At 42.4% G+C, this 144,179-nt stretch overlaps 1 protein-coding gene and 1 long non-coding RNA gene across 2 annotated transcripts; both read right to left on the bottom strand.

The window, feature by feature from the left end:
* Positions 1-86,200: 86,200 nt before the first annotated feature.
* On the bottom strand, positions 86,201-87,782 carry LOC147897197 (uncharacterized). Its single transcript, XR_015541809.1, has 4 exons — positions 87,342-87,782; positions 86,964-87,067; positions 86,766-86,833; positions 86,201-86,365 (listed from the first exon to the last, which is right to left on the bottom strand). It is a non-coding gene; the product is annotated as an uncharacterized LOC147897197 (long non-coding RNA).
* A 9,623-nt stretch (positions 87,783-97,405) lies between these two features.
* On the bottom strand, positions 97,406-138,365 carry LOC147897196 (ATP-dependent DNA helicase Q-like 4A). The gene is made up of 26 exons (XM_087381429.1): positions 137,918-138,365; positions 137,490-137,639; positions 137,185-137,352; positions 131,660-131,717; positions 131,001-131,519; positions 130,697-130,891; positions 130,477-130,607; positions 129,995-130,397; positions 129,773-129,904; positions 107,233-107,319; positions 106,975-107,102; positions 106,746-106,866; positions 106,400-106,551; positions 106,167-106,302; positions 105,919-106,042; positions 105,753-105,823; positions 105,591-105,659; positions 105,325-105,462; positions 105,038-105,196; positions 100,840-100,920; positions 100,568-100,729; positions 100,230-100,282; positions 98,794-98,923; positions 98,594-98,688; positions 98,295-98,372; positions 97,406-98,195 (listed from the first exon to the last, which is right to left on the bottom strand). Exons 2-26 carry the CDS (start codon positions 137,510-137,512, stop codon positions 97,658-97,660), a joined length of 3,951 nt encoding a protein of 1,316 aa, XP_087237555.1. The 5' UTR covers positions 137,513-137,639; positions 137,918-138,365; the 3' UTR covers positions 97,406-97,657.
* Positions 138,366-144,179: the final 5,814 nt, after the last annotated feature.

The raw sequence follows: 144,179 nt of genomic DNA, 5'->3' as shown, positions 1-144,179 counted from the left end.
TGTCTCACGCACAGAAGTGCATTGCTTTGTCTACCACAGAGGCTGAGTATGTTGCAGCCGTAGAGGGTTGCAAGGAGGCTATATGGCTTGATCGACTAGTGGGAGATTTGAGGATTCATACAGGTGTACCGACATTGCATAGTGATTCCATGAGTGCTATTCAGATAGCACGGAATCCGGTCTTTCATGCAAAGACCAAACACATTGAGGTCAAGTACCATTTCATCAGGGAGGTACTTGAGGACAAGTGCATAAAGCTTGTCAAGGTTCATACAAATGATAACCCTGCAGATATGCTAAGAAGAGTCTACCTAGTCAGCGGTTTGAGTATTGTCGTGTATTGATGGGCATTGGATAGTATGCTCACTGGTTGTTCTCCCTTAAAGGCACATTGTCCTTTAAGTGGGAGGTTGTGGGGGTTAAAGGTCACTATGCCTTTACCTCGGTTATGTACAATACTCAAACACATATATATAAATGAATGAAAAAGAAGATTAGGTTGGTTCTACACCCACCAAAACTTGTGTGGCTCTCTGTTTCTCTCTCTCCCTCTTCCGTTCTTGCTTTCGTTGAGAGCACTCTTAACTAGTATTAGAGCCCGGGTGATCTAGCTGAGCGTGCGTGAATTCTTGAAGCTCAGCAACTCTGTGGGAGGAAGGAGAAGCTCTGTGGGAAACTTTGTGGGTGACTTTACTTGCATCCGAGTGTGTAGAGACCTTGGAGGAACCTTTGGAAAAGTCACTTTGGTTTTGCAAAGTGGTTTTGAGAGCGTGTTAAGTGTTTACCACGGTTATGTACAATACTCAAACACATATATATAAATGAATGAAAAAGAAGATTAGGGTGGTTCTACACGAGTTCTACACCCACCAAAACTTTTGTGGCTCTCTGTTTCTCTCTCTCCCTCTTCCGTTCTTGCAACCGTTGAGGGCACTCTCACAAACTGCTATGAATGAAGAAATGGATGCTTTGTATAAGAATAATACTTGGGAATTATGCAACCTTCCACTAGGAAAGAAGGCCATAGCAAACAAATGGGTATACAAAGTGAAGTACAATATAGATGGCAGTATTCAGAGATACAAAGCCAGACTACTTGCAAAAAGATTTGCACAGCAATAGGGTCAAGATTATGATGAGACCTATGCTCTAGTAGCAAAGATGGATTCCATACAGTTCTTGATATCACTAGCGATACTCAGTAGATGGAATGTGTATCAGCTCGATGTCAAGAATGCATTTCTCAATGGTTATCTAGATGAGGAAGTCTACATGCAACAACCAGCAGGTTATGTTGAACCAGGAAAGGAGAATAAGGTTTGCCATCTCAAGAAGAGTCTCTATGGCTAAAAGCAAGCACCCAAAAGTTGGTATAGTAGATTTTACTAATTTGGGATACATGAAATTCAATGCAGATCATACTCTCTACTACAAAGTTCAAGGGGAAGACATTAATTACTATTGCACTTTTGTACGTAGATGATCTAATTGTGCCAGGAAGCAAGGATAGCTTCATCAGAAAATTGAAACAAGACTTATTTGCAAAGTTTGACATGAAAGATCTTGGACTTATGCACTATTGTCTTGGAATTGAGTTCTGGAGAGATTCAGATAGCACATTCATGAGTCAACCCAAGTATATTGATAGTCTCTTGAAGAAGTTTCATATGCCAGATTGTAAGATTGCAGCCACTCCCATGGAACAGAGTTTGAAACTTACTAAAGATTTAGAAAAGCCTACAATCAATGACAGATACTACATGCAACTCATTGGATCTCTTATATATATGACAATCACATGGCTAGATATTTGTTATGCAGTAAGCTCACTAGCATAGTTTATGGCAAATCCAAAACAGTCTCACTGGAATGCAACCAAAAGAATCTTGAGATACATCAGAGATACAAGATAGTTTGGGATAGACTACAGAGGAAGACATCCACGGTTGCATGGATACTATGACAATGACTATGTCAGAGATCATGAGACCAGGAGATCAACACAGGGATATGCATTTTTTCTTGGTCAAGGTGCTATATCATGGTTGTCAAACAAACAGCCAACTGTTTCTTTGTCTTTGACTGAAGCAAAATATAGAGCACTCACTACATGTGCATGTGATGCTATATGGCTCAGAAGACTATTGTCAGAAATAGATTACTTTGATGAGTCAAAGCCCACAACAATATAATGTGATAATCAATCGGCTCAAGCATTGGCCAAGAATCTAGTATATCACTCTAGGACAAAGCACATTCATGTCAAAGAGCACCATCAGAGAAAGAGTGTTACTTGGTGACATCACATTGCAACATTGTGATAGCAAAGAAAATGTTGCAGACATCTTTACCAAACCACTCGGTAAAGAGCTATTCGAGAAACACCGACTAGCTCTTGGTTTGGCTCTTGGTTTGACGCAGAGGAAGGACATTTCCATTAAAGGGGTGTGATGGAATGTAATGCTCAGTCCTTCTTTGATTCCCCAGAATCATCATCTTGAGGGAAGGCCTACTTCATGATGTTGATCTTGAGGGAAGGTGTTGAGAGTTCACACTCAACATCATGTGATCACGTGTGCATAGCACCATCATGTGATCATATGTGCATAGCACTAACCTTATAGAGTGCTATAAAGGAAAGGGTTAGATCCCCTAACCCTAACCCTAAAAGGGTTTGTATATATTCTATTTTTTCAACTAAATCTAGTGTACAGTTAGTCATTTGTGGTGTCTCTCTAGCTGTGCCCTCTCTCCTCATCTCCACTCTTCCCATCTCCCCTCTTCTCTCATTAGCCACGTCTATCGTGGGTAAGATTCCGCCAGGCTGGTAGTTAATTACCAGCCACCGCCACAGTGGCCTGCTCACCTGCCAGTTATCACCACTCGGCATCTACTTCATGACTACTAGCCTATCTAGGGTGGCTCCTAAGATTCCACCATGGTGGCCTACAAGAATTAATATGGATGGAACCCTGGGCCTCCAGCCACCATGGTGGATCCAACTTTGTAATATATAAGATCAATGACATTTGGCATTTTACCATGTTGCTCTCTTCTGGCCTTGCTCTGCTACTTTGCTCCACATGCTCTACTACTTTGCTCCACACACACTCCTCCAACTCTACTTTGCTCCATGCTCCCTCCTCCAACTCTCATCACTCATCTACTCCCCTTCTCATCCGCTCTACTACTCACCCACTCATCTTCACTATGCCTACAACCACCCCTCAATGCAACTTGATCCCAATTTTATCTGCCTTCTTGTATAAGGTGATTGCATTGCACTCACCTAGAGTATAAATGTTGGCTCTATTAGACAACCTTCGTTCCCACGGTCGATTCCCCCCATATCTGCATGTCACCACCTTAGATGACATGCTCACCTCCGGCCTCTTTATGGCTATGCTGTAGGGGTTCCCGCTAGATGTCGACAAAGGCCTCAAGATTTTCACAGCATAGTACTCTTGTCTTGTTGGGGGGGCCAAAATCTGAGTCCTGGAAGTCTTCAGCCACTCTCTCGTCTCCTCCATTGGCTCCCTAAAAAATTTTAATGCAACAAGCTAAGCTGGTGGCAATACCGAGCTCTACAAATTTCCTCTTACTTAACAAGGCTCATAACCACAACAATGGCTAGATGTAATCTTTTAGCCTCCAAGGCTCTTAGCGATCTTTTGGCTCGTTGGATGTAATGTTTTGGTCTCTAAGGCTCTCAACAATTGCTGAGATCTTATTACATTTATGTAATCTCTTTTTGTTCAATTTGAGGCTCATATTATGCACTGTTGTTAACTTTTATATTTGAATGGATATGATCCCTAGATGTAATCTTTTGGCCTTTAAGGCTCTCACCAATTGTTGTGTTTTTATAAATATAAGATCCTCTATTCCATTTTTGCTTAGTATAAGTTGTTAATTTTTATATAACCTGTTATTGGATTTAGATGTACATTGTAATCTCTTTTGCTCAATTTTTGCTCAATAAATTGTAGTTGATTATCTGGATGGCACCACTGGGCTTCCAATCACTGTGGCGGCTTGGAATAAATTTTCCCTCATTTAGGATTTATTGCAACAAGAAATAAAATACCAATAAAGTAGGACTACAATTTCCTCGGTTTAGGATCAAAATAGTGCTAAAATAGTTCCAACAACCCACTGTTGTGATTGCATGGATATACATCTGGAAAAATACAATTAAACTTTTAGAAAATGCAATTGACAATATGGCCCCTTGAGGGGTCCCCTCTAGGGACAAGGGTTATATCGACATTCATTATACAATATCCAAGATGCCACTAGACAGATATGGCATGTCAATATGGCCTTTGCTCCAAATGGGGACCCCTCAAGGGCCATATCATCAATTGCATTTTCCTTGGTTGCACAAGGAAATAAATTTTCCTTGGTATGCAAATATATAACTCCAAGGACCAACGTAGTGGCTATGATAGATCTCCTTCTATTTGCCAGCATGGTGTTCATCATAGACCTCCTCCTATAATACATAAAAATAGATAACGGAGCTATAACTCCAAGAACCAACGCAGTGGTCGCTCCAAGAATACCTTGAATTCTGGGTGATGACAGGTCGTCAAGACAGAGATGTCTAGCACTGAGGCAATGTTCATAATGATAGATCAATATTACACAAAAAACCAATGCAATGGTCTCTCCAAGACAACCTTGACAAAATATGAAGAGGGGAGAGGAGAAGAGTGGAGATGAGGAGAGAGGGCACAGCTAGAGAGCACACCACAAATGACTAACTATACACTAGATTTAGTTGAAAAAATAGATATATACAAACCCATTTAGGGTTAGGGATAGGGGATCTAACTCTTTCCTTTATAGCACTCTATAAGGTTAGTGCTATGCACATATGATCACATGATGGTGCTATGCACACATGATCACATGATGTTGAGTGTGAACTCTCAACACCTTCCCTCAAGATCAACATCATGAAGTTGGCCTTCCCTCAAGATGATGATTTTGGGGAATCGAAGAAGGACTGAGCATTATATTCCATCACACCCCTTTAATGGGAATGTCCTTCCTCTACATCAAACCAAGAGCTAGTCAGTGTTTCTTGAATAGCTCTTTACCAAGTGGTTTGGTAAAGATGTCTGCAACATTTTCTTTGCTATCACAATGTTGTAGGGTGATGTCACCAAGTAACACTCTTTCTTTGATGAAGTGCTCTCTGACATCAATGTGCTTTGTTCTGGAGTGATATACTGGATTTTTGGCCAATGCTTGAGCCGATTGATTATCACAGTATATTGTTGTTGGCTTTGACTCATCAAAGTAATCTATTTCTGACAATAGTCTTTTGAGCCATATAGCCTCACATGCACCTGTAGTGAGTACTCTATATTCTGCTTCAGTCGAAGACAAAGAAATAGTTGGCTGTTTGTTTGACAACCATGATGTAGCACCTTGACCAAGGAAAAATGCATATCCCTGTGTTGATCTCCTGGTCTCATGATCTTCGGCATAGTCACTATCACAGTATCCATGCAACCATGGATGACTTCCTCTGTATTCTATCTCAAACTATCTTGCACCTCTAATGTATCTCAAGACTCTTTTGGCTGCATTCCAGTGAGACTGTTTTGGATTTGCCATAAACTGTGCTAGTGAGCTTGCTGCATAACAAATATCTGGCCGTGTGATTATCGATATATAAGAGATCCAATGAGCTACCTGTAGTATCTGTCATTGACTGTAGGCTTTTCTGAATCTTTAGTAAGTTTCAAACTTTGTTCCATGGGAGTGGCTGCAATCTTACAATCTGCCATATGAAACTTCTTCAGGAGACTGTCAACATACTTGAGTTGACTCATGAATGTGCTATCTAAATCTCTCTAGAACTCAATTCCAAGACAATAGTGCAAGTCCAAGATCTTTCATGTTGAACTCTATAGATAAGTCTTGTGTCAGTTTTTTGATGAAGCTATCCTTGCTTCCTGTCACAATCAGATCATCTACATACAAAAGTGCAATAGTAATGTCTTCCCCTTGAACTTTGTGGTAGAGAGTATGATCTGCATTGGATTTCATGTATCCCAGAGCAGCAAAATACTTGTCGATTCTACTGTACCAACTTCTGGGTGCTTGCTTTAAGCCGTAGAGGCTTTTCTTGAGATGGCAAACCTTATTCTCCTTTCTTGGTTCAACATAACCTGCTGGTTGTTGCATGTAGACTTCCTCGTCTAGATAACCATTGAGAAATGCATTCTTGACATCGAGTTGGTACACATTCCATCTGTTGAGTGTCGCTAGTGATATCAAGAACTGTATGGAATCCATCTTTGCTACTGGAGCATAAGTCTCATCATAGTCTTGACCATATTGTTGAGCAAATCCTTTTGCAACTAGTCTAGCTTTATATCTCTGAATACTTCCATCTAGATTGTACTTCACTTTGTATACCCATTTGTTTGCTATGGCCTTCTTTCCTGGTGGAAGGTTGCATAATTCCCAAGTATTATTCTTATACAAAGCATCCATTTCTTCATTCATAGCAGTTTGCCATTCTGGCTTCTCTACTGCACCTTCAAAGTACACTAGCTCTTCTGTAGCCATGATGGTAGTCATAAGAGCATAGTTGGTGGTTTCCATTTGAATTGCTTTGCCTTTTTTAGCATATGTCAATCTATTTTGAGGTCTGCTTTCCCTAGTAGACCGTCTAAGCTGCTGTGGCGTTGCTTGGGGTGTTTCTGGTAATTCTTGCTCTTCTTCATCAACCTGATCTATAGATGACTGTGAAGTCATTGCTTCTATCTCCTGTGTAGGTGAGGTTTTCCATTCTAATTCCTCATCAAAGATTACATCTCTGGAGATAATGACTTTGCGGTTGATGGGATCATACAATTTGTATGCTTTGCTTTCTTCACTGTAGCCAACCATGATGCATTTGCGTGACTTCGCATCCAATTTCTTGCGATGATCATCGTGTATGTGAGCATATGCTATGCAACCAAATATGCGGGGATGCCCAATGTGTGGCTTTTGTCCAGTGAATGCTTCATAAGGACTCATACCCTGTATCGGTTCAGTAGGAAGCCGATTAAGCAAATAGTTTGCTATAGCTATTGCTTCTGCCCAATACTGATTTGGAAGATGCTTTTCACTAAGCAGCACTCTAGCACTGTTTGCTAAAGTTCCATTCTTCCTTTTAGCTCTTGCATTTTGCTGAGGAGTATCTGCACATGTGAATTGTCTTTGAATGCCGTGATTTTTGCAAAAGTTCATGAATAATGAAGACATGTATTCACCTCCTCTATCTGATCTCATGACCTTGATCTTTCTGCCTGTTTGGTTTTCTACCATGGCTTTGAATTCTTGAAATCTAGAAAACACTTCAGATTTCTCTTTCAGAAAGTAGACCCAACAATATCTGCTGTAGTTGTCGATGAAGGTCAAGTACTAAAGTGAACTATTGATGCTGCAGGTCTAGGCATAACCCCATACATCTGGATGTATCAAATCAAGAATACCTCATGCACAAGAGGTACTTTGACAAAGTTGGTTCACTTTTGTTTGCCGAAGTAGCATGCTTTGCAAGCTTTTCCAAGAAACTGTAACTTTGGAATCCCAATTGCTATATTCTAATTCCTCAGATCTAACAAGTACTTGAAATTGACATGACCATATCTCTTGTGCCATTTTGTAGATAGTGGCATCTATTGTGGTTGAGCTGACATGGCATGCTTATCTGGTACTGTAGCTAGCATTCTATATAAGTATCTTTCCTTGACACCTTTTGCTACTAGCTGACATCTTTTGGATTTGTCTCTGATAGTGCATTCATCACTGTCGAAGATGACTTTGTAATTGTGTTCCATCATTTGACCTACTGACAAGAGGTTTTCGTTGAGTTTCGGAACATAGAGCACATCTTTCACCAATCCTTTTGTACCAGTGAAATTGTTCATAGGTATTACACCTGTCCCTTAAATTGGATTCAGTGTATTCTCTACTGTGTAGATGACATTTTTATGTCCTTCTAATGGTTTCATCTCTGTGAACCATTCCTCATGATTTGTCATGTGAGATGATGCACCGCTGTCGATGTACCAAGGATCCTGTTCCACTTGGTCGACTTGATAGCTGTAATCCTCTTTGGGATTGAAATTAGTGTCTAGGTACACTGTATCAGTCTGATGCAATTCCTCACTTGCAAGAAACATATTCCCATTTCATTTGCAAAATGACTGTGACTAGAATGTCCACCACAATGATTTCCTCTACCTCAGGAATCCCCTTGCTTACTACTAGATTGACCGCCTTGGTCGTATCACTTCTTGCGGCAATCTCTTTCATAGTGTCCAAACTTGTGACAGTAGTTGCACTGAATGTTTGACACATTGGTGGATGCATTCCCTCATCCTTGAAATCTTCCTCGGTTGGAATGATTTCCTCTTTGCTGATTCTGATGTTGCTGAGGATGATGCTGACTTTGATTTTGTTGTTGATGATGATGACCACTTTTTTGATATGATCTACCTCTGCCTCTACCTTTGCCTCAACTTCTGTCTAAAGCTATGAATTCCTGATCATTAGAATGACCTTTGCATGCTTGAATGCCCTGAGTCCTGAGTTCTTCACTAAGTAGGAATGATTGAAGTTCTTCCAGTGTTGGAATTTGACATTGAATGGCAATACTCTAGACTAGATTCTCGTATCCCTCTCCTAGTCTATTCAGAATTACTTGAACCATTTCTATGGGGTTCATAGTCTGTCCTACTGTTGCAAGTTGATTGTTGTAGTCTTTTATGTGGAGTACATAAGCATGACCGGTTTCACTGCTATTGCGGAAACTCTGGTTGATTGGGTTTCTCAAGGTGAGAATCATGGATGTGTTCTTAGACTCGTAGAGAGTTGCGAATATATCCCATGCTTCTTTTAATGTCTTGACTGTGTTGAGTTGTCCTAGCATGACATCTTGCACATTCTGCTTGATTAGGTGATAGGCATACTTGTCTTTCTTATCCCATTCTGCTTGAGCTCGGGCAATGGTAGGATCTGCTACTAGTGCGGAAACTATTTGTGTAGATGTAGATTCTGATGTAGATCCCGTTGTTGGTGTTTTGACAATAGATGGAGTAGAGCTACTAGTAGCTGGATCGACCAATGGTCTAGTAGATGTGAAGATAGTGGGAGAGAGGGAAGGAGTCTCACTTGAGGCTTTCTCACAATCACAATGGGGGAATACACACAAAGGTGGAGGCTGAAAACAGTTTTCCTCTTCTTAGTTGTGAAAGCCAAAAGAACTCTAGTACAAAGAAATAGAAGAACCCTATATGTGGGTCTCAAACCAAACTCAACTAACTAAGGTGGCATACTAACTGAGCCACAAACTATAGTAGATAAGGATAGCTGTCATCCAGCTATTATTCGTGGGAGGTGTACCAACCACATCTCCAGCTAACAAGTCGGTGACATAAGTACACAACGGTCACCCTGGCATATCTCGAGTGGAGCTCGATATCTCAACACTCCCCCTCGAGCTCAATCCCAAATCCTGCACACCAAGCAGGTCTCTGAACTTGCGCAGCTTCTCTGCGCCCAATGCTTTCGTGAATATGTCAGCTACCTGATCCTCTATGCTGACATAAACTAGATCAATAAGACCTAGTAAAACCTTCTCCCGTACATAGTGATAATGCACCTCAATGTGCTTTGTTCTGGCATGAAAGACTAGGTTCTTTGCCAAGTGTATACTGCTCATGTTGTCACAATAAATGACAACCGGCCCATCTGATGCATATCATAGAGTAGCTTATGCAACCAAGCTACCTCACATGCAGCCATTGCTGCACCCTTGTACTCAGCCTCTGTGCTCGACAAGGCAATTGTAGGCTGTTTCTTGCTGCTCCAAGTGACTGCAGCACTCCCAAAAGAGAACACATATCCACTGGTTGATCATCTATCAGAAATGCTACCAGCCCAATCAGCATCAGTGTATCCATGCAACTGTATCTGAACCCCAGCCTCATAAAATAGTCCATACTGCAATGTGGACTTCACATACCTGAGTATGCGTCTAGCCGCATCCAAATGCGGTTTCCTTGGAGCCTGCATAAACTGACTTACCAACCCAACAGCATAGCTCAAATCTGGCCTGGTAATAGTCACGTAAATCAAACTTCCTACTATGCGTTTGTACATAGTAGGGTCTTCCAGAAGCTCACCTGCATCTGTGCTCAGCTTCACATTCTCCTCCAAAGGAACTGAAATAGGCTTACAGCTTGTCATCCCATATTTGGACAGCATGTCCAATCCATACTGCCTCTGCAAGAGCTGTATCCCACTTGGTGATCTAATCACCTCAATGCCCAAGAAATAACGCAGCTCTCCCAAATCCTTCATCTCAAACTTCTGCCTCAATAGCATTTTCACATGAAGGATATCTTCATCACTATCACCTGTGATGATCAAATCATCAACATAAATGACCAGCAGCATAATCCCTTTCTCTGTTTTTCTCACATAGAGTGAGAAATCTGCCTTGGAAATCTGAAAGCCAATAGTGACAAGATACTGTCCTATCTTGTCAGACCATGCTCTAGGTGCTTGCTTCAAGCCATACAAGGCTTTCTTCAACCTGCAAACAAACTCAGGATGAGTAGCATGAACATAACCTGCTGGCTGCTCCATAAAGACCTCTTCTTGCAAATCACCATGCAAGAAGGCATTCTTTACATCCATCTGATGTAAAGACCATCCCTTTGATGCAGCCACAGCAATGGCTGCTCTTACGGTTGCCATCCTTGCAACCGGGCTGAAAGTTTCTTCATAATCAATGCCATATGTCTGTGCATACCCCTTGACAACTAATCTTGCCTTGTATCTATTCACAGAACCATCTGCATTGTGCTTGATCTTATAAACCCACTTACAACCAATTGTATTCTTGCCTTTAGGCAAAGGCACCAATTCCCATGTAGCATTAGCATCCAAGGCATCCATTTCTTCATCCATGGCTTTCTCCCATTTTTCATTCCCCATGGCTTGCTCAAAAGAAGTGGGTTCTGATTCCTGTATCACTTTGACCATATAGGCATAGTGAATGGCTGTAAATCCATCATATTTCAGCCTATCCACAGGATACCTAACCCTGGTAGACCTGCGCAAAATAGGCTCACTTCCAGGTGCTCTCAAAACATCCCTAGTCTTCCTTACTCCAGGTGTAACAACAGAAGGAATACCCAACTCATCATCAATGCTCTGTTCTGAGCCACTAGATTCACCATCCACATAAGAGTGACCTGCATTCACATCAAACATGGGCTGATCTACCTTCTCTTTTCCTTTTCGTGATACCTGCGTACCACTATCTGCATTGCTTTGAGGAGATTCTCCTGATCTCAATCTACCTGTCCATGGTGAAGTATGTGAACCACTGCTAGAGGACACTGTAGGTCCACTGATATTTTGTGATTGCTGTTGTGAATTCTGTGCAGCAATACCATTTTGTGCATCTACATCAATCATCACATTTACTGGTTTATACCAGCTGCTCATCTCATCAAAAACAACATCTCTGCTCACTGTGAACTTACGTGTAGAAGGGTTATAGCATCTATACCCTTTCTGCTGCAGAGAATAACCAATAAAGACGCACTTCTCAGCTTTTGGATCCAACTTGGACCTCAACTCATCTGGCACATGGACATAGGCAATGCAACCAAAAATCTTCAAATGAGAAATATCTGGTTTCCTACCAGTATACATCTCCTCTGGCGTCATGCCATGTATTGCTGCAGTGGGAGTCCTGTTCATTATATAGACTGCTGTAGCAACTGCTTCAGCCCAATAATAATCTGGTAGATCTTTTTCATTTAGCATAGCCCGAGATACCTCTCCAATATGCCTGTTTTTTCTTTCTGCAATTCCATTTTGCTGTGGGGTATGACTGCATGAATATTGCTGCTTTATACCATGCTCCTGCAAGAACCTTGCAAACTCATTTGAGAGGTACTCTCCCCCTCCATCTGACCTTAGGCATTTTATTTGCAGGCCTGTTTCTTTTTCAACCATAGCTTTGAAAGCTTTGAAGTGCCCAAACACTTCACTTTTCTTTTTCATAAAATACACCCACAGTTTTCTGCTGAAGTCATCAATAAATGTGACAAAATAGTGACAGCCTCCAATAGATGTAGCTTTTGTAGTCCATACATCAGAGTGGATTAATTCCAATGGCTTTTTACTCTCTTGAACATGCCTAGGAAAAGGTTTCCTTGCATGTTTCCCAAATTGACAGGCTTCACAAACCTTGTGCATTTTTGCAACCTTGAATTTAGGCAATCCTGCAACAATATTTTGGGCTTGCATTGATTTTAGTCGCTGTATATTAACATGACCAATGCGTTTGTGCCAGATATCAATATCTGCAACTACACCGGTCCCATGTGCAAACATTGCTGCACTCGATTCAGGCATGTCTGCATCCAACGTAAACATCCTGCCCTTCTTCTTTCCTTTTGCTATCAAGCGACCGTTATTTTTCATATCCTCAACAAAGCATCCATGAGGATTAAATCTGACTTGCAAGCCCTGCTCAACCATCTGACCAACAGAAACCAGGTTCTTGGTGATGTTCGGGACATGAAATACATCAGACAAGTATTTCTTTTTCCCATCCTGCATAGACAAAGGAATTTTGCCAATCTGCACAATAGGATGTGCAGTATCATCACCAGTCTCCACAAATCCTGGTTTTTCCATTTTTCTTGCATCCTGCATCCATTCCGCGTGACCTGTCATGTGGTTTGACACACCCGAGTCAACATACCACACATCATTGCTTTCTTCTGCACTTGTTACAGAATTTGTCATATGCTGCACCATAAACAAATGCTCATTTCTGTCATCGCCCTGTCTACTAGAGGATGTATAATTGCCTTGCTGCAATTTTCCACTCATAATGTCATTCTGCTTTTTGTAGCAGTCTTTAGCCATATGACCCATTTTGCCACAATAGTAGCATTCAACATTGCTGTTTGCATTTTGGCTTCTCTGCCATCCACCACGGCCTCTTTGGCTCCCCCTGCCTCTAGAGTTACCACGTCCTCCTGCATAGGACTGGTTTTCTTGCGTTTGCTGCATATTCTGATTTCTACCACGGCCTGCAGATCGGCCTCCTCTACCTCTGCCTCTACCTCTGCCAGCATTTGAGTAGAAGACAGTTTCTTTTGAAGTTCCTGCTGAAGAAGATGCACCCCCATTTCTCTGCTCTTTAGAAATTAGAAGAGCAATCAACTCCTCAAAATCAAGAAAGTTTTCACGGACGGCAATGGATGTCCAGAACTGTGCATAATCCTTTCCTAGACCACATTCAAGGTCACAGAAACCAAATCATCATCATCCACTGGCGACCCAATGGAAGCAAGTGCATCTGCAATTTTCTTCACTTTCATGTGGTAGTCATTTATGCTCAAATTTTCTCTCTGCACATTGTGCAACTCCTGTTTGAGTTGCATTTTCCTGGCTTGCGTATTTGTGCTATACATTTTTGCCAAAGTATCCCATGCCTCCTTTGGCGTATTTGCATCCTGAATATGCACAATCATGGAGTCCGAAATACTGATAGATAGCCAGTACATAACTTTCCTGGCTCTCTCGTGCCATCCTTTGAATGCCTGCATTTCCTGTTGACTGGGAACATTAGGAAGAACAGGTTCTTCTTCATTTCCTGTAATGAATTCCCAATAGCCTTTTCCCATCAAGAAATTTGTCATTCTAAACTTCCATGCCTGGAAGTTGTTCTTGTCAAGCTTTTCAGTGACAATCTATGAAAGAGAATCAGATGCCATTACAGAACACTGCAAAATATTCTGTCACTGCAAAAAAACACAGCTTTTGCCTCACACAGGCAGATCTGCAAAACCGACGAGAGTGGTATTTCACCACACAGTCACTTCCTAGTGATGATTTTGCATCAACAGGCAATAGGCATGAATCTCCAACTCCCAATATCTCTGCACACAGGCATACGATGCAATTTCTACGGCACCTTTCCACCGACTAGCCGCGCAGTGGTCGCACAGCAAAAAACAGGGCCTTTTTCTGAGTGCCTGCGAAGAACTTCCGCCTTCAAAACGGGCCCCGAAACGGCCTCAAATCACTGAGGGCCTTGCCCTCTCCCGCAGCATATACTACGCTCTCGCCACACCGCGAAGGGCGTCTCAATCGTAAACAGTGCACTCCTACACTTCTGGCTGTGCTACCTACAGAGATTTGCTCCCAAACTCGAAATAGGAAAGCAACACTGGTCCTCTTACCAGGACACCACGAACTTGGCTTGCTTTCTTGAGCTCCTTACCACGAACAAGGCTCTGATACCATGTGAAGATAGTGGGAGAGAGGGAAGGAGTCTCACTTGAGGCTTTCTCACAATCACAATGGGGGAATACACACAAAGGTGGAGGCTGAAAATAGTTTTCCTCTTCTTAGTTGTGAAAGCCAAAAGAACTCTAGTACAAAGAAATAGAAGAACCCTTTATGTGGGTCTCAAACCAAACTCAACTAACTAAGGTGGCATACTAACTGAGCCACAAACTATAGTAGATAAGGATAGCTGTCATCCAGCTATTATTCGTGGGCGGTGTACCAACCGCATCTCCAGCTAACAAGTCGGTGACATAAGTACACAACGGTCACCCTGGCATATCTCGAGTGGAGCTCGATATCTCAACAGTAGACCCATCGACATACTTCCATTTGTCTTGAAGCACAAGAATGGTCTCCATTCGGTATTTCCATGTACCGTAATTGGAGTTGTCTAACCTAGCAGATGCCTCCAGATTGAGGTTGCTAGTCGACATGGTGCAAGAAATGTACTCAAAAGTGTCGTGAAAATCTCTATATGAATCAACTTCAAATACACTATCTATGCCAAGTGAAATCTCTGAACTGTCGGTGAAGATAGAACTACAGTATATAAAATCTGATCTATATTACAAGGCTTGTGGCAATGATGTTGGGAATAGCGAAGAGGCTTTACAAGGCTGAAATGATGTGCACAATGCCGTGAGATAGCCAAATAGGCTTTACAATGGTGGCATGTGTGTCTGAAATCAAATGCTATCTGCCCACTGAATCAATCTGCAATGCCTCTGAACTCTGAAGTCTGCTCACTGAACTAATGAATGTAAGGTTTTAGGTAATGTAATGATGTGAAACCATAAGTGAGCGTATGGATTGACTCCAAGTAGTACTAGTTGGGAATTTTGGGCATGGCTTAGATTGGCAACTTGGGGAAATTCAAAGCGTCCCCTCTATGTCGATCTAGTCTACTCTGATCTAGATCTAAACCAACCATTGATTGATGAAAGAACAGCAAATAATTCCTTTTCTTTTGTTCTTTTCAAGTGCTGGGTTAGATGCATCGATGTAGAGGCAAATGTGCATGAAGGAAGTGGTTTTGTCGGTGAGGCTCAAATGTGAGTGTAATTTGCACCAAAATGTGCACATGATGTGACGAGCACATAGAGCACGAAAAAACGAGTGACTTTTCTTTTTGGAATGCCCTCAAATTCTTCCTGGATCAAGAGAGATGACTTGATTTAGGTGGAGAGGCAAAAGGAGTGCAAATGGTGCTCAATGATGATGTGTCATTGTGAGTCACATGTAGTGATTATGTGGCACTGTGCCTAGCAAGAGATGTGCCAGTGAAGCCCTATGCTGAGGTGGCAGAAGTGGTCACATGAAGTGACTGTGAAGCACTGTGTGTGCCTACAGAGGTCATAGCTGAGGTGGCACAGATGATGATGTCAGCAAATGACATGGCAATGCTGATGTGGCTATGATGATGTGGCACTGATGACATGGTCAAATGATGTGGCAATGGTGACATGGCAAATGATGTGGACTACTGATGTGGCACTGTGGATAAGATGATGATGTGGTAGCTTTAGAGATAAGGTTGCCACATGGCATGCGCTGGAGACTGCTGATGTGGCAGACTGCTGATGTGGTAGATAGGATGACAAGGTGATGATGTGGTAGTTGGCTGCGATGTGTCAAATTTGTAACCAAAGGTGAGGTTAATTAGGGGATAAGGGTAGCCCCTTATCTACCACGTGTTGATATAAGGGCTACCGAAATCTTTTGAGATTCTGACGAAATCTTTATAGATTCCGTCCTCGTTTCCGTCAAGGCCACATAGGAAATGGCGCTAGGCAAGGCGTTGGAGCCGTCGGTAGGCTAGCCTGGGCGTATGCGTTCTATCCATGGAGGCTACGAGGAGCTACTGGCAGTGAGGAACCCATTAGTTGGCGACTGGCTTAAGAGCCTTAGTAAAGTTTGTTACCGCTTGTGGTTGCAGATTTGCCGATTCTGAAGCCATTGTGTGTTTCTGTCATAGAGGAGCTTTGGCGCTATCAGAGCTATGGAGCACTATGCATTACCTTATCATGCTTGAAGCTGCTTGTAGATGCTACAGTTCGATAGGTCGCCTTAGGAGCGTGCAGGTCGATAGGCAATCTTAGTTGCTTGTTGTATGCAGTAGGAGCTCGCCATTGGAGCTTGGAGTCCGTTGCGATCGGTGGAGAAGGTCTCAAAGTTGAAGCGCGTGTAGGAAGGCATTATAGCCGTGATGGATAAGGAAGGAGGCGGTGCTATTCTAATAGACATTGCATGCGGTGCTGGCCGTGAAGACACAGAGACTTTGGTCACTGGACAAGCTTTGGAAGTTTTCTTGCGGCTGTATGTAGTAAGCCGAAGAGCTAGGTTGGCTGAGACGCATTGTATGGTAGAGCTTCCAGCTCTAATGCTTGCGGCTGAGTGAAGCTTGGTGGCTAGTGAAGTGGTTAAGGCTTGTTGATGCTACTCTCTGTGGAGGAGTCGACTGCGTGGGAGCTCTAGAGGCCGCACCTTGCTTGTAGAAGAAGGTGGTCATTGTGAAGCTGTAACTCGTAGTCTGAGCTTGTAGGAGCTGCAGAATGTGTAGATAGGAGCTTCTTGGAGGATTCACTTTGAAGAGGCTTTTGGACTCAAAACTCGAACCTGTCACTCAAAGACCTTACGGAGAATCCTCACAAACTTAGAAACTAATGTTGATAAGGCCAGGGATACACTCAATTTGGGTGTACTTGATTTAGTTGGTGAGCCCCAGCATGTATGTAGTACATAACTTTGAAAAAAAAGGCTACAGAGACTAAAGAATTGGAATTGGCAGTCAACAATAACTTTGTGATGGATGTTCGAAAAGTTCTACAAGCCATGGTGAAGTTTTATGATATGCCTATGGAGGAATGCAATGGTACTCTAAAGATTGTACTAAAGCTTGATGAAAGTGAGGTGGTCAAAGGTCAAAAATTAGAAAGAGTTAGTTTGACAATGATGAATAGAATATTGGACCTTGAAGTTGAGCTTGATGATGCAAGACAGTTCAGTGTGTGCAATCAAAACCGGAGATTTGGTGGTTGGCTGCCTTTGAGGTATGATGGGAATTTGAAATTTAATGCAATAATGCAAAAAGACTTAGAATATTTTGAAATATTGTAATCTTTCGGGATAATGTTATGTATTGTGTCGCCTTTGGCAATTTCCCTGCTTGTTTCAATTGAAATGCATATATCAAAATATCTAACCCAATTGCTTAGTCAAATGATATCATCTACCAAGCTCTACCTTGCTTGCTTTATGCAACCAAGCTATATGCTTGGTCAATGATATCATTGACCGAGTGAGCCAAAACCTTTGAAAGCTTTAAATTATTTGAGGGAAAAGGTAATTTTTTGTAGATTCATATTTTGGTACTTTTGACATCAAAAATGAGCTCGGAAGGCCCCAAAACCCTAAAAACAACTGCAAGCATGGATATCTTCCGACGATTTTTTTAAAATGCCAGAGGGAAAAGCATGTGCCCACATGCTAGGTCGATGATATCATTGACCTAGCATGCGTTTGGTTTCCGACGATTTTTTTTAAATGCCAGAGGGAAAAGCATGTGCCCACATGCTAGGTCGATGATATCATTGACCTAGCATGCGTTTGGTCGATGATATTATCGACTAAGAATGTCATTGACCTAGCACATGGACGCATGCTTTTCCCTTTAGCATTTTCAAAAATCATTGGAAGGTATCCGTGCTTGCAGTTGTTTTCAGGGTTTAGGGGCCTTTTGAGCTCATTTCTGATGTCAAAAGTACCAAAATATGAATCTACAAAAAATTTACCTTTTTCTCAAATAATTTAAAGGTTTTGTCTCACTCGAATAAAAGTTTTCCATTCTTTCTATATGTGATTTAAAAAGTGGGTGAAAAGTCTCTTTTGGACTATAATGAGTAGAATGTGCTATTAGGTGCAACAAGTTAAGATAATAAATGTTATTTTTTGATAAAAATACAAAGGGCACGAGAAGGTAAAATCTTTAAGACTTTGAGAATATAGAAAATCGAAAGATATTTTGCGATATAGTGGAGGCTCTTTTTAATTTATAAGCATGATGTTTGAAAAATGTATGAATTCTGTAAGTTTTTAGTTTTTGACTATGCAAAATATAGCTTTTTTTAAATTTTAATGAATTTTTTAGGGAATCTTAAAATGGGTACCAATGTTACATACCTAAAATAGATGTTACACTGTTCCACCAGTAGTTGGCTTTATAGCATTTCTCACATCATTAAACATTCTATTTCTATATGAAGAGATTCTAATCTACCGTACTATCCTTTTTCTAGAACAATGAACATTGAGTCATAGAAGAAGATCCCATCCTTTTTTCATTCTGATAGTGTGCAACCTTCATATTGAAGACTCCCGATCTCAACATGGAGGACATGCAACACCCCAGTTATGCATGCTGTAGGCTCCCACTCTTTGTAATAAGTAGATGGATATAAGTCTATAAAACAAATACAAGGCATAAGACATTTGTGTCAAAGTCCCCAAATAAATGCAAATACTCTAAAAAGAAAATGAAGTACTAGTACACTTTGAAAAACTTACAATTGGGCCTACGATATGAAAGTCGTGCATTCGGATGCACATATATGTTTGCATGGGTAAAGACATGCTGAATATATACATGTGTCACTGTGTTACTCCCAAGAGAAATTTCAAAATCTAAGATCCTTCCCTTCCAATGTTTGGAGATGTCCATTGCATACTTTTGACCCACTTTGTAGCACCCATGATTAGTGGGTTGCATTGTGATCCAAGAATATTTCATGTAGAGCTGAGGAATCCATTCCCCATGCTCATCCTTAACATTCTTCAATACAACAGACTGTAAACTACTTCTGTATCTATCATTTTCTACTTCCATAGTTTCTGCCCCTGTACCATATGATTAAAATTAGATCTTTCTACTTCCAAAGACCCTCCAAATTTATGTGTTCTATTCTCTCTTTCTCTTTCTTTGCAAGTCTCTCTCTCTCTCTCTCTCTCTCTCTCTCTCTCTCTCTCTCTCTCTCTCTCTCTCTCTCTCTCTCTCTCTCTCTCTCTCTCTTTCTCTCTCTCCTTCCCTCTCTCCTTTAACTAAACCTCTCATAAAAACAAATAAAATATTATTACAAAAAACATAGAATACTTCTCTCTCTCAGTGTGTCTTCCAAGGTGCCCCTCACACAAACAAACATCAATTTTTTTTGACATACTTAGTTTACGATATGCTCTCTTCTTGCTCTATTTCTCCACAAACAAAGAAAGCATTATCAATATCATATCACTCTCTCTCTCCCTCCTCAAACTCTTTGACTAGGATCTCTTTTTCTTCCTTCTTTCTCAAATACTTCTAAAACCTAGGAGTTTGAAATACAATCTCTATCTCTCTCCCTCAATCATCCCCTCAACAAAAGAAAACATAGCAATTCAAAATATAATCTCTTTCTCTCTTTTCCCTTCCTCTATCTACCCCTCCTATACTAGCAAATAAAAAACGACTATTTTCTATCTCTCTCCCTCACTCATCCCCTCAAACAGATAAAAAAACGTAGCATTTTCAAATATAATCTCTCTCTCTCTCTCTCTCTCTCTCTCTCTCTCTCTCTCTCCCTTCCTGTATCTATCCCTCCTATACTAATGAAGAAAAAAATGACTATTTTATGTCTCTCTCTCCCTCACTCATCTCCTCAAGTAGAAAATAGCATAGTAGTTTGAAATAATCTCTCTCTCTCTCTCTCTCTCTCTCTCTCTCTCTCTCTCTCTCTCTCTCTCTCTCTCTCTCTCTCTCTATCTATCCCTCCTATACCAGTGAAGAAAAAAAAGTCAAAACCATGTTGTAGTTTTACATATCATCTACCTCAATCTCTCCCTCTTCCCTGTCTCATGTAACAAACATATAGACAAAGTGTGATACAAAAATGTATCTACTTAATACAAACAAAACTTTCAAGGAGAAATCACTTCATTACCTGGAAAGTATGTGTTCCTTCTTCCGGAGTTGACTCTATATACTCCAAAAAGGTAGAGAAAGAGTCAAAAATGGTAGAACACCCACTTTTCTCACTCCTTCCAAGCAGATTTAGGTCGCAACTTCAGGAGGTGACTCTCTATACTCCCAAAAGGTGAGGAAAGAACCGAAAATGAGAGAATACCCATTTTTCTAACTCCTTCCAAGAAGATTTAGGTCGCAACTTTGATTTCTAAGAGAGAGTGAAATAAGTAGAGGATGAATGGAAGAGAAGAGGGATGAACAGAGCTTGGACAGAAGTTTCTTTGAGAGATTTTTGAATGTGGAAGAAAAACATGAGCAAACAGGAGAGAGAATCACTAAGCAAGAGTGGAAAGAAGATATTTTGAAACCAGTTGCTAGAAAGTGGTGGGAATGAATGTTTAAAATGTTTTAGAAGAGAGAGAATAGGGGGAGAGCTAGTTAGGAAGTCAAATTTTGGGCCAAATGGTTGAGCCAAATGGAAAACGTGAGCATAGTTCTAGCTAGGGGATAGTTTGCCCTGGGAGAAAAACAAGGAGGCCTGACATGGTCAGGGCAGGCCTACCAAAGATAATTTTTTTTGTGAACCACCAATGACGTTTTTTGGGGTATTTTGAAAAAAATCTAAAATTTCCCTTAGATTTGGGGAGCCTCTATTACAGAGAAGGCCACATGGCATAATCTCCTTCATGGATACCATATTCCCTTATCCAAGCCTCTAATGTTTTAGTAATTCTCCAAAACTTTTGTAATGGAAAGAGAGGAAAAGAGTGGAGAGGAAGAGAGGAAAAGAGGGAAGAGAGAATGAGGAAAAGGAATAGAGAAAAGAGTAGAGGGAGGAGAAAAAGAGGAAGAGCAAGAAAGGAGAGAAAGATAGAAAAAAAGAGAGAAAGAGAGGAGAGAAAAGAGAGGAGAAGAGAGGAAAGAAATAGGAGAGAAAAAGAGGAAGAGGAGAGAATAAGAAGAGGAGAGAATGAGAGAAAGAGAGAAAGAAAAAGAGGAAAATAGTGGAGAGGAAGAGAGGAAAAGAGGGAAGAGAGAAAGAAAGAAGAGAATAAGGAGGGAAAAAGAGTAGGAAGAGAGGAGAGAAAGAATAAGAGAAAGAGAGGAGACTAGGAATAAGAAGAGAATAAAAAGGAAATAATAGGAGGAAGAGAGAAGAGAAAGAAGAAGAGAAGAGAAAGCGAGAGGAAAGAGAAGAGGGAGCAAAAGAGAGAAAAAGTGAAAGAAGAGTAGGAAAGAAAGAGGAATAAGAAGGGAATAGGAGTAGGAAGAAAGGAGAGAAAGAGGAAGAGAAACAGAGGAGAGTAGGAATAAGATGAGAATAATAGTAGGAAGAAGAGAGAATAAGAGTACAAAGAGAGAAGAGAAAGAATGAGAGAAGGAGAGAAAGAGAGGAAAGAAAGGAATAAGGGAATAAGTAGAAGAAGAATAGAGAAAGAAAGAAAAGGAGAAGGAGAAAAGATAAAGAGAAGAGAATAAGAAAAGGAGAGAAAGAGAGAAAAAAAGAGAGGAAAAGAGTGGAGAGTTCCTATGCCCATCATTGCAGCTAGCGCTCAAGGCACTAGATGCAGGCCAATGTATGCACGAAAAGAAAAACAGGAGAGAGAGAGAGAGAGAGAGAGAATGTTCTTACCTAAAAATTGTGTCTTAGACACGACCATGGATGATCCCGCTTAAAGTTTCATATTTTTTCCCCTATTAAAGAGAGGAATTATACCATTTTAAAGAAAACTAGTTAGTAAAAGCAGGAGTTTGGAGAAACAACATACCAAAGGAGCAGAGACAAGAGATAAAGAGAAGCCTACAAACAAGGAGAAAGCACTAAAACAAGAGGTAGATCTTTCATACTTCACATTTTCATGATTTTTTTTCATGTATTGTTTTTTCCATGAGAGAAAGAAAAGGAAAGGAGGAGAGAAACTTAAGAGGAAGAAAGGAAAACCAGAGGGAGGAAGAACAAAAGACAAAGAAACACAAAAAACTTGAAATAGAAGTAGATGAGAGAAATTCTTACCTTGAGGTGGAGGGGAAGCTCTTCAAAGTCTTGTAGGTGGAGAGAATGTAGGAGTAGAGAGGTGGGAGGGAGAGGGAGGACGGAGGACGGAGGAGGCAAGGATTGAGAGCGATCGCGAGTTGAAAGCAAGGAAGGAGAATGTAAGAAAACAAAAACACAAATGGCATCATGGGAAGGGAAGGTGCGGGTTTTGTCCCCGATGCCATCAGTATTAACGTCGGTATATATAGTGGAGACATAGTCAGTATAGGGGTCGGTATATATCGATGCTTATATCAGCAAAATAGGGATTTTGGGTTCTAGGCATTTAGGATTTAGGTTTTTTGGGAGGCTTGGGGGGTTTAAGGGTGTTTGAGGGATTTAAGGCTTTAAGGGTGTTTGAGGCTTGGGGCATTTAAGGGTGTTTGAGGGATTTAAGAGGGGTTTAGGGGGTGTTTGGGGTTTAAGGGGGTTTAGAGTTTGGGGGATTTGGGTGGGTTTTGGAAATTTGGACAAGTTTAAGGGGTTTAAGGGAGTTTGAGGGAATTTAGAGGGGGTTTAGGGGGTGTTGGGCATTTAAGGTGTATGAGGGATTTAGGGGGGATTTAAGGAGGGTTTAGGGGGATTTAGGAGGTGTTCGGGGTTTAAGGAGGTTTAGTGTTTAGGGTTTGGGGGGTTTAGGTAATTTGGATGGGTTTAAGGGGTTTGGAGGGGTTTAGGGTGTATTCGGGGTTTAAGGGGATTTAGGGTTGAGGGTTTTGGGTTTAAGGTTTTGGGTTTTGGAGAAGGTATTTGGAGGTCTCTGGGTTTTGGCAAAGGAGTTTGGGGGTGTCTGGGGGATTTGGGTGTTTAACTTGACTAGGAGGGATGGTTTTGGATGTGTTTAGGTGGAGAGTATGCGTAGTGATAGCTCATTGGATGGTGGGCCAACTCTCGAGAGTGTGGAGTGGCTTCGTGAGAGATTGCCTTGTCCTTGCACACATTGTAGGCGAGGGGTTTTTCATCAGTGCCATATTATCATGCACCACTTGGAGAAAGGTAAGGGAGGGGAGTGGGAAGTATGAATTGTAGGGGAGGAAAGGGGGAGAAAGGGGAGGAGAGAGAGTGGGAAGTTTGAATTCTAGGGAGGGCTCCTCCCCCTCCTCTCCCCTTTCCCCTTCCCTTCCCTTCCCCCTTCCTTCCCTTCCCCTCCCCTTCCCTTCCCCCTCCCCTCCCCTTCCCTTCCCCCTTTCTTCCCCCCTCCCTTCCCCCTTCCTTCCCTTCCCCCCTTCCCCTTCCCTTCCCTTCCCTTCCCTCCCTTCCCCTTCCCCTTCCCCTTCCCTTCCCTTCCCTCCCTTCCCCCTCCCCTTCCCTTTCCCCTTCCTCTCCCTCTCTTACCCCCTCCCTTTCTCTCTCTTTCTCCCTCCCTCCCCTCCATCAACAACCTCAATGTGAATCCCACACAGACACGGATGAACTAAAAGCCACGTGGGCATGTCTGTGCCATGTTGTTAAGTGCAATGCTCCGGTCCTACCATATGTACCAATGGCCTTCCATCGATGAACCAAAGGCATGTTCGTACCATGCGTGCATGTGCAACATCTTGTGATGCCATATCTACTCGATTTTAGAGTTTTTAAACTCTCAAAAGGTGTTTATTAATACCGTTATGATATCTTGAAGATTTGAGAGGACTCTTATGGTAAATTAATGTCATGCATGGGCCATACATACATACACACATACATATATATATAATTTTCATGCATTTAAATTATTTTTATTAATTTAAATTGTTAATAAATTAAGAAAAAGCTAAGTCTTAGTCTCTATAAGATGTTATGTTAAATTTTACAATTTTTCATTTTTTGCACTTTCAAAAACTTACAAAATTATATTAGTTTGTTGTTTTAATTTGTTTATTAAAGAGTGGAATTTTTTTTAAATTACATCTTAAAGTAATCCAAAATATGTATACAAATGATTTCGGGGAGTGCACAGTCCAAAATTAATGAAATGTGTGTTGATAACATTGAACAAATGATGTTTATGGATTTCAGAAACTAGACAAATGATTGGTCAACATGACAACTTGGCTCTATTTTGGTCGCAAGGCTTTAGCTGGGACAGCATCATTTAGAAATGATAAAACCATTATAAAGAAATGAGAAGGCAATGTCACTAACCATCCACAGCTATTGAAGCAGATGATTGTAGTCACTAAGGAAGAACTTGCACTTCTTTCTGTTGGAGCTACTCTTGATGCTGCTTGACGAGAGTCATACCAGGTTGGCTTTGCAAAGGCTTTCTTTGTTTGCTGGCTATGTTTAGCAGTGTAGAGCAGCCTAGATTTTGCGTAAATCCCCCCACATCTACGAACTCTTAGGCCTCTGAAGTCAAGCAAGACATCACAACAGAGAATGTCACTCATGAATGTGTATCTCTCAATCAAGCACTTTTTGCATTCACAAGGTGGCTCGAGTGATTCCATCTTGGGCATCATTTTTTTAATGATTTCTATTGTTCTTATAGATGTTTGCAAACTGGAAGATTTGGCTGCTTGCACCTTCATTGGTTGTGGGACAATGAGATGGATTGGGCCATTGATTTGAGCACAAAGGACTTTGAGAGGTTACAAGATCATCGATGCAAAGTAGCTTGATATCAAGTTGTTGTGTTTAATGATGGAGATTTGCATATCTAGAGCCACGATTGTGCCTGCTATAGGAGTATGCAGGTGGAATTGTGTGGAGGAAAGACCACATAAGAGGAAGGTAGGTACTTGTAATGTGGCTTGCAACATCCGTTCAAAGTTCTGCCGACTCCATTTGAAGGATCGTGTACATGGAATAATATAGCAAGAAGCTACGATTAAGAGGTTACTCATTACCAGTAATGTGGATTTCAAAAATTCTCTCAATTGTTGGACCTATTGCAACTATACTCTTGGCCCCATATGTACAGAACGTAAGCCTCAGACATTTGGATAGATGGCATTAACTCGCTCGAACTTTTCATCGAGAGTAGTGGTGAATTCACTAAAGGCAGTCTTCGTAAGCAAATCATCGTAGAGGCCTTGGTCATCATCTGCATGGTAATTCATATCTTGGTCTCCCATCGCAAGCCCGGAGTCTACGGAATCAGCCATGACTGAAATCTAATCTGAAGAAGAAGATAGACTAGAGGAGAAACAATTAGGTGGGATCGGTGGAGCTAGGAGGTAGGGACGAGGTGAAAGCTGGCTAGTGAGGAGATGACAGAAGAAGGGAAAGGCTGCCGATGAAGAAGGTAGGCTGGTTCGAGCCGACGATCAGCTCAGATCTCTGGACCCAGATGTTAGAAATGAAGAGGGAATGAATCACTCAATCCTCCACCCAAGATCTCTCCAACTCTTACACACTCAACTCAGATAGATGATCACAGATGCAACAAACACACACTCAGAAATAACAACAAATATAGATGGAGAGAGAGAGTATATTCATTAGATAATGTGTACTCGAATTCCTACAGTAGCAATATCCATTTGGCCAATTTGCATGTCAATTGTGCTTTGTTTATAAAATACAATGAAGCTTGATGATCCATAGGAAAACCGCCTTATTACACCAATAGCTAATGAAGGAATTTGCCCACTGGATAAATCATGCTGAGACACTTCTGTTCTATTAAGAAGTAATTTTGTTTTGCTTTGGTCAATAAGCAGCTTGCATAGTACACTGTGGTACCAACCTTTTTGCCTTTTTTGCATCAAGATTGCAACAATAGCTATATCTGAGGCATCCACAAGCCACAAATACGTGAAAACACAGACTCCAATCCAATGGCTATAATACCTGAGCTATGACTAGTACCTTCATAAGCATCCAGAATGCTCTTTCTTGCTCATCCTTCTAGACAAATGGAACATCCTTTTTTGTAAGTCTAGTGAGTGGTTGGCAAACGTATGACAAATATTGTAGAAACTAATTGTGCCACTTTGATTAACCCACAAAATGTTGCAACTCTTTGAAATTTTAAGGAACCTTGGTGTTTTGAATAGCCTCGATTTTATGTGGGTCAATGGACATTCCCGCATTGGACATGATATTCCCATTAGGGGAGATTTGGGATTAAAAAGGGCCCTTTTCTTAAGGAGACAATCCATGATCTAATCAAAAATTTATCAACCCACTGATGAGGAGGCTCCAACATTTAATATCTCTAGAAAACCACAAAGGGCTCTCATTGGTGGAGAGATTTCCCCTAGTCCCACACTCTACCACTAGGCCCCATCTTGTCCCCCCCCCAAAACACACACACACATGCCTCACTTGTCCTTTTGTGCCCCACCTCATTTGTCTTTTTGTGCCCACCCTCTCCCCCACCCTCTCTCTTGGTCAACCACTCCCCTCTCTTAGTTAATCGCGTTACTTTTTCCCTCCGAAAATATGAGTTTTTGAAAAAATTATCCAAAACACCCAAAACTCTTCCAAAAGCTCTTCCAAACCATTCCCACGCACCCAAGCCATCTTACAAGGTGAAGACTTCTCCTCTTCCAAAGTGTGTAGGTCTGAAGGGTGTAAGAAAACAATACAACATCTGTGCTCAATAGATAACAGGATCTTGTATGCAAGAGAGAAAAGCAGATAGTATGGAGAATAAAAAATTTGATTACTGTAAAACTGATACAATAGATGTTAACGCGCTGCCTCTTTTGCTGCCCCAGGCAGTCCAACTGCCACCCCAGGCAGTCCAACTGCCACCACCTCCGAGATGTTCGTGCTGGAAGTGAAAACTCGGCATTGAATATAAAGCGAGTTTTACGAATTGTTCGTGCTGGAAGTGAAAACTCGGCACACAAGCTAATATCCATCATAACGATGGGCATTACAATATAAGCCACCAGAGAAAGGGAGATGAAAGCGAGGCGCCGAAAGGAAAGAACGAAAGGAAAGAACAAATGCTGTGGTGGCAGTTGGACTGCCTGGGGCAGCAAAAGAGGCAGCGCGTTAACGCGCTGCCTCTTTTGCTGCCCCAGGCAGTCCAACTGCCACCACAGCACAAAAGAAGCTATCGTGCCACCACAGCACAAAAGAAGCTATCGGAACAGGAAACTGCTCTCACAATGTGAATCACGAATCAGAAGCTTGAGAGTTTCAGAGATCCTGTGTGAAGACAGTGGAAACGGTCAATGCAAAACGTAAGGAAGGAGCGGAGGCGACTCTCCGCAACGGAAAATGCAAGACAGTTATTATGGCGCTTCTCCGGTCACACCACTTGATGTATTTTCATCAACAACATCTAATGTCATACACTGATTAGCACAAAAATGTTTTGAAAAACGTCGTCCTAATTCGACGAACCGTCTCAGAGAAGGACAGCTTTACCAATGAATCTGATCTGCCAACGAATCCATACAAACGTAGAAATCAGAGCTGTAAGAATCCTCGTAAAGATCTAGCTTGATTCGCCAAATGCGGCAGGGATTCGTCCACTCACATGCCAGCTTTCTTTAGATTTGCAGCTCTCGCTCTCTTCAAAGCAATTGGATAATAGTCGTTGAAGTTGTCAAGACCCACCACGCCATCGCCTCGATTCTTCTGGGCAAGAGATACGGAAGAGCCAACGAACCTTGCCGCTCCTGTCACCAACACTCCCCTGCATTGCATGACAGGCTAGTAAAAACGAAAGGCACGATTCGACATAAATTTCCTGCCTCGACATCTGTAACCAATAAAGAATGCAAGTGCCTGGAGGGCTGGTGGTTTTCTTGCCTGCCGTGGTCGTCCAGGCAGCACCGAAGTTGGAAGGCCAGGTTCAAAAAACCAATGGAATCGAAATCTGAAAGAAGAAAAAGGAAAGAACCCGGAAAAGCTAGACGAAGAAGAGAGGGAAAAGGCAAACGATCGATACGTTTCGGTGTGACCGGGGAACCCGAAAACCCAACTATTCCCTATTCTCTTCGGCCAATCTAACAAATCAAGAATCTAATCCGCTCCAAATGCTGTGGTGGCAGTTGGACTGCCTGGGGCAGCAAAAGAGGCAGCGCGTTAACGCGCTGCCTCTTTTGCTGCCCCAGGCAGTCCAGCTGCCACCACAGCTGAGATAGCTGTGGTGGCAGCTGGACTGCCTGGGGCAGCAAAAGAGGCAGCGCGTTAACGCGCTGCCTCTTTTGCTGCCCCAGGCAGTCCAACTGCCACCACAGCCAAGAGAGGGCAGGAAGGTAGAGCCACAAGAAAGAAGCTACTAGTCGTGGGCATAGAGGTTTGAAGAAGAAGCGACGGTTGGAAAGCATACTAGTCGTGGGCATACTAGTCGTGGGCATAGAGGTTTGAAGAAGAAGCGACGGGCATAGAGGTGCCAGACTTGCTAGTATTGCAGAAGAGGATAGAGTCGTTGAGGCGAAATGGGAGAGTATAAGACGAGAGAGTCGCCTGAGCGAAATGGGCGAAAAGAGCCGGGTGAAAAGAGCGAATTAATGAAGCATGATAGAGCCGGGCAATCAGAGCAAATTCCTACATGACAAAGTGAATTAATGAAGTCGAGCGAGTAGAGCTGGTCGAATTCTTTTGAGGTGATGCAAATTACCTTCGAGGCCTTCAGCTTGACAGAGACAGAGAGTTTACGGTGTAGCACTTGTGATAGCAAAGACGGTATAGCGCTTGTTGACTTAGAGCTGATGGCAAAGACGATCGAGCTAACGGTTCATTCCCTCACAGCATCCTCAAAACACACTCCATCCTTAAAAATCTTTGAGCTTGGCTGCACATCAGCAAGGAGGACACCATCGCTTCAGTTCACGAAGCTGCTCGCCTTGGCATCGACTTCTTTGGCATCAACGAGAGTTCTCTTGTTACATTTTCATTTTTTGAGTTTGCCGAACTGACGCTCAAACAGAAAACTTTCAAGTTTCGTTGGAGAGTCGTTAGTTGCATGGTCACAAATGCTTCATAGCTGGGAGAGGTGGCGACAGTTCATAGCTAGGAGGCAGCAACGACTTATAGCTAGGAAGCTGTAAACAAGCTGTAAACAAGAACTTGCCACGAACGGAACATAGCGCCATGCAAACGCGGAATACAGTTAATTTGACAGCTGATGGGAGAATGCATACTAGTCGTGGGCATAGAGGTTGGAAACCGTCGCTTCTTCTTCAAGCACGGTTGGAAAGCAAGGATCTGCAAAATTCGAAACCCGTTACTCTTCAGCGCCTCGTTTTCTGCTCTTTTGGTTTTAGCTTGGGGTAACCACTTGAATAATTTACCATCGCTATTCCTATACAAACTATTATAATCTGTGTCGTTGCCTGGAAGAAGCCAATGTCTGCTGCTGCAACCAAGAATGCGCCCCAAAAAATACCGTTACCTCGCAGTTGGAGCAAGCGCCGATTGGAGGCAGCGTCGTACTCGTCCAAGACTTCAATACGACTCTGCTTTATACGTCAAAAGCGCCGTTAAACCGGGAAAAGCAAGCAGCAGTATGTCAGGAAAGGAGGAGCGGCGAGCATGAGCAGCACTAGGGCGGTGGAGGCGAGTGGGAGGGTGAAGAAGAGGATGCAGCAAGCGATGAGGGTAAGCTCGGTGACGAAGCTATTGGCGAAGACGTTGGCGAAGGGGGCGATAAGCGCGGCGAAGCATGTGGAGGGGGCAAAGATGGTGGTGGGACTAGAGGAGGAAGGAGGCGAGGATCATGAGAAGGAGGTGGCGGTGGCGAGGGTAGAGACGGTGGCGAAGGTGGTGAAGGCGGTGGAGACAGCAGGAAGGAGTGTGATGGAGAGGGTGGCTACGGAGGAGGCGAGGCAAGGAATTAACGCCATGGGGAGTTTCATAAATTCTACATGGACGCTTAACAAACTTGGGCCGCTATCTCCGCGCTCCACACCTGTATAACATTCTCGCCAGCGAGTCGCGTATGGCAATCCCCTAGAAAGGCGGCTGTACAAGAAGACGCAAAAGAAACAAAATAAGTATCTTCAATGCGGGAAGGGTAGAAGGCAAGGGGAAAGGGTGAGATGGGCGGTGCAAGGAGGAAACAGAATACCAGTCAAGAGGAGGAGGAAGATAAAAGAGCCTAAAGGGTGAGGAAGCAAAACTGTGGCCATATGGCAAGGAGGTATGGAAATTGTGCATGTAATGTAACGATTTATGGGTTGGACGCACTGCAACTAATGGTTGGCGGAAGTGGAAGTGAAGAAGGAAGTGGACGAGCCATTGGTTGGCAGAAGTGAAGAAGGAAGCCTCGCGTCTGCTTCCTTCTTCTTGAGATCTTCTTCTTTTATGAGCATTTACTCAGCATTTACTCCACTCGAATTCCAATGGACCTATCATCCCGCCCAACACTCAGTCAATGGCAGGCCTAGCCTTTAGAGAAACGATTTTATCAGATTTTGCAGGCCTGGTCATTATTAGACGGTAGGAGAAGACGTGGGTATGGGTAACGCCAGAAACCGCATAACCCTTGTAATAGTGAGGAGAACACCTTGTAATGACTCATGATGGAAATAGTAATATTGCTCGTTCATGCAAATGTGAAGTAAACTAACACGTTTTGATAGTTTTCATTTTAGATATGGATTTGAAGATACTACTCATTCTAACTATTACTCCAGTAAAATATAGTAATTATAAATCTTTAATTTTTTTCTTGATATTTTAGTCGTTCAATTATATAAATTTGAAAGTTGCTTCTCTTTTTATTCATTTATATTAAATGTACACCCTTACTGAATGACATGCAGTTAAACGACCACCTTGGATGCTAATAGTGACATCCATTTGCATTTGACACTTACAGAGACGAACTTGCTTCTTCTCTTCTCTCCCATAATCCCTCTCAGTGGCTCTTTCAACACTTCTCTTTGCTCCATTCTCTTCGGTCTCCAACACATCTATGCCATTTCTTCTTTTGCCTCCCTGCTTCCGGACCCTTTCTGTAGCTAGCTTTTCTCTTGTTCTTTGGTTGGTGTCGTCTGGTGCTACATCTTGGCTCTAGCATTTGAATCATGCCTTTCTCAGTTTTCATTCGCTTTGGAGAACACGAATCATTGACCATTCGTTTTGACACTCCTTTCTTGGAGGTTTCATTGGTGGAGCTTAAGGAACACTTTCACATTGAGAACGAGGACATTGAGCTGCATCAAGAAATCGGAATAGATGAGCTTGCCATTGTACTTCCAGTGGTAAACTTAGAGGATGGTCAGAAAGGGTTCAAGATTAGTGGTAGCCAACAATCAACCTTAAGAGTTCACATGCCCTATAAAAGAGGTTCTCATGGTCACTTTATGAATCATGAACTAAATAGTGTGGTTTCACTGATAGAGAGGATGCCTTTGAATAGTTCTCTTCATGTTGCGCTCAAATCTGCAGTTCGAGTGGAGAAAGTTACTGAGCTTCCTCTAACTTATGATGGATATATTGTCTTCGAACTTCCACCTATGCCTAAGGGTTCACCAATGTCTGGAATGGAACAGAATACTGATGGTCATGTTTGGACAAAATATTCCACATGTTCGCAAGACTGCTTCAATGGTGTTGTGAGAATGAGTAGATGTTCAGGTTATTTGAGATGTTGTAATTTGGATTGTCCTTTCCTTGAACGAATGGGAGTTTTAAATGATACACAATGGAAAGGAAAGCTTAGGAGACCTCCTCTACCTGGTCCCATTGATCCAGCCTTGGGGTCACTTGTGTGCAAGCATTGTGATGCAATACCAGAGTGTGTTTACCTATGCAGTGCTATTATATATTATTGCTTTCCCCATGAACGAGTGAAGACAACGAGATGTGCAGTGCATGTGGGTTTCCATGACCATCCAGTTGAAAAAGGTAGAAGTCGAGCAAAGGAAATGCAAGTAGATGATCTCATTTCAATGCGTGCAAGGTTGAATGGAAATTCCTCTTGCAAAAAAATCGAGGTGTCTGTGACACAAGACCTTGTGATGGAGATGATGCTAGCAAAGGATGGGGATGTTGTGGAGCCGCTAGATGATCAAAAGTTCGAAGAAGTGCTTGAAACCATTACACCAATGACCCAGAGAAGGAGGCTTCAGAGAGTGGTGCAGAGCGCAAGAAGTGAGGCTAGAGGAGGGGATGGTGGAATGGATTCAATACTTGATTTAAAGAGGAGATGCAAATATCCATACCTACAAAGTATCCTATTTCCTGAACAATTGCAAGATGAACAACAACCACATATCTTCAAAATGTCGACCATTGGTCCAGGATCAGGAGTTGATCTAGTGAATCGCATGCGGCCTGGTGGGAGCTTGGGATCACAATGGGTTCATTTTGACCATGTGCATCGAGTGAGGGGATGGTCAACAATGGGTGCTCATGTGTATGACCCATTCATAAGGGAACTATTAACTATAGCAATATGTGAATTCAAGGTGGAGGATAACCATGCTCAAGTTCGATTCTGGGAGCTACTGAACAATACAATGGAGAAGAATGGTTTTGAAAAACCTGAATTCCGTGGATTCATGGCAGATGGAGCAGGAGCAAATTGGCTGGCTGTCCGCACTGTTTACAATGGGGGACCGGAAAATGTGATGGATGGTAGAGAAAGAACTTGTGTTTTCCATTGGGAGATGAGCATGGTTGAGCACACGAGACGATGCATTAAGCCGCAATTTCAGGAGGAGCATAAACTTCTATGTCGGAAGTGGAGAGAGGCAACAACTTCAACTTCTGCAGACCAATGCAAACAAACATTGAATTTGTATTGGTCCCCAATTCATGTGAAGGAGGGTGAGCTACCAACATTGCATACGTGGCTTGCTTGGTGGGATGTTAGAGTCAACCAGTGGGGGGGAATGTTCTTGCAGCAAGAAGAGCACTCTGGATTTGTTCCTACAGTGAACCTTTCAGAGACAAAACATTCTAGCATGAGAGCAGCACATGGATATGCAAAACACATAACATTGTATGATGCTTGTGCAGCAGATCTTGCAATGAGTGTCCTTCAGAGTGCCCACTACAATGCCTTTATGAATGGAAGACACTTGGGTACAGGACCAAATTTGGATGCTCTCCGGCGAAGAATACTTGATGGTAGTGGGTCTGGTAAAGGGGACAGAAATAGGCTTGTGGATTTATCACACATAGTGATTGAAGAGGGTGGGATACAATCTCCTGAGATGAATAGGCCAATAACAGAATCGGTGAGCATAAGAAGAAAGAGGGGTTCAAAATGTTCAACATCGGTCCATGCAAATGATAGTCATCGACCAGAATACATGACAGTGACAACAAGGAGAGTGATAGGAAAAAGAAGACAAATTGATTTTAAAAGTCCATCACAGGACGTGGTTTGTAGAGAGATAGATATTCATGAAGCCAATTGGGCGATCAGGAGAACAGAACCACATAGCGTTGTCACATGCTTTGGCTACTTGGCAGAGAGTCGGAGACGATGTGGGGCACTAATCAATGCACTTGGTAGAAGTGCAAGTTATGGTGTGCCAGCCCCTTGTTTTAAGGGAAGAAGGCAACATTCTCATGGAGTGACAGAGCAGTTTGTATGGTTTTGTAATACTTCTGTCACCCATACATGGAATGTGGATAAATCCATTCAAGGTGTTCCTGGGGTCTCTCCAGGTGTATGGAAGGTTGCAAGTGGGACATCAATGACTGTAGACGAGAGGGGTGCCCTTGTAAGGGCAGGTTTCGTATTTAATAGTGATGATTCTATTGGTGTGATGGGACCTCCTTATGCACAGCAGATCCATACACCTAGCCATGTGCGCCCTTCTCATCGTGATGGAAAGCTTGTTTCATGGAGAAGTAAGTTGAATAAAGATTTCAACGAAAGGATACACAAGGCAGTTACAGAAAATGGGGAGGTGGTGAGAGAGAACATCATTATTCCACATGAGGTGCATGTATTCCATGTTCGTACAACAGGATCAATGTCTAAGGGGCTAACATATAGTGTCTTGATTTCAGAGTTCCCACGTTGCACATGCCTTGATTTCACAGAAAGGGAAGCAAGAAAAAGTCCCTACATGCCTTGCAAGCACATATACTTCGTGTTTATTGTTGTCTTGGGCTTAACTGAAATGGTGCATCAGTTTATGCATCAGGCTGCATTGACAAAAGTTGAATTGTTTCAAGCTCTGGGTGGTAGAAGAAACCCATCAAGTATGTAGTGTATGGCTTGGATGCCCTTTTTTTTCAATTCCTTCAGAATCGGATAATATATGTAGGTGTGCTTCCTTGCATGATGCTACACTAAGTTGTATTTTTTGAAGGTGGAAGAAACCCATGAAGCATTTAGTAGGCAGCCTAGATGCCTTTTTTATATTTCCTTTGGAAGCGGATGATATATATAGGTGTGCTTCCATGTTTTGGCAATGCACAAAAAAACATTTTGTACAATCATTCCAAGGGTTGGTTGGAAGATATTTTAAAGCATCAAATTTTTCTATCAACTTTTTTTTGTATGACATATGCTTTTTGTGCTATGGAGTTAATAACTTTTAGAAAAAAGGTGACTTCTGACAACATGAAGAGCAGTTAATGTAATATGTTACTATTCTCATTATTGAAAGCATTCAATGTTTTATTTTATCATTACTTTTTCACAACAAAGGAAACATGATTTGAACATGTACTTCTGGAAACATGCTAGCCAAGATGCAGGCGAGTGGTTAAGCTTTCTTAGAGCATAAATTGTGGTAATTGGCTGTCCTGGATGAATATGATGTGGCTGTTATTAAACAGATAACACCTTGCATTGTTGTTTGTCCACGCTCGCTTATTTGGCCTCGCTCGCTTTTCTTCGCTCGCTTTTTGGTAATCCTCACAACCAAAGAGCAGTATAGTGCAATAGGCAACCCAAATGACCAAAAATATAGTGTTGTCCAAACCAATCAGGTCTCCAAATAAACTGGCTGATCCAATGCTCAAAAGCACTCAGCCATAACGAGGCATAAACAAGAATATATGCAGCCCAATAACCTACCAATGCCTGGCAATCCAAGTAAGAAATGCACTGAACCAAATGAGCAATGCCTACTCAACCAATGGCAATAGGAGCCCACCTCAACTATCCATAAACATCAGTGCAACATCCACCAATGCAAATCCATAATGCATCGAAATGGCATTTACTACATCACCAATGCGTCACCTCAAGTGTGCAATCCTTTGGCAACAAAATCAAGCATTCACCACTTGCCAAATGTGCCAAAGTGACTTGCCAAAATGCCAATAATGCCCTTGGACTGAAGTAAGATCCCAATCACTTTCTGTAATTTACTGTGAGTTCCCAATTCACTGTTGTGCAAGAGAAATTCCTACAACAATACCTCACAGCCACTTTGGGCAAAATAACACGCTGTCCCTGTCTTTGAACAGCGATATCTTTTCATGATACCAAAGCTGTGAACAGCAAAGTTGTAGCTTATAGAAAGATCTACAACTTATCAGTTGATCTCAAGAGCCAAATCCTTGTGAATTCTCAGATATTCTCACCTGAAAAATAGCTTCCTGCACATTGGTCACAAATAGACAGTAGACTGCAACTTTTTGTGGTTTTGCAGAGGCTGTAACTCCCCTGCAGCTTATACCGGATCAACTTGCTTTCAAAAGCAAAGTTGTAGTATGTTCTATGAACTACAACTTTTCAGTTTGGCATAAAGTGCAATTCCGAACCAGGAAAGAGATATTCAGTCCTGAAAATGACTGTTTTGTGATAAAAAACAGCAACAGCAGCAATTGTAATGTCCTGACCAATGGCAAACACAATGCCATAAAATCAGCCCCGAATACGGTAACAAATCAGCCCCAAAATGCTAACAAACCAGCCTTGAAACAGCTCCAAACAATGCTAATCTAACAGGATCTCAATACATGACCGTACCACCGTATGTATCCAACATAGGCAAATAACCATGCATCCAATGAACTGTCAATGCATCTCAACCAGGCATGTACCACTGTCAAAACATGTGTCACTGCCACTGCCAAAGTGATGTACCTGTAAGAAAGATATGCAACCCACTGACTAGAAAGAGAGAGCCGAGCTCTATGACGAGGGAATGAAAGAGGCTTGGGAGATGATTGTATGGTATGAATGCAGGGTGCTCGAAAAGAAGAGTGTCAATGAAGACCACTTGCTGGCCAAAACCACTCAATTTCGTAGTATAAGCAGTGCCAAGAGAATCTGAAAACAAATGCATTAGCCTTGCAATCCACTCCACTGCATGATCAATGCATACAACATCCAAACCGGCCTAAAACGACATTAAATTGCATCCAAAAAATGCATCAAACGGGGGCTCGAAATGCAACACTTTTGCACTCTGAAAATCATCAAAAAATTGCTCAAAACAATGCCCGAGATGCCCTTCCTCTTCGTCGAACGTAACAAGTACAACAGCCCCAACGATTACTGTAAATTCAACAGCCAAATCTTCACCACTTTCACTTCTTCACTTCACATCGCTGGCCTACACCCTCAACAACTAGCCTGCTCTAGCGGCTCTACACAAGCTTCAACAAATGCCAGATCTATGCCCTAGTCCTTAGCTCAACTCTATAAGGCAACCTCAACAACGGGTGACTCAAACGACTCCACCCACACAGCATCCTCCAATGCTAGGCTCCTGGCTCCTTTGCCAACTCCTCACCTCCACGGCCAACCTCTTGGCCCAGGCCAACAAAGAAGCAAAGCTCCATAAGCAGCTTGCTCAATGAGCTCCTCCGCCAAAACACCATTCAATAGACACGATGAGTAGCACCTCAACCAAGTAGCGCCTCCAAGCTCTCCAAGCCTTCCTCAACATTGGCTCCTACAGTAGTGCTAGCCACCCTCATAGCAAACGGCCGACTCCTGGCACCAATAAGCTCCAAAGCTCCATGACCGCGCTCCATAGCACTAATGCCCTCTGCAAGCTCCTGTGCAATAGCCACTGTGCCATCAACGATGGATGTTTCATTTCTCTCCTCCAAGGATCTCTAAGAGTCCATTGCCAAGTAGCACCCACGCCTCACGAGCTTCTCCTTGGCTCTGATACCAGTTGTGGGTAAAGAGGGAGCACTCAGGAAGGGATAAGAGGAGACACCAAAATGTGGTGGAGCAAAAGCTGCTCCAGCTTATTCCTCTTTCATATATATATGAGTATACATGGGCACTGTACAAGTGGGTGGGCACACTGCCCTTTACCCCAACAATCTCAATCACTAACAATATCGGGTGGTAGCCCATATAATCTATAGATATGTTCCACAAATAGCCTAGCTAATTCTAGAGTTTTAGCATCTTCATTAACAGGAATAAAATAAGCCATCTTGGTCAACCGATCCACAATTACCCACACAGAGTTATGACCTCTCTGTGTCCTAGGTAATCCCACAATAAAATCCATGGAGATACTTTTCCATTTGCCAATTGGAATCTCCAATGTGGGTGTAGGAGACCTTCTACCTTAAGGCATTTAGCCTTATTGACCGGCATTTTTGGCACGTCAATACATAATCTTGGACATTCTTACATATTCTAGGGCAAAAGAATTGTCTTTTTAGAAGCACATATGTCTTCTGAATTCTCGGGTGTCCAACACTCGGACTATCATGACATTCAAAAAGAATTTGGTACCTAATGTCATTATTATCTGAGACACATACTCTACCCTTGTACAGCAGGTAGCCATCTTCAATAGTATATTTTTTTTCACTTGAGTCCTTTATCTCACCAACCTGTGGTGTGTCACTATTTCCATGCAACTTCTCAGTGAAAGCCTCTTGATTAGTTGGATCCCTATTTCTAATTGCTTTCCATATTTTAGAGAAGTGAGGATCAAACTCACATTTCCCCTTTAAGGACTCTAGGAAATCATTCTGAAATTGAGTAAAACTCAATTCATTAACAATTGGCATTCGGATAAGAGAGTCTGCTACCACATTGAACTTCTCTTTCCTAGATGTCAATTGTATATCAAACTCTTACATTAACTCAGCCCATCTAGCTTTTCTAACTTTAAGCTCTGGCTGATTACAAATCCACTTAATGCTCTCCTGATCAAAGATGATCTCAAATTTTGCACCATATAAGTAGTGCCTCCACTTTTTTAAAGGATAGACTATAGCATATAGTTCCTTCTCATATGTTGAGTAACTCCGTTGGGCACGATCTAACTTTTTTCTTTCAAAAGCCACTGGTCGACCTTTTCTCGTCTCATCTAAGCAAGCCTCTAGACTTCCTCCTCCTATGGCTGGGCATGAAAATCCCTTGAAAGAACTCCTCAACCAATCACGAACTGCTCTGATACCAATGTTACAGTCTTTACAACATAGAGGACTTTTTTGCTAATTCCTCCTAGCCACGGTTTCCAGTAATCCCCTATCTCGTGAGTCTTGTTTTCTTTTACATCACCATGGAGATCTCTCTCTGGAAACCTCCCACTAGCCCAATGCTTGCAAAGGGGCCTCTTCCCTTGGTGCGATGTGTCCCACAAGGGACCTTACACTTCTATCCCTCTCATGGGCTCCCCTTTGCACCTCTTAACTAATGTCTTGGCCTAGGCGTGACCCTAGACCCAAACCCTCTAGGCACCATAGTATGCAAGCACCTTCAACACCTTCAAGCCCTCTGGTTTCCCGCCTAACCACAATCACACCACATGGTTCTAGAATTATGGCTGACGTAACAAAAACTATGTGAGAAGAATACCCAAAAGAGGGAACAAAGATGAGCTAAAGGATTGGAGACCCTAGACAATGTCAAACACATGTAGTAAAAATTTTGCAAAGGCATTAGCATGAAGACTAAAGGACAAGATGCAAGTACGAATAAGGGAAGAAGAGAAGGGTTTCATAAGAGCAAGACATGTATTGGATGCTATTCTGACAATTTGGGAGGGACTTGATCTTGTTGATGAACAAGGACATGATATTTTCTTTTTAAATGTGGATTTTGATAAAGCCTACAATAGGATGGAATGTGGATTTGTATAATCTCTCTCTAGGATAGGTGATTTGGAGTCGAGCTCAAAATATTTGTGAAAGTCTTGTAAAACCAAGCAATGGCAGAGGTTGAGGTTAAAAGGTAGAGTCTTTCTCCTTTCTCCCTAAAAATATCCATATGATAGGGATGTCCCCTCTCTTCTTTGCTTTTTTTGATTGCTATTGTAGATGCCTTGGGTTGGTTGACACAAGGCAATATGGACAAGGGGATGACTAAGGGGATCAAATTGGATGGGGGTAAGCAAATTGTAGGCCAACAATTTGTTGATGACACTAACTTGGCTCCACAAAATGACTACTTATTCAGTGGGTATCAATCTAGAGTGCTTGGATGACTTTTGCACAACATCAAGATAACAAATCACAACAATACCTCCACCAAATATTTTGTTATATAAAGGGTGTAAGTTAATAAAAGAGGGAGATATCTTTAGATTATTGGGAATATCCATGGGTTTCAAATGGACCAAGAATCTGTGGGAATGGGTAGTACAAAGGATCAAAGAAAAGATAGCTAAATGGCAAGGCTCCTAGCCCTCACTAGCCAGATGAAAATTTGTGCTCAACCATTTTATCTAACCCCTTGCTTATCTGCTTTATCTCACGGCAGTATTCCTCAAAGAAGGGTTTTGAGCAAATGAACTCTCTTTTCAAAACTTTATTGTGGGGAGGAAAACTTGGCCGCGATTGGCTAAATGGATGAATGATAGAGGGATATGCTCCTGGTTAGATTTATGGAACCCTCAAACTCATAAATGGTGGACCATACGCGATCTGGCTGACAACTTTTAGCTTTCATGTCGTGAGGAAGAATTCATTCGAGCTACCTTAGATCGAAGCCAAGCTGGCCAACGAGCTCAGCTAGCAGCCTTTCACAAGGGCTACAAGGATGGACTAACAGCATAGGTAATGATCTGCAAAAAACTCGATCTCTAGGATTTTTTGCTTCAATATTCGTCAAACATTACCTCTGGCGGCGCAAAAGGCTTGTAAGAAGTGGGCTCCTTGGGACTCTTTGCCAGCATGGGAACACAGGGTGAGATTGGTTTGGAATGCATCTCCCTCCCAGAGATTGAATTTTGTTATGTGGTGTGTCATAGTTGGTAAGTTATACACAAAGTGACAGGCTCTGTAATTGGAAGAATTTCTCACCATGCTATCCCTTTTTTGTAGTGTTGGACTCGAAATTTTCGTATATTCTGGTAATGAGTCCTCACAAGGGCTTTATGGGGGAAAGTATGAGGGTGGCTTGCAAGAGTGCAAATTTTTATCTAGCTCAAAATGGCTCTCTTAGGAGATAAAGGAAGACTAAATAAAGGGTAGCTTCAACTTTGGATCATTGGTCGTGGTATTGTTATCAGGGATATATGGAAGTATTGAAATGTTGCAGTATTTCATCATTGCAGGCCTCCTCACAACCATTTCAAGATTTGTAGATGCTCTAGACTATTTTAGTCATAGGTTCCAAACATTGAGTCTGGCTGCTCGAGCTGTTAAAGAAGCTATGTAATTTCAACTTTTTATGCTGGTTCTTCTTATTTTTTGAAATTTAATAAATTACTTATTTTCCCCGCAATCTTGGTAAGCGGAAGATTGCCAAATTTCAATGGAAATTATGTATTCTTGCAAAGAAATTGGGAGGTCTTGGGAAGGTAGGTTCCAGGTCCAAGACAACAAAATCGCACTTCCCAAGGGATGCTACAGGAATTCGCACTTCATCAGAGCTCTTTCGGGAATTGATTTCAGAAATCGCCATTCATCCAAGTGTGGCCAAGGCATGTGTTTCCAGTTTGCGTGCTATTCCAACATATTTTCTACTTCCAGATTGAATGATTCAGTGTTCTAGGTGTTCACGGGGCTGTTCCAGACCATTTCGTAGTTTAGAAGAGCTCCCTAGCATGTTCCAGGTTTTGTAATTTGCTAGAGAGCTCTTCTAGCAAATCACTTTCAGTTTTTCTCTATTCTGGGCTGCTCCAATGGTCTCTCGCACTCTGCTTTCAAGTTTTCTTCATCTAGTAGGCTAGCCACGTGCTTCCAAGAACTACAAATTTCACTAAGAGACTTCCAGAGTTGGCGATTCTTCTCCTGCAGGTCTTCTAGGGTTACTATTGTTGATTTTCATCTGCTAGGGTGCCAAAGATATTGCCATGGAATTCCTTGTTGGTTGTTTTTTCGAGGGTTTCGAGAGCTTTCCTATCGGTTTATTCCTTTCTAAGAACTTTCCTAATGCCTCAGAACCTTGAAATCCTTTTGCTTTGCACAGCTGGCCTTTCTGTTTGCTGAGAATACCTAGGTGTGGCTGTTTTGCTTGCCTTTGTCTTGCTAGGACCCCCTTGACAAGTATTCAGAGTTACCAAGACAAATTGGGCTAATTTCTTTCCTGCCAGGACTCCCCTAATGGGTATCAAAGCTGCCAGGTTAGAACCCTTAGCGAGATCTAGAAGAAGGGCTATCATGGGAATGTTGCACTCGATTGGGATGCCTTTTTTTGTGATTGCATAGAAGAATGGAAGTGCTTGTGATCAGATTATTTGGTTGGCTATCTATGGACTGATGCACTGTGGTGTGATTCTTGTATTTGCATGTCGTTTGAATAAAAGATAATGAATTACCAAAAGGGGCGTGCTAAGCTTAGGGCCAACAGGGACAATCTAGCTCTCGGGTGTTGTGTTCTAAGTTGATTTGGTTTGCTGTAGAAAGTTCTAACTCGCTATAAATTGAGTTTTTTCTGGTTGTTATCTACTCATTTGCTACCCTTTGGGAATCCTAAAGGCGAGTTATAGGTTCCAGGGTTTGGGCTCTAAGAAATGGGTTTTGGGTTTTAGTTTCATAGTTTTTAGCTTCAAGGTAATAGCATGCTCTCATGATAGAGGCCTACCTAATGGGTTTTAAGTAAATGGGTTTTCGATCATAGCATACCATGTTTACAGAGCTTGTGAGAGTGCCAATGGAGACAAGGGAGTCCCAGTGCAACATCACATATCGTTGAAGTGGCCTTGTTGCTTTAGCTCCAACTTATGCTAATAGACAAGCAAAATACATACTTGTTGAGAGTATGCTCATCAGGTTGAATCTGGGGATCTTGTGGGTCTAGATCTAGAGGCGATTTTGTTGATCATATTTGACTATGTCCTTGACGGGTGTGCATACTTGCAATCCTCAAGGACAAACTAAGAAACCTCGTCTCTTTGTATCCATTAAATGCAACAAGCAAAGAGTTTCATGCTAGCTTTCTTGCACTTGATGTGTATGTATTGGTTGCTATCGATATAGTGTTACTCCTCTAAGACTTATTGAAGTAAGAAGAGGCTAGAAAAAACCATCACACAATAGAAAACGTGCCAGGTTCTCATTTCAAGAGCTTGAATTTGATGGAAAAATTTCATGGGCAATCGAATGATGAGGGCAGCAAATGTATTAGGCTCCTCCACATCTTTGTGGAGCTTGAAATGGCCATCACGCTTTTTCAAAATGAATTTGTAGAGCACCGTAGTGCGAGGGAGCCGTGTGTGGTGCCGCACACGATTGAAGAGGTGGCTATTCTTGTAGAACATAGCCTCCATTTGTAGATTAACATTTCATGACATAGGTTTGAGAACCTCTATCCATGAGTGTCCAAAATAGTAGTGAAATGTGAATGCTATTTACATTTGGAACTTAACGAGGACAAAAAACTCAAACTCACTATAGAAAAACTCATAAAGAATAATGCCCTAGGAGTTTGAAATTTAGCAACAGACGAAGAAACAATAGTGCACAAGTGGTTAGAGAACATTATATCCTCAGAGTTGGAACCAAGGGAGGGAGAAAGGGGGGAAGACAAGGGGGTGATGGACTCATTTGGTGGGAAGTGGGAATGGGAACAAATGTTGTTGGCCCGTTTGCACTCCCACCTTTGAATATTCTTTGATTGTTGGATGTCATACATGTATGTGATGGAGGTTGATTGTGAGTTGGGTACCACCATGAGGGGCTTTTGGCTTGTTATTGTTGGTAGGCATATATCAATGTGTGAATAATCATCCTATTAGGCAAAAACAAGGATGCCTAGTTACATGTATTTTTCTTAATAGATAGGTGAGATAAGTGCTTAACTTGATGTTCACCTTCAATACGAAGTAACACTCTGAGAAATTCAGAATGGAATTGAATTAAGAAACTTGGAATGGAATTGACACATTTTCTCTTTTATTCATATCGTTGTCCCCCTTTTTGAGATATTCAAGCCCTTATCGTTCGTATCTAAGAATATACAATCTACTTGTAAGTTTAATCCTTGCTTTGTTATTACCTCATTGGTTTCTCTTAGTGCCTACTATTATTTTTTTGGGGAAATTGTGGGTGTATCAAAAGTTAATTGTATTTACAACAAACATCTCTACCCTGTATAAAAAGGTAGGGGAGATTTTCAAAATAGTTTGAGAACATTTTAAGTTCTTCACAATAGAACACAAACACATCAAAAGTAAACAACTATGCTTCTTCAAGCTTTGGGACAACTAGCTATGGGAATCTATCTTGGAGACCAATATCCTTGAGAGTTGAAACATTCTGGAGAATTAAGGACTGATTTGGTAGTTGCTAGGGTCTCACCTCATTCTCCTGAAGTGGTACTATTGAAGACGTCTCAGGGAGCATCTCAAATAAGTAGATTTCATGTAGGGTAGTTCCACATGTCTTTTGGCCAATGCTACATCCTTCTAAAGGCAATCATGCACTTGATGTACTAGCTAGTCATAGCATTCCAAATTTTCACTTCAAGCCTGTGTTCCACCATGTCAAAGTGAGTTAATTTGCATCCAAAAACTCACCTTCAAACAAATTACAATTCCTTTGCAACCAAATATTCCATGGGACATGGATTCTGATACAAGTCTAGTTTCCTTTAAAACTTGCTATGTAGGTTCCCCAGTACTATGTAAGCATAATTGAAAGGAATAGAACAAATGTGGGTCCTGACTATCTCCCAAGCATTCAATGACTAAGGGCAATCCATGGATAGATGGGGAATGTCTTGTTGGATCCTATGGAATTTCTTGCATTTCCATCCGCCTTCTTAATAGCCCAGGCCTTGCTTGCTGTCCATATTGATTTCTGTAGTGTAAACCATGACAGGTAGGAGCATTTTTCTAGTATTGATCTTGACTATATTATGTCCAACCTAGCCAACCAATCTTTGTAGGAATGCCTTTTGTGTCATTTTCTATTTAAATGATTTACTATTTTCTCCAAGTACGGTTCCTCTCAAATTGGGACATGAAAGATGCTTCTCTTCTCAGCCCATCTGATCTCCTCGAGGGATGGCTCTCGTCCACCCCCATCTAGCAGGCTAGAGTTTCTCTATCCTTGAATCAACATGAGATCAAAACGGTTTAGTTTGTATAATCTATGCTATTCCATGTCCTCAAGCCATCTCTAGTTCCTCCCATTCCATACATCCTACACCAAACTCTTAAACGTTTCTTTTTTAGCCATACTTCCCCTTTCATTGCAACATTCTTCAAAGGTGCATTTGACCAAATAATTGAAAACCATAGTGGGTCCTTGCATGAGAGAGGCTCTGTTTTCCTAAAACAGCCCTTCCAGAGGAGGTGGCAGATACTTTCTGACATCTGATCAACAGTGACTCTATATACCTAGATGAATCCAGGAACATTCCCAAACTCATCCTCTAAAAACACAACATAGTGCAGTTTCAATCTCATGATAGTCACTCACAAGGTTGAAAACCATAAACTCCATCATGCATAGCAGGGACTAGCTACTATGACATCCCCACTGATGTCATCAGCGCCCAACAATGGGTGTAGACCATAGTATAAAAATATGCTCTCACACATACAAATCCACACACCACACATACTTGAGCATCCATTTATACAAATTCTTCGTACTGAGTTTCTGTCGGCACTCCGAAGGTGAAGGGCAGACTCAGCCATGACGAAGGCTAGCACTAAAGGAGAAGGCTAATCAAAAGGAAGTCCAAAATCTCTTCATTCAAGCTACAACTGCTTGTGAAGTCTAAACGTTTTCATTTTAGTCTCTTCCCAATGAGCATCTAAGTTTGAATCTAGCTGATAGGGCAATGCACCATTTAAGATAGAAAGAATTATCACAATACCAGCAGGCCGCAACTTGGACGAAAAATTTACAAGGTGAAATTTGCATGTTCGCTAATACGGCAGAAGCATATACCTAGATGAATCCAGGAACATTCCCAAACTCATTCTCTAAAAACACAACATAGTGCAGTTTCAATCTCATGATAGTCACTCACAAGGTTGAAAACCATAAACTCCATCATGCATAGCAGGGAATTTCCTATAACCAAATTTGACTGCTTCTTGGAAAAGCTTAAGTAGCCACTGTCTTATGGCTCCTAGGTGATGGCAGATCTGACACACAGGCTCTCGGAAGGTGTGTGAATAGCTGGAAAGCAAGAAAAACGAGATTCTGAACTGAAAGAAAGCTGAACCAACCTTGGCTTAGCCCCCAATCCACTTGAGCCAAGAATAGCTACCTTTGCTTGCCATGCAAGTCACTGGATCTTTACCCCTCTCTAACCCTCAAATCCTTTGCCTTGGCCCATGGAATTAATTGCACTGAAGTGTCCTTTATAGATTTAATCAGTTTAAGGCTAGGTGAGTCACCTTAAATTCCTAAACTTTATAAATTCATGTCCTTGTCGTGACAGACCCCCCTCTTGAAACACAGGAAATGTCCTCATTTGCTGGTTCAAAATAGCAAGCACAAAAGTCAGAAAACTATAAATACTGAGTGGAAGACTCTGCCAATATTACAGGTACTTGTTTAGATATGTGCTTGAAATATAAAAAATGCATAGAAAAATCAGAAAATATATACAAGGGATGGCTCGGTAGAGCTCGAGATAACCAACCATTCCAAATATACAATCAAAAACTGACAGTGGCTAGTACACTAATCCAAAAGTCTCGTGGCAGATATACCATCAGTAAGCAGCACCTCAGGTGAGACCAACAGTGTCACCAAGCGACCTCTAGATATCCGGAGCAGTCTGGACCAAGGTAGTGGAGGTGCTACCCCCCTCTTGAGCATCAGGCAACGCTCCAGACACACGCTCTGCTGAGATTGAGCTCAAGCTGAAATGCCTCTAGGTAGAGCTGCAACAACTGAGGTGAATCTACTAGTTCACCCTCCTCCATCCACTTTGCGCATCAATAGCTAGATAATTTCTTAATTTAATCAGATAGCATTGGATAATTTGCCATTTACCTTATAGAATATGTTCCGAAACCAAGATTTCATTTGATTCTTCAACTTCAGGCTCATCTTCAAGAGGCATATCCTCTAGCACATCTCCTTGAAATGGTTTCAAAAGACTCACATGGAACACATTGTGAATCTTCCAAAGATGTGGTAGCTTCAGCCTATAAGCTACATCATTGATCTTTTGCAAAATCTGAAAGGGACCATAGTACCGCATACCAAGCTTTACATACAGCGTAAGAGAACCCAATCGTCTTCTTTGAATTACAGCTCACGACGATGATGGTCAGTGGCTCTCTTTTGCTTATCTTGAGACTTTGGAGAGCGATCTTGATTTTCTTGTAAGCCTCATCCAAGTTTTCCACAAATTTATCAGCTTCATAGATTTTATCTTTGGTGTGTAGAATGGGCAGAACTTTCCTGTATCCTTCTACAATCTCGAAAGAAGCCTTTCATGTAGAAGTATGAACCGTGTTGTTATAGGCAAACTCAATGAGCAGCAAGTATTGTGATCCGAAACATAGCACTTTAAGAGATCAAGTGCGGTGCCATTGGCCTCTTCAAATTGCTCATCAAACTGTGGATGAAACGAGGATGAGAATTTCAGAGTGGTACCTATATTTTCAAAAAATCCTCTCCAGAATAAGCTTGTCATCCGTGGGTCCCTATCTCACTGATGATAGACTGTGGCATTCCGTGGTATTTAAAGACATGAGACATGAAAAGCTTTGCCATCTGGTCTGCTGAAATTTACTTCGTCCCCAGAATAAAATGAGCCTGCTTATTGAATCTGCAAATAATGGTCCTGATACCATCATGACCTAACGGTGTATGAGGAAGATCAAAGATAAAGTCCATAGCAATGCTTTGCCACGGTATATTCAGAATGGGGAGTGGCTGTAACAGTCCAGGGGTTTTCTACATATCATACTTAACTTTCTGGCAGGTGATGCACGTCCTGACATATGCCTCAACCTCAGGTTGCAAATCTAGCCCCAATAAAAGACGTGCTCAACAACCTTCACAGTTGCATCAATTCCTATGTGTACTGCATAAGGTAGAATATGACTTTTAGCCATTACCTTGGCCCTCAACTGCTTTGTGACACACAAACGGCCATACATCGTAAGAAAACCATCTCAAAGAGCATAATGATCATTCCTCCGTCCCTCAAACAACTGATCATATACCCATGCAAAGTCATCATACGAAGCATATTGCTCTTTCATAGCATCCAATTCATCATGATAGGCAATAGAAACAGAAGAAACATATGGTTTCTTGGATACCGCATCCCGCACTGGCCTTCTAGAGAGTGCTTCTGCAACAACATTCTTGTTTCCAGGAACATGCACAATCTGAAAATGAAATATAAACAGAAAATTGGCCCACCGCATGTGCTTCTCAAACAGTTTTCTCTGTGTGAGAAAATACCTTAGCGAAGAATGATTCATCTAAACTTGAAAATCAGCACCCAACAAGTAGTGCTTCCACTATTTTTGAGCGTGAATTACAGCAAGCATCTCCTTTTCATAAATCAGAAAATTCATCTCCGTGGGCTGCAACATCCTACTCTTATAAGCAACGACCCTTCCATCCTGCATAAGGACTCCTCCAATGTTGTTGCCACATGCATCACACTGGACAGCGAAGGGTTTTCTCAAATCTGGCAAGATCGAGAACACAACTTTTCTTTCAACTGTTCAAAGCTACAATTTCTTTGGAAGTCCAACGAAAAGAAACTCCTTTCTTCTACAAAGCATACAGGGGTGAAGCAATCTCAGCAAAGTAACCAATAAACCTCCTATAGTATGAGCACAACCCAAGAAAGCTTCCTACTTCGTGGATTTCCTTAGTGGTGGCCAATTCTTCATCGCTTCGCCGGATCCATCCGAACTCCATCCTTGGATATGATATGCCCAAGAAAGTGATGAAGAATTCACTTTTCTTTGCATTAATGACCAGCTCATGTTTTCTCAATTCTTTAAACACAACCTGTAGATGCTTTTGATGCTTTTCCTCATTCTTGGAGAAAACAATAATGTCGTTGAAGAATGTGCCCACAAAAGACCTATGTTCCCTAAAAATCCTACCACCATTCGGTTGAAGGTGGCAGGAGCATTAGTTAACCTGAATGGCATGACAAGATACTCATAAAGCCCAAAACTGGTCCTAAAAACCATCTTGTACACATCTTCTGGTTGAATGTGGATCTGATGATACCCTCTTCAAATCAATGCGGTTGAAAATGGAAGACCCCTCTAGTGTATCTAGAATATCAGCAATCCGGGGAATGGGAAACCGGTTCTTCACCATGATCTTGTTAAGTGCTCGGTAGTCGATGCACATCTGCCAAGATCTATCCTTCTTCTGCACCAACAAGACAAGAAAACAATATGGGGAAAAACTAGGTCAAATCAGCCCTTTTTGCAACAATTCATTTACCTGGCTCAGTATTTCTTCCCGTTGGTCTGTGTTGACCTTGTACGCGGGTATATTTGGAGGGCTACCACCTGGCATAATGTCAATAGCATGGCCCTCAAGCCTCTTGGGCGGAACTTCCCCTGGTAAAGACTCAGAAAAATAATCTTGAAACTGAAACAAGAAAGTCCACTTTTTATCCATATCAGAAAGAGGCGGTTGATCATCCTCTCTCTCTTTTTCTTTTGCGCAAAGATATGCTTTTTCATTACTGAAGTAATTGCATAAGCAGAGATACAACCAGAATGGACTCTCCTAAGAGTTTTACATCCAGCACATGAGTCTTTCCCCTGTGAGTCAGGGTGACTGTTTTATTGAAAGTATTTAAAATAGCCTGAATGCGATAACACCATCGAATGCCCAAAAGTACATCACAACCATTCAGAGGCATGATGTAAAATTCTTGAGTTTCATTTGATGCATAGCTCTGGATATGAAGACGAAGCTTCCTAATGATTGAAGTGATGGATGTACGCATCCCTGTAGCAGCCATGTCTGCTTGCACAAGTGAACCCATCTCCTCGGGGTGTATACCCAGCTTATCTGCTAACTCAAGAGAAACAAGGTTTACTTTAGCACCTCGGTTGAAGAAAAAAAGAGCAGTCTGATCATGGACTTTGCCCTAAGCTCTACAAAGCTCTGTATCATCTTTCTGTTTCGTATTAGTGATCATGTCAGGCAAATAGCTTTTGTTTCTTGCTCTTCGGATCAGCTTTGGGTTCCATCTTCTATTCTTCTCTATCCTCTAAGGGATGATGTCTTTTCCTCTTGAGATTCATGCACCTGATGGCCTTCCTCTCTGCAGTGGAAACATTTGTTTTGCTCTCTAAGGACCTGTTTCTCCTCTTTTGTCAACCTGGTAGGCCGTGATGACCTGAGAACACGCCATTGCCCCGCAACGAAAGTAGCTCTTGATGGTCACCCAAATCTGTCCTCCCATTTGAAGTCCTCCTTCCTTTTAAACTCCTCTCTTTTTTAATTCTTCTCTCTTGATGTCCTTAAAACCAGTGGTCCTGCCGTGTAGCAAAGCATAAGGTGTATTGGCACTCTCGATCAATAGTGACATGTTAGAAACCTTAAACTTGGTGTAGTAGTCTCAAATTTCCTTTAACGATCCACAACGATATTTCTCTACTTGCTCAGACAACGGAACATGCTGATAGGAACTAACTGGCAATAGAGCTTCCCAAAACTTCTTGTTGTATTCCTCCAAATTATGGGAATTCTCTGCATCCAACGTATGCCAGGCTATCATGATGTCAACCTCAAATGTGGTGGTCAATGACGCAGCTGAAAAGACTCGCTTAAACTCCACCCATGTGGTGCGTGCTCTCCCCTGCAAAAGAAGATTCATCCACCATTGCAAAGTGTTTCCCTTAATGAATGTGGCGGCTTTGTAAATTTTGGACGACTCTGTAAAATTCCCACCTGAGTATGCTGCATCAAACTGCTGAATGAAGGTAAGAGCTTTCAACCTGTCTTGGCTCCCATTGAAAGTGTCGAATTTCACAGTTGAACCACCTAAGTATGCTGCATCAAACTGCTGAATGAAGGTGAGAGCTTTCAACCTATCTTGGCTCCCATTAAAAGTGTCAAATTTCACAATTGAACCACCCTCTTTATATGCTTCCCCTTGGGCGTGAGATTATCATAAGTAGGTGGCTGTAAACACGGGGGCTGCAACATATTGCCAAGATTTGTGACACTGCATCCACTGTTCACTGCAGGATTAAGCATTCCTGGCCCCATTGCATTCATACTAGGCATTCATGAAAAAATCCCCAACATATCGGGCATGGCAGTCTGCGTCCCTGGTTGCATCCCAATGTTTTTATACATCATATTATGCATCATAGCCGGCATACCTCCGAACATCTGTCCTTGATAGCCCTATATGCCAAGATGAAATCCATAAGGGATATTTCTACGCATCCCCATGCCTTGCTAAGGCTGTCCAACCATCGCCACCGAAGTAACATGTGGGCATAGAAGATGGAGGAAAGGTCTCCTGTCCTAAACCATAAAACGAAAAACTCAAAGGATTTCGACCCATAGTTGATGCAAGAGGCATTGCGCCCGCTTGCGGAATGTTCTTCTTCTTCTTCTTCTTCTTCTTCTTCTCAGGCTTCAAAGGTGCATTCACAAATTCTGCAAAGCATGGATCCTGCATCAATTGCGCAAAAGTCTAAGTGGCTCCTTGCAACTGTGCTTTGAACTGTTCATTGGCATCTTGGCTCCTCAACCTCTTCCTCTTGATAACGAGAACCCTCTATGGCATGCTCCAATTGAACGGCCTGTTCATCATCTTCCTCCCACCATGCAGTATAACCCAAAGACTCTGATTTCTCCTCAGCCTCGATGCTATGTGCCATGGCTGAAAAAATCCCTTGGTTGCAAATTTATTACAGCAACCCGTATTTGTTGTCCTGACCTAAACAAAACCACGGGCTCTCCCTCCTGAAGATGGCGATGATCCCGACAACGGAACCACTATAACCGGCCTTCAAGATCCCCAAAGGACAATCAACATATAACAACCAACAAAAAGTCAATTTACAGCGACTTAGAGCTTTCTACAACAAACCAAATCAACATAGAACACAACACCTGAGAGCTAGATCACCCCCGTCTTGCACCGGACACCAAATTGGCCCTAAAATTAGCGCCCCTTTCGATATTTCTTTATCTTTTATTCAGAGACATGCAAATACAAGAATCGCACTGCAGTGCATCAGTCCACAGATAGCCAACCGAATAATCTGATCACAGGCACTTCCGTCCTGCTATGCAATCACAAAAAAAGGCATCCTAGTCCAATGCAACATTCCAAGGCAGCCCTTCTTTCGGATCTGACTGAGGGTTCTAACCTGACAGCTCTACACTAGGGGAGTCCTGGCAGGAAAGAAATCATCCCAATCTGATCAGGCTTTGAATACCCATCAGGGGAGTCCTAGCAAGACAGAGGCCAGCAAAACAATCACACCTGGCTGCAAACAGAAAGACCACCTGCGCAAAGCAAAAGGATCTGATGGTTCTGAGGTAGTAGGAAAGTTCTCGAAAGCAATCAATCGATAGGAAGCTCCCAAAACCTTGGGAAAAACAACCAGCAGGGAAAAAATGAAATTTCCTGGCAAGATCTCTAGCACCTAGGCAGATGAAAATCAATAATAGCAACGCTAGAAGACCTACTGGAGAAGAATCGCCAACTCTGGAAGCCTCCTGGTGAAATTCACAATTCTTGGAAACACGTGGCTGGCCTGGCAAATAAAGAAAACTTGAAAGTGTTGTGTGGGAGACCACCGGAGCAGCCCAGAACAAGAACTCGAAGCTCCAAGAAACCTACTCTTTGGTAAAAGACATCGAGAGGTAAAGTGAAGGGAGCAAAGAGAAAGAACCAGAATTGAGATGAACCAAATGAGATTTGGGTAAATCTTTTGCAAAAATTACCAAGGCCACGGAAGGAGAGGGTATATTGTTGCTTTGTGGATTTCCGCAAAGCCTTTGACACAATACCTCGAGCTCGTCTCATCACACGCCTACAGACACTGGGATTTGATCAGGAGATAATCTGGGTAGTCATGGCACTATATGAGAGAGTCTCAGGCCAAGTTCAGACAAGACAAATGAGATCCTGAGTACCATAGGGGTCAAACAGGATTGTCCCTTATCACCGACCCTGTTTGGCCTCTACATCAATGAGCTTGAGACTTTCATGGGGGCATTCGGAGGGACCGGTTGCTCACTTGCCGAGATCATCATCAGGAGTCTTCTTTGTGCAGATGATGTGGCACTCTTGTCGTCCACACCCGAGGGCTCCAGCGACACCTGGATGCACTGCAGGCTTTTTATTTATCCCATGATTTGGAGGGTCAACCTTGGCAAGACCAAGGTCATGATCTTTAACACCTCTCGAGCAAACATGCAACAGAAGTAGGTTACTTTTACTTTTGGTGTATCATCTACACTTACTTGTTGGAGGTCATCTTCTCTGACCCGATCTTCACAATGAGACCAGTGATGCAGGCCAGAGCAGGGGATACACCTCACTGGCTTGGCTAGAGAGACAATGCTTTCACTCCCACTTCCAGGACCCTCGGACCAAGGCTCTTCTCTTCGACTCCTTGGTTCGACCAGGTGGTATGTATGGCAACCCTTGTTGGGGGCCTAACATGACAGAGATAGAGTGGACATAGACGGAGTGCCTGCAGACCCTCATGCTCTCACGGATGATCCGGGGGAAACCGTCTGTACCACATCACATCATTCAAGCCGAGTTTGGTGCTTCTCCACTCCAGCTAGATGCAGCCTTTCAAACCATCACATATCTACACCGAGTTAGATCATATGGGGACTGCACATTAGGGAGATAGAGGTTGCCATGGTTGGCTCTCGATTCCTCCATGAGGTTGGTAGCAAAGGGAGACGAGCGATGCTGGTATGCACAGACTCACAGATGGTTTGTGAGACTAGGGTTCCACATCGATAGGATACCTCCTTTTTAGTACAGTTTAGATGCCCCTACGGTACTCCCACCCACCATCCTGATTGGGCCACACACGAACCAGGTCATTCAAGAGGATCTCTTGCAGCTACACACATTTAGGACTTGGTTAGAGCTGAGGGAGATCCCAGTGAAGCTGAGTTTCTACAGAGATTACTATCTTCGTATTTCAGAGGAGCGATTCATCTCACCACCGGGGTACACTGAGCTTCATATGCCTCTCTCACTATGGATCTCCATCGGACAGTTTGGGGTATCATCACACCGCCTCCGCATAGAGAGCAGCAGAGCAGAGGGGATTCATAGGGAGCATCTCTTATGCATATTGTGCGACTATTAGGAGGTTGAGTTGGAGGAGCATTTTATTTTCAGGTGCCCAGTGTACTACGAGATCCAAGGTCGCTACCACTGCCTCTTCAGAGACGGCTCCGGGCTCCTTTCCAGATTTAGATCATACTGATCTCCCTTGCATGCAACTTCTTTCTGACATAATGATAATGAACCTCAATGTGCTTTGTGCGAGCATGAAACACAGGATTCTTTGCCACTGCTATAGCACTCTGACTATCAGTGAGAATTGGAGAAGGACCCTCCAATAAGAGACGAAGATCAGGGAACAAACGTTGCAAGCAAACACATTCAACTGTTGCTCTGAAAGCTGCCCTGTACTCAGCTTCACATGAGGAAGTAGCCACTGTAGATGCTTCTTGCTCAGCCAAGAAATGCAAGCTTTGCCCAAAAAGAAATAATTACCACTAGTGGACTGCCTGTTATCATAGTCTCCAGCCCAATCTGAATCACTGTAAGCATGCATTTGCAAGTCACCCCCCCTGGGAAACATCAAGCCATAAGACTTTGTGCCTTGCAAATAACGGAAGATGCGTTTTACAGCCTACCAATGTGTTGTCTTTGGGCTGTGCATATATCTGTTCACCTGAGATACTGCATACTGAATATCGGGCCATGTATTGCACAAATAGACAAGGCATCCAACAGCCTAGCTGTAAAGTGTGACATCCACTGATTCACCTGCATCATACATAGTAAGCTTCAGCCCCAGCTCCATGGGAGTGGCTATAGGCTTACAATCATGCATGTTGAACCTATCTAAGAGCTTCTGCACATACATGGATTGAGACATAACGATGCCATGCTTGTCTTGTATAAACTGGATCCCCAAATAAAAATTTAACATGCCCAAATCTGTCATGTCAAATTCAGCTTTCAGCTCAGCTTTAAAATCTGCAATTATTTCCTCATTTGACCTTGTGAGCAGCATGTCATCTACATAAAGAATGATCACCAAAATACCCCCCCCATTCTCGAGACTATTATGTAACCCCTTACTTGCCACGAATGCATCAATCTTGGCATACCATGCACATGGGGCTTGTTTCAGCCCATATAAAGCTTTGTTAAGTTTGCAAACCTAAAGTGCATTGCTAGAAAGTTCAAATCTAGGAGGTTGTTTGACATAAACCTCTTCCTACAAGTCCCCATTAAGAAAAGCTGTTTTTATGTCCAACTGATGGACATTCCACACAAAATTTGCAGCCATGGCAATAACTGACCTTATGGTGGTCATCCGAGATGTAGGAGCAAAAGTCTCCTTATAATCTATTCCCTTCTTCTGTGCATAGCCTTTAGCAACCAGCCTTGTCTTGTACCTATCGATGGACCCATCTGGCTTCCTTTTCACCTTGAAAACCCACTTGGTACCAATGGCATGCTTACCTGGTGGCAAATCCACAACATCCCATGTCTGATTTTTCTCAATGGACTACAATTCATTATGCATGGCATGCATCCAATGCACATTATCCTTTGCTTCTTCAAAAAAATCAGGTTCTTCTTCATCAAGAAGAGTCCCTGCATAAGCTATCTCAACTGAAAGAGCCCCCACTACGTGCCTTACTGCACTACGAGTCCTGCCAGGCAATGGAGCCTCAAGTCTACTCTCCCTGAGAGTCTATAGCAACCGATTCATGACTATTTTGGCTATGTGTATCTGTTGAATCTCTTGCCTAACAACTTCATCCACACCCTGCGGAGGTACAAAATCAGCTTGTGGCTGAATCGTGGCATGTGGATGAGGAGGTTGCTATAAATTTTGATTTTCAGTAGGAGCCTCGGGTGGGGAACCAAATGCTATTGGAAGCATCCCTTCAAAAACATCATCTGAAGAAGCTGGAAGTGTAAATTCAGCATGTGTATGTGCTGAATTTTCAGAAAATATAACATCTCTACTCACAAAAATCTTGCAAGAAGCATGATTGTAGAGATGATAGCCTTTGCTTTGTGCACTGTACCCAACAAAAATGCATTTAAGTGCCTATGTCGACACTCCACTGGCATGTGGGCATATGCAACACAACCAAAAACTCTGAAGTGATCCACTAAAGGTTTTCTCCCATGTCATGCCTCATAGGGAGTGATTGTCTTCAAAGCCTTTGTGGGAGCCCGATTCAAAACATAGTTTGCACACATAGGCCTTCAATCCAAAACCTGTGAGGCAACTTTTTACTGGTAAGCATGTATCTATCCATCTCCATAAAAGTGTGATTCTTGCGCTCAGCTTTGCCATTTTGCTGAGGTGTAAGCTTCACTGTAAGCTGATGCGTGATGCCTTTCTCCTTCAAAATTGCCTCAAACTCATGAGACATATTCTCCCCCCCTCTATTTGTGTGAAGTATTTACACCTTGAGTCCTGTCTCATTCTCAACCATAGCCACAAAGTGTTTGAAATGCATAAACACTTCTGATTTTGCCTTAAGACCATAGACCCAAGTGTAATTGGTAAAGTCATCTATGAATGTAACATAATAGAGATAACAACCAAAAGCAGGTGTCCTCATGGGACTGCAGACACCACTATGAATGAACTGTAATTTGTGTGTAGCTCTCAATCCACAATCCTTCTTGAAAGGAAATCTATGCATCTTGCCAAGGATGCAACCCTCACATGCATGAGGATGAGGTGACTCCAAAGGAGATAATGCATCAACCATAGCATGCTTCTGAAGTGTCATTAAGCTGCTATAGCTCATGTGCCCATACCTACGATGCCATAACTCCGCATTCTGCATTGCAACAGTGGGAGTGCTCACTAAAAATGCAAGATTGGATCTTTTTTCATATATGTCAAGCTAAAAAGGACCTCGATACAAAGTGCCAAACAACATCAAAGCATAGTCATTCTCTTTGTCTCTGACTGCACACTTAGCATCATTGAAAATAACCTGAAATCAACCTCTATTGAGAGAGGACACTGAAAACAAATTCTTCTTTATACCTAGCACATAGAGAACATTTGAAATTCTGAAATCTGTGTCATCAGTGGAAGTGAGGATAATGTCCCCCACTCCACACCATGAATAAGAAGAATTATTTGCACAAGTTACCTTCTTTTAGTAGGTGGAGGATGCAAAGATGCAAAAAGACTCTTCTTAGAAGTGATGTGCTTGGAAGCACCACTATCAAAATACCAAGTATTCAGTGTCTCATTGACACTGAGAGAACATGCATCCTTTGAAGGATCATAACTTCAAGTCAAGAAAGCATAAGGATCATCCTCAATAGTGGCTGTAGCATCAGAACTACCCACTAAAAACCCCGAAATGCAAGAAAAAAGGCATAGTGCTCTTCCACAAAGTTGGCTGTAACATCTCCCTCGTCATGTGCATGAGGAGCTGATGTTAGCTATACCTGAATCCCTTTTCTTTTCTTTAGCTATGCGCTTCTTGCATTCACCAATATAATGACCTAGCTTCTTGCAGTAGTGACAAATACCCTTCTTTCTAGTCTTATCTGCATCACCCTTAGCCTTATAAGAGGGCTGTCCTGAATCAGCTTTATGCTGATGTGCGGTTTGATTGGCATGTTACTTTTGTAGCCCTTTTCCTTTGGGCTTAAACTTAGAAAGCATGGCATGCTCACCAGGCCATGTTGCCATATTTCTTCATGTCTCCTCTTCCTGCAACATAATTCCTACCAACTCATGAAAAGAGAGAGGATTGGTGCCCCCCTCAATAACAAATTCAGCAAGGTGTGGAAACCAAGATAGGATTCAAGAAGAGAATTCAGAGTGGTGGTAATCATCTTTGAATCCAGTATTACTTCATCAATATTCAGCAACTGCTCCCTCAAATCTTGAAACTTTGTGAGGTGAGTATTCATGGAATCTCCCTCATCCATGTGCGTATGAGAAATCTCTCTTCAGGAAGGAAACTCTGGCATCATTTCTTGCTGCAAATGTACTCTCCAATATCTCCCAAGATGCCTTTGAGGCCTTGCATGACTAAATGTGAGGAATAATGAACCTCTTGACAGAGAGAGAAATCACTGATAGAGCTTTTGCATCTCTAGAATCCGGGAGCCACTGGAGCAGCAGCTCCAATTACTTGTGCTGCATTTTGACCTCTACCTCTGCCTCCAGCTGTAGGAGTGACAGTTGTAGCCACAGAGTCATCTCCATTGACATAAACCCAAACATGTATTCCAACCAAGATGTTGTGAACCATAAAACTCCACAAGGAGTAGTTGGTGCCATCCAACTTATCTCCTGTGTGAGGACTCCAAACACCTCATTGGGGTTGTTCAGAGCCATTTTTGCCAAATAAACTCAAAAACACAGCAAATCGAAAATCCCTTCCTGGGATGTAAAATGCACAACCAGAATCTGGCCAAAGAAAATCTACCCGCATTGACAAATATTATCACAGCCTATCAAAGGCTTTTGATGCACCACAATGCTCTGCAAATGCCCAAAAATTTGCAAAGAAATTCTGCAAAAAATTGCAAAAGTCTGCAAATTGACTCACACTGAGTCCAAAACTGCTTGCAAATCTCCCAAATGGTCTTTTAACTGCCAAATTGCATCCAAATGCCAAAAGCCCCAATTTCTTCAAGGAAATTGCATCCAAAAGAGGGCAAATTGATTGAAACCCCCAAAAATGCATGGCCTTGCTTCATCTCCATTGACATAATACCAAAGATGTCTGCCAACAAAGATGTTGCGAACCATAAAACTCCACAAGGAGTAGTTGGTGCCATCCAACTTATATGTGAGGACTCCAAACACCTCATTGGGGTTGTTCTAGGCCATTTTTACCAAATAAACTCAAAAACACAGCAAACTAAAAATCCCTTCTTGGGGTGTAAAATGCACAACCAGAATCTACCAAAGAAAATCTGCCCACAGTGACAAATACTGTCACAGCCTATTAAAGGCTTTTAATGCACCACAATGCTCTGCAAATGCCCAAAAATTTGCAAATAAATTCTACTAAAAATGGCAAAAGTCTGCAAATTGACTCACACTGAGTCCAGAACTACTTGCAAATCTCCCAAATGGTCTTTCAACTGCCAAATTGCATCCGAATACCAAAGCCTCAATTTCTTCAGGGAAATTGCATCCAAAAGAGGGCAAATTAACTGAAACCCCCAAAAATGCTTGAAATTGCAGTTCAAAACCAAAAGCCCCAAATTTTGGGGTGAAATTGCAAGCGAAAGTGGGCAAATTGACTGAAAGCCCCAAATTTGCAATTTGTCTGCCAAAGCTGCAAATGTGCTCCCAAAAACTAAGCTAAACAATGGCTATATGCACAAAATCCTAATAAAAACTCCTTCCAATGTCCACCTACAAAGAAAATCCTGCAAACAAGCACCCTGCTAGAGTACTCTTTGCAAGTGCAACAGTCCATATAGTAGGAACTGTATGACTATATAGATGATTGATTACAGGCAAGTACCTCAGAGTACGGACGGCCTGTAACAGGTACAGTATAGACAACCTACAACATGTACACAACTGTATGGACTGACACGCACTGGATAGAAACAATCATACGACTGTACAACACTGGTACAAATGAGAGCAGACAGTAACTTATCTATTCTATGAATCCGTACAGTGTACGGAAGGCGCTTGTAGAACAAACAAAGCAGGCTGCACGTGCAGGTACGGATGGACTGCAGGCTATACGATGTCATACGTTGGTACGGACAGAGTGTGAACCTGTGTACGACACTTGTACGAAATGTGTAGCTCAAGCTACGTGCAAACACTCAGCGCACAGTTGTGCGGACCGTAGCTGAGTGCTGGGAGTTGGGAGCAGGTCCAAGAGCAAAGAGCTAGGTGAGGCATAGGAGCTTGGACAGGAGGAGCTGTTCTAATACCAAATATGAACAAAAGGTGAGCAAGAGTGAGCAAGAGAGTGAGCTGAATGTAAGTGTATTGAATAGTGGACTAAAATACAAAAGAGAAGTGAGGGGTTTTGTCTAAGTGACAAAACCCTAAATCATTTAGACTTCACAAGCAGTTGTAGCTTGAATGAAGAGATTTGGACTCTACTTTTTGATTAGCCTTCTCCTTTAGTGCTAGCCTTCGTCATGGCTGAGTTTGCCCTTCACCTCCGGAGTGCCAACAGAAACTCAGTACGAAGACTTTGTATAAATGGATGCTCAAGTATGTGTGGGTGCGTGGATTTGTATGTGTGAGAGCATACTTTTATACTATGGTCTACACCCACTATTGGGCGCTGATGATGTCAATGGGGATGTCATAGTAGCTAGTCCCTGCTATGCGTGATGGAGTTTATGGTTTTCAATCTGATGAGTGACTCTCGTGAGATTGAAACTACACTATGTTGTGTTTTTAGAGGATGAGTTTGGGAATGTTCCTGGATTCATCTAGTTATATAACTTAGAACGCACAAGCATACTCAATCACACTCTCTTTTGAAACTAAAAGAAAAACAGGCTATTCAGCTCCCCGCCTTTTGTTTTCACCTTATGTTCAATCATTCTAAACATACCTAAGCCGATACACCATAGATAAAAGACTTCATATCTGAGATTTTGCGTACTTTTTTCATTATGTTCTTATGACTCTCATCCAATATGCCTTAGCAACACATCTCCAACACATCTCCAACACACTATATCATTGTGTGCATACAATATGCCTTAGCAACACATCTCCAACACCCCCCTTGATGCTAACCTAGCCTATTATCCAAAACATGTCATCCAAGGTGTAGGGACTACAACTTTGACTATCCCCTTTTGCTGCTTACTTGGCCTATTACCCACTGCTAGGAAAAATAATTTGTAAAATCATCATGCATATTAAAAACTACACGGAAGCACATAAATAAAATTTACCCAATTACTGCCTTCACCGTTCAACTGAAAGATTGTATCCATGGCCACAATGAAAAGATGGCATGTACCTGCCAATATTTGTGCATGCATATGTCCACATAGCTATTTTCACCAACATTCAAGTCTGCATCTTTGTATCTACAATAGTTTGAAACATAATCACAGGTAGTAGAACCTATCCTCGCAGTGCTTAACCAAGGGTCTTGGAAATATATCAGAAAACAACACAAGCTTAACCAAGGTTCTTAGAGATATATTGGTAAACAACCACAGGCCTAAAAGCTAGCAACCAAGTTAAATTAGAAATTATTGTGTGAGGGAATGCTTGCTACAAGGACATACATGCAAACAAATGCAAAACACTTGCGCTAACAGCTAATAGAAGATCACATCCATTTTAATGCTTATGAAAGTTGAAATATATTCACTACATATAGAAACTTTTCACATGCCAATCCAACTAAATGTGGCAGGTGCATTGGTCAATCCAAAATGCATAACAAGAAATTCATAGTGACCAGTTTGGGTTCTAAAAGCAGTCTTGAAAATATCGGGCTCGATCACTCTCACTTGATGATATCCTGACTTAAGATCGATCTTGCTAAAGATTGTGGATCCTTTCAACTTGTCGAGTAGATCATCAACTCTCAGAATGGGGTATCAATTTTTCACTGTGATTTTATTTAAGGCACAATAATCGATGCACATTCGAAAAGTTCCATTTTTCTTCTTGACAAGAAGAACGGGTGCCCCAAATGGTGAGCTACTAGGTCGAATTAGGCCTCTAGCCAAAAGATCTTCTATTTGGGATTGAATCTCTTACTACTCAGTAGGATTGTGCCTATATGGTGATTTACACGATGGGGCGCTACCTGGAATAAGGTCAATCTTATGATCCTCAGGTCTAGATTCAGGTAGGCCAAGGGGTAAGTCTTCCATAAAGTAGTCATCATAGGTAGCTACAAAAGGATCCAAAGGCTTTTGCTTAGTTTTTTGAGTCTCAGGACTAGCCTCAATCTTATTGACCATAACCAGATATGTCTTTTCACATTTGCGCAAAGCTCTTTTAGCTTGGGTATGTGACAATATAAGCCAAGAGGGAAGATTCTTGTCGCATTCTAGAGTCATAGTCTCAATGCCTTGAGTCACAATAATGGTGCATTCAAGATAATCAGGCTTGGCATTATGATCGACGCACCAGGGCATCCCTAGAATGAGATCTTGCTCACGCAAAGGAGCCACTAAGAAATCACGGCTCTCAACTAATGGCCCTAAAGTCACCTCAAGATCCTTAACCATTTGCAAACAATTATAATTTGATCCTTGAAAAGCTGATTTGACTTTATATTTGTTTTAATGGTTGCGAGCCCTAACTTTTCAACGAAATGTTGTGAAATGAAATCATGGGTGCTTCCATCATCAAATAAGACACTATGTTCTTTTTCGTGCAATAGTGCAGTCATATGTAACAAAGAAGTATGAAAATAAGATGCACTTTTACTTGAATAACACTTACCTGAAGAGGTGTAGTCGGCATCTTCAGTGTAGTTGTCCTCATACTCACCCTTTTGCTTGAAAGATTTATCATGGAATCCATCATCAATGTAGCTGATCCGTGCAGAGTTGTTGCATTGACTATTACCATTGGTACGTCCATTAGTTCTCCCTCCATTGCCTCCATTGTTATTGGTAGCATTCTTTGCTCGGGTACCTGTCTTGTGTGTAGCAAGTGGATTCTTTGGACATTCATAAGAGTAGTGTCCCTTCTCTTTGCATTCATAACATGTGACAAGTTCTTTGGTTCTTCTATTAATACATGACTTAGCAGGTTTCCAATTAGACTTACCATCATATCTACCAACTTTACCACTTACACCCTTCTGCTTGAAGTACGAAGTATGCCTCTTTGCTCGAGGGGTGCGAGTAGCAAAGCTTCTTCCCTACTTTCTTTCTAACTCTAATGCCAAATCCATAGCATCAGAAGCTATAGATGGTCGAAGCATACGTACATCAGCACAAATGTAGAGCGTAAACCCTCAACAAAGGTACGGCATTGCTCCTTTCGGGACACTTTCTCAATAGTTTGCAATTGAAGTAGAGAGGAAAGATATTTCTCGATGTGTGTGTCCACACTCTCATTATCCAACTACCTCAATCTTTGCCATTGCCTACAAGTATCCTCTTCAAACTGTGTAGGTAGGAAGCGCTTCTTGATTTTATCTTTGAATGCTTCCCATGTCTTTGGAACATGAGTGCTTTCAGCAACCACACTCCACCATAATTGTGCACTGCTTGTCATGTGACTCGCAGCAAGTTTTACCTTCTCGATCTCTTCGTACCGTTCTCCCAAAAAGTATTGATTGAAAGAACTAATCCACACAAGTAAAGCTTGTCCATCTCTTTTACCATCATATTTTGGAAAAGAAAAAGTTTTGTGATTAATCTTACCAAAATTCTTCTTATCACAAAGCTTGAGTGCTTTCAAGATGGCTTTTCCCACATTGTCTTCATTGCTGGACTCATGTGAAGGAGTAATGTCATGATGTCGTCATAGTGAAGTCTTCACATGTTGCTTCTTCTTCCTTTGATGTCTCGTCTTGCTTCTTCCACACTCACTATCACTTGTGTCTGATGATTTGCTGCTTTCACTTTTTTCATCATCTTTGTCCTTCATATGCTTCTTTGTGACTTCAGTCATCTCTTTTAACACTCAATTTGTGCGTTCTTCATTGGCTTTATGCATGTCGCACATGTTGCACATGTACTCAAGTTCCTACTCAAGGTCCCATGCATGATGTTTCCATGCATCCAATGAATCTGATTCATGCATAGGTTCCTCATCCTCGATCGATATAGGTGGCTTCCAAGTTGTCATCACTTGGCGTAGAGCATCTTTGATCTCTTGGTGTTGTTGCTTCTCATGTTGATAGCATTCTCACCATTCTATCTCTGATGGAATACGCCTTCCAGACATAGTTAAGTATGTGCATGGTGCAAAGAAGGAATCACTATGAAAGGAAATACATACAAAGACAAGACTTATCTCAATTCGGTTTCCAAGCTTTGAAGGTAGCTATTTGTCAAATAGTATCTCTGTGGGCTCTCAAACTCACACAATTCCAACAAGTGAGTCCACGTTGCAAGGTACAAAGCAAAGCTAGTGTCCGATAGCACTTGTAGACTACCTCCTGCTCTTGTGAACACTTTCTTTTGAGATTCTCCTCTTCCAAAATCCGTTGGGTTGCTCCCTTGTTTGCACTTTTGCCTTGAAGGATATTTTTATGACAAGGAACTTCAAAGATTAGAGCAACAAAGTGACTTGATCTAGTGGATAGTCACCAATTGTTAAGGGGACTTGAGCTAGAATAGTACCAAGATGGGGGACCTCTCGGGAACTGCTATGTTTCTATCGGTTGCATGAGCTTCTGTTGGTCACTTTCCTTCTACTCTTTATACACCTAAAAATTTTTCTATAATTGTGCCAAGTCTTGTTTAATCTTCTGCATCTTAGTGCTTTCCTGGACTTGTTGCAACAATTTACAATTTTCTTCCTATAGATAAAAAATATCAGTAGCAACCTGACGCTGGGCTACCTGCATTTGTTTCCAAAACTTTGTACAATCTCCACTGCATGGTTGAATTGCTCAAATGAAATACCAGACACCAAATTCTTAGTGACGAGCGGTGTATCCATTGCATCCACACCCTCCATGCTCTGGTCCTAAGACATGGCTAGACTTTTCTTTAAATCCATCATAGCTCCCTTTCTTTTAAGAGCAATCTCCTAAGGCTTCCTCGCATGCAACCAACGGCACCAACAGTGCCTTCAGTGCCAGGTATGCCAAGGACTATGCCTTGGTCACGTGCAGCCAATGGTGCCAATGGTGCCTTTAGTGCCAGGTATGCCAAGGACTATGCCTTGGAGGAGCTAAGGCACAGGTGTACGTTCACAAGCTTTGACCTGCTGTCTATGTACGATCGACTTCTTTTGTTGCGACCTTTTTTCCCTCTTCACCACACGTTTTGTTTTCCTGCCTGCGAGCCATTTTGTGCTGTTCGTTTCTGCTGCTTCGAACTTCATTGCACTCTTGTACGCAGTGTCCGCAATCTATTGCGTGCTGTAATTTCTCATTCGAGGATGCGGGGTGTGTGTGCTTCCTATGCTATGGATGATGAACTCTGGCTCTGATACCACTACGATGGGAAACGCTCATGAAACCTGCAAATCCTTGAAAAACACAGCAATACTCTTCGAAAATATGCACAAACTCTCAAAACTCACAAACGGATGAGACAGAACAAGCGTGCTGGGTACAATCTCCCCCCATAGGAGTGATGCTCTCCTTCCACCTCCTATGTATTTATGTATATTCCCAAAAAGCTTCCGAGCAAAAATCATACAAAAAGCCTCTGTGCTTCCTCCATGCACCCTTTTACAAAAAGCCCATCCACCTTCTAGAATAGCTAGCTTTTTCTAAAAATAAAGCCTTTTTCTAACTTTAGTTTATACACTTACCCAAGCCACTAATATTCCAAAATTCAAATATGTACATAAGCTTTCAAGCATAAGATAACCTTGGAATTCATCACCACAATCAATCAACCTTTCAGTATTATAGCAACGCAAAATCAATAAATCACAGATGAATGGTGCACACATATGACACATACCATCTCATGGTGCACCTGATTCTACACATGAATAAAATCGTACGGATGGTGCACACATGCTACACATACCATCATCGCGTAAGTGGTGCACACAATGCTACACACTCATACAGCCCACAGCCGTATATCCAACCATGTAGGAGCACACATGCATCACTACGGAACAGTGAGCACACATGCATCAGCTGCGTGACAAAAATGCTGGATCTCACTAAACTAAATACTGAAGGATTAAATTAATGGAATAATTCCAATTCTCGTAACACCAGAAGTCCTGCTAGATGGTGGGTCAGGGGTGAACATCTTGTCTGAAGACCTTTACAGCAAATTCTACCTCAATGAATTAGAACCAATCACTTTTCAGGTGAAGATGGTGGACCAAAGAAGGGTCCAGCCTCTGGGAACCTTGGAACAACATTTGAGGATCACTTCAGGAAGTGTGCGAGAGTCCAGGAGGATGATTTAACTAAGATGAACCTTGGAACAGAACAAGATCCAAAGTTGGTACATGTTAGTGCTTTGTTAGGTGCAACTTTTTTTGAAGCTTTGCATAAATTATTCAAGGATGTGTTTGCTTGGCATTACACAAATATGAAAGGAGTTGATCCATCTTTTTGCCAACATAGAATTAACTTAAATAAAGATGCTATCCCAATGGTTCAACAAAGATATAGAATGAATCCAAACTATGCTCAGAGGGTAAAGGAGGAAATTGATAAGCTACTCAAGGTGGGGTTCATTTATCCAGTTGATAAGGTAACTTGGCTTTCACCTATAGTCGTAGTACCTAAGAAGAATGGTAAGTTGAGAGTATGTTCATCAGCATAGCATAAACATATACTCTCACACATACATACCCACACACCTACACACATTTGAGCAGCCATTTGTCAAAGGTCCTCGTGCTGCGTTTCTGCCAAACCCTCAGGCAAAGTAACCCTGGTCTTAAATAATGCTAGAGCTAGGCATAAATGCACAAATAAAAGAATCCAAGACATGCCTGTTGGTTACAGAAAATTAAATGCATCAACAATAACCGACCCTTTTCCATTACCTTTTTGTGACACAATGCTTGATGCTGTAGCTGGTCATGAAATGTATAGTTTCTTGGATGGTTTTAGCGGCTACAATCAGATAAGGATGGATCCGGAGGACAGAGAAAAGAGAACTTTCATCATAGAGTGGGGAGTTTTTGCCAATAATGTTATGACTTTTGGTCTTAAGAATGCACCTCCCACATTTTAGAAATGGATCCAAGAACTCTTTGCTCCTTACTTGACTACTTTCATCAGAGATTTTTTGGATGATTTTTCTGTGTTCGGAAAAAAGAATGAGCATTTGCAGCATCTGAGACTTGTGCATACACCAAGAAAACAACATGTTGTTGCAGATTGCTGAGTGATGAAGAACATGTAGGGGTACAAGATGATCTACCTGATGCTCATTTATTTTTTGTCAGTACGGAGGAAGGGCATGATTGATACGATCGAATGTTGTTGTTTTTGATAGATGGGGTGGTATCTTAGTAATTATCCCGAGATCAAAGGAAGAAATTTGTACTACAGAGTAAACCATTTCTAGTCACAGATGGAGTGTTGTACAGGAGAGGCATTGATCAAGTGATCCGGAGGTTTGTCCCCAATTATGAGAGAAAAGTTGGGCACTATTCGGGGGACATCACTGGCAAAAAGATACTTCAGGCCAGTTTGTGGTGGCCCACAGTCTTGAAGGATGCTCATGAATTTGCCAAGACTTGTTTACCATGTCAGTGAGATGGAAGACCAACTGATGCAAACAGAATGCCACACCAACCTGTGTGACCTCTAGGTCCTTTGCGAAATTGGGAGCTTGACTTTATGGGTCCTATCAAACCAGCTGCCAAGTATACTGGGAACAAGTCACATTCTGGTGGCCACAGATTAACAAAGTGGGTGGAAGCAATTGCATTGAGGGATAATACAGCTGCAAGCACAGCTAAGTTTCTATATTATAATATCATGACCATATTTGGGTGTCCAATTGAGATAGTTTTGGATCAGGGAGTTCATTTTCTAAACAAAGTAATGAAAAAGCTAACAAGTTTACATATGATTGTGCATAAGAAGTCCACTACTTATATTATCCATAAGCTAATGGTCAAGCTGAAAATTCAAATAAGACATTTAAGAAAATCCTTAGGAGAACAGTTTCAGAGAATAAAACTAATTAGGACTAGAAGTTACACTTGGCATCATGGGCATTCTGGACAGCATACAAAGTGACTTTTGGAATGACACTATTTCATCTGGTATATAGGTGAAGCTGTGGTTCCAATGGAGTTCATTGTACCGAGTCTTTGAATGGCAGCTAAATGCTGATTCTCTCCAGAAGAGTCGATTCATCATAGGATCCAGCAGTTGCTGTAGTTGGAAGAGGATTGGGTTGTTAGCTCATACATTTCAGATGTGATCTAAAAGCGGAGACAAGCATGGGTCAATAGGAATATCAAATTTAAGGTGTTCTAGAAGGGGGATCTAGTATTGATGTTTAATTCTAATGTTTAATTCTAAACTGGTCCCTCATCCTAGTAACCTAAAGTTGAGATATAATGGTCCCTCCGAGATTGTTGAGGTCTTAGGAGAGGGAACATTCAAATTGGAGGATATGTGTGGGAATGCAATTCCGAAACCAGTCAATGGGTATTGGTTGAAACCATATCATGCTCCAATACTTTATGTGGAGGTTATAGTACAAGTTTTGGTGGTGTAGTGCATGGTGGCAAAGTTGTGTTCAGTTGGCTGCTTGCAGGTTCGAAGATTCGAAGTTCTAAAGCGATGCAAGATTTGAATGCAGAACTGTGGTTCGAGATCCGAAATTTTGAAGTGATGCGAGATTCGAATGCGGAGCAGTGGCGTCATTTCATGCATGTCAATGATGATTCTTCATGCCTAAGGCGAGAGGTTGATGCAATATTCGGCATGGTCAGTTTGTCTAGTCTGATTACGGTCAGTAACATCTCATCATTATAAAATTCTCTTTAGTTTGAATTGACGTGCATGAGGTTTAGCTATTTTTATCCCTGCCAAAATCAGTTTACTCTAACTTCTATTCGAAGTTGTGTTCAAGCCACTATTTCTTGGAGGATGTCCTTTATGAATGTGGATCTTCATAACGGTGAAGAACTCCCGAGGTCATGTCGAGAGCTTGATCTGCTATCGACCGCGGCAAGTGAACAGATGGCCCCGAAATCGAAAGTAGCACCTGTGCAACGCAGTAAGAGGGTGAAAATGGAGGAGAAGTTGCCAGAGGAGGATTCGCTAGATGTTTCAGAAGATTCAGAAATGGAGTCGGATGAACCACCGAAGAAGCAAATGTCGAAGAAGCAGTAGATACTTGAGAGTCCACCGGTTTTTCAGCAATCCAAGGTATTTCTCAATTTGACGATGAACAAAGCGTGGTTGAAGAAGATCAAGTTGTATGACTTTGCATGCTTACCGTGGAGCTGTGGTGGGGTAATTCCAAAGTTTTGAGTCAATTCCAGACATTACAGTGCATGGCGGGAGAGATTGCTTTGGGAGTTAGAATCACACCAGAGTTGATAGCTACAGTTTTTCGTCTGCCTTACTATGAGGAAGAGATTCAACTAGATAAGTATTTGGATGAGGTGATGATGGCAGAGTTTGGGAATCCTTACTCATCTAAGAATTCCTATATGATTAGCAAGGTATGGGATCCTATCAAGAAACAACAGTTAGCTTGGTTCATGGAGCGAGTGGTTCTGTTGGTTTGCAATGACTATATGGCAAAGGAAAATTACACTTATTTGGTGATAGCGAAGCAAGGGGAGAAGGTGTCATGGGCTACACTATTGTGCACAAAGCTACTGCAGGAAATTTCCAGGAAGCAAGTTCTCACTCCGAATCAATTCTTGAGAATCGCTCCTTATGTCACAGTCTTATTCAATCATGTTACTCCTAAAAAGGGGAAAACTCTATCTCGTAAGGAGGTCAAGCGGTTGTTTGGTGATGCAGATGAGATTATCAATAATACAATTGATGATTTGGTGCAAGCCAAATACACTTATCAACAGTAGTCAGTAGAGATGGTGACTGGTAAATCATTCTCTTTAGCTTTATGGAATACACCTATTGTGAGCAAGGAGAAGCTGCTACATAAAGATCAACTTGTTATGAATTCAAAAATTTTGGTACGAAAGGGAGCTATGATGGATTTAAAGAAAAGACTAGCCATGTTTCAGGACCTAGGCATGGAGGGTGTGGATGCAATGGATACACCACTCGTCCATAAGAATTTAGTGTCTGGTATTTCATTTACGCAATTCAACCATGTAGTTGAGATTGTACAAAGTTTTGGAAATTAGATGCAGGCAGCCCAACATCAGGCTGCTACTGATATTTTTGATCTACAGGAAGAAAATCGTAAATTGTTGCAACACGTCCAGGAAAGCACTGAGATGCAAAAGATTAAACAAGACTTGGCACAGTTACAAAAAAAATTCAGGTGTATAAAGTGCAGAAGGAAAGTGACCAACAGAAGCTCATGCAACAAATAGAAAAATAGCAAGCATGTCTTCCTATTGTTACTAAATGGCTAAAGGAGATGCAAGATCAGTTTTTTACTGTTTTGGAGGAAGTGTCTAAACGCAATACAGAGTTGCAAACCAATAACTTATGGTTGCAAACAAGACTGGATGCATTGCAAAATTTAGAGCAGCAGCAGCTAAAAGACATTTCAGAAGAGACAGAGTTGGATGGGGTATTTGTGCCACCGGATGCTATGGATAATCTTAAAAATGAGTTGGTAGTTATATCTCAAGGCGTGTGGGATAATTTAAAGGAGAGGTTGTTTATTTGGGCTCAAAGATCTTATGAATCTTTTGCTTTTGAGAAATATACAACAAATATCTTAAAGGATAACACGAGAAGCAAATTCAAAAATTGAAGCAACTATTGCAGTTTTAGCAACAGTCCCAGGCGACCTCATCAACACTTCAGGGTACTAATTCTGCATAAATTTTTTCTAAGCTTTTGTCTGTGCAGGTACGTGAAGATATAGCACTCGGACCAAGCAATCAAAGTAGCAGTCGGGTCAAGATGAAGAAAGACTTTCAAGAGGAGTTGGTACGACCAGAAGAAATACTTCAAGCTTTTAAAGTGGTTAATGATTTGATTGGTGGAAACTTAGATACACTGATGTTCAACCACCATTTGGAGGATCTATTCAATGAAACACAAAAGAAAGAGGAGGATATGACCACTATTGATTCAAAGAAATAGGCACAGGATGAACAAGAACAGTTTGAAGATCAAGTAGAAGATCAGTATGAAGAGCAGTTTGTGGGAGTTCAACATGAAGATTATGATGTGGCTCATGAATTAATTCCAACTAGTTCAATATCAGTAGACCATTGTACTGGATCCACTACAGTGGATAAATGAGTGGATTTGAGTCTCAATAATTTTGTGGCACAAAACTGATTGTTCCATCGGGTGCACCAGTGTGCCAAAACTGATTGCTCCATCGGGTGCACCAGTGTGGGCGAGTGTAGCCTAAACATATTTAAGAACTATTTATCTTTAACAATGATATAGGATGTATGGAAAAACCTTAATGGGAGTTGGTTGTGTAGCCACTGATGAGGCGCATCTGCAAGTTAGCAAGCAACTACCATATGTAGTTAGTTAGTTGTTCGACTCACGGATGTGTCACGTAGTATTCCGAATGCGGATATGGTGTTGTTGATCGGACTTTGTTTTGCCTAGTTCTATTCCTACTTTATATGTTGTTGTTATAGAAGCATTTGCAATATAAGAAATATGTAATTATTCACTTCAATTGATCATCTCTATTGCACTCAATCTTGAGTTGATGTGTTCTCTTTCGAAAGCTCTAAATGCATTCATGAAGATACTGTATGTTTACTAATAGGTAGATTTTGGGATCTAATCTCTACCTGTTACAGCTTTCTTTGCATATTTTGCCATTTTGCCACTCTTTTCTAACTTCTCTTTTCTTTTCAAACTCACTCTTTTCTTTTCAAAATCAATGTTCCTTTCAAACTCTTCCAAGTTAGTTTCTTGTCCATATCTTTCATTTTTAAAAGATCACACAATGATTGCACCTCTCTCTCTCTCTCTCTCTCTCTCTCTCTCTCTCTCTCTCTCTCTGGCTGAAATAATGTAACCATGCCTTCTAGGTTCAAGGTTACCATGGAAAAAGATAAAGATATTTGATAAACCCTTCTATTATAGCGACAGCTCAAGTAGTAGGGTGTCTGCCTATTGGAGTTGGCTGACTATGTTCAAATCCTGCTACCAGTATAGGCCCTGGGCAAATTTGCCCCTCATAGTGGACCATGGGTGAGTGAGTGTTGAAAAAAAAGCCCCTTCCATTGCCCTCATAGTGGACCATGGGTGAGTGAGTGAGTGTTGAAAAAAAAGCCCCTTCCATTGCCCTATCCTTTGAGCAAATGCCAATGGGAGCACCCTTCTCTTATCACACGTTAAATTCAATCCTTTAAGTGTCACCTCACATGTCTAACCCTTTAGTGCCCTTTGAGAATATGCAAGTAAGGGTACTTCCATTGAATGTAATTATGCAAGTGATGGTATTTCCATAGAGTGGATTCTTTCCACTCTATGGAAAGAATCCAATATAATTGCATATTCCCTTTGAGAATCTACAAATGAGGGTATTTCCATAGAATGGATTCTTTCCCATTCTACTCAATCAATTTTATCAATTAGTAAAAGCAAAGTTAATGTTAAGTCCCACAACCCCCTTCCCTTTTTACAACTAACAAGACCAAGGTTTGCTTTTACTATGTGATAAAATTGATTAGGATGTCATATGTTACTAAAAGAGGGGTTCCATGGAAACACCAACATTGTTGCACCTGCAAACATATCCCTGAGCTACTTAAAAGCCAACTGGACCTTTTCCAAGAAACTTGGCAGATCATTTCCTCCAACTCCACCATCAATTGAATCCTTCCCGGTAAAAAAAGGTACAACCCGCCTTTGGCGAAACGTGTAAGCTCTAGCTTGACATCAGCCAACCCAATCCTACAAAGGCCCCCATATGCATCCTGCCAACTTTGAACCAAGGTTTCTTGGCCACTTTCCTAGCTCTCCTATCAACCTTGGCATGCAACAACTGTGTAGCCAGCTCGTCGTGAAGCTCAAAGAATGCACTCCCAAGCCTTTTGGCCAGCGTAGGGAAGGGGGGGGGTCACCAGCCAATTCTGTATCTTTTTAAGTCAGAAACCTCACCCAAGCCATCTTGCTTATGCCCTCTTCAACGTTGCCTTCCGGAGTAATCACCTTCTCTTCTGACATTTCAATGCACACATCTTGTTCCCCTTCTAGATCCGTCGGTCTCAGGCGCATGACCCAAGCAGCACCACGTTGACTCGACGAGGGAGGAGGGAGCACAATGCTCATGCAAAGGCTCGCTGAGTTCAAACCCTAGAGATCTTCTGAACCTCCCTGTGATTTTGGGGGACACAATGGAACATATTGCGCCGTCTTTGAGAAGAGTGCTTGTTTTACCCCCACCCTCGAAATCCCAGTCAAACCTTAGGAGGGCCTGGATCCTATGGGATGGGAGCTAGGATACTTTGGACTACATTGAGATTGAACTGTCTAATGGAAATACTATTGCACAGCAAGTTAGGTTTGGAGCTTTTCCCTTGGGGGAAAGTCACGTAGCGAGATGCCAAGTAAGGAGAGGAATCCCTCGGGCAAAACAGAGGGATCGATCTGGAGGATTGTGGGGCTGAAGGGCAAGTCGAAGGTGTTGCATGATAACCATCCATCCTACCTATGTGGTATTAAAGATTACCCAAGATGATTTGTTGTCTACATCGAATGGCAAGAACAATTTACCAGAGCCTATGGGAGATAAGGAGAGGAGGTGTATGTACTCAAGAAATAAGACGTGCAAAAGGATGGGCAAGCCGTTCGACCCGATAGATGCTTAGAGTTGCTCGAGGAAGAGATGCCTAAGGAGAATCACTGCCGCAAAAGGATGTTGGAGGAGAAAGAGTCGGAGAACAAAGTGCTTGGAAGTAACAACCAAAATACAAAACTTACATTCTTGAGAGAGATGTTGAAAAGGCCCAAGGATAGACCTAGATGAATCTCAGTTTCAATCTCATACTAATCACTCACAAGGTTGAAAACCATAAACTCCATCATGCATAGCAGGGAATAGCTACTATGACATCCCCACTGACATCATCAACGCCCAACACTGGGTGTAGACCATAGTATAAAAATATGCTCTCATACTAGCTACTATGACATCCCCACTGACGTCATCAGCGCCCAACAGCGGGTGTAGACCATAGTATAAAAATATGCTCTCACACATACAAATCCACACACCCACACATACTTGAGCATCCATTTATACAAAGTCTTCGTACTGAGTTTCTGTCGGCACTCCAGAGGTGAAGGGTAGACTTAGCCATGACGAAGGCTAGCACTAAATACGAGACTTACATTTTTGAGAGAGATGTTGAAAAGGCCCAAGGATGCTGCAAGGAGCATGGGGCAAGGGAATGAGAATTGCTTCTTTTTTTTTTTAGGGATGCTTATCGAGTGCTATCAAACCGATAGATCGGTGTAGGTTTCGAAGAGGTGATTTGAAGGGTGTTAAGGTTCTTTCTTGGAATCTTCAAGGGTGCTGCAATCAGGTAAAACAAAAGGGATGCATCCCAACCCTTGGCATGGTAAAAGCTAATGTTCTTCTTTTGCAAGAGTTGAAGTGTGGAGAGAATGACCCAATTTGGTTTTTCACCCAATGCCTTGGTAAATTTACTGTGTTTAGTAACTGCCCTACGCAGGGGAAAGAGGGGTCTCAAGAGTTGTTTCGCCATAAGGATGGTCATTTTCTGGCAATGGGTTAATGTTCTCATATATGCCAAATGATGCAGGGGATCGATTGAAATGTTGGTCTATCTTAGTTACGCTCGCCACAGGCGACTGTAGCTTGATGGATAGAGACTAGAATTTCACGGAGGGGGAGGAGGACAACTCCCATCCTTCCAAAATTAGAAGGATGAGAAGAGCCATGACTACAACTTGGTTTGATCGACAATTTGGAGTTGGATCCGATTGCATTGGATGGTTTGTCATGGAACAACACCAGAAAGGGGGAGATTCAGAGCTGGGAGATTGGTTAGATTGTACACTATAGAGGATGGTTGGTGGATGCTACCTCCCTTGAAGGGAGAATATCTAAATAATACTTGTTGTTTATAATCACTTGCCTGTCATCTGGAGTTTTTGCCTACCACTTAAAGTTGGTAGGTCCTTCGATGTCCCTTATAGATTTAACAAGAAGTATCTCTCCTCGTATGCTTCCTGTGCTCGCATCAGATCACAAGTGAGCAGCCAGTTTGATGACCCTTGTAACAGGTATCAGGAAATCCTTAAGGGCCTCTCTAAGTCTTGCTCCCGATGACCCGTATGTTTCCATGTTGATTGTTGAGGTTGAGCAGCAGATTTGCTCCAAAGAGCTTAAAAAACCATAAATAAGCAATAAGGTTATTTAAATACAAGCCTTGAAGCCTGAGACTCCATAAATAAATATATATATATATATATATGCAATAACGAGTTGCTCAAAGAGGCATGCAACGCAGCCTAGCAAAGGAACTACAGTTGTAGTGGCAAGACAGAGGTGCCATAACTGACGGAAGAAACTAGTTTCAAATGTCGTGTCAAATAATTAGCTTTGTGATTGAAGTGTAAAGGTGAACAAATATACTCATATCAGTCACAAAAAGTTGCAGCGAACGATGCAAAGAGACACATGAAAGGGCGCGCAGCTAGCCAGAAAATCAAAGAGAAGCATGCAGTCACGTCGCACTCACAAAACTGCAGAAAAGATAAAGCACGCTCATGAGGTGGTGATGAAACTTGAAGGAAGGAAGCGTCAAGCGAAGAAAGAATGAAAAGCTGAATTAAGGAGGTGCGAGTCGTGTGCTAGGCAGGGGAATGACCAGATGGAGCAAGGTGGCCAAGGGAGCCACATCAACTTAAAGGCAACAGTGTCGAGCTGGGAAAAATCAAAAGGCGCATCAGAAGGACGGAAACACTTTATAGCAACAGTGACGAAGGTTCGGCTGCTTACCAGCCAACGCAAGAAAGGATGGAAAGACCCAAAGAACTGAGACCGTAAGAAAATGACGGGCAGCTACGGAAAGGGTGCCGATGGAAGCTAGGGAGGATGGTGAAGCATGAGGATAGCGGAAGGAACAACATCAAAGATAGCAAGGCGATGAAGCTGGATGCCGATCAACGCGGAATAGTCGCCACTCAAAACAAGAGCTCTATCAACACAACAAGTGGTTGCAGTAGCAAGCGAGTATTTGTAAGAGACGAAACAAAATTTTTGTAAGACACAGTTCGACCACATGCAAGGGCAGTGTTTTTACGTTAGCTTTTAGCACATATTAGTAGGGGTTCAAAACAAGCGGTGGGTGAAGAAGTAACGACACGGTCGATCGTTGGGGGGAGTGCAGTTATGATAGGAAAAGTTGTGGTTAAGTTTGTCTGAATGAGCGTTAGGAAGGATTAAGTTAGGGGTAGGTATATTAAGAAAAGTTTAAGGGAGTTTTTACTTGGCCAGCACTAGAACGTTTTTTCAAATTCTGAAATCCTGTGCTTCCACATGGCACAATATACACCCTTAGATTTAAATTCTGAAAGCCCAAAAGCTTTGCTTTGAAAGCTTTTGAAAAGCCATCTGCGTAAAAAGCCAAGCTTTGAAAGCCAAGTAAAAAGCCAACTGCACCTTTAAATATAGGTGAAACATACATAAATACGAGTACCGCCTCTCCTATCGATCAGAATATCTCTCTGTAGAGGTAATTGATTTTTTGCTATAGTTTGAATGATTCTGTGCATGGTTTGTTGCTTCTTCCCGTTTCCGTCAACTCTGCCAGCCCGTGTAGGTATAGTGCAAGCAAGTTTGCTGGTAAGTAGTCGGCTCTCTGCCAGCCCAAGTGTTCCTGTACCAAGGGGGCACGAGTAGATCATCGACACCAAGTAGAACCACTCCGTGTCCGTCACATCGGCTTCCAGATCCAGTCCTGCCGTTGTGGAGTCATCCCCGCCAACTAGAGATTGAAGATCTCGCAGAATTCTCCTCCGCTGCTGATCCACTTCGCTCGCTGCCATCTGCCTTGCACGATCGCTTTGCTCGACCTCTTTGGGATTGAAGTACCCATCTCCCCAACCCAGAACCTGCTCTCCATTGTTCGAGTACGTGAGCTGCCAGAAGATGGCATAAGTCCAGCTCTGTGGAGAATTGTCCACAATGGCTTGAAGCCGTTGGGGAAGGCTATCTTCGATGGCACCAGTGCCGGCAACAGGTATGGATTGTTCTGATTCAAGCCACAGGGTATTTTCATACTGCGACCCCACGAAGGCCTCCAGCAAAGCGCGATCATCGTCCCACAAGCTTGCCATGATCGAATAGGTTGCTGGCGACTATACTTCGCTCGGTAATTACAACAAGTTCTCAGGCTCAAGCCACCAAGGCGTCTTGAGCTCCCGTACTCCAGAGGGTCGCGACGTAGAGATATTCGAATCGGTGAAGTCCTGCTCACCTTGAATTTTGTGGTGGATGAAGGGCCGTCAAGGGGGTAGTAGTAGGACGCCGCGGATGTTGAAGGGAGACGAAGGGCGAGCGGGAAGAAGGGGGGAAGACGGGAGCGCTAATGGGAAGGGGGGAAGGCACGCTGTAGAAGACATGTGACGCAGATTGATCATCGAGGAGTACTACTGAAGGCAATACCATCGAAACGTCTGATTCCTTAGGATATAGAGACTCAGAACGAATATTGGACTCTGCAGAAACTTTTCTATCGACTGAATCTTCCCCGTCATAACCTCCTGCTGAATCGACTCCTTCGTCTCGCGAACTTTGTTGTGTGCTTTTATGCTCATGGGAAAGAAGAGCTTCGACGGATAACAAAAAGGGGAGGGGAGAGACGAGAGTAGCTCCCCCGACTGGAACAATTACAGCATGTAAGGGTCCAAAAAAATTGTCGGATAATCTCTGTCCCAATTGTTCACTGCCTTGCTATTAAAGGTGCAACGAAGACTCGACCCTCTACAGAACTGCTTAGCTTTGCATATGCTTATGTTTTGTCATATGAATCTTCTATTAAAACAATGGTGGCTCTTAGCCTTTCGATAGATTACCGCTAATACGGTGGGAGGACCCTGTCCTGAAGATTCTGATTATAGAGATGTCATTGCTTCCTTCAGTACACAGGACTCCTATGAACTTAACGATGGCTCTGTGCTGAGGATCGGGTCCTAACAGACCCCGTGTCACCTCTCATGTCGACATTAAGTTGTTTGTTTCAATGGAAATCATCGTACAAAATTCACTTTTAATAGCCCAACTGGCTTTAAAATTCTCTTTCACCACTACACTAGAAGGCAATGCACACATGCTTGACAACGGAAAGGCTGCCCACGTTGATCTAGGAACTGAGCCTCTGAGAGATAGATATCAGCACACGGACGATGTCTGACGTGTTGGATTGTGTGTAGCTGTTGTGCTAGAATTTATCATTTTTAGGAAATTGCACATATGCTAACCAACATATCCAAACATGCAAAACACGAGGAATGCATATTGACTAATCATATTTGTTTTTCAGATTCCAACATTCTAGCAAAGAAATAGGCGACTTCTCGTCGAGCTGTGGACGTCACAAAGGACACTCCACGTAAGTAGAATGTACTGTCATTTCAATTCTGAAATGTTTCTGCACCGTCTGTTGCTCTGGTCCGCATTAATGCGCTACACCTCCAACACTGGAGGTGACTATTCGAAACGGGGGGATGGCACGTTCCCCTATGATATATAATTTTTGGAGAGACATGTGCCAGCTCTCCACCATACATTACGTATGGTTTTTTTTTTTTTACTCCTCATCTTCAGCACGCACACTTCTTCGCACATTCTGTTTCCACAAGGGAACATTACATTTGCTTGGTTCGACCAACATACTAATCATGTCTGCAACACTTCTGTTTTCGAGATGTTTGCAGCCTCCAAACGAGTGTCTTCTCCTAAAGGTATGCACAACAAAATGTATTTGCTTGATTCAAGTTATTTTATCAATTCTTTCACCTTGTAAAGATAGATGTTCAGTCCATTTTGGTTTTCCTGTTGCGTTTAGACAAAACCACGTGAGTGAAATTATAGCAAAGTTTCGGATGTTTTTTATTATTAATTCATGTAGGTGTTTAAACCCGAACATAAGACATCGATTCATGTCACGATGTAGAAATGACCACCGGAAACTCCTTCAAACATGACCATTCGTCAACGCTCAGAGCAGCCAGAGGTCGAGCTATTCAACTTGATATAACATCAAGAAAGATGTCCTCAAGGCCAGCTACGTCATCGTGGTTGACCATCGCAGATAGATACAAGCAATGGGTTAGTAATTGCGCAGCTATTTTCTCTAGCCTTCAAATCTGCGGTGTCTGTGGCATAACCACGCTACTGTCTGCAAACCAAAGGATCGTTTCTTCGCAAGGCATAGGGATCTCAAGCCACAACGCCGCACTCGGAAACATGATACTTTTGGATGCCTGCGAGAATATGGGCATGCAAGTGACTTACTGGAAATGCCAAAGCTGCACACGAGATGCCCAGCGGAGCAAATACATTGTGCGGTTGATGCCACAGTACTCTCGGCAGTTGCTTAAAACAAACCACCTCCACACGCAACTGCTAAGCATCATAGATGTATCCATTTCAGTTACCACGACTGCAAATGCGATTGCTCGTGGCACACTCGATCGAAGGTCACTTCTAGACAATCCTCTGATATCTTGGCTAAACGTCCCACTAAGCTCGGCTCAAGAAATCGTGACGAACGAGCTATCAGGTGTGCTCGCATACAACATCGAGAACAATCCAATATTGCGCAAGTACAATTCTTTAGCAGAGCGTGCGGACATCAAGATGGGTATGTGCATCTTGAGTCCTCAAACCATTGCAGGTATCTTGGAACTACACGATGAGACAGCTCCCTTCGAGTTAATGTCAATAGCGGAATCTCAGCCTGAGCTCCTGCTTTTGCAAAACATGGTGGACCCTGCGAACTGTCGTGCCTTTGATGCAAGGGACAAGCATGAGTTTGCCTCCATACAGCTACGGGGTACAGAAATGCTTTCAGAGAGGGTCGCTTCATTCCACGTCGACGGAGTAGCAGCAGCTGGCAGTGCGTGCGTTGACATAACCATGGAGTCAGCAGTGTTCCCATTCCTGTTCCCTTTCGGACGGGGCTACTATGATGGCTGCATACAGTTCAGCAACTATGTGAAAATGAGAATATGCACCTTATTCTCTATCTACACGCTCTACAAGCCGTACCTGTTGATCATGTTCCAGTTAAAACAGGCAGTGATGATTGCCAATTCAAGCAACTCTACATGCTTGCAACGAGACATCGACCAATATAGGAAAGCCAACCCTGCCACGACCGATGAAGACGCAATGAGACACGTGCTTCGCTACAGCATGCCATCAACAATGCCGGGGTCCCCATCGTGGCATCGACGGCAACTGAAGGACCTCATAACGATGGTCGATGCTTGGGGCCTCCCAGATTTCTTTCTGACATTCATTGCAGACGAGGTCACCGATACACGGTGGCAAGAAATTAATGTGATCGAGAGCATCGCAACGCATTATAATGCGCAATTCACATGGAAGGACTGTCCTGTTGAATGCGTGGCACTTTTTCACGCACGCTTCCACATGTTCATGCACAAGCATTTGCTTTCATCCGACGGTCTGCTTGGCCGAATACAACACCATGTCGTTCGTTATGAGATACAAAACAGGGGCTCCCTACACGCCCATGTCATATTGTGGGTCCACCATGATGACCGTCAACGAATTGCAAATGAGATTGCAGCTTACGTCCCCAGGGACGAGGCCCTGGATCCTCGAAACACAAGGCTGTGAGAACTAGTTCTCAGGAAGCAATTGCACGTATGCAGGAAAGCATGCTACGTCGGACCGTCACACCACAGTTGCAAGCACGGCTTCCCTTTCGCAACACAGCCAGAATATGAACCCATCCTCGACCCTCTGACGCAACGTTGGTTGTATTACCGGCCGGGACATGAGCACCGAAACGTCGTCCCTTACCACCCTTCCGTTACTGTTGTGGGGTGCGCACATGAACATACAGCGGGTGACAAACTCTTCAATCTCTCACTACCTCCTCAAGTACGCGATGAAATCTGAACCAATGGGCAAACTGAACATCCGTTCAGAAGACGCCTCACGTTTGGGGTTGCAACATCTCGACGAAGTAAAGCTGAAACTCATCGCTGCGAGCCTCCTATCAAAACCAACCTCTCCAACAGAGGCCGCGCTAAACTGCATGCAGATACCAATAATCACAACGAGCGAGACCGTTCACTATGTCGACTCCTCGCCACCATCTCTAAGACAACGCATCGTCTCGCGTAACAACAACGTCACCCTGCACCCGGTCGACATATACTACGGGAGACCAAGCGTCATCGAGGACAGCACGTTCTACGATTACCATAGGCAATATGTGATACGAAAGCCCAAGGAAACGCAACGTGGAACGGTCGGTCTTGACCTCTTCGGCAATAGGATCGCAAAATGTGAGCGAGTAGTCAGATTCACTGACTACCACCCTGGACATCAACCCTCGGGGGGGTCACTCATCATATGTAACCCTATCACGTGAGTTCAACAGAAGGATATTTTTTATTTCTAAAATTTACAGAAATATATATACATAAGGGACTATTTAAAATAGTTTTGGAAAAAATTTACAGATTTGTATAGAAAAGGGGTACATCTTATTAATGAAAAATTTACAGATAAAGGATTTTAGAAATATGCCTTGAACGCACGTGGTATAGAGGGTTTATACATAGTGACCCCCCCGAGCATCAACCAGAGGGGTACTTCTACAACGTGCTCTTGCGAAAACTCAGCTTCAGGAATGAAACGGAGCTCATATCACCTGCCAACATAGCTGGATCCTACTTTGTCGAATGCCAAATGCGCGGCCTCATATTGAGCAACGAGGACCTCGAGATGTATGTGACCGAATACACGCAAAGGAACTTGCTAGCGACTGACCACACAGACCAGTTGATGAATATGATATTGCAAAAGGTTGCGATCATCCGAGACTACCCGATGGAAGCGCCTAACATCGACCATCAAACCGTCGAAGGGCCAACACGCGCGAGGATGTTGCAAAAAATGGCCGAGTTTCGCACCGTCGCCAATGCCGCATTGACAGTAGAACAACAAAGAGTCTTCGAAAGCCTGGCTTCAACAAGCTCGGGGCTGCACGTTGTCTGTGGAACACCAGGTAGCGGCACAAGCTTCTTGATACGGTACTATGTTTCGCATCTGGTAGCGCAAAACAAAACGGCAATACTCTGTGCATCAACAGGGGCGGCTGCGACGCGGCTGAGCGGGATTGCAACCACTGTACACTACCAATTCAAGATCCCGGTGCGCAGCAGTCAGTACCCACTGAACATCCATGAGACGGATGAGCGACACCTCGCAATCAAGGAAGCCAACGCGATCATCATTGACGAGATGTCCATGCTAACAAGGATGACTTTCGATCTCGTGGTAAGACAAATCGTCAATGTCACTAATGGCACATTGCATGAGCCATTCAGACACAAAATGCTGATAATTTTTGGTGACCTGGCGCAATTACCACCAATCTGCAAACATCGCGAGGATCTCTGCGAGCCGTGCCACATCACGTCCTCCGCGCACTGGCGTGCAGCGAAAATGTACCACATGCAATTCTCGGTGCGACATGCACGAGACATGCCGTTCCTGGCATTCTTGCATACCATAAGACTCAGGACGCCCACAACTGACGAGATTTCCGACTGTTTGGGGCAGTGCATTGTCGACAAGGAAGGTGCATGCCACTTCATCGATGCCGAAACAACCATCATTTGCACACACAGAGTCGATGTCGCTACCTTCAACGATGAGCTTGTGGAGAAATTCAACACTCTCGAGACGATTGTGCATGTTCAAATACACAGTAACGCCGCGAGCGAACCAGCTCTCAAAGAATGGTTAGAGGACAAAAGCTTCAACGAGATAGGAAAAATTTGCGTGGGGGCAAAGGCAATGATAACGGAAAACATCGACCTCGCAATAGGTGCCGCAAATGGAGCAATGTGCAAAATCAAGAGCATCAATGCAACTAGCAGGGGGGAAATCAACGGTATCACTGTCGTCGTGGACACAACGGCGGCCGTGCTCACATTGAGACGCTCGAAGCATCAACGAAAGGCAATAAATGGAAAATGGTTCCACAAGTCCACATTTCCACTGACCCTAGCATACGCTATCACGGGGGACAAATCCCAAGGCGCAACCATATCCAACAAAGCGCTGCTCATATTCCGAGGAGTGTTTGCCCCTGGCCTGGCATACGTGATGTTGTCCAGAGTGACTGAGAGAACGAGGCTGCGCATACTACATTGCCCACATTCAGACATATTCAGACCAATTCCACGAGAGTTCTCACAGCCGACAACACAACCACGCGCATAAAGGTATTCACTACTACAGATTGAAAAAGGCAGAGGCAAGTCATGAATATGTTGCGTCAAACATGCGTGCAAGGAAAATGGTTTTAATATCTTGTCTGTTGTCGAGAACAGGTGCAGAGAATCATAAAGCTCGGGACATTGCAGCATAAGACATGGACGCAGACAAGGTAAATTCCACCAGCATGAAAGAATCTTTTTTTCTTGAAGATTTAAAAAGACGGCTCATTCGAAAAGACGGTGTAATAAGTCGTGTCTGCAAGCAGCTATTTGCGCTATATACAAAGGCAACGCGAAGGCAACAAAACCTCCACCAGCAAAGAGGAGGTTCTTCCTAACCACAAAGCAATTCCGGCTAGCAAACAATGCAGGAGAACGTCCGGGAGCTTACATCAACGGCTTCAACACATATGCGGAACTACGCGACTTCATTGACAACTGCAATAGGCGTTTGCCAGCTAAAAGAGAGCCGGGAGGCTTGAGATTCGCAAATGGTGCGTAATGCTTCCGAAAATTAAAAAAAACCGCAACATTTGAGAAACAGAATTAACGAGTTGCAAGAACAACAAACTCATCCTGGATTGCACTTCTCCTGTAGGACTCCTCAAAGAGATCCTTGTCGAGCTTGACATTGAGTTCGATGAGACCGATAGGATGATGGAAAGTCTGGAGGGGCAGAAGCTACTAAACACGAAGACGAAAGGGATCACAGCGTATGCGTGCGAGCTGCTGCATTACGGGTACAACGTATCCTTGGAGTTGCTGAGGGACACGACGCGCGATCAAGCAACGGCTATACTCGAACAATTCATGGAACAATTTGGAGGGACGCACGACGCGACGCACCCGGTGACGACAATGGAGAAGCTTACGTATATTTTCGACAGGGACTTATACGAGGAGCGCTTCGGTATTGGAAACGATCCTTTCATGGCAACAGAGAAAAACCAGGGCAAGTAAATAAATGCATTCTATTATGGACGTCAAACGGAAAAAAAAAGACCGAAAACCTCGATGACTAACGTAATTGTCAATGTTTACGCAGGTACGACATTGAAAGATGCGAGCCTCGAGATGAAGGAGGAGCCTCCACTGAAGCGCCCGCGCAAGGGAATCGTGCGAGCCTCGTCGTCTACTGCATCACGTGCAAGCCCAACAACAGAAAGTACATAGGGAGCACGACGGACCTGATGCGGAGGATCAAACATCACAATAAAAAACCACCGGCAAAAATGAAAGAGGACTTGCAACGTTACAAGCCCTTCGAAGAAAATTTTGAAATCAAAGTTTTGGAAACAACAGACACCGTAGACAAAGCACGAACTTTAGAGCAGTACTACATAAGGAGCCACAACACAGTAGGTCCATTAGGTTACAACACGCTCGAGGGCCATCCGAGCAGAGCGCGGAAGTACTATTTCCTAAAGCGTAGGAACATAATTTGACCCAAAAAATAAACATTTGTGCCTTCGAAAAAAGGGATCCAATGAAGTTGCAAATGGTGCTGGAACTTTTGTCGTACATGCAATGCAGCTTTGGGTTTGGATTTTTCCTGTCACAGTTGCATGCTTCTGGCTCAATTTCGTTTTGATTTATTATTTATACATTTCTGAAATACATCTCCTCGTCGTTCGTTCGAAGTGGAATGACAATAGATTTGCTTACAATGCAAAGAATAGGAATTTGTCTTTCTCTGAAAAAAAGAAAAACTACGTTTTACTGTCGACATGAACAACATCTCTAAAAAAGGTTGCATGCAATTGAACATCAATCTTCTGCATCATTTCTGACAACGTGACTCATGTGAACCTCAACAAGATAGCAAAAGAGAGAAGTATTCATCAAGATCCCAGCTGGCCAAGCACTCTAGTTGTTTTAGAGGGGAGAAAAGGTTTAGGTGAGAGAAAAACAATACCATCTTTAAAAAACTTAGTTATATTAAAAAAGGGGGTTAAAATAACATAAGGAAGTATACGAGACTAAAAATGCTATACAACAACAATTAGGGAAAAAGAAGGGGGAATTACTTCAAAAATGAAAAAGACCTAACAAAAGCAAGACCATAACGTAGGTGTGAATGTATAGGGTTTAGGGGGTTATATAACAACCAAATACAATTTTCATTAAAAAATTAGGTTTAGAATAATTTCCCTTGATTAATTAAAACGTAAAAGGGGAGATGTTTGAAGAAAACTCATACATTAAAACATAATAATTACCTTTAAACCAAATCGTCAAAAAATGGTTATATAGACTATAAAGAGAGGGACTTCAAAAATTAAAGATCCTAAAAAAGTAAGCCATTAAGAACGAATCAAATATACAAAAAATAAACAACTTTACCAATAAATTTAATACCAATTTCAATTGTAAAAATATAGTAAGAGGGGAGGGCCTAGAATTTTTTTTCAAAAGGGGGTAGAAACTTTTTTAGTTAAAAGTCAAAAAACACTAAAAGTAAAACGAGGGGATTTGGTTAATAAAAAAGAAAAAATTCCAAGGGGGGTTAGAGGGGCAAATTAACTAGGGGATAAATAGTAATAAAAATACGTAGGGAAATTTTTTACTAGGGATTGGTTAGGGCTCCAATTTAAAGACTGGGGGGCTTAAAGAGCCTAAATTATGGCAAAAAAAAGGTTCATACAAATTTGCATCAAACCAATGAAAGACAAATCCTACACAGATTTACAAGGTAAATTAAAGGGTGCCATTAAGGTCAACAAATTCATGCAAGTACAAATTATGGGTAGAATCAAGATTCTGTGTGTGCGTGTTAGGGAATAACCCATGAGAGAAAGGGGATTACTTATACTAAAAAGGCCATCAAGGGCTTCTAGATTACATAAATACTTAAAATGAGGCTGAAAAGCTTATGTACACCAAACATGAGAATCAGTCAAGTGGACAAAGAGTAATGTGTGATTATGTGTGTGTGTGTGTGTGGTCGTATCGCTAGGGGAGTACAGGTGTGTACAATAGGAACATTTTATATAATGGTAATGTGTGTGTGTGTGTGTGCACGCGGGCGTGTGTGTGGGGAAGAAAACACTCCTGGGAACAGGTAGCGGATCTATCCTGGTATAAAAAGAGCACTGCAAGTGGAGTTTTATGGATGAAAAAGACAGCAAATATCATTCTCGTTCATGTGTACCCAAAAAATTGAAGCTGGAATTTTATGAAAACTAGCCAAAGTCATTTTTATGATAAGAATTGCAAAATATTACAATTCCTGCTTCGATATATATTGAAAATCACAACTGCAATTCTATGAAGCTAGTTAACTTGATCTTAATATGATAATCATAGATCTCTTTGGAAATTCAATTGAGGTGTATCCTAGTGTCGAGAGCTGATACCTGCATCCATCCAAGAGAAGTATATGTTAGAAATAGACACATCTTCTAGCTTGGGACTGCAGGTGTCATAGTCCTCAACTGCTTGTTATCACAGTCAAGAATAGCACCAACAATCAACCATGAGATCTAAGACTATATACAAACTGGAAAAAGATTAATTGAACAAAGGTGGGGGAGGAGGAAGGAAGAGGGAGGTAGGGATGTCAGTTGAGACTACAACTGAGCTTGTGATCTGCATATACATCAAGTAGACTACTAGAATGAACATGTGTCTGATTCTTGGCAGTAGAAAGAGGAAGCACAACCAAGGAAACTTCGTAAAAGAGCTTTTCTTATTCAAAAACGACTAGAGTATTACGATAAAGCCCTACAATCCCTATGGGACAAGCAAGAACCTTACATGAAAAAGTCATTCTCATCAAGACATGCACTTATATAAGAGTGAGCAAAAGTCTAGAATTCATGAACCTGCAAAGTAGTCACACACAGTTTATACCCAGAAATTGCATTGAAATTTACATGAATGAGAAAGGAGACATATAAATAGTAGATAGCAGGTAAAAATGAAATGGAAACTAGGAATTGAACCGGTACTTACTGACACTAACTGTTTAGAGCTCAAAGATGAGCTGTGAGAAGCTGGAACTAGTGAAAACAACCAGGCCTCAATGTGAGAAAAATATTTTTGCCTATGCTCTTAGACTTGGCCATAGTAGTTGGCATATTATTTAAGTCCTTTGAAATTGTAACCTTATCTTTATCATTGAAAACCACATGTCCCTTTTTAATCTTCAAAAATTGCTTGCTCCATTTCAAATCTTTTCCTTCCTCATAATAGGGACCATCCAATGATGTTGCGTTATAATCCATACCATCATTAGTAACTTTCACAATCCTCATCTTTGCAAATGACCACAACATTGGGAGAGAGAAGACATTGCTATGGAATGGATGCATAGCATTTCTATACAATCACCTTGAGCACTTTAATGTGGGATTTGCTGCTCGAAATGACCACAAGCAATTAGGAAAAACAGTAAACATAAACAGCCATGAACTGTATCCAATTAAAGCGAGAGAATAAATAGTAGCGACAACATCCAATAACACTGCTCCTGACGGAATATGCAATACGATTGCTAAAATTAGCTGGGATCCCAAATGAGATATCACATAAGCCATTATCTAACATTGCTAGCAGGAGGACGAAGAACTAGACTATTAAAACTATTTTTTTGCAACAACCACCTGCTCATTTAGATTGTTAGAGATAGTCAAGGCAATGTTTCCATCAAATTCGAGATTTAGAACAGCCCAAAATGGATAACAAACGTATTAGAGACTTTCTAGATCGTAAATAGAGACTTGGAATAGCAAGTGAAAGGGAAAGCAACAGTGGAGGAAGAGAAGAGGGCACCGAACCATGATGGCAGGACTAGGCTACCGATCCCATGAAAGACAAGGAAAAAACGCTTGTACTTGGCTATCTTTCATCGTTATGCATAGTTTTCTCAACCAAGCATGAGTGGAAGGAAAGGGAGAGATGGGATATAAGGAAAGCTAGAGGTATGAGGCGGGAGAAGGAGTAGACTATGAGAAGGAAACCTCGAAGGGGTGAAGGAATCGGGAGTAAGGTAAGGGAAAAGAGAAGTGAGGAAAATGTATATAGAAGGAGAACGAAATGGAAAAGGTCAAATATAAACCACAATGCCATGGCTATGGATCAAGAGAGACCAGAAGAACTTGGAAAAGAACAGAAGGAATACCTGAGAAGCCAGGGAATTGTCTCCTACACATGATGCCTCCACTCCTTCATTCGATCATTCGTACATACATATGCATGCATGTATGTATGTATGTTTGTATGATCAATTCAACCAAAATGTCATCGTGACCTTATCGTGACTAGGATGCCCATGTCGGCTTGTGCCCAATTAGAAAGAGTTGATTTTCTCTCCATAAAGGCAAAGTGCTCAATCAAAAAACAAACAAGGGTTTCTAAGGATTCATTCTTCATTTATCAAATCCTAATTGGGATGACAAAGTATTTAAAAAAACCAACGAATCCACTCACATGGAAAGTTACTTGTTGGAATGGGGTAGAGCAATTGGCTTTTATAGAGTTTTATCTCTGGATTGACATATAGGTAGAGCTTAGTCATCATGTATAGAAATAAGGCCATTAATTTTTTGATTTTTGATTGCTTTAAAAAATAAAGCGTATATGGCATCAATGAGCATGTCAATCTGCAACACACGTGTTGTGCATGTGCTAATGATGACTTTTATTTGTTCAATGATGATATGGCAATTGTGCAGATGCTGACTATGCAAAGTGCTACTAACGAGGTATTGGGTGCCTATGTGCCACATTGATCCTAAGGTGTTAGTTGTTCTTATTGGAAGACTACATAGGATATTGCGTCTTATTGATGTTGCATATATCATGTAAGATGATAGAATGGCAATCTTAGTTGTCTTGATTGGAATGCTACCTTGATTGGAATACTACATAGGATGTTAGTCTTGTTGTTCTTGCATATGCTTATTGGGAAATGATTAGACTATGCTACAAGATTCCAAAATGGCAATGTGCCATGTGTCACAAGATTGAAAGTGAAACTAGGAGCCAAAAAGGCAGTAGTTGAGGCAAAGAATGGATGATGCAAGTGTTAGGTTAATTGATGTGAGGGCTAGGGTGAAGATCTTAATGAAAACTACATGAGAGGGTCAATCAATGAGAACTACAGAGATCACTCACGCGGGAATTGTAATGTAGATAGTGGCTAGGCTACGGATAGAAGGATCTTGATAGGTGTTACAATGTGTGTAGCTATAAGGTGGAGAAGGTGCACTATGTGGCCTATAAAGGCAGTGGCCAAAGGGATTCTGTAGTATTGGAGGTGGCTAGATGTTGGGACTAGAGGAGCACTAGGAGGGCCTGAGACACAACATGAGAATCGTTTTTAGTGGTTGTAGTAGGCAAAAGAGTGCAATGTGGAGATATAGACTAGGAACAGGGGCTAGAAGAACATGTGATGAGAATAGGGACCAAAACAGTCGCAAGGTAGCTTCAAGGGGATTGCAAGGCAAAAGATTGTAGGTGTTGCTAGGGACTATGTAGGTTTGTAAAGGCAAGATGACAATGTAGACTGGATGAAATTCTCTAAGGAGGGCACACTATGGGGCAAATACGAGGGCTGCAAGGCTACAATTACCAAAGGCAATACGCATAGTTGGGTGCAGCAATAGTGTTGGAGAAGAGGTTGAGGTGGCTAATAGATTGTGCATGGTACTTATTGACAAAGTCAATGCCACTGATGCCATAAGTGCATCCAAACCACTATAAACTACAACAAGATGATCACAGGTGAACCCCATATGTGATCTCTCACAAGGACCAAAGCTATCAAAATGACAAAAAACTATAAATACACGAAATTGAATGCTTTAAACCTAGATAAGTTGCACTAGAGAGCCTAGATCAAGGTGTTATGAAATGTAAAGTTGTATTTCTCCTTTCAAGCTAAAAGATGGGCAACACTACAACTAACGTATTACAAATGCAAGAGACCACGGGCTCTACTACCATGTTGGAAAAGATGGGAGAGTGAGACGAGAGGACTTCACACACATAGTAACTATACTCTAGAGTATAATGAACATCATCATGAATATATACAACTTCACCCTTAGGGTTAGGATTAGGATTAAGGTTACTAGGGTTAGGGTTAGGGTTAGGGTTAGGGTTTACCCTTAATTCTTTCTAGATGTGTGCAATTTATACTATTCCTAACAAATCCGAAGACAAAGCAGATGCACCTTTGAGGGACTCACATCAAAATATAATGTGTAGATTAAATGCATCAATGACAAGGTCTTGTCCCTTTAATCAAAAAAATGAACAAGCACAATACATTGAAGCACATAAAGACAAAGATTAAGTTGTTATAACTTTGAGAGACTCTCATTAGGAGGCAAATGTCAATAGGTAAAAGTTATGCCTTACAAGGCTTATGATATTTTCTACCCTTGGTTAAATCACGAGAATGACACATGGTTACCTTGGTATTTTACTTTTACTGTACTAGAGATTATACAAGGTCCATATATATATATATATGGATTCACAAGAGGTAGACCACAAGCAGCCTAATGTCATACAATATACAGTGTCATGGATTCATAGCAACTTTAGCATAATACACTTTTCCTTGTACGAGGTAGAATCTCCCTCATATATTTCATGCCAACTAATAAGCTTAGTACACTTGTTTTGTTGGTTGTAGCCCTCAAAAGAGGATGTCCCAGAGAGAAAGGATGTACTACATGAGCAAAGACAACTAAGTGTGAGCTAAAATATTATTAATGATCTTAAATGCCAAGATTAAATATTTTTCTTGTATAAGGAATTAATCAAATTTGATTACTTAATGAAATGAATAAAATTTGAGAGCATGATGAGAAAGAATGAAATTAGTCCTTGTGCAAAAATCTTGAGAAGACAACCATAAGAATCAAGGACAAGGTCTCTTATGGAAGACACATAGTTCTTATACTGCTTTTAACTTGGCTTTTGGCAAATTTTTATTTATAATTGCTCATGGAGAAATGTACCACTTTTCCATTCAGACCGCCCTTTGTAATGCATCTTCTATAGCCATGAGGCTTGTGGAATATATGTTCTATTTGGAGCACATGTGGAGAAATGTGTTGCTTTTCCATCCTTAGTATTTATGGACACCAACTTTGTAACATATCTCTTTATAATAGATACCACCTTTTGTAAGGTGTATTTACATAACTGTGAGACTCGTTGACTTTGGGGTCTTTCCCCCTACCAATAAAGGCTATGTGGCTTTTGCCAATTTGTTTTTGGTAAATTTGAGGTGTTATGCCCCTTATAAGTAAACTAAGTGGCAAGAGGATTGTGAGATATCTCCCATGATGTGCGCTACAAACTTGACGAGCTGACACGTATGAACGAAGAAAGGCCCCTTATTACGAATGAACTCAAAGCTCCCCCATAACAACATATCAAGTTCCATCTCCCTAAATTGATCACAATGAATAGTTCACATTCATTTTGGGCGAGACACTTTAGAAAACGACTTGAATGTTTATAAGCCATAGAAAACAAACCTCAATTGTGACAAACCTACCTTTTACCTAGGTGGGACGTTGAAAAACTAGACCTTTGCAAAAATTCGAGGTGAGCACTTCTGATTTGCATCCTCTATCCTGAGTTTTGCAAAGGGTTCCTATGCAAATTATGAGATATGTTGTTGCAATTGCAAAAATTAATAATTGCTCATACCTTTATGTTTTGTGGACCCAACAGTCCACTGATCTTTAGGTTGAAACCAATACAAGAACACAAATGGACTCAACTTAGTGGTTGTATGCTTTGCACAACCATATGCAAACTTAGCCACAGAAAGATATTCTTCCTAAAATTAGATTGAAACATGTGCATGAAGCATATCTCAAGAATTCGATTAACTCGCTCGATATATCCATCTAAATCCAGATGTTCAAATTAACTTATGCTAAGTTTAGTGTCTAACTTCCTAAACACTTCATTCAGAAATGACTAATGAACTTAGGATCATCATCACCGACAATCTGACGAGGAATCCCATAGATATTAAACAATTTCTCCAAAACCCCTATGCTAGTTATGGAGTAGAAATTGTTGTCTTGGTTGGAATAAACTTGGTCATCTTGGTCAGCCTATCCATGACCACCCATATGGCATCATGCCCATTTTTAATTCGTGTGGCTAACCAACAATAAAATCCATGGAAATGATCTGGGATTTCCAATGGGTGCAACAAGCCAGCTTGTCTCAAGCATTCTGTTTTATTGACATGGCATTGCTGATGCTCTTGAATGTATCATTCGACATCAATCCACATTTTTGGCTAATAAACTCTTGACCAAAGCCAATGTTCATTGGATGCTAGGATGTCTAGCACAAGGGATGTCATGAAACTAGAAGAGGAATTTATTCCTTGTGTCCTGGATGTCTTGTATGCAAACTTTATACTTTAAATGGAATAGTGATCTTGGATTTCTTTCTCCCTTAGATTTGGAACACTAGGTTCATCTAGGCATGCCGAATCTAGACCTATTGCCATATACGGTTGCAATAACAATCATGCTCATTTAGGCCTTTTAAAGGATAGAAAGAGACTGATTTGGATCTCAGTGAAACTCATGAAGTTCACAAGAACATTAGTGGCACCCCTTTTATAACAAATTTCAATATCCAAGTCCTAGTACAGAAGTACTTAAGTAATGTGTTATCTGCTACTACTGATACCACAAACTCAAAAGCATATAAATAATGTCTCCACTTCTTTAATGCATGAACTACAAGAAAACACTCCTTTTCATGCATCATAGTATATTTAAACTATGTTCTTGTTAGCTTCTAGCTAACACAAACGCAACAGGTTTAACATCTTGAAATAAGGCTACACCTATAACATAGCCACTAGCATCCATTTCAAACTGACAGTGTGTAAAATCAACCACTCAACTACTACGTGAAGTTTTCAGGATCAATACACATACCATCAACAAAGATGATGTGGCCAAGGTACAACAATTCCCTTTTGAAGAACTCACAGTCATTCATTTTTGCATATAGAAATTCTCTTAGAACGATAGTCAAGAATATCTTCCTATGACCTATATGATTAGACAAACTACGACTACACGCCACCATGTCATCAAGAATACGATGATAACAACACTCACAATGCCCATACCATGTGCAAAATGCCATCTTAGGAACATCTTTCTCCTCATACAGAATTTTTGTTACTCTATACATTGATCAAGCTAGGATGACGATGTAAACAATCTACAAGGTCATCCATCCTCGGTAAAAGATACTTATTTTCGACGTCATCTTATTAGAACTTTAAAATCCTCACACTATCCATGGTACTATTTATTTTACGCACTAGAATAACAGGTGCACCCAAGGAGATCTAATTGGTCAATTATGTCCCATATGAACATATTCAAACAACTACCTATAATTTCATCCCCTTCTTTGAGGCTTAGCCTACACGACTGTTTAAAAATTGGTTGATGAGCTCTAGGGAGAAGCTCAATCTTATGGATCACACTCCACTGAGGTGGGATACCATAAGGTAACTCAAATGGAAATTCAACTAACATTCCTTGGAGCAACTATGGCTTTCAGAATCCACTGAAGGTCCAACAAATGTGCCCAAGAACCTAAATTTTCCTTATGAGGAAGTGGTTTGCAAGCTCTAGAAATGGGGAGCAAACCCTGGATTAAATCTACAATCTTTTATTTGCATCTAGAATCCAAGAAACAACATTCCAAATCCACGAAATTAGCTTCATGCATAAGAGACATACGTTGTCCAAATTTTTCATATTATTATTAATATTAAAAACTAAAATTTTGGAATAAATTGCTTCATTTATGCACGAAAATAAGCTCTTTTTTGGCTTATAACTATCGTGCAATCAACAATAGATAGTTGTAAATTATGACTCAATAAAACAAACATGAGCTATAATGAGGCTCATTTATCATCAAGTTGAGTTACAAAAGAACAAAGACATCAAGGCATCATAAGATAAAAGCTTCATCTTTATTAATATATTATGGATTACAAAATCTAACAATGAGGCTAGTAAGCTTAGCCTCCAAAGTAACACACTAACTGTGCATGCAAAAAGTAAAAGTGTGGCCCACATAATCCACATGAGGGTTCCATCGCAAGAACCGCTCTTTGTCAAGAAATAGATTTGTAATGTTCCTCTTCAAGAAAATGAAAAGAAAGATTTTCTTCTTATTGTTGTTGGATTCGCAAAGGACACGGAGGTACACTATGTCACAAGCCTCAAAGTCCCCCTGTGCAAATTTCACCACATACGAGCAGTTATTGCCCACCATAGGTGGGTTCAACTTCTTCACTAGAGACATGTTAACAAAATTATGAGTCCTTCCACAATCACTTGATGTCCCTTGATGGACCCACACGAGTATAAGATCATGTGGTCCAATCATTGAGGAAAATAAAGTACAACTATCACAAATCATGCTAGAAATAAACAAATCAATGCTGGAAACTTCAATAGACATACCTCACATAGAAACTCCCACCACATGGACTACTTTAAACTTATTATTTTTCTTGGGAACCATAAAGGTATAGTCCTTGGCAACATGATCCACCTTGTGACACTTAAAGCAGAGGAGTTGCTTCTTGTCCTTTACAGCGTTTCTTGAATCCTTTTGTTGCTGCTTTGAAGAAACATTCCCAATAGGAGTAGTATTGGTGTGAGGTCTCATTGCTCCACTACCCTTTTTTGCCAAGGCCTTCAAAACCACCCTTTAACAAATCACTAGGTGTGTGTTTGTTGCCATGCGCCATGTGATGTGATGGTATTGTAGTAGGTCTTTGCAAAACAAACTACATCCTCCAAGGATGTAAGTTTGCTATAGTACATGCAATAGTACATAGGGGTTCATGGGTGTGGCACGATGCTTGGTTAACCTCAAGCTCAAAGGGTGATCCTTCATACTATATTACTTTACTCCAGTGTGGGACTAATTCTTAAACTTTTAGACCAAAGCAATCCCTACTTGTGGCCATGCAAGGACAACCAATGCATGAACGTTTAGGTGGCATGCTTGCAATCTATTAAGGCATGTACAATCTACTACGAGTACTTTTAGGAGTCTATTTATAGGTTGCATGGGCAGTGTTGCATGCTACTTTTGGACCTACAATAGCATAAAATTAGTTAGCCCTTTATTGCTCCTGGATTATTGGCCTTCCCAAGTTTGGTACTACTCATCCATTTGTTAGTGCCTTGCTTGTCTCCACCTTGTTGTGCCTTCTTCATCAACCTTCCTTGCTCACAAGCTAGCACTGCTTGTTATGCTTCATTCTTCCTCCTCTAAACCTCACCACAAATATTCTCTTTCCACTCTTAGCTTTTCAACTTTTCTTTCACCTTGTTTCTTCCATCTATATGGCTTCGTCTTGCGATCCCCCATAGGTGCCTATAGAGAGTGTGCAACATGTGCAAAATCACCCCCTCCTCAACCACAAGAGTGAAACATGTGATGAATCACCCCCCCCCCCCCCCCCCACCCCCTCAACCACCCTTTACCTGATCCATCTATGACTCATATCATGGCTCAGCTCAACTATATGAGGCAAATGGTTGCTTATTTGCAACAACAATAACATTTTCTATTATTGTGATGCCCTCCATGTCGCACGGGCATCCATCGTTTTCTCTTGATTCCTTTCCTTAAAGGGTCCAACGCTTGGACCTACACCTTCATTAATGCCAACTCATGCTATGACCTTGGGGTCATAACATACGATTTGAATTGGGACAACTCCATGGCTCCTATGGTCAAATGGTTCATAGAAGGAGCCAAAGTAAAGGGTTCTGACAAATAGATAAAAATATTCTAGCAACAAAAAGGTTTTTCACATTTGTCCATGAAAATGAGCATTTGAGCTTCTCTCAAACTGTGAATACTTAGCACTTGGGACAAATAAGTGAATGAAGAGAAGATAGGGATGCATCCCTACATGATGCCTAGGGTAACCTCTAGCACGTGTTCTACAACGAACTGGTAGCACAAACAATGAAGTTCTACCAAGGTTTCTTTTATTTGGGGGACAAGGACTTAAGACCTTAGACCTGACCCTCCTTTTATGGGGCTGTGATACCCTCTGCCTGACTGTCTGACTTCAGGTCAGTCTCCTGGTCTGGCGAACTTTGGCCAACCCATTGAGCTGCTGACCGCCCCCTGGTTGGGGCCTACAGGCTACACCTGTGCTGCCCTGCCTGCATGGCAAGCATTTGCTGCAATCTACGATTCTGTACTTGCTGCTGGTTCAGGCCTTCATGGCCGGTTTGGCTGGCCGTGTCACCTGTTGATGTCATTCGTGAAGGCCATTATAGCAGGGTATTCAAGCGATCCATTGAGGACAGCCCAAGCTCCAACCACAAGCATGTAAGAGAGCTTGATGCTCTCAAGTATTCATTAGCCCTTGAAGGCTTACCAGGCTTTGAGCATCACGGCCCCATACGAAAAGCTGCTCAGCAAGCCTATCATGGGCCCATAACCTTTGAGAGGTTTATCACTGGCAAATAAGTGCACGAAACAGAAGGTAATCGATGCAAGAAAACACAAGAGGCAATAAGTACCAAGGCAGTCATCTGCTATACTGTCATACTACTGTATTGAAAGTGGCATTTTTAGGGTTGAGGAGCCTTCCCAAGAGTGCAAACCTTTGAGGGCTGTAAGAAACATTTATGTGTCAATAAATGCGAACATAGTTGAGTACAAAACTGACTTATATTGACCTTGACCTTGAAAGGATTATACAGTTGAAACTCCCAGTAGCACATACGTAATATAAAGCTACTTAGAAAACAGGTACAAGGTTGCAGGGTTTGTTTCTCAGAAAATTCATTTAGTATCGGGCTGCTAAATTCAAATTTTCATTTCATAACTGAGACACTACAGAATCGTAAGAGCTTTTAGAAGCATCGTGTTTAATGACGGGAAGCAATGCTAGTCTGGAAAGGGTTTGCCTGAGCACACCTTAAACAAGGCCCAAATTGATGGCAGGTTACTGTTAGTTAAAAGAAGCTCAACGAACACAGAAGTAAATAGTGCTCTGATTGTATCAAACAAAGCACGACGTAACATGCACTACATTATTCCTGCACAAAACCTCCAAAGAGGAAAGGGATGGCCAGAGATCTACAATCGCAACTCTCCAGCTGAGATTTCGGACTTCCATGATGCTTAAAGATGTGAATGAACTTAAGCTTTAATATCTATTTAGCTTAATTTTACACAAAATAATCTCAGGCATGCACATCTATTGACTCATAAATAGAAGTGTTTGTCTATCCCTTTGTTGTGAAGATCCCTCAATTGTGGAAATACGTTGTCTTCTTCCTGCACTAATGGCTTGCATGAAAAAGCCTTATATTTTGCTTCTCTCTCTGTGTTCAAAAATTTAGCTAGATTGCATATCACAGCCATTGTTGCCAAGCTCAATCGATATTCAATCTAACATCATGACTACTTAAACCAACATGCGTACAAGTAGTTGAGACTTTCAAGAAAGTCACCAAGATTTCGAAGATGCCATTGCTGGATAATTTCTTCATGTGAAGGTCACTCAAGTATACAAAGGACTCCTTGGTCCTATTGATAGAGATATTCTACAAGAAGCAAGCTGCTGCTTCTTTAGGAACTTACAATCTATGTATTTTCTTGAATGCAAATTCAGCAAAGCTTTTGGAATCAGCATCTCCAACTCTCTTGTTCGAGAGTAGAGAAGGTAGAACTCTGCCAACCTTCTGTTTTGGCACTGAACCAGAAGTGTTCACATTCAAATCCTTTGCAGGTGGAATTCCACCTGTTATCTCAACCTTGTTCAATTCAGGTACATTCTCAATATTTGATACACAAAAGGGCTTGGTTGATGCAGCTTGATCAGCCAAAAATGCATAAGTACTCTCAGTTTTTTTTTTAACCTTTTTCACTTTACCCTTTTTCCCATCTTGTACAAAATCCTCTTCTTCGACTTCCCCCATGTTTGTGATTGTATTCACATGAATTTCTTTGTAATCAGCTGCTTGTCCTCTTGCTCTTTGGTCTTCATTCTCTCTTCTGCGCTTCGAAATTGGTGCAATATTTTCATTGCTAGGATTGTAACCTAGGCTTTGATGGGCTTCAATCGTCTTGGCAACTACTTCAAGAATGCGTACACCATACTTGTTGCTTTTTACCCTGTGTCCAAAACAGCCCCATTAACTGTGAAATGTGCAATATACACCCTAACGTAGTCACCAAAGCAGATGCCTTTATCATAGCTAAGCAATTACTTACTTTCCTATGCCATTCACTTCCAGCAGCTCCTCAATAGTTTTTGGTAGCTTCTTACTTATGTGCTGAAGTTCTGCATTTCTGCAAACAATATTAACACATTAACCCCAAACCCTCAGTGATGATAATTATTAAGAAACACATGTACTGGCCTTATCATCATGAATTATAAAGTTTAAACTAGAGCAACTGGAACATCAACATGACAACCATATGAATAAAAATTTTAACAATCCAATGTACAAGAAAGAGTATGAAAATGCCATGGTAGTTTCATAAATGCTAGAACAAGTCTTAATTACCCCATAATATGGTAAGGCATGAGATTTCCGCCTGCCTCATTGACCAAATCTAGCCGAAGTTTCTGTAATGCCGTGTAGATTTTGGAAGAAAGTGCCTGCATTATGCCAATTCGCTATGATTACAATATAGAAAGATCATTGACAGAAGTAAACCACATATGCTTAGCAAAGAAGGAAAATTTTGATGGGAAAAAGCTTACTGCATCCACGCAAGCTTGTGCCTGGCTTGAACCTTCTTCTACAGAATTGATTTTGACTGTTCCCACTTGCAGACCCTTCTTTGAGGACTCTGGCCTTTCAGGGTTTCCAGTTTTCCTGGATGCTGGGAACCTGATTGCAGGCATCAACGTATGATCATAATCAACCTATATTTCATACGGGATCTTCTTCAAGCATTCTGTACACTTTACATATTTCACAGATGTGCAGGGAAACAAGCTATTACATTGTATTCTACATATCATATGAGGCATAGTGATATATTTAGATCTCAAGTTCAATATTAGGCTTACAATCCACACAAAAAAAGCGGATGAATTCACTCACAAGCAGCTTCAAAGAATAAACTGTCATACATAGTAGTGGAATTCACGCACATCATCAGAAAAATTACATCCACTTCAATATTCAAACATGCACATTTTCGAATCGCACACGTGCACAGATGCAAGGCAGCGTGCATGTGCACACACACACAAACCAAAATGGTGGGTTCCTAGGCTAAGTGTAGACTCGGATATGATGCAGGCAGGCTTTAACAGATAGCAGAAGTGGTCAGTGCAGTCATTTGTCTTGAGCTGGGGCTGTACTGACCTGCCCCCCTCTCCACTCCATGATGCAAGTGTTTGTAGATTGGGCTTGTTCACAGGTGGCCAACCAGGGATACAGAGTGGCTGCTCTCATCCCGCAACTACCAAACAGTTAAAACCTCAAGTAGTGAGGCTAATATTATTATTCTCAATGTATTCTTGCATAACTGGCCTACCAAGGAACTGTGGTAGCAAAGAAGCCATGGAGCAGCAGCAGCTTTGTCTAACCATCCTTCTATCTCCACAAGCACTCTCATCCTTAATTTTGAAGCCTGCAAAGCATCAAGTAGGTTTTTCCAAATGATAAAAGCTTATGCCAGTTCTAATGTCTTCTGCCAGCACTTAACGCTAGCAGGGGCTATATGGCTAAGTGACATTTATTCACTTCTCTGTTTGCCCAACAGCTCTTCCCTGCACCTTTGGCTTAACTGAACCACAAATTTCTTTACCTTGTCAGATTGCACCCTGCAGATGGTTTACCGCCATTTTTGGACTTTTTAGACACTTGTGACGAGACTGGAGGCCTTCACTGATGCTACAACCTAAGCTTAAAAATTAGTGGGACTCAGTTTCCCACCAGTTTCCTACGAGGTGGGTATGGGCATGGGGCTGGGGCGTGTCTACATTAAAGCTTTTTGTTCACAATGGTCTTCCATACCAACACAAATAGGTGCTTCTCTAGGCTAGATGTGTTGGCCTTGAAGTTTCCGCAGGTGCAATCAGGATCCTCACCGACGTGCTCTCTATGCGTTGTTCCTCTTCTCCGGGGGGGGGGGCGGGGGGGGAGAAAGAGAGAGAGAGAGAGAGAGAGAGAGAGAGAGAGAGACCTCATGATGAGCTTGCATCCAGAAAACAGCTCCTTCGATTTTGAATCATTTACCTGAATAATCAATAAATCTGGACCTTGTCACATTGTGTTCAACAGATTAGAAATGGAAGATAAAACTCCAAGCTTGCCAACTGAGCTCAAAGATGATAGCAAGATCAGAACATAAACAGATGAGCCCTAAATCAATCATCATCTGCAACAGTTAAAAGAGTAAGGCAAGAAGTAAAAATAAAGCCTGTAAGCCATCATTCTCTACAAAAACAGAGATTCCATCTAAGTATAGATTAAGACATTAAGTTGATTATGGACAACAAACAGAGATCCCTCATTTCCAACCTTTAGGACAGAAGATATGGAGCCAAACATGTCACTTTTACTAATATCCTCTCTCAAAATGCCCTCGAAAACCATTCGGTGCAGGATGCGCTCTACATCTCCCTTGCCAAGGTTTTTGCCTGCTCCATGAAGCTCCAACCTTTCGTGTGTGTACTTTTTAACCTGCACGTTGGACCACATGAAAAAGGTCTCCACCAGTAGGAAACCGATCCTTCCACAAAATCTAAATGGAAATGCAAATGGAATCCACAGCTAGACTTAGCAACACAAACCTGCTGACTCAAAGAGCCACGAAATACGTCCAATACATGAGATAGAGAAAAGCGCTGACCCATTGTCCTGATCAATTGGACCTGTTGAAATAGATAGCCTTTGTGAGTTTGATGACATCCTTGCCTTGCAAGACCGATTTGAAACCCAAAAGAGGAATAAGTAGTACTGTGTTTACCTACAAGCCTTATGATTCTGAACTGTCTGGTGGAATTATGTCAGATGAACAGCAAAGGGGACAGGTTTAAGAGCATACTTGATTTTGTTCAATAACCGTTGGTTCCCTAATGCAACACATGCATACATATATGATCATTGGCATCATCAAGGCTGACACTATGACATTGCATCTGGTGTATGTCAGCACTATCTATGCCTCTTCATTCCCATACCGCCGTCCCGGCCCAAGAAAAACCACCCAAAAAAAGGCCATTCATGTTGAGTGATATACAAACAAAAACTAAAATATACTTCGAGTGAGCAACAACAGGCAATCCTTCTTTGAACCCTAGGAATTATCTAAAGGAAGGCCAACTTCATGATGTTGATATTGATGGAAGGGGTTAAGAGCAATCTCAAATGTATGTGTATTGTGTATGATGTGCAATATGCGCTTACATCACATGAAAATGCCACGTGGCACAAAAAGAACAGTCTTGTTGCCCCAACCCAACTCAAGTTGTAGACAAGTGTGCACTACTTTCATCAATAATGAAAGTAGTACACAATAATCCATTTGGTGTGTGCTTTATAGTGTCTCTTCTTGTGCACTCTCAATCTTACTTCAATATGATATCAAAGCCATGGGTTGTAAGTTACAGGAAGCCTTGTGAATGTGAAGAACCAGATTTGTGTGAATGCAAATGTGTGCAATGCATACAGAATTTGAATGCCAATTGGCCCTCCAATGGGGAAGAGCGCAATCATGAGAGTGTTTCCTGTTTTGACCTATATGCAAGGTGGGAGAGAGATGGCGAATGAATGCAATGTGATAGAGAATGTTACATGCGATTCACAATGAAGGGAGATCCCTTGAAATCACTCAAGTTACATCTAACCATTTAGACCTACCCCTAGCATATGACCCATGCATCTACCATTCAATACACCCTTCCCTTTCTTAGTGCCCCTAGGACCTAGACACGTGGGTACACATCTTTATTAATAAAGTAAATGTTATATGCCCAAATTTGGTGCCGTCTAAAGCAGTTGCTCTAGCTCGACGGGCCCTGTCTACTCAGATGATCCGCCGCCATAACAATATCAGTTGGTGTCCATCATAAATATAAATACATGTGGCACCATTAAACTGGCATACATATTGTTGCCATTGTGTGGTTGCCGCAGTCACTAAGAGTGTTCTGCAGCTATAAATTGGAATTTGCAGTCCTCAACAAGTGGAGCCTGCACATGAAGGCCTACTATTTAGAGATGTACAAATGTATTCATTAATGTAACGTAAAGCACGTGAAGGAGAGGCCTAGAAAGGATGAGAGAAAACAGCATTATGACATTAATAGAGAGGAGAAGAATGGAAAAGTACGTACGTTTTTTGGAAGAATACATACTTATTGAGTGGAGATAGCATTTAAGTAGAAGAGAAGTGACTGAGCTTGACCTCATCCAAAATGTCTAGCACTCAGAATCACGAGATAAGATGAGTCCGTAGAAATGAATCGAAGGCCTTTCAAAACTCGATAAAGCAATAGTATACTTTCTTATCCAATGTCAAGCCTCCTCAATGAGAGCTCTAAGAGTGATCTTGTTGGAAGGCTGCTTGACCCTCTCCCCTCAAACTTGCCTAATCAGGTTGCTCACTAACGTGTATCTGCAATGCCAATCCATAGACCTTGGCCATCAAGTGGCCTACCATAATGGTCCAAGAGTTCCCTAGTATAATGGTCCAAGATATGGGAAGACTTTGGAAAAAGCCTTATTAAAGAGCTTGTCCAAGATCAATGCACTGTTTCCAAACTATGGGTCTATTGGATTTTGATCCAACCCCTTGTGGACACTTGAAATGTGGCCTTAAGGACTTGTGAAGAGGAGGGCATAAAGGCCCTTATGCACTATTTACACGTGGATTGTTAAGGGGCTTCGTCCCATATGCTTGTGTGCCCTGATGAGTCATGAATTTTTGAACCCCTTAAAGTATCCTTCCCAAGTTTTGTTGGGGGCTCCAAGGGCTTGTGTGGCTAGGCAATGGTGGCTCGCTTTGTGCTTTGACACATGGCAGCTTCTTGCTGCCTTGACAAGGTCAAGAGCTCTACTTGAGGCCTTGTCATCCTTGGCTCTTCCATTGTATGGTTTTTTTCTCAATTCCTTCAACCATGTAGTGGAAAAGAGTGTGGAGATAGTCAAGTGGAATCATGTGCAGGCTAGTTAGGGCTATTATAGAATGTGTGAGCATAGGCCTTCCAAAGAGTGAGATCCTAGATGGGCCAAGATAATCCCTTCTCTATTGAGTTTCATTCAAAATTCCTTGGCGCACAAATGGTTGCATCAACAACCAGAAGCCACCCCCACCCATACTCCCTCATGCATCGAGCCAACTCCCATCTTCACCCATTGAGCTTTTTCTTTGAAAGGAAGATGTTTTGCTTGTGAGCTTCTCCTAAAGCAAGATTACCTTGAGCTGATAGACGACGAGGACTCTGAGTGGAGTAGAACAAAAAATTTGTAGAGAGCACAAGAAAGCTTTAAAATGTCAAAAGGTTATCTTGTAATGAGATTATTTACCTCTAACATACATACCTAACCCTACGACAAAAAAAACCCTTCTAATTGGAGGTAAAAATTATTCCTCACACCACACAACTCAACATCCAACGCAGTGAAGCCCACGAACATAGTCAGCAACACATCTTCCTTGAGCAGCTAGCAGTTTGGGGGAGATCCCTGACAGAGGATGCAACATACGAGGCTCATGGTGGTCACTTCCCTCAAAAAGTGTGCTGCAGGTGTTGGTACCTTTTAGATCTTCTTTTGTACCAATGTCATGAGATCTTTCGGGCTGTACATCTGAGTGATCTCTCTCCCAGATCTGCACGTGCTTTCTATCTTCTAGTGTTTGCACATGTGTTCAAGTCAGATACAGTGAGTGTTGTACCTTGGCATATCTTATGCACTAAGATGTCTCATGTTCTCAGTTGGTGATTGCAAGGACATTGGTTTATCTGCATGTTATGTAAGCCATGCTATGCTATAGATAAACATAGGTCTGTTTTCAACATCCAATCCTGCCCCACACCCTCCCTTTTAGCCTCTGCTAACCCAACTAACTAAGCTTACTTTTGAACATTTTCGAGACTCGTCCCAGTTTTGACTCCTCCTTCGACAAGAATGATCCAAATTCAGTTTGTTGGGGGGTAGAACAGGTGCTAGGGGAGTTCAATGACTGAGCTTTCAGAAAATGGTTAAATGCTAGAATGCAATTAAAACTGACATGCAAAAGGGAAATATAGAAAAGTAAAAGCTGAAACAAAAGAGAACAACAAGTTGGATAACCACCCTCATCCCCCCCCACAAGAGAGAAAGAGAGAGAGAGAGAGGTAGGTTAGCGAAACCCTGAAAGGCTTGCAAGAAGATGTGTAAAAAAGGAAAGGGAAGAAATGGGGTCAGGCAAAAAGGCAAAGAAAGGAGGTGAAGAAGACAGAGCGATATAGGAGCTATAGGACGATAGCCACAATAGAAAACAAAAGGAAAAGGAAGGCAAGAGTAATGGAGAGGCTGCACAGCAGCAATGTAGGGGCTGCCAGCATCAGACAAAGGGCTGCAAGGAGGGCAGCTGGGCAGGGAATTGTTCATAGCCCAGGTATACAACGGAGAGCTGCAATCAGCAGCAAAGGAAGGAGGCTGTGCATAAAGGAGGGGCTGGCAAGACAAAGTAGAGAGGATCTGCAAAGAGGAAGGCAAAACGAGCCAAACAGAATGTGTCAAGGGAGAACAGCGTGGGATTTGGATAGATAAAGATGGACGAGATGCAACGATAGCAGAATATTATACATCCAAACTTTATATTAAATATAACACTAAAAATGTGTTTGTTGACCTTACCAGTAAATGGTGGCCACTAGGAATAAAAAGCAGTTTCCCCAGATTGTAATACAGTAAATCTATGTTTAATAGAGAATGAGCATTCTGTTGTAGAGGGTGTGAAGGTTTTAAAGAGAGGTTTTTTAATAGGGTTAAGCTTCCTACCAGCTGTTTCGCGATCTCAGAAACATCTTTCTCAACTGCAACAACTGCTTTAGAGCAATTGTCGCAAGTACTTCTGCAGCTAGATGCATCAAATTTCTCACCGAAATGAGCAAGCTGGAGTGATCTCCGGCAATCCACATCATTTTCACAGTACCCAACCTATATAAGAAGAAAGTTATGGATTAGATACAGCTAATCAAAGCTTGGGGAAAGAACTTCCCCAATCGCTCAATACTATGAAGCCCAGCTCCTGTATCCAGAGACTTGCAAAAGTGGAATTGCTATACCATGCGCAAAAGGTTGTCAATATTTGTTGTGAGCTGGGTGTTAGAACTTGCAGATGGCTTGTTCCAAGTGCAATTATTCCCGTTGTTTGAAGGGCTGCACTCTGCTGCCCCTTGAGTCAACATATGTTTGATCCTGATCTGCCAGAACAGGAGGCATGTCAGCTTCTTTTTTATGGACAGCAACATTCTTTTTGAATGTCATAATATTTCTAGCGAAACCAGTCTCTACTGCTGTCAATGGAGAGCAATCGAATCTGATCTCTTACAAAATCTCCATAGCTGTAGTACAAAAGACATGACGAGGGAAGATTATCTCTGCCAGCACGCCCTGACTCCTGTTGATAGATTTAAGAGAGAACAAGGAGTCAACACCAAGCAATTTCTAGCGTGCACCTGTGGGACTTTTTCCATGACAGGAGAACGCTCACCTGATGGTAAGATTCAATGGATTTAGGGACTGAATGATGAATAACAAATCGAACATCAGGTTTGTTTATACCTGTGCAAGAAGGATACCACAGTAGAATGTGTCACCAGATGAAGAGAACATGTATTATCTTGAGACCTGTACACAACGTAGGAAAATAAACATACCCATTCCAAATGCTACTGTAGCACAGATGATGTTTATTTCATCCTTGCTCCATTGACGCTGAATATAAGCTCGTTCATTTGGGTCCATATTACCATGATAGAATCCAGCTTTATGCCCATATTCCTGAGTCACAAAGATAAATCTGAAACTATGAATATTTCCTCTACCACCGTAAGGAATATGTTGTAGATAGGTGAAATTTGCAGAAGTAAAGAAAAGCTGTAGGCCAGAAAATTATTCTCATTACCTTCAGCCTGTCTGAAACTTTCTCACAATCCATACGAGAAAGACAATAAACAATTCCAGATTCATTGGGATAATTTTCTTTGATAAACTTGTCAATCTCATCCAAGCAGTTTTTCGTTTTGGGGATGACAGCATACCTGCAAAGGAAAAAAATAAGTACCAATAGCCAAGCATGGCTTAAACAATTGGTATCCTTTTTAACAAGAGGGTGTCCTTAAAAGTACAGAAAATCACCTTAAATTCGGTCTGTTAAAGGTCTGTCGAAATATAGTACAGTTTACCAACCCAAGGGCACGCACTACATCTTCTTTGACACTTAAAGTTGCAGTGGCTGTAAGCGCCATTAAAGGTACAAGAGGAAATTTCTGTTTCAACACACCAAGGCCCTGTCCAGTAGATAACCCCATGACAGGTAATAAGGTGATGGTCACATTACAAATGGGAAATACAAAGTTGGTTCAGAAACAAGGCAGCTAATGCAAGCTGCTTCTAATCTGTAATTATTTGTTTATTTGACTTCTGTCAACTTGTACAAGATACTCAATAACTTTGGTGCCCTTAAGATGGTTGAATTAGCTACCTGGTAGTCAGGTCGAAAGTCATGGCCCCATTGGCTTACACAGTGTGCTTCATCTATTACAATTCTCGCAAGTGAGCCTCTTCGATGTAAACTCTCTAGATGCCGTGATAGATTGTCACTCCTACATTCATGTCAGAAGTCATCAAATTGATAGATACTGCATTCCATTGATCAATCATTTTTCCTGCAACCGTCACAACTTGCATTATTCAATGCACCATGTGCATACCTTGCAATTTTTTCTGGAGTTACATACAGCAGCTTATATTTACAAAATTCGGAACTAAGCTCACTCAAAATCTGCTGCTGTTCTTCCCACTCCATAGTTCCGCTCAAATATGCTGCAGGAATGTTGGCCTGGTCAGTTCAGAGAGTTTCAAAAGTTAATTAACCGCGAAGTCACCCAATTCATAAAGTTCCAATTCATTTGAGGGGAATTAGCATACTAGGATTGCTCATAACTGGAAAGGTGAGACAGCAGCATTACTTGTGACAGATGCATGATTTGATCTTGGATAAGGGAGACAAGCGGAGATACAACAAGAGTAACACCTGGTCCGCAAACGGCTGGAAGCTGCCATTGTATAGAAGTCATAATTATGCTGTATATTAGTTTTCAAAAAGGAGGAAAAAGGAAGAGAAGGGATAAAAAGGGGGAAAGTGAGAAGAAAAGGGAGGGGAGGTTGTGGCTGGGAGCATGTTTCAGATATTTCTTGAGTGATAACTTTGTTGCGAAGTTTGCACTATGTGTTCACCTTAACATTGGTTATCGACCCCATTACAAATTCTCTCTCAACAGACCATCTGGTATCTTGGTCTTTTTCCAGTCCCATAGATCTAGACGAGTCTATGGTGTCCTTAATACATGCATTTTGTTTCATTTCATCTCTCTCTCTCTCTCTCTCTCTCTCTCTCTCTCTCTCTCTCTCTCGCGGTGTCCTTAATACATGTATTTTGTTTCGTTTCATCTCTCTCTCTCTCTCTCTCTCTCTCTCTCTCTCTCTCTCTCTCTCTCTCTCTCTCGCCATACGACCGTACGGCCCTCCCTAGCGCACTCCTCTGCCTCCCGTAACTCCTCTCAGCCTTGCCGCCCTCTCCTCAGCCTCGCTCCCTCTCCTCTCAGCCCCGCTCCCTTACCTCTCAGCCCCGCTGCCCCCCCCTTTGCCGGACGGCTCTATGGGCCCCCTCTCTACCTACTCCCTCGCTCAGCCCCCACGCTCACCACCTCGCACCCCTCCTCTCACCCCTCCACTCAGCCCCCGCAGCCCCTCGCTCAACCTCCCCGCTCAGCCCCTCGCTCACCCCTCCCACTACCTCCTCCTGCTACATCTACTACCCCCCGCTACCCCTCTCGCTACCTTTGCCCCCCCTCCCGCTAACTCTGCTACCCCCTCCCGCTAAGTCATCTACCCCCTCCGCTACCCCTCGCTAACCCCCTACGCTACCTCCGCTAACCCCCTACGCTACCTCTGCTACCCCCCCCCCCACCTCTACTACCCCCTCGCTACCCCCCCCCCGCTAACCCCTCCCGCTAACCCCCCCCCCGCTAACCGCTCTCCGCTCCGACCTTTTTTTTTTAAGAAAAAAAAGAGAAGCAACTTCGACCTCCTGCACTCCCTTCTTCGCCCACTGCTGTTTCCCCCATAATGAAGGGAACAGGGGGATGAGGACAAGAGACTAGGCGGGAGACCCTTCGATCCAAATTTGCATATACGTGGAGATGGGGAAGGGGAACAGTGACAAGGCAAAAACACAAAAGCAACTCAATCTCAAGGACTTCAACAAACACAGCAACCGGAGCAGTTTGAAAGTGGATAGCACCGCAGCCCAAAAGAAAGGGGCCCACCCAAAGCCCATGCCGCTCACCACATCCTCGACCTCTATGGTTACCACCACTATTTCACCACCATCATCCGTCTCATCATCTATGCCACCTCTCTCCTCCCCCTCTCTTGCATCATCATCACAGGTCTCCTCTCCAGTAGCCTCACCACTGGCCCCACTAGCCACAGCTCCACAGTACTTTCCCCTCATATCACGTCCACCTCTCAGTCAGCCACCCTTCATCACCTCGTCCGGCCTCGCTACTCCTACATATCACTCCCCCACCCAGATCATGATGCGCCCACCCTCAGTACAACCTCAGCAACCCACCTTCATTCCAACCCCTCCGGAGATCCAGTTCCCACCTGGACCAAGACATCTTAGGCCCCCGCCAGATGCTTGGGACTCCCTATTGGTTGAGATACGCAGCATCCAAGCCCGTCAGGTAGAGCTGACACATTACACCCAAGAACAGGCCCACATTATACAGGAGCAGCGCACCCTTATCCAGGGACTTAGACACGACATCACACAGCTTCGAGAGGAGCTTGGGACCCTCAGAGCAACGCCTGGAGGGACCTCAGTCACAGAGATGGAGGCACAGATAGCCACGATACAGTCCGCTATAGCAAAGATGACTAGATGGGTGGACTTGGCGAAACGAGAGCCCGCAAAGGCAACCGTTTTAGCCGCCATACAGGAGCAGCAGCAGAGGACTTAGAAGGCCCTCAACATCCGGGTATGAGGGATCACGCGAGATAGCACCAGCACCACTACGACACCCATGGAGGAGGCGATCACCTTTGTGACCACCACCATGGGAGTCCCCGACCATGACATAGAGGGAGCATGGTGTGTTGGGAGAGATCCCAACCGAGAGCAGCCCCTAGTCATTCGCTTCAGAGATTCACATGCTCGACTAGCGACACTCCGACACCGAGCCTCTCTACGAGAGCATCCCACCCTGTCCATGGACGAGGATTTGACACCACTACAGATTGAGGAGCGACAAGTTCTTCTGCAGAAGCGGGATGTTGCCCGCAAGGAGGGAAAATGGGCCGTGGTCCGAGATGGTAGGTTGCTGACCGGCACCCGTCGGGCTCCCACCCATACCTCCTAGGGGGACAGGGCCTATGAGACTCAAGTTTCCGAGACCCTAGACTGCACCATTTGGAACTGTAATGGTACCTTATGGTCAGAACCAAGGAACTTCTTGGAGTCTTATACAGGACGAGACATAGTCTTTTACACAAAGACAAACCAGAGCCCAGAGCGTTTACTACCGATAGTCAGTGGCTACACATGGGAGTCAGCCGTCAGGGATGAGACAAAGGATACAGGAGGAGTCCGAGGAATAGGCGGGGTCGCAGTATTATACAGGTCTTCCCTCGTTGGAGCCATCGCCATTGAGAGGAAGGACGCACACTCCTGATTCATGTGGATCCGGATCTAACGTACAGACACCCGTGACCTTTTCATAGCAATATGCTACTTCCCGCCGGACACATCCCACTTCGCCAGAGTGGCACGAGAGGAGGGTGAGACATCGCCATATGCACCCTTACATTAGGATATCCCAAACCTTTCAGCCTATGGGGAAGTTCTCCTCGTTGGGGACTTCAACGCCAAGACGACCACGCGCCAGGCACCACTCTTGGACATCCGAGACGACTCTATCATCCTATCAGACATGGATCTAGATGGAGCAGGTATGACCTAGACCTCATCGAACCGACACAAGCCTGTTACACCATATGGACACACGCTCCTTGATCTAGGCGGGATGCATGATCTCATCATCTATAACGGGCTCGACCTATGACCCTCCTCAGGTGGTTTTACTTGCTTCCCACACGGGGGGGCACTAGTGTAGTAGATTACATCATGGGATCCCCTACCTTCACTTCATGTATCACTGACTTCACCGTAGCACCACTCCCTCCTGGAGCTGATCACACATATCTATTCTTCACTATCGCCACCCCACGCTTAGCCACACCACACACACCACATAGGAAGCACGGCACCTACCACGACATACACTTTGATCACAGCCTCTCACCGGCCTACTTTGGATGCCTAAACAGACTCCTAACCTACATAGATCACATACCACTCATAGAGGACCGTGATGTCTTGATTAGTCGCACACTCCACGAGGCTGCCTCCAAATCTTTCCCCATACCACACGGTGCACTAGACCAGCACCTCTTGGTTCTGTACCCTACAACAATTGATACGATGCGGAGTGCAAGGCTTATCGACGCAGCTCTGATTTGAAACCAAATGTCACCTCTCGAACACACCAGACACGGTACGCAAGTACCGACATCTCGTACGTCAGAAGAAGCAAGCATTTCTTCGTCAAAATGAGGAGAAGCTGATGCACATCTTGTACAACAGCAACTCTAAGGATTTTTGGTGGAGATTCCTTGAGCGTAGATACCCATCACCCCTCACCGACACGAGAGTCTGGCACACGTATGCACACCATCTTTATGATGTCCCACACCAACCCATTCCAGATCTCATACACACACCTCGCCCCACCACTTGCACGTTGTTCACCAGAGGGGGAGTCAAGGACGCGACATTGAAACTGCACAATGGCCAAGCGAAGGATCACGAGGGGCTATGCACTGAGTTTATCGCATATGGGATCGACACGTTAGCCCCGATCCTAGCAAAGCTATTCAATGACGCTGTTTGCCTTGGCTTCCTCCGCACCTGGATACTCAACACCATCATCCCCATCCACAAGGCAAGGGATCCCATGGACCCGAGTAACTACAGGACTATCATGATTGGACATGTGATGTCCAAGATTTATGCAATTGTATTGGATGCATCAGTCAGCATGTTCGCAGAGATGAGAGGGCTCAGAGCAGAGGGTCAAGCCGGTTTCAGGCGAGGCAATGGGACTATGGATCACATACTCACACTCAGGAGTGCCATTGAGCAGGCTGGATCACGGAAGGAGAGAATATGTTTTTGCTTTGTGGATTTTTGCAAAGCCTTTAACACAGTACCTCGAGCTCATCTCATCACAAGCCTACAGACACTGGGATTTGATCAGGAGATCATCTGGGCAGTCATGGCACTATGAGAGAGTCTCAGGCCAAGTTCGGACAGACGCAACTTGGACAGATGAGATCCCGACTACCATAGGGGTCAAATAGGGTTGTCTCCTATCACCGACCCTATTTGGCCTCTACATCGATGAGCTTGAGACTTTCATGGGGGCGTCCAGAGGGACCGGTTGCTCACTATCATCAGGATTCTTCTTTATGCATATGACGTGGCACTCTTGTCGTCTACACCCGACGGGCTCCAGCGACACCTAGATGCACTGCAGGCTTTTTGTTTATCCCATGATTTGGAGGTCAACCTTGGCAAGACCAAGGTCATGATCTTTAGCACCTCTCGAGCAAACATGCAACGGAAGCAGGTTACTTTTACTTTCGGTGGGTCACCAATTAAGATCATATCCTCATACACTTACTTGGGAGTCATCTTCTCCGACCCGATCTTCACGATGAGATAGATGATGTGGCACTCTTGTCGTCCACACCGGAGGGGCTCCAGCGACACCTAGATGCACTACAAGCTTTTTGTTTATCCCATGATTTGGAGGTCAATCTTGGCAAGACCAAGGTCATGATCTTTAACACCTCTCGAGCAAACATGCAACAAAAGCAGGTTACTTTTCCTTTCGGTGGGTCACCAATTAAGATCGTATCCTCATACACTTACTTGGGGGTCATCTTCTCCACCCCGATCTTCACGATGAGATCAACAATGCAAGCCAGACTAAACAGGGGATACGCCTCACTGGCTCGGCTAGAGAGACAATGCTTTCACTCCCACTTCTAGGACCCTCGGACCAAGGCTCTTCTCTTCGACTCCTTGGTCCGACCAGCCGGTATGTATGGCAGCCCTTGTTGGGGACCTAACATGTCAGAGATAGACTGGACACGGGTGGAGCGCTTGCAGATCCTCATGCTCTCACCAATGATCCGGGGGAAACTGTCTGTACCACATCACATCATTCAAGCCGAGTTTGGTGCTTCTCCACTCCAGCTAGATGCAACCTTTCAGACCATCACATATCTACATCAGGTTAGATCATATGGGGACTGCACATCAGGGAGACAGAGGTTGCCATGGTTGGCTCTCGATTCCTCCATGAGGTTGGCAACAGAGGGAGACGAGCAATGCTGGTATGCACGGACTCTCAAATGGTTTGTGAGACTAGGGTTCCACATCGATAGGATACCTCCTTTTCAGTACAGTTATGATGCCCCTCCGGTACTCCTACTCACCATCCTGATTGGGCCACACACCAACCAAGAGGATCTCCTGCAGCTACACATCTTTAGGACCTTGTTGGAGCCGAGGGAGCTCCCAGTGAAGCTGAGTTTCTACAAAGATTCATCACACCACCGGGGTACACTGAGCTTCATATGCCTCACTCACTACGGATCTCCATCGGACAGTTTCGGGTATCATCACACCGCCTCCGCATAGAGAGCAACAGAGCAGAGGGGATTCCTAGGGAGCATCGCTTATGCATATTGTGCAACTGTCACGAGGTTGAGTCGAAGGAGCACAGTGTACTACGAGATCCGAGGTCGCTACCACTGCCTCTTCAGAGACGGCTCCGGACCCCTTTCCAAATTCCTCGCCTACCCAGATTAGAGAAGCCTCACAGCCTTCATTCACGAGGGGGTCCGACATAGAGAGTACTTACTCAAGCGACGAGGCTTGGCTACATCATCAGACACCTCTCCACCAGAGCAAGATCACAGAGTTCTTCCATCGAGTGACATTAATCGTCCAATCTCTAGCCGCAAACGTGACAAAGACCCCGACCCGACGACCAGAGCACGACACACGAGACATCAAGGGAATACACAGATCACTCTAGGGGACCTCCCGTCATTGTTTAAACCCGGGATACACCCCATGGGAGTCATGGTGGCTCTAGTCTTGTGTTGAGCCTCGTCCAAGAGATCGAGACGCACGGCACACCTTGATGGGCACCAACGTCCCATCACCGGCTATGCACCATCCATGGTGACATGACATACGGAGGATTCCGCTCCGCTCCAGTCCTTTTCTTTTCTTTTCATTGTTACATCCAGATGTATTTGATTATATACGATCAAACTTAGGGTTCAGCACGGGTGATGATGCTCGTTTCAGTAGCTCCACCCTTACTGTGATTTGTATCAAGTTTTCTTTCAGTCTCATAGACCCATTGCAGCACGACACACGAGACATCAAGGGAATACACAAATCACTCTAGGGGACCTCCCGTCATTGTTTAGACCCGGGATACGCCCCATGGGAGTCATGGTGGCTCTGGTCTTGTGTTGAGCCTCGTCCAGGAGATCGAGACACACGGCACACCTTGACGGGCACCAAGATCCCATCACCGACTATGCACCATCCATGGTGACATGACATACGGAGGATTCCGCTCCGCTCCAGTCCTTTTCTTTTCTTTTCATTGTTACATCCAGATGTATTTGATTATATATGATCAAACTTAGGGTTCAGCACGGGTGATGATGCTCATTTCAGTAGCTCCACCCTTACTGTGATTTGTATCAGGTTTTCTTTCAGTCTCATAGACCCATTGGTCTTTCAAAGACTCTAATAAAATTTCTCTCTCTCTCTCTCTCCCTCTCTCTCTCTCTCTCTCTCTCTCTCTCTCTCTCTCTCTCTCTCCCCTACCTACGCCTTCTCCTTCCTTCTCCCCCTCATTCTCTCTTCCTCTCTCTTTCTCACAACCCCTTCCTCTCCCCCACAACCTCTCTCCCTCTCTCGGGAGGCTGGATGATACCTCGCCGACCTGCCTCCCTCGATACCCTCGCACCTCGCCGACCAGCAACTCGCGGTACCTCTCCGACCTGCCTTCCTTGACTCCCTCGACACCCTCGCACCTCGCCGACCAGCAGCCCACGGTACCTTGCCGACCTGCCTCCCTCGACACGTTACTCCGTTCTGCGCTTAGCCAACAAAGGCACCTCGTGGACCAGCTACCGCTTGCACCTCGCCGACCAGAAGCCCGTCATCACGTACAGTTCTTGCCGACCAGCAGCCCCCACGCCTCTATCGCACAATCGCCACCCATGAACTATTAATCACGTCGTTACGCCTTTGCCGCCTCGTTGCCAACCCTGTCCCCCGCACCTGGGTCAGGTCACCAAGAACAAGCCGGGCCAACTGGCCATTGCTCTCTCGAAAGGGGTCACGGGTAATGCTCAGTACACCAAGAACAGGCCGTCTCCCTTCCAACTCATCCAGCAAGGTCTTGTAGGAAGAGGAGCAATCTGACAAGCCTCAAGGCAGAGATGGGGACTTTTCAGACCCCTTTCAAACTGAGCAAGAAACTAGATCTTGCCACTCCATTCTCGAAGGTTTACTGCACCAAAAACAGCAAGAAAATTGACATGCTCATTAACATGTTGGTGGAACTCCAAGCAGAAAATCTCCAACTCCACAAGACTGTGATGCAATTGCAAAACAGAGTGACAGTGCTAGAAACCAAAGTGGAAACAGGCTGCAAACAGGTACATGAACTTAAACAAGCCCAAGAACAAGGGAACAAGGAAAGATTCACTCTAGAGGAACCCAAAAAGTGGGTGGAAGTTGCCTCAAAGCTCACACCCGGTGGAAATGCAAACGAGCATAAACAAGCTCAACAAGCCCAAATCCTTCCAGCCCGTAACAACACTGCTACACAAGAAGACCTACAGGAACAAAAAGAAAAAGAAAGACGATCCCGTAACCTTGTCATATGAGGAATTCCAGAGGTGGAAAAGGAGAGTCCACTCAACCTAGCAAAAGAGGTGACAGAGTTCTTTGCAGAGCACTTCGCGATGCCAAATGTGGCAGTGTATGGAGCACATCGTGTTGGTAGAATAGAAGAAGGTACGACTGGTAAAAGAGCCATTGTATGCACAGTGATGGACACAACAAAACGTGACATCATTTTGGACAGCAGTAGAGTATACCTCAAGGGCTCCCCTTTCTATGTCAGTGAGGACCGCACCCCAAAACAGCAAGAAATAAGAAGGAAGCAATACAATGAGACATGTCTATGTGCACTGAATTTCTAAAATGGACAGGAGACAAAGCAAGAGAGTGGCTATCACAGGTGTTAACACACGCTTTACAACATGGTTTCCCGCTTGATTGGCAGGAAAATTGGGTTCAGCCCCTTTTCAAGGGAGGCGACAGAAATTCAGTTACCAATTATCGAACTATAATGGTCAGCTCCACCCCAGCCAAACTTTTTAGTACAATACTTGAAGCAAAAATCAGCAGCTGGGCGGAAGAAGCCAAGAAAAGGGCTATTGGGCAAGCAGGCTTCCGCAAAGAACACAGAACTGCAGACCACCTCGTTACACTGAGGGTCCTCATGGATGAAAGCAGATTACACAAAAACACTCTACTCTGTTGCTTTGTTGATTTCAAAAAAGCATTTGATACAGTACCACGAGGAGGTTTATGGGATAAAATGCACATCTTGGATGTCCCTCTGACACTCAGAGTGGGCATCTCTTGGATATATGAAAAAGTTCTATGCCGATTGAAGCAATCTCAGGGACTATCAACTACATTTCAAAGCAACATGGGAGTCAAGCAAGGCTTCCCACTCTCACCCACTTTATTTGGGATATGCATTGACAGGCTAGAAGAACTTCTAAAAGAAGCTATGTCAACAGAAGACATACAAGGCCCCAAAATAGGAGTGTGGGTAATTGTTACTGCTATATGCAGATGATATAGTTCTTTTTGCATATGATCGCGACCACATGCACAAACTATTACACATATTGAAGACCTTTTGTCTAGAGAGCGGGCTGCAGGTAAATGTCAACAAAACCAAAATGATGGTAGTGTGCACCATTCAGCCTTTACATCCCCCAGACATTATATTCGATGGACAGCCCCTCGAATATGTCAATACTTTTAAATACCTAGGAATTGTATTCCAGCACATCATAGATGGTGGCAATGTGTCCAAAGAAGACTAGACACAGGCTGGGGCAAATACTATCACTTTGAAAATGACTGCAGGCACACCGACACTCGCAATTGGAAGATTCGGAACATTTTGTTTGATGCATATGTGGTTCAAACAGTACTCTATGGAGTGGAAGTATGGGGAGGCAGCAGGGTAGAGGAGAGGGGTGTAGAGGCCGAGGGAAGGGTAGAGGTGGGGGAAGGGTAGGGGGAGGGTAGAGGCGGGGGGAAGGGTAGAGACGGGGGTGAGGGGAGCACGGTAGAGGGAGCGGGGGAGAGGGAGAGAAGGGGGGGGAAGCAGGCTGAGAGGAGAGGAGGCGGGCTGAGAGGGAGAGGAGGGGGCGGGCTGAGAGGGAAAGGCTGAGGGAGGGGGAGGGGGAGGGGGAGGGGCTGAGGGCGAGGGAGGGGGCTGAAGCAGAGGGGGCAGCAAGGGAGCAGGGAGGAGCAGCAGCTCAGGCCAGCTGATACAAGTCCAAACCCTGATTTTTGGCAACAGAATGCTCTAAAATGACCTCGAGGGGCCACACGTGTGAAAAAACGCCTTGTAAACTGAGCCGACCAGCAAATAAAAGCCTATGGAGGTGCAAAGGCAGTCGAATATGCAGCAGCAGCAAGGCGGCAGGCAGCAGGGACTAAAAGCAAATGCAAATGCCAAGAAGGAGGCCAAATGAGGCAGAAACCCTTGGAGGTAGCAAAGGAGAGGTTGGAGCATAGGAAACCCTAGGCGGTGAACTGTAAAGAGGCTATGCGGAGGCTGGAGCAAAACTGAGGCGGCAGCAAGGAGAAGCTTGAGAGCTTGAGCAGAATTAGGGTTAGGGCAAGGGTGACGAATTAGGGTTAGGGCAAGGGTGACATGGCAGCAGCTATGAAAGGTGGCTCTGATACCATGTTGGAAACATGGTGAAGGGGGAGAGAGAGAGAAGGTTAGGGTGTGAGGAAATGATGCTCAAATGAAGACATGACAAAGGCTTTCATTCAATCATCGAGTGTAACAAGACAAGTGAAGTACAAGCCTTATGTAGGCTACTCACACACAATCTAGCACCTAGTGCATATGGGATAAGTCCCATGATGACACGTGGCACTCACACAAGACTCACACACATAAACTAGTACTAGATCACCTAGTACTACACACTAACACATACCACCAACACACTCTTTGACTATGATATCTCCAACAGTACTTGCATCTCCAGTTGGTACTTGCAGCCCGTGCATTCAGTTGCCTTGTACGGGTCTTCAAAGTATTTGGAATATAGGTACATTTGGAAGAGATTAAGTTTGTGCGATTGGGACAGTTTTGGAGCTGAGTATTCAGCTCAATCTATTGCTTAGGTGTTGCGCATATCAAAAGCCAAGTGTTGGCTGTCATTGGGTGCAATACATTGCTGTTGCATTGTGAGCCAATGTTTGGCTGAGATTCAGGACAAATTTTGGGGCAGATTATATTGCATTTGAGCCATTGTTTGGCGTTGCATTTTGAGCCAGAGCTTGCCTATGTTTGAGGAGTCCTGTGGGCAGTGGCACTTGTGCTTGATTGCATTGTTATTCCAAAAGGGAATTGTGCTTTGTGAAAGCATTTTCTGGGGCAGATTTTGTCATTTTCTTTGTGCAGATGAATTTGCATTTTTTCTTGAGCTCGCAACATGCAGTGGTCCAAGTGGGAGAGGGGACCCACATCATCTTTGGGGTCATGGAAAGCTTTGCGCAGGCTTCCAGAGGAGACCAAATCTCAGTTGACAAGACATCTCAAAGGGAGTGCAGGGAGGATCTTGTAGATTGAGGCAGCCCTTCCAATGGAGATGATATGTCACTCACTTGCTCCACTTAGGCAGGTACTTTTACGAGAGGCGGTGTTCCTCTTCAAGTTTTGGCATTTCGAGATGTACATGAGGATGATTTAGTCTTTAGTGTGCATGATGGTGGTAGATTGCTCAAGTCCACTGTTACGCTCAAGTCGAGGTAACATGACCTCGGAAGGGTCAATCGGCATTTTCCTTTAAAGGATCAATGTTTGTATTATATTTGTTTGGGCTTCATGTAAATGATCAAAAAAAGGAATGAAGGTCAAGGTCCTTGGTGCGGGTGACATGGCACTAGACTAGGTGGATCTAAGGCTAAGGGACCTAAATGCATGAAATGTGCCTAGGGGCAAATGTTTCAAAGTTATCCCAAGAGAGGGGTAAATGATGCATTAAGGAGGGACATGTGGTATACTAGATCCATCTAGGGAGTTTTGGGCTCGTTGGAATTAAGGAAGCAAAAAGCTTTCATAAAAACGTATCCTTCTGGATTTCACAAAAAAGCTTGCTACCAACGAGGTTGGCTGGGAGGATAAAGTAGTGCCTGTGCCCGTGATTCAATGTAAAGCTAGATGTTTCATTTGGTATCAGAGCGTGGTACGTTCTGTGGAGAGTAGATCGTTCAGATCATCGTTACGTTGGATAATCAGAGCGCAAAGTATATTGCGAGCGGTCTGGGACTGGCTGGACATTTGACGCATCGAGGGACCAATTGTGCAATACTGTGGGAAACGTTGTCGCAGGAGTTGAAACTCTGGCTCTTGAGATTTGCGTTACGTATTAGGAGCAGCGCACGACCAAAGGGACTGTGTGATCACAGAATTGGTTACCGCAGGTGATGGCGCAACTGTGGGTTCACGTAAGCTCGTGACAAATTAGGAGACGGACGACGATACAGCTAAAGTTGTCAATGCGAACGCTTCTTTTGCTTTTGGTTGCTTTTCTCATTTCTCAGAGAGCTACTGTGTGATAGTGGATCGCGTACAGCCGCAGGTTCATACTTTGATATCACGCAAAGGATTTCGGGTGGTTACCTTCAGGACTCCATGATATCGCGGGGAGGGACTAGCTGTCAAGACGGTACTACAGGAGCCTAGGAGTATAGGCTAGTTTTGTAATTAATTTTATTGTGACTCCGTTCGTCAACCTACAACTATTTTAGGGACAGGGAAACTGATCTAGACATCTGCGTTAAGAGGAGATCCTTTAACGTTTTCGATGCTGGTAACTCAAAGATGAGCGTCTCGTTGGATGTTTCATTTGGTTAACACCAAAGGCTGGAGCATAACAGAGGTTGTGGGTCAGTTACTCTGCAAGGATCTGACGTTATGACTGTACAGCATGTTCGTGATCACAAGGCAAGTCATAAATGCGTGTTGGAGTGGCTTACAAGGACTAGTTGATCTCTTCGTGTAGCAAAGATATAACCAGGGAGCTTTCTATGCCTTCTAAGTTTTGTTGGAACATATACTTGTTTAATTGCCTCCGTGTTTGAATTATTTCGGATTGCACGAGTTTCCCTAGTACAAGGAAAAGTGGTTTTGGTTACAGTGTGATAGATGCTTGGTTTGTTGTAAAGTTGGAAGTTGGACTTTCAATTTGTAATTACAGTTTCAAGCGATGTTTTTTTTTTTTTTTTTACACACATACATACACACCCATTGACCTAAATGGAAGTAGAAGAAGAAGCTTCCAGAATGAATCCCGTAGAGTCGAGAGTCCGACCGACCCCGTAGGTGTCGCGCCCAGCAGGTCATACACTATCTGGCAGAATTGCAATATTGAGGATGCCTTGCAACAGATTTTAGCGCAGCAGTTGCAAACAAACGTGGGGCAGTCTGAGCTCAAGAAAATGGTACATAGTATGTCTGCCAGACCATCTGTGAGGAGAAAGGTAAATCTCCGATGGAACCAGAGTCCAGTGTTCGTACGGTCGAGCCTAGGAGGGCTAAGGTACCTAATATTGCCAATTACAGGCCAGAAAAGTATTTTGGTCGGATGTCTGACTGTAGTTCCGATATCATTGAGACCTGGCTACACAAATGGGACGAAGCCTTCGCCATTTGTGAAATCAGGAATGATATGAAGAAAATCCACGAGGCCACCCATATGTTTAATGAGGCAGCGGATAGGTGGTAGATAAAGTAGCAAAAAGATAGTGTAGCATCCACTACATGGGAGTAGTTTAAAAAGGAATTTAGAAAACACTTCCTACCTCCTGACGAAGCATCCCGAGCTTGGAATCAGTACCAAAACCTTCGTCAAAGAAATTTAGAAAACAAAAAAGGTCATTACCTTTTTTGTTATGTGTGTCTGTTGCTAAGTTAGTAACTAGTGCACCTGATAATATCCTGTCAAATCCCGCAGCAACGGAATATACAGCCTTTAATGATACGGAGTTAATTAAGATGAAAGGGCAAGTAGCTAATCATGATGTCATTGTGTTGTTTGACTCAGCGTCAACGCACAATGTAATTACCTCCAAGCTCGTAAAGAGACTGAAACTAAAGACTAGCCCATCTGACTATGCATATACAGTCAGAATGGCAGACGGAAGTTCAACTGAAGTATGGGATCAAAGGGTTACCCAATTGGAGCTTTGAATTCACGACTATGCTGAGAAGCTTGATTTTGAAATGACTAAGTTTGCTCATGCAGACATAGCCCTGTGTAAGGCTTAGCATTTTAGGAAGAATCCAACCATAGATTGGAAAAAGCACATTTATCAATTCAAGATAAATGATGTGATGTATGTCTTACGAGGTGAAAAGGATATACCTCAAGGACCATTGGTTTTCGTGATGGAAATTCGAAAAGCTCAAGAAGAGTTTTTGTTTCTTTGTACAGCGTCGGTAGAGCCGATTGATGATTCTTCGGCTAGCACTGATGTTACTCAAAATGGAGTGATGGCCAAGCTGCGCTGCTCATTGGAGAGCCACCAGGCACCTGAATATGTATTTTGAGCACTAGTTTTGCAACCGGCCTTAGATCACTAAGGGTAGTGTATCTATCTCTACTATCTCACAAAGATGAAAATACAACCAACTTAATTGATTGCCTTTGTTCACAAACCAAACTCAAAGCATAGAACTTCACTGCACAGCATCATGGAACCATTCAAGACAAGGGAGGCTAGAATGCCCCTACTCAGAAACATAGAGTGACACCTATTGGCCCCAACACTTGGCGCCCATTGCAGTATTAATTTAAACTGGTTAGCTCAAAGATACAAAGGGACTCCCTTCATGAGCTCACCCGCAGGTGCAACCCAGTACGACGCCAACCCGTGGCTGTAACTCCCAGTGCTATTACCTTGGTTCCTTTCAGCAGACATGCATAATCACAAGTAGACCAGTCTGACAACATGCCAAGCAATGCATTACCCATTTCCAAGCCATTACCGAGCCCAAGGCCAACCACTGCACCCCCAAGAAGAGAGTATCACAACCAGTGCCCCAATCCTCTCCCGGGCCAACGGCAAGTCATCCAACCTAGTAGGAACTCAATAGGAATGGCTGTAGCAAAGAGTGTAGAAGGAAGATGAGAATTCAGCCAACGAAAAGAGCATGTTTCAGGCCGAAACAGCTCCAGAAGTAGGATGAGAAGCGAACAGCAGACTCTAGTAGGAGGAGCTGCCTAGGAGTGTCTTCCAACACCATAAAAGATCAGAGAAGAGTGCATCCAGCAAGCTGTAGCAGATCAGCCAAGAATGTGTCCACCAGAACAGAGTTAACAGCCCACAAACAGCTCTGTTTTCAGTGCGCCTTACACCAAGCAAGAGCAAGAAGAGAGGCACCCATGAATATGACTTCAGATGCAGAAAAGAAAAACTTCTGTCGCGAAGAAAGTCGAAAACAGCTTCAAAAGTGGCCCAGAATGAACGCGTCCAGGCCCAGAAGCATGCCAACAACAGAGGGCACCAAGGGAAGGACAACTGTCGCAAAGAAAGCATGAAATTCCAGTTCAGCAAGCAAAGGGAGAGCTGCAGAAATCCGCCATGAAGAGAATGAGGCTGCTCTCGTAGGGGAGAAGTCTCAAATCAGCAAGGAAGGGAAAGGAAGGGCTTCAGGGCCTTCCAGAGACTTCCAGAGGTGACACAGGGCAAGCAGATAGGCCACCAGTAGACACCTAAGCAAAATGAGGCGTGGGATTTTTAATGCCCCTAAGGGGGTCAGATGGCAAACCATGACCCTAGTGCAAAGGAGCCAACGACCCTATTTTGAAGGATCTCTAGGGGGTCAGTTTTTAAAGGATGACCCCACTGAACCAAACGAATGACCTTAGAAAATGAAACCACTCTAATAGCACCAGGAGTTGCACTTGTTGCACATTAAATCACAGGTACCTTTTGGGCATTAACTAAGGCCCCTATCCTAGTACCCTAGGCCAATTCAGTGACAATTAGTTTAGACACTTCACCATCACCACCACATCCCCATGACAAGTTTTCAGAGTTTTTTTATATTATAGCACTCAGCAAGGACCTTAGGGAGCCCTTTGGTTCAGCCCATAGTAGCTTGTAGGAGTTACCTTTTTTTTGTAGGCTTGTGAGGCCTCCCGAAGACCTTAATCTCTCTCTCTCTCTCTCTCTCTCTCTCTCTCTCTCTCTCTAAAGTGAAAGATGCACACAAAGCTGGCGGTATACCAAGATGGACTAGCATTAATTAGAGACTTCAAAGCTAATCCTAAAGACTCAATCTTAAACTGATGTAATGAAGGCCACTTTGCTATAGGATTAGAATATAGATATGTGCTAAATAATCTCGAGCTGAGATGCCATGTGCACTCTTGAACTCTCTGAGATTCAAAGATGTAGTTCCTCTTTTGGTGTGTACTTTGTCGCATAGACCCGTGAGGTCTTTTGAAGGTGTTAATCTCTCTCTCTCTCTCTCTCTCTCTCTCTCTCTCTCAGTTTTTTTCTCAAAATCCGAGGGCACCATCAGCTTCAAAAGGGGGGTAAAACCCCAACTCGATTGGCCGTTAGGATCCCTTCACGCCCCTAGCCTTCCGGCTTGCTCATCTAATCTGTAACTCCTGTTATCTGCCGCGCGCGGCAATCGCGACACAGTTTCCAGACAGTTCCTCAGTTTTTTCCTCAAAATTTGATCGAGACATACCAACTGAGGTAACCCTGTCAAGCTGTTCACTCTTTAAGTTTCCAATGATCTGAAAATAAATCTGGCTGAAACAGAATTCAACAAACGGGTGAATAGGAGTGGAATTTTCTCACATTCCACCCCAATAATGAGCAAGACAACGAGCAAGACTGGGGGAAAAAAAGCAACAGAAAATATGCAGGACAAGACACATACTGAGATGCAAAAATCACCAGCAACAATGTCTATAGGTCAGCACGTGAGTGCAGGCCCAAGTACAAGTTCAATGCCAATGTATATGGGACAGCCCCTGAATGCAGGCCTGAGTGTAGGCCCGATGCCAATGCACATGATGATGCCAATGGAGACGGCCCCGGTAATGCTAGATGAGAATGCAGCCACATTTGTCCCATCACAAGGAAGTTTGTGGACATTTCTCACATCTATACAAGCAACACTTGCCCAGCAACAAAGTGAGCTGAGCAGTTTAGCACTCAAGTGCCAAGAACTCGAATACAAAAATGCAAATCTCGATCAGACTGTCAGAATACAGGCAGAAAAAATACAGCAGCTACAACACATGGTGGATGAGAAGTCAGAAAGCAAAAGCATGCAAATACCAATAACACAATCAGCCAGCTGGGCTAACGCAGTAAAGAATGGTGTTACAAACAATGATGAAGCCAAGCTGAAGTACAACAATATGGACATACTTGGTGAAGAAGGACTTGATGCAAACGAACGCCGAGAGTGTGAAAAGCGTGCACAAAATATAGTAATACGTGGAATCCCAGAGCAAGAGACTGAATCCCCACTATCACTAGCCAAAAATATTACAGAATTCTTTGCTGATCATTTTGCTATGCAAGAAGTAACAGTTTTTGGAGCACATAGGGTTGGCAAGAAAAAGGAAGAGAAAGACTACCACCGTGCAATTGTATGCACATTGATGGATGCAAGGAAAAGAACAATTATACTAGACAGCAGCAGGATCTACTTAAGAGGAACATCTTACTTTATCACTGAAGATAGAACGCCCAAGCAACAAGCAGAAAGACGCCAGTCCTACGAAGCACGCAAGAAGAGACAAGAGGCAAAAGAGGACACCACCCTCTAGGGACACGCGGCTCATGGGACCCAGAAAGAACTCAAAGTAATGTTTTGGAACTGCAGAGGTTTCCCCTGGCAGAAGGGAGCAGGGCTTAATGATGTGCTTGAGGATGCAGATGTAGTCTTTCTTGCAGAGACATGGGAGAGGGATACGCATAGACTACCTCCAATCAATGGATACATAATACATTCGATATGCCAAACACACACTGGTACAAGAGGGCAAGGAGGAGTTGCATGCTTATACAAAGAACACTTACAAGATAGTATTAGCATATGCAAAGATGACCCTTACAAACGATTCATCTGGATCATGGTGAAAGCAGAGCCCCTACCAATTTTCATAGTTGGATGCTACATACCGCACTCGGGGTCAACATACTATCAACGATATGATAGAGATGCATCAGATCCATACGGAGACTTATGCTCAGATTTGGTGGAATTTAATTCCAAGGGGAGAGTATTGATTCTAGGAGACATGAATGCACGCATTGGGGACACCCAGTTTCAGTCACTTACAGGACATGAATATGACAAAGATAAAGAAATTGAGATAGACCCCAAGTGGCAGAGATACTCGGAGGACAAGGAAGTAAATGCACATGGAGAGGCATTGACAAGCCTAGTGAATGGGCTTAATATGATAGTGCTGAATGGATCAGGCCTCTTTCCACATACAAAAGTTCCAACATGTTTCCCAGCTAGTGGAGGGTCAAGTGTGATAGACTACGCCTTAATTTCACTAGATGCAGTACATTTGGTACATGATTATATAATTGGCCCAAAATATCCAGAATCAGATCATACCCCCCTTTATCTCAAAATGCACATACCTCATTCGGCAGAAACTACAGCCCAGGCAGCAAAGAATTGGTCTTTTCGGATGGACATAGACAAGAGGGAAGAGTATGCTGACACCACTGATGCTCTTATTAAGAATGTTTGCAGGCTGAACTGGAGTGAAATGAAACAGGCTTTACTCTCAGCTGCACATACAGTCATGGGACAGAAAAAGATCAAGAGAGTAAGCACAAAGGGTTTACCACAAAACAAATGGTTTGATGGTGATTGCATAAAAGTCAGGCTGAAAATTAAACAGATGCCAAATGACTTGCAACGTAAAGAGGCTGAAAAGCACTTCCATGCACTTACTCGGAGAAAAAAGAGGAAATATCAGTTAGACAAAGAGTGGCAAGATGCCATTGATTTTGCTAAGAACCCGAGAGGAACATGGAGACAAACTAAAGGGAGATCAAAAGAAATCATGGGAGACTTCGCAGATGAGGAAATGCTCCAATATGCCAAGCAACTTTACACCCATCCACATGCCTTACCTATATTCACAGACATAGCTCACTACAATAGCCCACATATTTTCTCTTTGGACGATGTGAATGAGGGCTTGAAGAAAATGGCCAATGGAAAAGCAGATGATACATTGCATATAAAGGCTGAGCTACTAAAATGGACAGGGGACTACACACGAATATGCCTAGTCTCTTTGCTTAATGATGCAATTGCCAATGGCTTCCCCCCAGAGTGGCAAGAAAATTGGATAAAACCAATATATAAAGGTGGAGATCGTAACCAGCTTTCCAATTATAGAACCATCATGGTGGGATCCACCATGGCCAAGCTCTTTGGCACAATCATTGAGACAGAACTTAGTATATGGGCAGAACTAAATGGTAAGAGGGCCATCGGACAAGCTGGTTTTCGAAGAAACCATAGCATTGTGGATCACTTGGTCACACTACGGGTTCTAATGGAAGAGAGCCGGTTGCAAGGAAAGCCTCTCTATTGTTGCTTCATAGATTTCAAGAAGGCATTTGACACAGTGCCTAGAAACAAGTTGGGGGAAAGAATGGACCAATTAAGAGTGCCAAACCACTTAAAAACAGCAGTTTTCAGATTATATGAGAGGGTAACTTGCCAACTCAAAGGCAGAAACGGATTGTCAAATACATTCCACAGTAATATGGGGGTTAAACAGGGTTGCCCTTTGTCACCAACATTATTTGGACTATGTATTGACAGATTGGAGGAGTTGGTCAAAGAAATGATGCAAGAGCAGCAGCTAGAGGGCCCTGAAATATGTGCATACACCGTACTACTGTTGTTATATGCAGATGATGTTGTCTTTTTCTCATACACAGCAGAAAGTATGCAGAGGATGATGCCCATTCTACACAAGTTCTGTGCAGAGAGTGGACTCATGGTAAATGCCACCAAAACTAAAATGATGATAGTAAAAACAAAGCAGCCTGCAAACACCCCAAGTATTATGTTCAATGAGCAGGAAATTGAGAGGGTAAACACATTCAAATACTTGGGAATAGATGTGCCAGCAAATCATAGATGGAATGATTGTGTCCATAGAAGGATAGATGCTGGGTGGGGAAAGTATTATCATTTTGAAAATGACTGCAGAAATAGTGACACTAAGAGATGGAGCATCAAACGGATTCTATTTGATGCATATGTGGTGCAAACAGTGCTATATGCAGTAGAAGTATGGGGAGGAAGCATCTCAGCATCAAAATGGAATGATATTGAAAAAATACAGAAATCATTTCTAAGACGGCATCTAGGAGTCAAAATTACTACACTGTACTCAATCATGCTTATTGAGACTGGTACAAGGCCCATTGAACTGAGAGCACTACGAAGGGTTTTCAAATATGTGAAGAAGGTCAAGAACATGGGGTGGCAGAGATTACCAATGAAAGCATGGGAAGCAAGTAAAAGGCCTCAAAAGACAAACAAAAGCAAGATGTTATCATCTGGTTGGTGGCAAGACATTCAAAGATGGTTCCAAAGATGGAGAGTAACATCCTACCTTGAGATGTCATCCGGGGAAATGGATGAGAAGGCATTTCATAAAGCTTTGTTGGGAATATTGCAACAAAAATGGCAATCAGCTGAGAAAAGGGCTAAGTATGAGTACTATTGTACACATATCAATCCCATTTATTGGGACACCTACTCCAAGGAGGAAGATAATGCACAAAAGTACATAACTATACCCATACCTGCAAATGCAAGAAGAAGTATTGCACTCATCCGCACCCGATCACACACTTTGGAGGTAGAGAAAGGTGCTTGGGGAGATGTCTCAAGGGAACAAAGATTTTGCAAGTTATGTGACCAAGAACAAGTAGAGACAGAGGCACATGTCCTCCTTACATGCCCACGATATGCATGCATAAGGAGGGACTTTAACAACATTACAAAGGAACACGACACCCTCGCAAGCTTGCTTTCACATACCCATATAGCCACTCTGGGCAATTTTATTGCCAAGATTCTTCAATATCGGGAATGTTGTATTACTCAATGTATTTCAGAATAGTTGTTTTCCTACCCCTTCCATAAAAGAAGGGAGACACTTGTATTGTGATTTTCATGGGTCCCATGGGTCGGTTTCTCGGCCCCCAGAGGACGGTAATACATTCTTCTTCTTCTTCTTCTTCTCCAAATCAAAGAGCAACAAGGGGTGGTCAGACCACTATAGGACATAGAGGATGACAAGACACAACAGCACGTCACAGAGTTCTATACATTTGAGTCAGCCCCCAGATACAGTGGAGTGGAGGTGGAGGAGCTAGCCGATATGAGAGCAGTCTGGATGAGCAGCCGGCACAGTACCGCCGAGAGAGGGGCGCAAAGGCCACATGTGCGATAGAGAGCCCCCAGAGTACACTATTGAGGTCCGACCTATCACAGCTTTCTTCAGAGGACACCGACAGAGACAAGGGATCACTCTAAACATAGCCCAGAGAGTCCAGAGAGCTAGGAGACCGCGCCCCGCACCACAGCGCGAGACAGCTGGACAGAAGCAAATACGAGATATTTTTGCAGCCCACCAGAGAGCCATCACTGTACCAGGCTTCGGTTTCGTCCTAGCGCCTGGATAGATTGATTGTCCCCCAGCACAGCGTTGTTGCTTTCCTATTGTGGGAAGTGCAGTGGAACTGAACGGAAGTGAAGAGAGAGAGAGCCAACCTCACACACACCAAACAAGAAAGGGGAGAGAGAGATGAGAGAACTGCAAGTGATCTCAGGAAAAAACCACAAAGCAGTGGGGAAAACCTCTTCTATAGAAGACTGCTCAAGAGCTCACAAGCCTGCACAAGAGGCACCACACTGAGATGAAATGGAAGGCAAGGAGGGGGGCCTATATATAGCCCCAGCCCCTCCCTCAGTCGGCTGCAGCAACAGAGCCGACCCCCTGCTCTAGGGGCCGACCCACCTGCCAGCCTGCAAGGGCTGCTGTAGGGCCCTATAAAGGGGCTGCTCCCCTGCTTGGCCTAGCCCGATTAGGGGGTCCACTGACCGACCTGCACAGCCCTACAAAAGAGGCTCCAAGGCAGCCCTAGCCGGGCCCCTACCCCTGCCACCCTGACCAGGCTGCCACTGCCTGCAGCCCTACAAGAGACTGCCACGCAGGCTGCCTCCTGGCCTATTCCTCCCAACCAGCAGGCCTAGGTGGGGGACTATCAGGTCGGCCCATCTCAGCCTGAGAAAATGCACCACGGGAGCAGCAAGACATGCCTCCAGCCCTGAGCAGACACATGGCAACCATCCTACCCTAGACTACCCTCACGGAGGGCAGGCTCACCCATAACAGGGCCCTGTCCCTCTATACCCTATCCTAATCTCTCTCTGGACGGGCACACCCACAACAAATGCCCTCTCTCTCTACGCTGACATCAGGAGATGTTGACCTCCCAACATGTATACCTCACCTGACTGCCATGGGAAAGGGGGGTATGGGTTCCATGTCTGAGGCTTTTTATATATACCTTTGTAAGACTAGAATAAGTCCAATCATACAAATTTAGATTTTTTGTTCTAAAGATCAAAAATCTACACAGAAAATAAAAGAAAAAATAAAAGAGAATATGAAAGAGAAGAAAAAACAGGTAAACAAAAACTTTTAAGAAAAACAAAAGGAAGACATACTTAGCAAGCAAAGCAACACTTATGTCGTCATCAGTGCCCAAGCATAAGCAGGTATATTGGGTTTCTAAAGACCCGCGAAGTCTCAGTACATGTTCTGTTGGAAAACTGGTATAGAAATAATCGTTGTCAAATTTATGATGAAATGTGTCAATACATTTAAGAGAATGAGAAGACATAGGATTTGTACCTGATATGTTAAACTTTTCCCACCACCAGTTGGCATTAAAACAAACACATCACGATTACTCATTGTCGCATTTATGATTTCACGTTGATTTGGCCGGAAAGAATGGTTTCCAAAGTACCTTCTATTATTGATCTGAGGACACCCACACAAAGAAGAGCATGTTAGATTCCGTGTCTGAAATGCAGGTTCAATGTTCACCAGCAGCTCCAACACATGACCAACCTCCAACTCTCTGGTCCAGGGAAAGTCCTTTTTGCTCCACTGCTTATCTTCTGATCCTTCACTGTAATTCACAAACTCAGCCTGCAATCTTGGAGTAGCTGGAGTATGGTTGAATGAGATAGTTCTCAAGCACTCCATGCTTTCAGGAACCATTCCATTTCTTACTCCTGAAAAATTATGTTCTCTTGAAAAGTTCTCAAAGTGTGGCTCTCCTGAGTGGTAAGCATGACCAACAGTATTTCTTGTAGGAGTTATGAATGAATTTTGGTGTCCTCTATCGACATCTGAAATTCCATTGGCTGGAGAAACAGATGCTAAGAAGTGGGAAGTGCGTCTTTCATCATCAAGAACAGATGCTTGCAACTGCTGTTCCAGCTGCTGAATCTCTTTGTTTAATGACAGCCTGTCATCAGTCGAAACAAGTCAGAACTTTGCAGTACATAATCCATTTCCTCAATTCACTAGGCTCTAATGTTACCTACCTTTCAACACGAAGTTCCTCTGATCGTTCAGGGGTAAGTTCAGCAGCATAATCAAGAAGCTCGTTTGACACTTGTATCAATTTGTCTTTCATCTCTTGCAGATGCACACTTGCTTCCTTGCAACAATGGAACTGCAAAAATGCTAGTACTCTGAAAATCAACTGAAGATCTCAATCCAAATCATGCATGTAAGCTCTAGTAAGCTTTATGTTCAGCATACCTTCACCCCATGCCTGCATAGTCGCTCCTTTTTGGAAGCTTCAGGAGTTGCTGGAGATGAGAAGGGGGATCCCAAATTAATGCTACATCCGAATGATGGATGAGCTGCAACTTTTTCTGGAAACTTTGTTGTGGACATTACTTGTGAGCCGCCTCTTTCATAGTGTTCCGACACAATTTGATCAATATCAATGGTCTGCCAAAACATTTGCTAGAATAAGTCCAAGCCTACAAGCTGTACAACTTTTTCCTTCCTCAAAAGTAATAATTATAGTTAAATTGAGAAGAAGAAAGCTTGTGCACACCTGCAGGAGTTCATCATCATCTTCTAAATCTATGAAATGATCGTTTTCTGGAAAAGGAGGGTTTGATGAACTTGTAGCCATGGTAGATGCATGGCTGTTGCCAACCACTTTTGATATGCAATTTCCCAAAGGCGAATGCACACTTACTCCCTGTCTCACAATGCTACTAGAGCTTTTCATGCCAATTGACGGGTGCTTCAAAGAGTTACTAACATGCGTTACAGAATCAGTGGGAGAAACAATGTCAACTAATGCTCTAGGAAATTTGCAGAAACCATCAGAAGGCATGGAGCTCTGAGAGCTTTGAAAGGCCCCATTTGTGTGATTTTCTACAGTGCCACCAAATCTCTGAAATGCTCCCACGTGAATCTGCACATCATCAACAGGCTTCGGAGGCTTGAAAGGATGAATATTTGCTTTGGATATTGGCTTCTCTGTGTTGTGTCCATCCTTGAAAGGTGCACTAACACCGGGTCTTAAATATTCGCTCCACTTCCAACCAGCCAGACTTTGCCAAGCCTATGAACAGGAAATTAATGTATTGAGCTGCTTCTACAATCAAAAACATTCACACTCCATTCCAGCACATGCACAACATAAGGAAGTCTGAATGAAAAAACCAAAGTATCTGTTTGGCAAAGATCTATCCATTGGCTAACCTTGGAAGCCAGCAGCTGCTGTCCTCCATCATAAGGTGGGACCACACAAGTCATTGACCTGAAAGATGAAACGAAATTATTTTTAAAGATAATAGCCTCAAGAAAAATAATTAATCTGTCCACACTCATAGTAAAGTCTGTGATTGTGCCAGTTAATCTATCAGGTTGACTATCTAGATAATCAATCTGCAGGCGTAACAAGCACTTTTCTAACAGCCCAAACCAAATTCATTTTTTTCCCAAAAAACTTAGATTATTATAATGTGCCATAAGTTCAAGACACCCGAAAACGTGTACATAGAAGACTCTCCTTTGATTTAGGCCATTTAATGAAACATGTAACCTCATATGGTAGACTCTTGAGCATGGTGAACCCACTCACAATATGAGATTTGACAAGCAAGTAGAAATATGAAGCAAAAAAGGAGCCACAATAACTTCAACGAGAAGCTAATAATAATACTTAGCACGATATGCATCGAACAACTAACCATTGAGAACGGCAGAGCCATGGTTGTAAGACACGTTAAGACACGACACGTTAGACACGCTTCAGACACGAGTGTCTAAAGTGTCTTAAAGATAAGACACGTAAGACACGCCATTGTGGTTATAATAATAAATATTCAATTAATATATGTATAAGTATACAAATGTACAACTTGCTAGCATAGCTAGCTGCTAGATTCTAGAAGTACAATAAGCTACACTTAAATAATGCAAGAAGAAACAATGCACTTGTACAATGTAGTTAAGAGTCAAGACTCATCACCCAAGACTTAAAAGTTAAAGTTAAGACTCACGATTGAAGAGCTTGCAAGTTTTGCATACCTAAAGATTTAAACTGACAATTGAATCTTGTCACATGTGACTTGAATGAAAACTGCATCTCGACACATATAATTGAAAGGAAGCTTTCGACTCTCAAGACTCAAATCTCTGAAGATTCATCCTAATTTGAATCTATGAGGTCACTGCCACTGCTAGATCCAAAGTCACCATCAATGATAGCATGGCTAAGTCAAACCCAATGTGTGTTGTTAGTCCCCACCCACCCAAAGGTGTCTAAAGGTGTCTTAAGGTAAGACACGTGTCTTAAGTGTCTTAAGTGTCTTATCATAAGACACGAGTGTCTTAACAACCATGGGCCGCAGAGCAATTAATTGATTCTTGTGTCAAGATTAGTGGAATGAATCATTGTATATTTCGAGTGTCTAATTCATTATTAACATGATATGGATTTTAAAAATTAAATAGTATTAGTTGCATGTCAAACTGGTAGTCATATATTAAAAGAATTCTAAATACCTACATGGGCCCAATCATGCCTGGCATGATCCAAAGATTGCATACAAGCTTGGAAGTCGTGTATAAAAAATGGCCTGAATGCCTACGTGGACCCAATCATGACCTTTCATGATTCAAAGACAGCATGCTAACATATAAAAAGCTCATCGAGCAGTCTAGGAACTTGACAATCCTTCTAAAATGCTTATCCACAACATTGACTCTTTGGAAATTTGTAGAGCATCGATGATAAGACATGTAAGAACGGTTTTGAATACGTCGGTACAAAAAGGCATCGTTGCCAAATATTCTATAAACGATTCCTATTAACACATGGCAAGAGGAGCTCAAATGACATTATCATTACGTGTGCCTCACTTGTTTTGGCATTGTCCGTGCTCTCGTGAGTTTTTTAATATGCTTCGACAACGCCTGCGAGCGAGATTCCCATCTGTTCTGTTTGGGAAATTCTTCTAGCTATTTGAGTTTCATCCATCCAGACCGGAGTTTCATCTTTTCTTCGTTTGGGTTCGCTACTGGGCACTATGGACTTTATGGACATATAGGAATTGTAAAGTCTTTGGTGATCCTACTTTCTCTCTGTTTGGCCTTTTTAGGCGTTCTCTACAGCAATCTTTCTTTGATTGCTTGCAAACCTGCTACACAGATCATGAGGTCTTTTTGGCATGTACTGAAATTTTCGATTGATGTAATTATAGCACCTTTTTAGAGGTTGCTACTCATATAATATAATCAATCAAAGATTTCACCCAAAAAAAATGTGTGTGTGTGTGTGTGTGTGTGTGTGTGGAGAGAAAGAGAGAGAGAGAGAGAGATAGATATAGATATATAGATCTATAGATATATATAAATATATGCGCTCATGTTGACACACATGATCGTACAAACAAATCCATCAAAGTAAAGAAAGATGAGAAACTCTCCAACCTTCCATATTTTTTACTTCTATTTTATAGAAGAGGGAACAATTCCAAATTTAGAATCAAGAGAAAAGATAGCAGAAGCAACGAGAGGGGAAAGGAAGGATAGAGTGAGACTTAGAGTGACAGTAAGAGTGACAGTGGAAGGGGGAGAGGGGAGGGACGGAGGGACAGAGAGAGAGAGAGAGAGAGAGAGAGAGAGAGAGAGAGAGAGAGCAGACAAGAGTTGAGGAGGACTGGAATAGATTATGTTAGAGAAGGTAAGAGGAGAGGAGTGCACACAACACTACATTATAATAAAGAAGAAGATGCATACATACAACTTCAACCCTTAGGATTAGGTTTAGGGTTTGTCCCCATGTCCTTTATAGTCCTCTATAGAATAGTGCAATTTACACTATTCCAACAACCCATCTTTAATAGCACTAAATAAGTACGTACAAGATATCTTCTGGTTTTTTTGATGTAGATGATAATTGAAGAAAATAAGAAGAAATCTTAAAATAGTATGTGCTTGAGCACAATGACTATGCAGAAGTCTCCACAATGACTATGCAGAAGTCTCCTTGTACATGGAGTGGATCCTTTCTATTCTGCTTCTGTTGATGACAAGGCCATTGTACCAAGACAAAGCTACTAATCCAAGACTCAAGTTATATCCACTAATAGAACGTGTCATTTACACTGTCTGCCCAATTGGCATCGTTGTATTTATGAAAATTGAAAGCTGTATTCTTGTGATCAAGTAGTCTATATTTCAAGTATCTGAGGACTCTTTTAGCTGCAAGGAGACGAGTCTGCATGAATTAGCTGCAAGGAGACGAGTCTGCATGAATTTACTGAGAACATGCAAGCCCCTTTTTGTGCAAAAGGTGGCCTTGTGCTCATGGCCCTCTTTCACCCTGATTTGGTGGTAGACCTACCCTTAGTGAAAAATTCAGCACCCTTGAGTTCATCCTAGAGTTGTCAATCTTGGGAATTGGAAACCTGGCCTTGTTGAGATCGTTGTAACCAATACACATGCAGTACAAACCATCTTTCTTTTTAACTAGAAACACTGGCGAGACAAAAGAAGTGCTATAAGAAATTAAGTTCTCAAACAGCTCCCTTACTTGCTCTACTATTTCCTCCCATTGCACCTTAGAGAGACAATAATCAGCCTTGTTGGTGGGCTTGCTACCAAGCTCCTTATAGGGTGGTCAACATGACTCTTTGAACGTCGCTGATGTGGCATATCAGCAAATTCTAAAAGCAATTGCTGCATATCAACAACCTCCACGCAAGGAGACTCCTTGTTTGAGCCTTCAGGTTCCGTCATGGCATATAAGGCACTCTTTCTTGAGTTATCATCAGCTGCATTTTTGGCTATTGAACTCTACAGCACCACTATTTTGTGTTTGTGTGCAAAGCAGAGACTCATGGCATTTAAATCGACACTCCCCAAGAGATTTCATCTAGTCACGACAATGTAATAGGACCCATGTCCAAGTCAAAGAGGTCTCCTACAAAAGCATAATCCTCGAGAGCCAAATCCATGCATCTTGGCAACATAGCCTGCTAATCATGTGCTGTCCATTGCCAACCTTAACTCTCAAAACAGATCAATCTCTGTGGCTACAAGCCCAACTTCTGCAACATCTTAGCGTTGATAAAACTATGGGCACTCACATTGTCATTAACATATGAACAGTCATCCTGAATCCCATGTGTGTCATGAGCATAACCCCAAGTCGTGTAATCCCACCTCAGTCAATAAGGAAAAGAGGGGCTATCCTCCAGCTCTAGTCTCAAGAGTTTGTTATTCGTTGTTGCCACCATCTGACACCTCATAAGTCATATCAAGAATCTCCTCATCCACGAGGTCCTCTTCATCATCTAGCAATTCCACAATCATGCTGAGCTTGGCAGTCCCAGCATTTCTCATTTTGCATAGTCCCCTCTGCTTGGGGTCCATTTCTCACCACACTTGGCTTTATGCTGTCCATGATGACCCTAGTATGCTTCTTAATGTCCAATTTTTCAGGTACAGCATTAGGATTTCTCTAGATGTTGCATCTGGTTGTCTGTAAGGCCTCACATAAGGCATTCTACTGCCAGATATTGTCAGATACATGGTAAATGAGGCTGTTGCAGCCTTCCTGTCAAGCCAATCAAGCACTCTTGGCTTCTTTTCAGCATTTTATGCATTCCGATAAGCACTAGCCCACAGTGGGCGTGTATTATTAGCATATTTTGGCTCAAACACATCAATAAGGTTGGTAGCTTCGACCTTTCAGATTTTCAATTAAGACCATGGCACAAAGACTCCAACTTCCACATTCTTTTAAGCTCAATTTGTTTAGCAAAGAAATACACATATATACACAAGCACATTCACAGTACAAAACCATGTGTGCATGCAGGTGTGCATGTGGGTGTGTCTACACATGCACAAGCATGTGTGTGCATGTGCATGAGTGAGAGAGAGAGAGAGAGAGAGAGAGAGAGAGAGATCCCCAACAAGGGGCAAGGTGTCACACTCGCATAATGATTCATCACCACAGTATTACGCCATCCAAGATCACAGTACGTGGTCTGCCAACACAGATGTCCAATCACTGCCAAGCTCTGCCCACCACGAATATCATAATCACTAATTGTCGCTTTTGCCACCTACCACCATGAGGTCGTCACATCCCAGCCAGAACACACAATTTAGATGCCAAAAAAAAGTCTGAGAGTACATCTGCCACATGTTACCACAAGCCATCACCTCCCAAAAGTATTGCTGCAAAATCCATGCCACAATCCACACTCCAGAGCCCCAACACCTACCACGCTTCAACTTGTGGAACCCATCAGCCTCTAATACAATCATGACACAAATACAATAACCACGAGGGAGGGGAACATGCATGCACACACACACACAAGCGATTACATGAATTACAATGCCACCAACAAAAGGCCTGGCGATTTCTCGAAGGTTTCAAAACCCTCAAAAACAATAACATACCAGACTCATGAAAGTGCTCTGAACTCACAAAAACAGATCCATGAGAGAATAAATACACGTATAAAAATAGAAGCACATCCTCATTACAAGACCCTTAAAGTGCAGAAACAGTACATTGATTATCTCTAGGCATCACTAATCAATGGATTCGGCAAAATACCAAACGACTTCGAGAAGGTTTTGAAATTTTGAAAAACAACTTCTCCTGAACGTGCTTTACGCAACTAATCAAAAAACAGCCTTTTCAACTTGCATTTAGATACATATTTAAGAGACCTCTGTGACAGTCAACCATGACGAACCTGGTCTGTTCAATAGCGTCACTAGCAGCATCTGGATTTTGACCTGGAAGGGAATAAAGGAACCCAGAACTCAATAACCTTTTCCTGTTGGAAACATTTTCGAGTGCTTGAAAATGCTGATCCCAATTTGTATGCGGTAGCTTGTCATGTTCCTTGGAATGCTCACTCCTGTGAATCATGCTCATAAATTTTAATGACAAATAGGACAAAATTTATGCTTGGACGCCCAAAGAGGGCGAGAGGCGTCAGGGCTACAAATGATGAATATTACATAAAACCAAGCAACAGCCACTGATCACCCTTACTTTTTAAAACTACTCTTATTCATGGGTCAACATAGCCTTCCAGAAGGCCCTCTTAGACCAACTCAAAATCAGAATACCGCCTACTGCGCGATGCTCCATATACTCCGGCTTCTGAAAAATGGTACATATTCACTAGTTCTTGTTATGCGCCTGCCACACGTTTGAAATATTCAGAAACCACAAACAGTCGGCAGTTGTGCGCGGCCACAATTAAACAAAACCAGAGCTGCTTTTTTAGCGAAAGAAATTAGTATGCAAGACTAAAGTGAAGAAACAAATACTAGGTAGGCTTAAAGAACAATGAGCTCGAAGGTGCCAAATCAAACCACTGATTGATCCAGTAAAGAAGAAAACTACGAAGATACTCTGAAATTATAATTAAGAATTGAAGCACAACAGCATGTTACGGATAGGATAGGTTCCTGGACCTGTGCAATTGATAAAAGAGGCTACAGGGTATAGCTACCACAGCGGTACGTTTCAGCAGCCATTGCTATGAATATAGTGAGAAATGCATATGCATACGCGGAGTCCAACATGGCAATGCCTTGAAATAGTCCCTGAATTCGTTTCCACATGAAGCTTGGTTGACTGGGAGCTTAGGTTTATCCCAGGATTATGTAGCCCCTCCGTAATTGCTCCGGCATTTCCACAAGCTCAACATGTGACGGATCGAATCGGTTCATGGGCAGCTCAATAATCTCGCGTGCAGAAAACAGACGTCAACAGTGCATTGCGGATCCCGGATCGAAAATCCAAGGCAGAGGTTGAAGGTGTCGAGGCAGAGGAGACGATTGATGAGCAGATGGAAGGAAATTTAGGTCTGAGGAGGAGGGTGCAAAAACTGTGAAGATCGCAAGGGCAGAGTATTGTTGTTTTGTGTGTGAGGCGGGAAATTATGAAATTTTGATACCACCACCACCACCCTTCAAAGTTCAAAGCTCGCATCTTTGGGGTTGGTTTGGTTCACGTTGACCCTTTTCGTGAAGAACCACGGGTTACCGGAGGGAGGGTTAGCGGAGGGAGGGGTTCGAGCGTGTTTCATATTAGGATTGGTGGAGCGCTTTTGATTATCCTTCCCTCTGTCTGCCTGGCAGCGTCTTCTTCTTGCGTCTTCTCCAGTTTTTCTCAAGTGTTTTCTCCATCGTTTGCTGGTGTGTCTTCTCGCAACTTTCTTCTTACATCTAAATACATGTCTCAAATCAAAATTGTTTGACCAAAAGATCGAGGGAAGATTTCTGGTTAACATGCATGGGTTGGTTGCAGGGTTTACTCCTTTGAGGAATGGCACTGCTTGAACACTTGCTTTGGCACATCTTTACAGTACAGTAATGTATTTGGAAGCGATTTACCACTTCCCTCTTGGTTTCTCCAAAGTACAACACGAAGCCATTATGTACATACAAGCGGACATGTTGCCCAACGTTCCCTTTTGTAAATACATTTTTTGTACATAAAGAATACAAAACCTTGTACATAGAAAATGCTTACAAATCCTATCTCTTTTATAAGTGATTCTCTATTACGCATGATGTAATTTGTTGATGTACCAATATGAAATTCACAACCCTACCAATCTTATACATGTTCTAGCGTTACGTATTTAGAACATGAGGTTATGAATTCCTTAGAAGTAAATATAGTTAACCATACTTTCCTACTTCTGAATCCAGAATTTATAGCCCTGTGAGATTCTTTCACATCTGCAACACTTGCCATGTTCAACTTAATCAAGCAACACTATAACTTCTTGATTTGTACACATCTTGGAAGACAAACAATATAATCCCTTCTTTTTTAGAACAAAACCTTCCATCGACCTTCACAAATTCGTCCAGACCTATAAATTCAAGTCATGCAAATGGGAAGCAAACACCATACCGAACAAATACGCATGGATATAGACTTCTTCAAACTATATCCACAAAATAGGTGTGTGTTTATGTGCATATCTACTATGTTGCAATTTCATATTAGACCAAAAGCATTAAGAAAAATGGTGTACTTACAATGCAAAAAGATTTCACAAACGCCTCTCTTTCAATAGGAGGAATAGGGGTCAAAATTTCTTCGAACCTGAATTGTTGACTTTACCCAAAATTCATAAGTGTTGAACAATATTTGAAGACACTATTAGATGACAATTCTTGCTACTGTGCAAAAGACTTGTTCTTAGAATATGTTTTGTTCTTGACATCCGGCTTTGAATTTGAAACATATCATTTATACAATGAAATTAACAATGACACTTTAGAAAGTACATAATTTGCACAACAACCATAGAAACTATAGTTCGTCATAAAACGCCTTGAAATGTTCACCTTCCCATGTAAAATTGAACTACAAAAAGAAATAGCACTCGTTGGAAAAAAGACATGGTCATTACATTGGAAGACATCATTGGAGAAAATGTGCACATTTCTACAAAAAATGCAATGCACAACCGAAATGAAAAATTCCTAACACCATCAATCCGTGTTGATTCTAGGTGTAAAATCTCCGACATCAAAAAAGAAAAAGTATGATGATATCATACAAACATGACCCTAGCCAACGAAAATAGTGATCATCATGAAAGGATCAAACGACATGAGAAAACGACAACAGTAACTGTACCAAGGGAAAACTTGATTTCACAAACAACAATGACAAAACAAAAACCAAAATGAATGCACATAACAGATGATTGCATAACATTACAAAAGTATTTGAAAGCATTTGGAACTCTTTCAAAGTTTGCATGTAGATACATTAGTACGATTGAAGATACTCTAGGACATGAATGCTTGTCCTGTGAATCTTTACTTTTTTTTTTTAACAACACATATAAAAGAAATATACACACGCTTGGGTAATGAGCAAAAGATAGTGCAACTTGCCTTTTAAGGGGGAAAAACACGGCATCTACATAGAATGTAAAAAAGCCATAGAAGCAAATAAGATGCCGAAATATTTCATACCTATACAAATCTAGCAAATGCTGAGTTTGTTGATATAGCAATCCTAAACGACATTGAGGAACGAATAGTCGCCCCAAGAATAGCATTTACTCAAATTAGAGAATTGACACATGGCAGACAATATGGGGTACAGGGTAGCACTGTCAACATCGTGCCCAATACAAGCAAAGTACAACATATATTACCACGATTTATTAATGAGGATGAAACATCCATAATGCTTGGAATTAAAATGAAACTACAATACAAGAGCACGTAGTTGCTCGGTAAAGTTCATCCAACTATCTTGATGTGAGTGCTACACGCAATTGTTCAAACACCACTTTATAAATCTAACAATGTAGAAATTAAAGAACGATGGACCAAGCATTTACAATAGACAAGGAAGAAGAACATAGCATAGACAATATTGAGGAGACCTACATAGATACTTTAATACATAACCTCATTACAGTTGAACAACTCATAGACTATGAAATTGACATCTCCTTGTAAGAGAAATAGACCATTGGGATTGTTTCAAGACAAGCACACTAAAGAGTTAAATTTCCCTACACTTTTCTTTGGCTTGGAAAGATAAATTGGAAATCCTAAACTAACATACCAAGACATTGGAAAAAGGGAGCTAACACATGCATCCCCCAAGTTCTCACAAAATATACCAAACCTTTTCTTCAAATCAATTAAGGTTCTGATTAATCAAGTAATGCAATCTATTTGGGTGTGCTTATGCAAGGGGACACTACAAAACAAAATAATATATGCAAAAGACGTTGTAAATGACACCAACATTGAAGCCATTCTAAAGTCCAAAATTGGATGCAGGGACTTTGACAACCTATGCACTTCTCCAGACCACAAACAGAAACTTAGGAAAGATGCATTTCCAATGATGAGACAAGTAGGGCCTAGAACATTCTTTGTGACTTTATCATGTGTAGAGAGACTAAGGGAACCTCAGACAAAATGTTTACACGAGACATGAAATATTCAACCAACAAGAGAAAACACACAATACAACAAAACATGAGCACTGAAATAAGAGAATCGAACAATTACTTGGAAATGTATTCGACTACTTCTTTGTGACAGAATCTTGAAGTTGGGGAAGCCAGCATGAATATGGTATCATGTGGATACAAAATGCATCCATATATGGTGTCCATGAAACTAATGAGATTATATATTTTGTTGACAAGTACATAACATGCAATAAGAAGCTATTAACAAGAAATATTAAGGACATCTAAACACATAAACAGACATCCACATGCAATAAGAAAAAGATCCAAGTCTACAAATTCCACTATCCTAAACCTCCACTACATGAAACCATGATACTAACACCCCTACAAGACAATGAACTACATATTTACAAACAAATATACACAACCATTGCTACACATATAGACTACATAGAAGTTGAAACAAGTATGACATTTGTCGACTAGATCAACAATATTAGAGTAGACATATCGACATACATACTAACACTACGATCAAAAATACCAAAAGCAACCCTAATCTTGAAAAGAGAACCAAAAGGTATTTTCACAAATGCTTTCAATCCAAAGATGAGTTTCTTGTGGCAATCGAATATAGACATACAAGACATCATGGACCCATACTCAGCCACAACATATTGCACTTCATGCATTACAAAACTAGACATTACAATAATGAGCAACCCCCAACAGACATTTAAAACATATATACAAGGTCACAGTAACACACATGATAGACTACAAAGAATGGGAAATACATCTTTACATGCACAACAAATGAGCGCACAGGTAGCATCATTTGTTACTTTGTCTTTACCCCCCATTACTTAGAACAACAAGAAACTTCTACTTTATAAACACAAATAAACAAGAAAACAGATTCGTCACTCTTAAACGAAAGCAACAATTACAACATCTCCCCATTGAATCAACAGACATAACATGTGAGACTATCATAAACAAATACATAAGAAGAAAAAATATGGACAACATTTGCCTCACAACATTTATAGCAGAATATAACCACAATGATGGAAATTTTTGAAAGAGAAAAAGTCCAAGGATCATAAGATTTGTAAAGTTTAGCAGGGCAAAAGACCTAGAGAATTACTATTGCAAACAATTATTGATGGAGTACCCCTTCAAAGATTATGAGAATCATGAACTATCAATACATGGATCTAGACATACCTCCTACTCTGTATAGTGCAAGTCTTGCTACGGTTTTATGCTCAAACTTTCCCACATATAGATTATGAATTACTACATGTGTTGATGTGAGCTTACACAAGGAAAGCAGCTTACAACATGAAACACTATACAATTTGCATTACATTTACCATTACAACCCAAAAACTTAACATCCCTTTCAAGGGAAAAGCTAGACACACTAATTCACCTCTATGAACAAGTGCAACTAATCGTATTTGACGAAATCTCATTAGTGGGAAGACAAATTTAGATTTTGCAAACCTTCACATGAGAACCTTTAAAAAAAATCACACTGGCTTTTTTGGAAATGTTGAGGTCATCTGCTATGGAGATTTATACCAATTCAAACCAGTGAAAGATAGTTGGATATTCTAACCAGAGAAAGACTCGTTACAAACACTAGCAAACACATACTAGCTAGCAAAACCTCGATGTTATGAGCTTTAAAAAACAATGCAGCAAAACAACAACCAATTCATACAAGCACTAAACTCTTTTAGCAAGTGCACACACAATGCTGAGCAAATATACTACTACATCAACCAGTGTTGCTTTTCTGAACCACCCCAAGATCATACTTTCCCACACGTTTACTATACCAACCTTGAAATGAACAAACATAACGACAAAGTATACCACACAACATCAGGTAAAGGGTACAACATCAAAGCAATTGACATATTTAATAATAATAGTCGTATTTCATCTAAAATATTAGAAGAACCAAAAGCGACATATGGACTAAGAACAACGAACACATTAAAGAAGGAATACTGGCTGAACTATCTGTAGGAAACATTAATCAACAAGATGGATTAGTAAATGGTGCAGATGGTATTTTAATGGGCATGTCCACATATGAGAATAACAACATTGTATGGATTCAATTTTAGAACCCGCAAATAGGAAATGAAATAATACAAAATAATGGCCATGCATACACTACAATCATCAACTGCAAATGGATTATTTTGAGTTACAAGAGAAGTACAAATCAGCCCTTGTAAAACAAGCATCCTTACTTGACAACAATTTCGAATCGAAGCAACTCTAGCTAGTACAATTCATAGAGCATAAGGCCTTACAATGGAAAATCTAGCTTTCTCACCAACTAGAATTCGCATGCATGGTCTCGCATATACAACAATCTCATGTGTAAAGAAAATTGAAAACCTTTACTTGCTTCACCCACTCCAACAATAACATTTCCTTGTAGATAGAGATGTTCATGAAGAAATGGAAAGATTGATAACTCAATCCCAAGTGGGAAAGGTGGAACAATACAATCCAACAAAATGAAGACAGAACTATACTCATACAATCTTTGAACACTAGATCCTTGCAAAAATCTAAAGAAGACATACAAGCCATGGAGACACTTATGAACTCGGAGGTTATTTGTTTGCAGGAGCTTACATCTCCCAACCAATTTCCAATGCATTAACAATTATTCTACTTGCACCCTTATACAAAACAACATTACCATCGAAAAAGCAGAGAAATTTGTATACCAT

The sequence above is a fragment of the Dipteris shenzhenensis genome, chromosome 11 (genome assembly GCF_047967505.1).
Source record: "Dipteris shenzhenensis isolate YYH24624 ecotype China chromosome 11, Dip_SZ_1.0, whole genome shotgun sequence".
In the NCBI taxonomy this organism is placed as follows: domain Eukaryota; kingdom Viridiplantae; phylum Streptophyta; class Polypodiopsida; order Gleicheniales; family Dipteridaceae; genus Dipteris; species Dipteris shenzhenensis.
This window is presented reverse-complemented; position numbering and strand designations above follow the sequence as displayed.

Excerpts from the sequence above, each read along its gene's own strand:
- LOC147897196 (XM_087381429.1), bottom strand. The coding sequence starts at position 137,512 with ATGAATAAGAGTAGTTTTAAAAA. Across the intron at positions 130,892-131,000 it reads ATGATGATGAACTCCTGCAG|ACCATTGATATTGATCAAAT; the intron begins GTGTGCACAAGC and ends ATGTTTTGGCAG. Across the intron at positions 105,660-105,752 it reads CCATTGAATCTTACCATCAG|GAGTCAGGGCGTGCTGGCAG; the intron begins GTGAGCGTTCTC and ends ATCTATCAACAG.